Source organism: Anabrus simplex, chromosome 1 (assembly GCF_040414725.1).
Source record: "Anabrus simplex isolate iqAnaSimp1 chromosome 1, ASM4041472v1, whole genome shotgun sequence".
NCBI lineage: Eukaryota > Metazoa > Arthropoda > Insecta > Orthoptera > Tettigoniidae > Anabrus > Anabrus simplex.
Genome location: NC_090265.1, coordinates 1,331,973,601 through 1,332,117,779, shown reverse-complemented (window position 1 = coordinate 1,332,117,779; position 144,179 = coordinate 1,331,973,601). Strand labels below are relative to the sequence as shown.

General features: G+C 37.4%; 2 protein-coding genes across 3 annotated transcripts in view; one reads left to right on the top strand and one right to left on the bottom strand.

Moving 5' to 3' along the window:
• Positions 1-20,239, top strand: part of LOC136858315 (probable Rho GTPase-activating protein CG5521) — a 709,838-nt gene extending 689,599 nt beyond the window's left edge. For both annotated transcript variants that reach the window (XM_067137762.2, XM_067137761.2), the window contains 2 exons: positions 9,355-9,483; positions 19,968-20,239. In XM_067137762.2, the coding sequence (XP_066993863.2) occupies positions 9,355-9,483; positions 19,968-20,152 (314 nt within the window). In that variant the 3' untranslated portion in view covers positions 20,153-20,239. The remainder of the gene's footprint in view (positions 1-9,354; positions 9,484-19,967) is intronic.
• Positions 20,240-38,379: 18,140 nt separating this feature from the next.
• On the bottom strand, positions 38,380-81,558 carry LOC136858313 (putative leucine-rich repeat-containing protein DDB_G0290503). Its single transcript, XM_067137760.2, has 3 exons — positions 81,426-81,558; positions 72,513-72,614; positions 38,380-47,272 (listed from the first exon to the last, which is right to left on the bottom strand). The coding sequence occupies exons 2-3, from the start codon at positions 72,603-72,605 to the stop codon at positions 43,997-43,999; spliced, it is 3,369 nt and encodes a 1,122-aa protein (XP_066993861.2). The 5' UTR covers positions 72,606-72,614; positions 81,426-81,558; the 3' UTR covers positions 38,380-43,996.
• Positions 81,559-144,179: the final 62,621 nt, after the last annotated feature.

The window sequence follows — 144,179 nt, the reverse complement described above, 5'->3', positions numbered from 1 at the left end:
ATTATATTGGACATGTTTGCAAAATTAATAACTGGTTTGACAGAAGGCAGTTTGGGTTTAGGAAAGGTTATTGCACTGAAGCTCAACTTGTAGGATTCCAGCAAGATATAGCAGATATCCTGGATTCAGGAGGTCAAATGGACTGTATTGCGATTGACCTATGTAAAGTATGTGATAGGGTAGATCATGGGTGACTACTGGGAAAAATGAGTGCAATTGGACTAGAAAAAAAGAGTAACTGAATGGGTGGCCATATTTCTAGAAAACAGAGTAGGTGAAGCTTTATCTTCCCCTGTAATAATTAAGGAGGGAATTCCTCAAGGCAGTATTATTGGACCTTTATGTTTTCTTATATAGATCAATGATATGTGTAAAGAAGTGGAATCAGAGATAAGGCTGTTTGCAGATGATGTTATTCTGTACAGAGTAATAAATAAGTTACAAGATTGTGAGCAACTGCAAAATGACCTTGATAATGTTGGTGAGATGGACAGTAGGCAATGGTATGATGATAAATGTGGTTAAAATTCAGGTTCAGAGTTTCACAAATATGAAAAGTCCTCTCAGTTTTAATTACTGCATTGTGGAAGTTCCTTTTTGGGATCATTGTAATTACCTAGGTATTAAAATAAGGAAAGATCTTCATTGGGGTGATCACATAAATATGATTGTTAATAAAGGGTACAGATCTCTGCACATGGTTATGAGGGTACCCAAAAGCTGTAAGACTACATCCAGATATGGCCCGAGACCAAATTAAATGGATACAACGAATCCACACAGCGGACCCTGCCACAGGTGGGACAAGCGCTAAAGGATAAGAAGAGTAAAGATGTAAAGGAGAGGGCATATTAATCTCTGGTAAGACCCCAACTAGAGTATGGTTCCAGCGTATGAAACCCTCACCTGGATTACTTATTACTTGATTCAAGAACAGGAAAAAATCCGAAGAAAAGCAGCTCGATTTGTTGTGGGTGATTTCCGACAAAAGAGTAGTGTTACAAAAATGTTGCATAGTTTGGGGTGGGAAGACTTGGGAGAAAGGAGATGAGCTGCTCAACTAAGTGGTATGTAATACCAATATAAATGGTCCATTATTGGACATTATAAATTTTCCAGGTAAGTCATTCCTGGTTGCCAGTGTTTCTCCCCAGTGTGCTGAGTCGGGCTCATCAGTTGGTAAATAGCACACCCACCAAAATGCATGGCTAGTGCATACCGTGGAGGCCACTGCATAGGCTATTCGGAGCCACCGGCAGAGCTAATGCAAAATGAGAGACTTTGAATCATTAACAAAAATTGATGTCTGCCTGGCCATCAGATATATAGAGATGTTGAGTTCCATAGGGGACCTGAAATATTTGTCCTGAATGAGTAATTTATAATACCAATATAAACGGTTTGTTATTGGACATTATAAATTGGACATTGTGCCGAGCAGGCATCAGTTTTTGATAATGAGACAAAGTCTCTCATAGTAGCTCATTACTTTATTACTAGGTTTACTCTTTAATTAGTAGTGCATAATAGTTAACCAGTATGGCTTTTTGCCAGGGCTGTGGTGTTTCTAATCCTGGCCAGTGCATGTATGGGTTTTGAAATGAAAAGTTACAACCTATGATAATTCAGACCACATAAAACTAGAGGTCCTATGTCTATGATCACAAAGTCAACTGTCACATTCGAATACAATAAGCAGTTAGTGAATGTACACACATCTGCCAGTATGCTACCAATAACCATGTATCCAGCCTAGTGTTCTTTTCTGATATCTTCCATGCTTTCATCAACTGCTAACTCACATAACTACATTGAGGTTGTGGTCTGTAGATGGTTCTATAATAACTCTGTTGCCTAAGGGGTTATATTTAATATAAATTTGATGTTGATGTAGCCTCATTCACCAAACTATTCACTTGCACAGATTAATGAAGACCGGTTTCTGACTTCTGGTGTCAGGTGCTGTAACCCTATTGTTTTGTCTCCTAATATAGACAAGAGGTTTTATCCTTAAAAGGCTCATTGTCACTGTCATCCATTGGATGCAGAATTCACATCGAACTAATAAGAATAATTGTATATGTATTGAGGTTACAACAGTGCCAAATAGAATTTGATCATTAGACAAATATCAGTTTTATTTGAAATATTTTATATGAACTGCACTGTGTAGCTGTTGTATATATTTTCACTTTATAACTTAACCACCTGTAAACAGCTAATACAGTTTACTTTCTGGACTGCTGCTTCTTTAGCACTGCCCTAGATTATTATTGCTGCCGACTGATTTTTGTACATATTGTAGATAATCTTCCTTTCTCAGTATTTTATCCTGTACACTTTCAGATTCTTCAGAATCTCAAACAGCTTTGTCCAATCAACGTATTCAAATCCCATGTATGTGGGCCAACTTAACATTGTTTTGCATGTTCCTACTCTTCTTCTGAAGCCAAACTAGACTTCTCCTAACTAGGCTTCAACTTGTTACTTCATTCTTCTGCAAATATACATTAAAATGTTTCATGTAAGAGATATTAAACTAATGCTGAAGTTACAGATAGTGAAAGCCTTTACCTTCAACCCCTCCAAGGGCCTTCATGGCCTGTACAGAGATTACTTTGCTTTGCTTTGCTTTGCTTGATAATAAACCAATAGTGTGGTAGTTTTCACACTTGTCAGTGCCGACTTTTTTAGGACTAGGTATAACAACATTGTTTTTAAAATCAGTTGGCATTTCTCCTGTATCATAAATCGTACACCTAACAGGGGATAACCCTGCCTTGCTGGTTTCTCCCAAGGCAGTAATTAGGAGGGTATATTGTCAATGCCAGTTACCTTGATCCTATTTAGGTTTTCCAATGCTTTGTTGAATTCTGACCTCAATATTGGGACTCCCACTTCATGAGCATCAACAGCCCTTTCTTTCTCCAGAAACTTTTCTACTTTCTTCCCTTCATACAATTGTTGAATGCACCTAGTTTTCCTTTCTCCAAAAGTTTCCAGGATTTACCTATACTCCTACAAAAATACAATTTTATCCTTGCACGCTTCTTTTTCAGCCATTCTTCCTCAGATGTCTTGCACTTTCTATTTCATTCTTTTCTGCCCCCCACCCATTACAGTATTTTTATTCATGTTTGTGCTGTTCATCAATCAGGTCTAGTATCTACCTGAGTTATCCACTGATCCCTACTTATCTTGCCTTTCTTCCTAACATTTCTTCAGCAGCTCTACTAATGTTATTTTTGAACAATGTCCACTCTTCATAACCCCCTGTGGGTGGGGGAAGTAGAATACATCCATGGTATCTCCTGCCTGTCATAAGAGGTGAATGAAAGGGGCCTCGGGTGCTCTCCACTGGGGAGTGTGGATTAAGAACCACAGGGCCTAAGTTGAGCTATGGCATTGCTTCCATTTACTTGTGTCAGGCACCACACCTCCATCCATCCTATCCAACCTCCCTTGGTCAACTCTTGTTTTGCGCCTTTCCAACCTTGATGGTATTAGAGCATTCGAGGCCTAAGAAGTTTTTCATTTTCACGCCTTTCGTGGCCCTCGTCTTTCTCCAGCTAATATCTAAATTTTTCTACTGTACATATTAGATCATTATCGTGCACATCATGTAACTTGTCTCGAGCATTCTTGAATAGCATAAACAACAGTATTTTTAACAAGTTCACATTGTCCTCCCTTGAAGTACCATAGTTTTTCTTATATTCCACATGGTCATATTGCTGCACACTTATACAAAGTCTGTTTGTAAATTACTCCTCTTTCCTATATTGTGGTTGATCATTCACGTACGTAATTATGTCTTGTACCCACTTGCTGGACAATGGTTGTTTGTTATCTATGCTTCACCTAGAGCTGGGAGTTGTGGCTCCAACTTAAGACGATGAACTACATAGCCGGGCATCTATTTCTATTGTAATCTATCAGTTTCATGTCCGTATTGATACTTAGTATCTATAATCACAAAGAACAAGATATAATTGATATAATTGATAAGATATAATTGATTAGGTGGACAACCCATTCTTTGTGATTATAGATCTATTTCTATATCACTTTCATCTGTATCGCCATCAGTTCACTCCACATGTGCAGTGTCCACAGTCGAGATAAATATGACACTACGCATTCCACTGACTCATCTTGCAAAATTGCTAATATGGCATCTGCCACTTCCTTCTCAGTCCGCAAAATGTCTTGCATTCCTTTCTGACGGAATGTCATTGTCTGCAACTTTTGCTGTTACATGTAGTAATGTTTGCTTTATTTATGGTTGTCATAGCACTGGTTTTGTACCAGGACTACTATACTAAACACAGAACAACTATGAACATGAGAGAGGAGCCAGATTTGCTCGCCCACCTGCGCCAGCCATTGGAATAGCGTACTGTTGTCTAAATAAATAAATGAACACACTGGATCACTGAGTTCAATATCTTCATTTCTTCCTGTGCACAAAAATCATTACAGATTAAATTATTTGTTGATTCTACATGATAGCGATACCACTTCTGAAGCAAGCAAGCAAGCAAGCAAGGTGGGTACTGTAGACCGGATCTTGAATAAAGAGATACTGAATTACGATGGTGAAAAGAGAATGATTTGGTCAAATATGGGGTTCTGGGGTTCGTTATGGTGTAGTAGTTACGTAGAAAGGGAAAGGTTAGCATAGGACAGAATGGCATGGAAGCTGCATCAAACCCATATATGAACTGATGACCGAAATAACAAGAAGCCTGAAATAAATTAGTGTATGCTTTCCGTAAGAAATGAGTATAACAAATGGTTTACTTAATATGCCATCTTATTCAAATGTTTGGAAAACAAGAAATACTGTAATTTAAGAAAACATATTATCTAGTGTTAATACATATCAAACACATGTTTTGAAATGTCTGTTTACGATGGTTTGATACTTTATATCTCAAGACATTCTGTAACTGCCAAAATGATTATATCTTGTCATATCCTTTGCTCAATATTTTCTCTTTGCCAATTAAGCTCACGTAATGAACATAAAGTATTTCATATATATTTTGTATCAGGCTCACTTTCGTCATTTTTACCAGTGGCACCACCATGTATACACAATTCAAATAGTTTTCTGTAATACTGCTGTGCATTGTCAGACAGGAAACTGTTAACTTTTGTAGGGTCATTTGCGTACTGCCTTTTCATATACATTTCCATTTATTTAGGAAAGACCTCCTGTATTTACAGGCTGCCACTTAGTACAATGTAAAACATTGTCAAATTTTCTGTACATTTCTATTAATTGAAGAAAACTCTAAATTATAAAAAAACAGTATAATTACTGTGGCATTTCAGAGCTGTAGCTGTAGAGGTGGTGTCTCAGGATCTTAGTGAAGCCTCGGAGGACAAGAGTCCCAATTTCGGGGACTAACATTTCAAGAGAATTAATATCATGTGACAGTGCCATTGCAGATATTAGCAATTTAGAACATACTTCCTAAGATTAGCTCTAAGTTCGGGAGTGAAAAGATCCTCCACACAATATACATAATGCACGGATCGGGCTTTTAGTCTTGTTAATTGGGATTGATGTAGCCACAAAGATGCACACAAAATGCTGTCACTTGCGTACATGGGTTTTGTTTGCAATTATTTTCAGGTTACACATTAAACACACACCACCACCAAACTACCATTTTTAACAACTGCCTATCACAAAGCACATGGAGACTGCAACCTTGAAACAGTTGACTGCTGACTGCCACACTGGCATGTCGGCATAAACACTACACGTGTTCACAAAAACATCTGTTAAACAATAACTCTACTCCAACATCAAGACCACCTCCTTATACATATTGCCTGGCCAGGCTTCTAGAAGAATTTACACAACACCTTTTCTCGTAAATTCTAGAGTGCCTAATGCATATTTACAATTGTAAGGAAGGTTCTACATAGTTCTAGTGTTATTCAGGATGTTACAGTAGGTTGCACAATGTTACTTTGAATTTTACATCTTATATAGGCTACAGGTAATAATAAATTATATACTATTCATTACAGATTCTTACATTAACTAAACTCATATGAATATATATACAGCACATGTTTCATGACATAACCTCACAAAAAATATGATCATCTGTACTTAATTATGTAAATAATAATAATAATAATAATAATAATAATAATGCTAATAAATGGATGTAAATACTTCATAGCCTTACCTCACAAATAATAATAATAATAATAATAATAATAATAATAATAATAATAATAATAATAATAATAATAATAATAATAATAATTCGAGCTCGATACTTGCATTATTTGCTCATGGGTTAAAGAATATTCTTTTCAAGTTATATCAGTTTATTACATTTGCGTCAGGATACTTAGTTCACTCTAGATAAGGTAGTGGTATGCATCATCAAAATATCCCCAGAAAACCTCCACATTCCTAACAGATTGCCTGAATTAAAATTTTGTTGTGACAGTCCATTTTGGATCTGGTGTTCGTAACCCTCCCAAGTGTAGCATTGAATAGCCTTATCTTGAAGAAAGTATTCGTAACTGCTAATCCCATACTCGTATAGAAGTCCAGTAAACATTTTTCATTCCTATTAGCTTCCATATGATATCTTCCCCACATTCACCTATCACCTTCCCATATCCTTAGGGTGACCAGATGCAAATAGATAAAAGAGAAGACAAAACTATTTAAAAAGGAGGATATTGCCAGAAAAAAGAGGACACAAAAATCTTCTATTGAGAGTTTGAATTTAGACACATATTCTAATTTTCACATACATAAACAAAGTTGATCTATTTCCATAGTAAATTCATACAAAATTTAAACATTGAAACTAATTTACATGCCTTGCTAGTACTTTTATTATGAATATTCAGTTGCCTTCAGGAGTTTTTGCATGCCTAACATATATTTCAAAAAAGATATACATGTAAATTCCTTTGCATTATATTGAACCATTAAGATTTTCACGGATTCTACTTTGAAACGGTGCCTATTACGAGCCCATTTTGCTGAGATCAATGAAAATAGTATTTCTACATTTGCATTGTTCCCTATTATAGGGAAAAAGTATTCTGCAAGTTTTAATAACTGTGAATTATAGTCAGCTGACTTACATTACTACTCTTGTTCAGGAATTGTTTGAAATTGCAGAACTGATCGAACGATTTCACATCATCAGTTTCAAAGGATTTAGACTTAGCTTGCAAATGAAGAATACATTTTTCAACATTACAATAATAAATATCACTTTTCAGTGCCATCCATTTAAACCAGGCTTCCTTCAAATCCTGGTTATCTCCTGTCGCTTGTCACATTGTCATCTGTCACACATTAACATAGCAGTGTTCTGATTGGGGCATTGCTGAGAGAGAAGCATGCAATATACAGAGTGTTAACAGCAAATGTTATCACAATAAAAGGCATGCATAAATAATTATATGTACTGTATATCTATAATCACATTTCTGTACATTTTTTTGCTATTTGTTTTATGTAGCACCAACATAGGTAGGTTTTATGGAGATGATGGAAAAGGAAATGCCTAGGAATGGGAAGGAAACGGCCGTGGCCTTAATTAAGGTACAGCCCCAGCATTTACCTGGTGTGAAAATGGAAAACCATGGAAAACCATCTTCAGGGTTGCCGACATTGGGGTTCGAACCCACTATCTCCTGGACGCAAGCTCATGGCTGCGCGCTCCTAACCGCACGGCCAACTCGCCCGGTCATTTCTGTACATCAAAACTATATCAACACAACTGTCATGTAATGGAGAATACTTATAAAAACAAAGTCGTTAAACAAATTACCCCAAAATAAGCAGATTCACTAAAAAAGGACTACTGCACAATTCTCATCCTAATTCCTCCAACTGCCAAATGTACACACATCATTCGTTAGTTAATGTCAGGCACATAAATGATGTTGCGTGTAATAGTATTTCTGATCAACAATCTTACCCCACACTATGCCATTCCCTTTTTAACATCCATCAAGAACACATTATAATTTTCTACTGTATCTCTTCCTTGTTTTCTCCCCTTACCCAAATATCATTAACTCCTAACACATCCAGGTGCATCCTCTTTGCCGACTCAGCCAGTTCTTTCTTTCTTAAGGCCTATTAATATTGATAGCTCCCCATCGAATTCCATTTCATTCACCAAGTTGTTTCCAAGGAGTCCCTCACCTGTCACATGGAAGTGGAACTCCATTACTCCCATTGGTCCAAGGTTTCCTTAAAATGTTCTGAGGTCGGTAGATTCTGGAAGCCGAATGCTACCCTACTTACACATAGTCCCAATGAAGATCTCTCCTCTAACAAGTTAGGGACCTCTGGTGGATTGTTCAGTCCTAGCCACCTGAACACAAGGAGGGTCATTACTCAGAATATGTCCAAAATGCCCACTCCCATTCCATAGCAACTGGTATCCCGAATATCAGGACCACTTACTAGACCATTCAGCCGATGCCCATGGTTCACAAACTAGGATGTGACTACAGTAACCCACACCACGAACCACAATAGAAATATTGCCTCTTACTCTATGTTACCACCCTCATTGTTAATACGGGTTTTTTACTCATAAAACTTGTGACGTTATGCCTACCTTTACGAGATAGTATGTAGCATGGTGGCTTTTCGTTCACAGAACCCGGGGTTCGATTCCCAGCTGGACTGAGGATTTTAACCTTTATTGTTTAATTCCTTTGGCTCCGGGAATTGCTCATAAGTAGGGTCCCATCCTCACAGATATGCAGTTCACCTATAGACATCAATTTGAAAAACCTTCTCCAGGCCTCTCCGGAGGCTATACGTGAAAAGAAAAACCCAACCAGATAGTATAACAGCCTCTTATGTGTTGCATTTCTCATACATTTGGTGTATGATATCTTTGTAGTGTAAACTTGAGAAAATGTCTCAAGTTCATTATATAGCAGTATGCTTTACTCTCTAATACCTCTAATCCCTGATTATGATTACTACAGTCTATGTATTCAGAGAAACTTTAATATCCCTCTCTTGATCATCATAGAAATTGTTTTCCTCAGTTACCCAACATCAACTTCCAATAGACCTTCACTGCACATTTCCCTAACCATATATACTGTACTTATTGTCACAATATTATAAGTTATCAGACATATTTCTCATAAAGTTTTACAGTAAGAAAATGGGTTTTAGTCTTTGTAAGTGAAACACTGTTTTATTTTATGGCAACCAAAGATTGATAGGGCCTTCCATTCACAAGACATACAGATATAATGGAATCATGTATGCTATTTCAGCTAGTCATGTTTAATGTTTTATCTCAATTTGAATTTATGTTCTAGGAACTTCTCTAAGTTCACGCAGCCCTGAGCCCAGCTGTCCTTCTGCTCCTAGTTCAACTCTAGCTGCAGCCTTATTAGACTCTCACCATCCACGACATAATTCTGCTGGTTCAGATACACGTCTGAGAGGTGAGATGATGTTCTATAATATCAAATTAATCGATAGCCTATAATATTGGATGATTTACCCTTCATGTGCAATAGACCGAGCTCTCGTTCCCATATTTGAAAGCTGGCCAGGAGCCAGAGAGGAGGAGGTCAGTACAAGTTTAACTCTAGGAATGTATGCACATACACTTGTTCTTGCATGTTAATGAAGTTTTCATCAGGTGACAGCATGTTAGTTATTAGGTGTAATACACTGTATTAATTAAGTTTGGGTATTTGATTTCCCAAAGAGTATTTATTCATGATTTGTACATGCGTAAAGAATCGGCTTGTGTTGTACAGAGATTGTTTCAAGAGAGATTCCCTGATATTCAGATTCCAAAAGTTTGATTCACAGATTAGTAAATAAATGTTGTAAAATGGAAAGTATTCATGATAAAAGGCATAGAAATGCAGAAAAATCTGTAGGTAACATTGGACATGAATTGGAATGTTCTCATACAAAAACAATGTGATGTCTTTCTCGTGAAGTGGAAATTTCTTATTCCTCTGTTCAATAGGCTACAAAGTTACTGAAGTTAAAACTCTATATAATTATTGTAATTCAAGAAGTTAAACTGAGTGACCCTGTATCCAGGAGTAGATTTTGTGAATGGATTTTGAATAGTGTACATGGCACAGAAATTGGCTGTAATATAATTTTCTTTATGGACTCTCCCGTGTCACACCACAACACAAAATACCAACAACAAGCACATATAAAAATGCATCGGCGACCAGGGCTACGCTTTCACAAATGGCCCACTAAGTGGTAGTATGTGATAAGAGCAGAGTGAAGAAGAAAACAAAGCAATTACAAGAAAACCAAAAGCATACCAAGAAAATGAAATGAACCAAACACTTACCTTAAATATAAGTCGTCGCCCCCCCCAAAAAAAAAATTCTGTAGAAGACAAACCAAAACTCATTTTCTCAGAAAATTTTATTTAAAGCAGCCGGGAAATATAGGGTTTGTCACCATTTAGAATTAATATCTTAACAGCTTCCTTAAATAATAATAATCTCAATAAAAAAATAAACTGTTTTAATGAACCAATAATATCACAGAGAAAAGGAACACCAATGACTTGAATTAACACAACAGAAACTCTTAAATGTCTTGGCATAAGCCGTCTCATAATTTACAATACTTGACATACGAAGATTTGAAAATCAAAATCAAAATTTCATGCGTGAATTGCCTTTTAGCCATACTTTGTAAATCTTTTTTTTTTTTTTTTTTTTTTTGCTAGTTGTTTTACGTCGCACCGACACAGATAGGTCTTATGGCAACGATGGGACAGGGAAGGGCTAGGAGTGGGAAGGAAGTGGCCGTGGCCTTAATTAAGGTACAGCCCCAGCATTTGCCTAGTGTGAAAATGGGAAACCACGGAAAACCATTTTCAGGGCTGCCAACAGTGGGGTTCGAACCCTTTATAAATCTACTGGTGGTATTGCAATATAATTTCATTCATATTCACGTTGGTTTATGTTTTATCAATTCGGAGAATTAAAGTTGAATTTCTAATGTCGGAGACCTCCTCTAAAGGTACTATTTACCATTCAAATTTCTAAAAGCATTAATTATTCACCAAAACATACACCACAACTGATAATATTTACGTTTCGAGTCATTTCAAAATTTTGACTGAAGTTCATCTTTCACTAATGTATGGTCACAACTGACAACCAATCTGTCACCTTTTCACAAACAACTGATTAAATAATAAGGTGATATTACACATTACAATCTTTTAGTAACTTAATGAACCACACACGACATTCCTTTCATGAACCTTTCAACCCCAAAACTAATTTTAAATTCACATATTAATAACATTTTTCAAGACCAAGAATAGGTGACGCCCATTTGTCTATAAACTGCCAGTTACAACTGACACTCCTCTAAGACAATGGTCACATCAAATAATAATGAGATAAGATAATGAAGCAGACGCTAATTGCATAACAATGCACATAAGAACCAAGTATTCAAAACTAATCATAACCTGAACCGAGTGAAACAATGGCCTAGATAATAAAATGAAATCACGGCCTACTAGATCGAAGGAAAGACGATCGAAGTGCCCTAACACCAAAGTGACAAATCATTATACCAAGTGTAGAGATAGTATTATAAAGTGATAGTGATTGTAAAGTTTAGTGCAGTGAGTCAATAGAAAGTCGAAGTGGTAAGGAATACAACGTAGAACTATCTTAAGACTTAAAACAATCATTCACTGAACATACGAAAAGATCCGCCATTTTGGGACCAGAGTACATAGATACGTAGATATACCAGGCGACCAGGCAACTGACCAGAGTGTCGACATGGAGAAAGTGGTAAACTGCGCCACCTGTGCGAAGGAAGTTCTCTCCAATGAAGAATCAATAGAATGCGAAGAATGCGATAGATGGCAACACCTTGAAAGCAGTGGACTAACGAGAGGGGAATTCAACATCATGCAGAGGGAGCATTGCAAGCTCACATGGATTTGTGTGGATTGCAAACCACGCTCCATAAAAAGGAAAGATACAGAATAATCAATAATGACGAAACTCGCGCAAAAAATCCAAGACGTAATGAAGATCGAAAATATTGGAGTAACAATGAGAGAAGAGATCCAAATGGCAATAAAGACAGAATTTGACCAATGCCTCCCAAGAGTAACTGCAAGACGAAAAGCACCAAACATACCAAACAGAGAGGAGAATGAAGAACCAACCAGAAACGCCGAACATAGTCCAAATGTAGAAAATCAAAATGGTGAAAGCAGAGACAAAGAGAGAAGAGACATCGTTAAATTACCCAATGATCAAGACAAAGAAGATACGAATCAAAGTGAACTGATACAGGACATTTCTGCACAACGGAAGAATGACCGGAGCACTGTAGAAGAAAGGGCCGAGATGCGAAGGAGACATAAACGGAAAGCAGATGAATCCACAGGAACTAAACCGGATGATAGCTACGAGCTAAGGGCTGCGGAACGAAAAGTCTGGCTATTTATTGGTAGAGCAAGCAAGGGAACTTCAACGGAATCAATAAAGAAATATCTAGAGAAAAACAAAATAGAAAGGGAGACAGAATGTGAAGAACTCAGAACGGTTGCCAACAGGAAATCCTTCAAGGTAGGGATACCATACAAATATATGGATCTTGTATATAGTGCAGACTTCTGGCCAAAGGATATAGTATTCCGAAGATTTCTCTTCATGCAAAGCCAAGGAAGAAATGAATGGGAATTTCCGCCCCAACACTAATAAAACCACACAGCTAAAACTACTGCTATGGAACACGGAAGGTGCGAGAAATGCCTTGATACATATTCCCCACGAAACACTTGTAAACATAGATATTATAATCGCAACAGAGACTTTCCTCTTAGAACCAGTACACATCCAAGGATTTTACAGTACACATTCATTCGCAAAGTCTACCGACGGCAGGCCGAAGGGAGGTGTTTCATGCTTCTTCAAACCGACTATTGGAAACATAACCAGCGCCACGAAAGAAGACGATTTGCTAATTACAAGAACAACACTTCTCACAACAGTAGGCCTGTACATGCCCCCACATTGGACAACGGAAGATGCAATAGAACATCTAATGAAAGCATTGACGGAGGTGAAACATGATGAGTCAGTCCTTTTAGCAGGAGATCTTAACTGCAGAATAGATAAAATCAGTAACAAGACCGAACTGATCCTGGAAACACTCAGCGAGGAAGGCTTCAAACTCATAAACGACCCAGAACTCAGAACATACTTCACACACAATGGCACCAGTTCAATTGATTTAGTATTTTATAGAGGAAAATATGTCCGAAATCTGGCCCAAGAAGGTTTATGGTCGTTTTCTGCAGCGCCAGTCAGAAAACATATCCCCATTGAAACTACATTTGAAATAGAAAATATGCAGACAAAATACATTACTAAGACCACCAATGACAGACCATCAAGAAAGATTGATATAAATATCCTCAAACAAAACGAGACGCAAATAGAAACTTCAGTGCAGCTCATAGATGGGGGCAACACAACTGGAGCATTAGAACTAATAAATAACATACTTCAACAAGCTCTTATTCCACCAAGACAACGTAGAGCTCAGCTCTGGTTTAATGAAAAATGTTACAAAATGCGTACAGAAACACTAGAAGCGTTATACGTAGCCAAAACGACAGGAAGAGATGAAGATGAAGATAATATTTGCATGGAAATCTTAAAAGACTCATTGGAAACATTACTTCCTTTATGGACCAACCTCTTCAACAAATGCCTGCAATCAGGGACAATACCGGAAAGCTGGAGAACTGCGAAGATTAAAATGCTATACAAAGGTAAAGGGGAAACAAAAGACACAAATTCATACAGAGGAATAGCACTGGAGAATAACACCTTCAAAATCTATACTAAAATACTAACAAGGAGACTTGAACAGGAAGTAGACCCAAAAATACCAGAATGCCAATTCGGGTTCAGGAAGGGTAGAAACACAACACAAGCTGTAAAATTTCTTCTGGACGAAATAGAATCAGCACTAAGAATGCCCAAGGGAAAATACTACGCAGTCTGCATTGATTATAAAAAGGCTTTCGATCTCATAGACAGAAAACAACTACTACAAAACATCAAAGACATGATTGGAAAGACACACTACATTAGTAAAATAATAGAAGACATCTTGACATACAACGACATTGTAGTAGATGATGGAATAACAACATCTAACAAAATCAGGCAGACAAATGGTGTACTACAAGGGGACCCCATTAGCCCAACACTGTTCAACATAGCCACTGCGAACATCACCAATATCCTTCGAAATACAATGGAGACGACGCTCCTGATGTACGCCGACGATATGGTCATAGCAAGCCCCAACAAAGAGGAATTACAGACAACATTAAACGCCCTGGCAAAATGGGCACTGGAGAATGGTTTCGAGATAAACATGAAGAAATCAGCGCAGATGACATTCAGGAAAGGGGGAACAGCATCACCAAAGGACACGCTCTTATTGAACAACGAAGAGATGGAAGTGGTTAATAAATTTAAATACCTAGGCATCACCCTGCAGACAACGGGTCGATCATTCAGCTACCATGTGGAAGAAAGGACAACAATGGCTATTAAATACATATGTGGACTCAAGAACCTTCATCGCTTATCGCTGAATACAGCTATGACTCTTTTCGACGCCACAATAACACCAATAATAACATATGGCATAGAACTAATATGGGAAAATCTAACGTACAAGAACCTCGAGAGAATTGAAAAGGTGAAAACAAGATTCATAAAGCACTGCCTGCGAATAGGGAAGTTTGCACCATCGAGACTTGCCTATGAATTAGCAAGAGAGACCTTCTTCATAGAGGATATCAGGTATAAGCTAAGCCTGCCATCTACTGACGCTTACCAGGCACTTCTAGCTGCTAGACAAAGGAAACGAATGGACATCGACTTGGAATTTTACAGTACCGATGCAATGCAAGACAGATCATGGACAAACGCTACCGAAGAACAAAGACACACAATCACAAGACTAGCCATTCATGGCTACTACCACAAGTTATGTACCAATAAGAAATTCCACCTACCAAACGGGAATTGCATATATTCGCTCTGTGGAAAGTGCTGCGAAAAATACTATATTGTGTTATGTTCAAAAAGGACCAAAAGCATCACGCAAATTAGCAAAGAATAGTTTCAAATTTGATGTAATCATATTGTATATGCCCTTTTGGGTGCTTTTCCTATTATATATAATAAAATAAATACACCAATTAACACTACAGTACAGAAATAAAATGAATATGACTTAAATTAGAGCCCAAGGCTTCCAGAAAATAAATTTCACACCTGCATAAAAACCTGAAAAAATAATAATAATAATAATAATAATAATAATAATAATAATAATAAAATAAGTAATAATATAAGAGAAGAAGGAACTATGGATAGAGAGATTTTCAGAAAAAAAGGTAGTAAGTATGGAAGGATTCCAAGGAAGATTGAACAAGAAACCTGGTGCGAAGTGATCCGAGGATTGAAAGAAACATCATAGTGAAAGGATGAAAGAATATTGGAAAGAACGAAAGAGAAAACAGTATGAAGAAATGAATTGAAATTGGCACATGGCCCTTAGCAGGCCACATCAGAAAGAATAAATGATAATAATAAAAATAAGAAATATTTACAGACAGTGTTCACCTTGCACTGCATGGGTCACCTTAAATCCCAAAGAGAGAAGCAATTTGTTCACTGTACCCTTTTCATAGGTTTAATACTTCACTTTTCTCCAAAGCAAACATTTAAATATTTCTGTTCACACACCAGTCAATTTAAATTACACTGTAGTATCATTGCTTGAGGTTTTTAGGTAAATCATAACTGTAGTTCACAGTATCTTCATGTTACATAGGATAAGGAGACTTACTTACAGTTGCATGTTGTTATAATTTCCAGTAGAGAAGTTCCAAGTTCAGCAGTTCAATGGCCGAAATAAAATAATTTGTTACCTTTTAGAATATCAATCTGAAGGATTTCTATATTTTCCATACCACCCAACTTCAGGTGATCCACAAGGTTCAATTCTAGGCCCCCTTCTATTCATTTTGGTGCTAAATGATTTGCCTTCTATCTTTCAGTCGAGCAAGTGTCTCTTATACGCAGATGATTTAAAAATCTTTAAGGTAATAGAGTCTGAAAATGACTAAACTTTTAGATGCCCTTCGTATGAGTGAGTGGTGTAAGAAGTGGATGTTGAAGTTCAATGTTTATAACTGCAATGTAATCAGCTTCACTCGTAAAAAATCCCCTGTCGGGTGTACAAAGGGCACTAGGAAAGTTTTGCAATATGCAGAAACGGTTGGCTGGACACCTCTGTTATGGTGAGGTATGAAAAGAGGGATGAAAACTAGTCTAGAAGACAGCAAGGTGCGACCTTCACACCAGTTGTTACCAAGCAGCGAGATTGAAAGCAAGTTAAGATGTCATTGTGGTCTAAAAGTGAATATCACACAATTATCCGCTACAATTTTGCTCGTGGATTAACCGTTGACCAGTGCCTGGAGGAAATCACTCCTGTGCTGGGGAAAGACTGTCCACATCAGACAACAATTTTCCGCTGGTACAAAGAGTTCCAGAGGGGAAATTTTGGGATTGAAGACGATCCTCACTCTGGTCGACCGTCTGAATCAGTGAGTGAGGAAAACATTGAAGCTGTGAGGAAAATGTTGCAGCAAGAGAAGCGGTTGACATATCGGCAGGTAGAACAGACCCTCCTCATCCCTGCACCAGCTACTCATTCAGTTCTACACGACCATCTCCATGTTAGAAAGGTTTGTTCCCTTTGGGTGCCCCATTCACTTTCAGAGGAACAAAGGGCACACATAGTGAAATGATGCCAAAAGAATGATAGAACAGTTTGAAAATGGGACTTCACGTAAGGTCAATAGCATCGTTACAGGTGACGACACTTGGCTTTAATATTACGATGCCTCAACAAAATCCCAGAACAAGGTGTGGCTGTTTGAAGATGAGGGTATTCCTATGACTGTGCGTAAGTGAAGAAAAGGATGAAGCAGTATTCTTCACTAAATGAGGCATCCTGACTCGGGTTGTGCTAGAAACACAAAGGACAGTTACTGTGAAGTGGTACAGTGAGACTTGTCTGCCTCAGGTCATCCAGGCTCTCACAGCTCATCACTTGGCTCTTGCATCAAGACAATGCTCCAGCACATCGCGCTAACGTAACAATGGATTTTCTTGCCAGTTCAGGGTTGACTGTGCTTGATCACCCTCCATACAGTCCTGATCTTGCCCCATGTGATTTTGGCTCTCTTCCCAGAAGTGAAGATGAAGCTGAAAAGGTGGCGTTTTGCATCTGTCGAGGAGCTTCTGGCAGCATGGGATAAAGAGTGTGAAAATGCAACTGAAGAAAAGTGGCAGAGTTGGTTCAGTGACTGGTTTCGACCTATGGAAAAGTGTATTGAGTGTGGTGGAAATTATTTAGAAAAGGTCTAAATCATTCACTCACATTGCAAAACTTTCCTAGTGCCCTTTGTAATTATCCTTTCAGTTGTGTATATTTCAACCATGTAGATAAGATCAGTGATTTAGTATCATATTAAGCAATGAAAATGGCCTCTCCATCCAGGACCATATAGATATTATAACAAGAAAATCTTTTAGGTTTTTGGGTTTTCTTAAGAGAAATTGTAGGGATTTTGTTTCTGTTCGAACCTTGAAAACTCTATGTATTTCCTATGTTAGGTCAGGGCTGGAATATGGTTTCGAGATCTGGATACCATCCCAACAATACTTAATTGATTCACTAAAGAGATTGCAAGTAAATATTTTGAAGTGGGTGAGTTACAGGGGCTTCAGAATTAAGATGACATCTTGATTATATGATGAGTTCTGCCAACAGTTGCAGATGGAGAATTTACTGCTGTGTGCTAACGCAATATTTGCAATATTTGCAATAAAATGCACAACAAATAGAATAGATTGTCCAGAGCTCTTGCAACTAATACCACTTCATGTTTCGATACAAAACACCAGACACAGAGTCACCTTTCATGAGGCCAAGTGTAGGACTGAACACCACAGGAGTTAGTGGTTAGTACAGTCACTGAACAATGTTGGGGCATTTGCGGATATCTTCTGTTCTGATATAATGACAATTAGAAAGGCAGTATTACATATGACAAAATAATAGATTTCTACGTAGTATTGTAAAATGTTAATTTTTTAACATTATAGTTTGTGATTATTTGTAAATAATATGTAAATAATAAGTTTGTTGTAGGAAATACATTATAGGTGTAGTAGTATGCCATCTGTAATTGGGAATAGCCTGTTGGTGGTTAATAAATCTATCTATCTATCTATCTATCTATCTATCATTTTTTCATCACCTTACATACGCACTATGGATGTGTGTAACCTAGTATTGTGTATTTCATTCCATCACAGCATACATTGTTGTTGGTAGCTTTGTTATATTAAGATTCTAATTTGCTACATAACTATCATACATTATTATACATTTACTTTGAAATATTAAGGATGCAGTTTACAGATGGATGAAAGTTTCACAACATAATATGTTAATCAAAGTAGTATCCTTTAGAAGCTACAATACTTCTCCCATTGTTTGTATAACAAATGGATCTCACAGTAGTAAAATGCAGGTTCATTTGAGGCAGTCCAGCCATCGTGCCATTTTTTTGATATCCAGGAAAGAACAGAAGTGGTGCTCACAAAGACCTTATTGTAGTGACTGAAACAAATGGTAATCTGATGGAGCAATAAGATGGTTAGAGTATCACGTCTCATCAAAGCGCATCCAATATTTCCTCTATGGATTTGGTGATAAGCGGTCTGTCGTTATCACAGAGGAGGATAACCTTGTCGTGTCTTGTGGCATATTGCAGGCATTTACACCTATGATTTCTTGCACTTAAGATCATTATAACAAATCCACTTTTCATCATTAGCCACCATTTGATGCAAAAATGGCTTCTGTTTATGTCTTCACAGCAGCAGTTCACAAATGGATGTTAGTTTTGTCACAAATAGATGATAGTTTTGCAATGTCTCTTTCCCACAATTCATGTGAGACCCTGTTTCTGAGCTTTTGAATCATTTTCATTGATCACAGTTGGCACCAATATATAGTATTTTCAACAACTCTTTGAACATCTGACAGGATTCCTCTTCCATTTTTGCCTGACCAGGATGCTCCTTGTCCTTCACGTCAATGTCATCTTTGAAGTGTCTGGTAGAGCATGCTCTTAATAGGCCTCCAGTAGTAAATAATTTTCAACAGCAGATTCCTTGAGATCAATAATGCTTCCTGCAAAGCGCTCTCTCTCTCTCTCTCTCTCTCTTTTTTTTTTATGAAACCCTATATCATCAGTGCGATAAAAACTTGTGTACTTTGCACACCATTCATGTCACATACTGCTTCTTACAGCCTACCGACAGTATGTGCATTTGCAGCACAGTCACTTTCAACCTGGTTGACATTGTGGAACTGCTGCTCACTATTAGGCATTAGTGAAAATTAATTCAAGTGCCTTGTAGGTTTTATAATGCGAGTCAAACCACCAGAATGATACTGAATATGCATGTTTACAAAAGTTGCACACTCTCATTACATCATTCAGCATACAGACTGCAAACAATTTTTAAAATACGGTTGTGACTCTTGGGTATGAAGTGTATGATTTCCAGAGTTTTTTCATCTTTAAAAAAATCCTCTCTTTTGCAATCCATTGATACACAGAAACCTGGACCAAAGAAGTAATCGTTATGAAGTAATTGCTTGAATATTATCAAAAAAGTTTCAAACATGCATTTATTGAGTAATTCAAGATATAAACTTACTGAAAGGAATCGGCTTTGAATAATTTTAGAAAACATTGTTTTAAAAATATATTTGTTTACAGGTCCGGATGGAATCAGAGTTTGGTTCGCAGGGAATGAGCCCACTTCAGCAGATGGAGGCTTGCATGGAATTTCTCCTCGACCACTTAAGAAACTCTCCTTTAAAAGCACCGCCCGCAAGTCATTAACAGTGAAAGCAGAGTCCCTTACACCACCTGACAGCCCCACTGCCAGAAAATCCAAGTAGCTGTCTGTATTGTCAGTGTTTAGTCTTCTTGTTTTAAATAGAATATGTAATATATAATTTTTATTAAACGATTCTAAAAAAATTATGTGCTTAAAGAAAGGAATTAGTTATTTATTGGTCCTTGCCTCGTATTTTTGTCCAAGTATTGAATGATAAATTAGCAATGTACCAAACAGTAAACCTACTGATAAAGGAGTTAACTCCTTCACTTTAGAGTGAAGATTTTGTTAATCAGGTGCTTTTTTACATGGAAGAAAATAGTGCATTAATGCATACTGATGAATCAAACTGCTATAATCAATATATTAACTAACAGTTGGTTGTTGATCATACCATTGTCCAAGCAAATATATTTGTAATTTTATGTGCCTGTTGATATCATATTCGTAGTCACAGGACCTCCAGTTCTATTTGGAAACTGACCATGGGTACACAACATTTTATTCCATGAAATCCACATGCATTAGCTGAAATTCGAACTACTGCAGTTTTAGAGAGAAGTTGACATATTTAGGTATTGGGTCCCCTCAGAGTTGAAGGTAAGTGTGGCAGTAAATTAGCTGAAATTAAATTATATTGATGTGGATGTGTTAGAAAAACTCTAAACCAATCAGTCACCACAGATCTGCATCTAGGGCTGTTATCCAAGTAATAGATTCTGTGTTGGTTGTTTACCTAGTCTTTTCGTAACCCAGCAGGACGCGCGCGCTCTGTTGAGACGCAAGACAGACATATGGGTAAAAATTACCTACAAGCAAAGATCTCCTTAATTCTAAATTGTAAATGTTGATACATTTGTGTAGTAGATCAATTGTAATAGTTTCAGATTAATTATGGTAATGTACAACTTGTGATAATAAGAATGGATATTGAATTATTCTTGTTCTCATAATGCTTACACATACAGTGGCATCACTCAGTTGTTTACATTACTTTGTTTACAGTAGACACACACTTGCTGTATCAAAAGAGTCACTTATGATAAACACCCGTTGGGTACAGAGGGAAGGGCAGAGGGTAAGAACTGTAGAGGATATTCAAAGATAAAGCTTGATTACACTTCACTCATGGTCCATTACTTTCTGTTGCATGTTCACTTGTTCCACACATTCTCCACACACTGGCTTCACATGTTCCCGACAAATTAGTTTTTCATATAATACTTAAACGATGGTTGTTCCACCAGTCAACACTTTAACAGGTACAATTTATACAAATTGAATAAATATGTACCGGTTTTGATTCCCTTGGAATCATCCTCAGCTTATAAAATACATTAAGAAGAAATTACAATTAAAAAGATATGCCTAAAAATAAGCTTGATTTAATCTCATAAAAGTTTGTGTCTTACAAACATATTGAAAATACCGTAGCTTTCTTGAAGTAAAAATTGTCTGGATGAAAATGTGTGCACACTTCATTAGATTGAAACTGTCTTAAAATATCTAATGTGCTTGAACAGAATTTGTTGAATTTTCTGTGGGTGTAACGTCGTTTATTCGTGATCCTGTGAGGTTGTATAGTGATGGATAGCAAAACCCTTTTTAGAGTAGATACACTGCTTGCCATTGAGCTTTCACGGAAGTTGAAACACACCACTGGCTTGGCACATTAAAAACCCTAACTAAAGTTCCAACCTCTGTAACCCTTCAAGACGGTATATTAACTCTAAACAACTGTTCGATTGCCCTCAATATATGGCATTTTGTAAAGAAATGTATAGTACGCGAACCTTTTCTTCATCCCAAGTTCCCATTCAGCACTATGGAGCTCAGGGATCAAGAAAAGGGTCGTGTACTATACACAACACGTGGTTTTTCTGTTCTTTTTTTACTTCAGTGGTATTTGCATCTTCCTGCTTGACGCTTTCTGAGGACTGTACTTTTCCTTTCTTCGGATTTTCTAGAAAGTCACTGAACACGACTTTGGAGATTTCTTGGCGGAGTCAGTATTTTACTTCTCGATGCCAAATATTCCTTTGCGAGATCCAAGGCCAGCATTTTCAAGCAATTTTGATGGATTGTAGGGCCTTGTGTAACTTTGGAAGTGCTCGGACCATCAGTAGTCCTAGGTTCATATTGATAAACCTTTGTATTTCCTCTTCATTTAAGATGAAGGATGAATTTTTCAGAAGTGTCTTAAGTTTCTTTTGTATATTCGCATTTGGGTCCTTGTTTACTACTGTAAATTAACTATTTGAAAAAATTAGGCCCTCAATAATATTATCGCCACATAATTTTAATTTGGAACACCCAATGACTGAAATATGTATGTATGTATGGATGTATGCATTTCAAATACAGGGGAGCCAACGTATTTCAGCATAGCGCACGGTACGTTCTCCCACATTGGCGTTAGTCTCTGCAGCCATGCACTTGTTCCACTGCTTCAATGGGTATACACAACGACCTGTGTGACTGATCATTTCATTATTATTCTTACTTTGTTGAAACGGAAATCCATCAAGGTTCCACCCGATGGATTCTTTTAAATGTGTTGATTGGCCAAAGGTCACATCATTAGCTGTCTTTAATGATACGAATAGTCAGAGTATAGGCGACGATACAGCTTATAACACATAACTTATTCTTGCTACTGCTGAGAAGTCCATTCCAACTTTTTCTGGGACACCTCGATGAAAACTTGTCCTTTGGTGGAATGAAGAAATTGCAGCAGCTATAAAAGAACAACGTCACACTCATGAAGGCTATTGTAGGCAGCCTACTGTGGTCAACTTGATAACATTTAAAAAACTTTGAACTAAGGTGCGAGGTTTTTTTTTTTCACAGGGTATGAAAGCTTCATGGGACAGATCTGTGTCATCTATGATGTCACATACACCCTCTCAAGTGTGGACTAAACTTAAATGCATTTCGGATGTACAAGGATCATCCTCAGTACCAGCAATTTCCATTACAGGCAGTATCATCACTGATCCACCCACCTACAGTGTTCACCCTAGGACCATTTTAATAGGCACACCACCCTGCTGATTTTACAGAAGGCCCAGTTAACATGACATAGTGCTAGTTACATAATACCAACTGATGTATCCGTGCTTCGCTACGGAATTCTACATTGTATACAGAATTCTAGTTTAAGTCGTATACATGTTGTAATTAAGGGGGCTGTCACACCGCATTGATCAAATGACTGCAATCAACCGACTGAAGAATTAAACCTACAGAGGGCAGTCGTATAAGCCACACAGAATCAATCGTCACCCATCAACTAAGAGTGATGAAGTTCGACTGGTTTGTGAAAACGAGCGTGTCCGTTTTTCAGTCGCAGTTGTTCAATAATGGCAGATGTAACCTCATGGTCTGTTGAAGTAATTGACAAATTAATTTGCCTTGTGCCTGAAAACGAAGTGTTTTCCTAGACTCCCTGGATATAGCAATAGGGAGACCTTATATTTTGTTTGGTACACTATAGCTCTGAGAACTGGGACGAAAACTGGTAAGTAATTTTTAGCTTTATTATGTTTGTGTTATGAGTAGTGTTGTCTCATATTAATTACTGGTAAAATCTATTATATGGAATGTATTGGTAAAGAAAGTTACACTAGAAGTAGTAATTATTGTTCTTATGACTTAATTGAAGACAAGTTTGGAAAACATAAGCAGTACTTACCTAACCTCCATATTTTCCTGATCAGCACATGGAATGAACACCATTGTTCACTTGAATGACAAATAAGTGTATGCTGTAAGTACTACATGAAGTGTTTCTTTGTCACAAAATTGTAATTCATTGTTTCAGGAAAAGTTGTGCCAAAAAATGGCAAATTTTGAGGGCATGGTATCGAACTCAGAGAGGTAACATACACATATCAGGTTCTGCCGTTAAAAAAATAAAATCTACCTTGATGCTCTGAACGTTTTGGAATCCTTCATTGCTGGAAGAAGGTATAATTCTGTAATATTTATTTTTTATTAATAAGCCTACAGTACAGACCAGTGTTCTAGTTGTGAAAGCGTGAGGGGAGAATGCAGTCTGTAGGCCATAAGTTCTACCCATCTGTTCATTAATGTATCAGATATAACTGAAAGTAATATGGTATAATCTAACCTAACAGTCATCTTACTAAAATAATAATTGAACTAATAATTTTGTAAACAGAAAGCTTGTGTACAGACTAAAATTTACCTCCTATTTAGAATTATTGCATTAATATGGTTTTTTATTTTTTCATTGACATAACAAACACACCTATAGAAATGGCACCTGATGTAGGAGATCCTTCTCACCAAGCTGAAATGGAGGAGGCAGAAATAGAGTTTGTACTGGAAGTGTCTAACTCCTGGAGTTCAGATACTATTGAAGGGACTTCAGCTTCCAATCCAGTGACTTCTGCTTCTACAAAAAGCTCTGCCAGCAGTTAAAAAAAAAAAAAAAAAAAAAGGAAATGGGGAAATGACAGTGATGTGTTAAGTAAATATTTAGGAAAGAAAACAAAATCATTGTTATTTTTAGTGTGTCTTCATGATGACATGGAAAGACTGAGTGAACTAGGCCAAAGGATTTTCAGAGTTAAAGTTCAGGAACTGTTGTATACAATGTTAGATCAAGAAAGAATCTAATAAAATGTCCTCTCCTTCAGAAATGTTCTACTTTTTAAGTTAAATCTGTTTTCCTTCTACTTATCTATCATTACAGGATATTAGAATCATTCCGTATTGACGGTTTTCACTTTACAAAGCAAAAAATGTATCCTCCTAATTCAATACGAAACATAATTCTATCATTAGATGGAGCAATAAAATTCAAACATGTTTTGACTCATTTGAGCCATCTTCAATGAAATAAGGAGGGGTTAAAGTAATCTACATAATATAAGCTAAAAAAGAGACAGGTGAAAATAAAAACAATAACAATATAGAATATTTACATCACTAGATGGAGCAATAAATGACTCACTTAGACCTCATTAAGATGTTTTGTGGGATGTGCTGGTTTACGTACAACATGCTCAAATGATCTCAGTAGTCTGTGTACCTTACAACGAAATACAGATGCACCGCTGTTCACTTTGTTTTGAGGGGTCACCTGACAGTTTAATGCATGCCTACGTCTACAGATGTAGTATAACTTCAATTTGACATACCCTGAGTAGCTAAGGTCTCAAGGTATGCTGTACGACCATTCGAATCCCATGTACTAAATTAACGTTCACATACCAGACGTTACAAGACATGTTCCCCTAATTTTTTTTGAACTGTGTATATATCACTCGTCCTCTCTCTCTCTGTCTCTCTCCAACAGGCTGAAGAACGTCTCTCAGAGTATAAGACAAGACCACACACACACTTTCTCACTCTCTCTCTCTCTCTCTCTCTGTGATAAAGTTAAGTACCCAGAAGGAGTGCTCCAATATTTTCCCATTTCGGTATGCATACATACCATTGATGTGTGAGTAAATGATTAGATTTACAAGGATCTGTAATGTGTAGAACGCCCACCAGAATGCATTCGTGATGGCACCGTCCTTTTGTTGATAAGTTGTTACCAGTCAACTGCTGTGAATCAGACAGTTAAGCAAGATGTGCAGAGAGGACTGTGTACAGTATAAAGCACCTGCGATGCCTTGCAGACGTATTAAGACAGCCTACCCATCAATTGACAGCGTTTGACAGAGGCCATGTTGTGGGACTGCATGAGGCTGGTTGGTCATATCATGCAATTGCCAGGTATATGAGCCATTCAGATGTCACAGTGGCCTGATGTTGGACTCAATGGGTACATGAGGCCACCCAATCATGTCGTGCGGCTTCAGGTCAACCAAGAAACACCATATAATTTACAAAGTTTATTCCACCTACTCAATACTGTACAATAATTGCAATGTCTATAAATACATTACAATATGTTATCAAGGGACTAGTTTCGACCCTATATGGGTCATCATCAGCCTAACTAAGACACACTTATGGATTTGCTGAAGTCCTATGACAGAATTACATAAAATGGTGGATTGATGAACTGTTATAGATAAAATAATGTTTTACTTATCAGTGACAAATAAAATTTTTAGGATTTACGTCAATTACAATTAGACTGTAAGAATAGTTATCATACAATTATTAAAATGATGATTAAAATACGCCCTTGCTAGTGAATACTCTAAAATTGCACTTTAAAAATGTAATATGCAGGTTGAATACAAAGTCCAGATGCTTCTATTGAGTTCTAAAATTCTGAGTGCATCTTCAGGTAGAGAATTGAAAGTTGAACATTGGTGCAGAGGGTGTTTACGACCAATATAAGTAACGTAATAGAAAATTTGGCGTTAAATCAAATAAAATGCACCGTCATCTTTGCATATCTTGGCTATTTTTAGTTTTATGCCTAGGTATTGGAAGGCTTTTTGTTTTGCTTAGTTAGTATCATTCAAGGTTATAAATTTCATTATTGGTTCCGTATTGAATTAAGATTACATTTAATTTACAAAGTTTCTATTACGTTACTTAAATTGGTCATAAACACCCTCTGCGCCAACGTTCAACTTTCAATTCTCTACCTGAAGATGCACTCGGAATTTTAGAACTCAATAAAAGCAGCTGGACTTTTGCATTCAGCCGGCATATTACATTTTTAAAGTGCAATTTTAGAGTATTCACTAACAAGGGCATATTTTAATCATCATTGTAATAATTTTATGATAACTAATCTTACAGTCTAACTGTAATTGACGTAAGTCCTAAAAATTTTATTTGTCACTGTTAAGTATAACATTATTTTATCTATAACAGTTCATCAATCCACCATTTTATGTAATTCTGTCTTAGGACTTCGGAAAATCCATAAGTGTATCTTAGTTAGGCTGATGATGACCCATATAGGATCGAAACTAGTCCCTTGATAACATATTGTAATGTATTTATAGACATTGTAATTATTGTACAGTATTGAGTAGGTGGAATGAACTTTGTAAATTATATGTAATCTTAATTCAATATGGAACCAAAACCTTGAATGATGCTAATCAAGCAAAACAAAAAGCTTTCCAATACTTAGGCATGAAACTAAAAATAGCCAAGATATGCAAAGATGACGGTGCATTTTATTTGATTTAACGCCAAACTTTCTATTACGTTACCTAAACTGGTCGTAAACATCCTCTGCGTCAATGTTCAACTTTCATTTCTCTACCTGAAGATGCACTCGAAATTTTAGAACTCAATAGAAGCATCTGGACTTTGCATTCAACCGGCATATTATGTTTTTAAAGTACAATTTTAGAATATTCACTAACAAGGGCATATTTTAATCATCATTGTAATAATTGTATGATAACTATTCTTAAAGTCTAATTGTAATAGACGTAAATCCTAAAAATTTTATTTGTCACTGATAAGTATAACATTATTTTATCTATAACAGTTCATCAATCCACCATTTTATGTAATTCTGTCTTAGGACTTTGGCAAATCCATAAGTGTGTCTTAGTTAGGCTGATGATGACCCATATAGGGTCGAATCTAGTCCCTTGACAACATATTGTAATGTATTTATAGACATTGCAATTACTGTACAGTATTGAGTAGGTGGAATAAACTTTGTAAATTATATGTAATCTTAATTCAATATGGAACCAATAATGAAATTTATAACCTTCAAGAAGCACCACCCCGAGGGAGGACCATCGTATGGTGTGTCAAGCATTGCAGGATCCCATAAGTTCGGCACCTGCCATCCGCAAATGTACCGGAGACTCTACAACATCCTGTGAGTTCCTACACAGTGTCTCGACGACTCTCATCTGCAGAATTGAGGTCCTATCGCCCCATGTGTCGGTTGCCATTGACACCAGAACACCAACTCCTGCGTTTGGAGTGGTGTCTTGCATGGGAAGCATGGACAGAAGACGACTGGCGTTGTATCATGTTCAGTGATGAGTCTCCATAACCTCCGATGACTATCGTGTGCGGATTTGGCATCGCGAAGGTCAGAGGGCAGATCCTGCTCACATTGTGGAAAGACACACTGGCGTAATCCGTGGCATTATAGTGGGGGTAGCCATAGGATATGCGTTCAGGTCACCTCTAATAGTGCTCCGGCAGACTTCGATGGCACAGCGATACATCACAGACATTCTGCGTCCGCATGTCCTACCCCTTATGGCACAGCATCCTGAGACAGTGTTCCAACTAGATAATGCACTTTCACACACTGCACATGTGTCTATGGACTACTTAGAGCATGTTGAGGACCTTCCATGGCCAGCATGATCACCGGACCTCTCCTTCATTGAACACGTTTGGAATGACATTGGAAGGGGGCTCCATCCCAGTACCAACCTGCAGAATCTTAAAGGACAGCTACAACAACTATGGAGGAACTTGCCTCAGGAGAGGATCCAAAGTCTGTTTGACACCATTCCAAACCACATAAGGGCATGCATTGCGGCTGGGGGGTGTGCGACGCCCTACAATTTGATGCCATCATTCCACCTGTAACTGCCAGCGGCCTTGTCTCGTTCATCCCATATTGTAATCAGTTCAGTAAAGCCACATGGTCTTTCAGCATATATAGCTCCATTCACTTTCAACCTCTCCTTCTGGGTGCTTAACGTTTTTTGTCGGGCAGTGTATATGAGTTAGAGGAGGGTATATAATTTTATGTGACTATTTCTAGCCGAGTGCAGCCCTTGTAAGGCAGACCCTCCGATGAGGGTGGGCGGCACTTGCCATGTGTAGGTAACTGCGTTGTAATGTGGGGGAGGATAGTGTTATGTGTGGTGTGTGAGTTGCAGGAATGTTAGGGACAGCACAAACACCCAGTCTCCGGGCCATTGGAATTAACCAATGATGGTTAAAATCCCTGACCCGGCCAGGAATCGAACCCGGGACCCTCTGAACTGAAGGCCAGTACGCTGACCATTCAGCCGAGTTGGACGAGAGAGGAGGTTGAAGGGGAGATTATGACACAGCAAACACACACGTGTGTGCACAGAAAACATGCTAGAAGATTGGAGAAGTAGAAGGAGTGGCAGCGATGACATCATCCAGCCATTGGCAAAGCAAAATCAGCTGGCAGTAATACTGCACTCACCGTGGAGTACAGAAGCAAGGCCGGTAAGAGGAAGCGAACAGTTTTTTGTTGACAGTTAAAGGCAGAAGTGCGTAGAATCTGTTTCAATTCAAATCCCACTGTCAGCAGCCATGTCAATAGTTTTCCATGGTTTCTTATTTTCATACCTGACAAATGCTAGGGCTGTACCTTAATTAAGGTCACGGTCTCTTCCTTCCCACTTCTATCCCATCATCACCATAAGATCTGTCCATGTTGGTTCGATGTAAAAGCAAATTGTAAAAAAAATAAAAAAAATTAAAAAATAAAAAAAATTACACAGCCCTTTTTCCTTTTGAATGCAATGAAGTAGGTCTTTTCCACTGATCTGTTAAGCCTAATAATTCAGAGAATTTTATTTTGGAGGTTCTGTTTCTTATCATTTGATGTCCACCCATCTACCCTACCTGGAAATTTGTTGTATTCATATTTAACCCAAGAGTACTGAAATACCCCTTCCACTATCTTGACCATGGCAATCTTCTCCACCTTTAATGTCATTGATATCTTTGCTGTTGGTCATAATTTAGGTACTGCCATACCCAAAATTCATGAAGAGTGGTTGCCCCAGCCTTAAACCTATGTGGGCAGAAGCACACATGGACCGAAAATATGGCAAATTAAAACTCATCCAGAATTATTGAACTCAAAGTATAAATATGCATATGTACATAATATTAATGACTAGGGCCCGGATATTTTAAAAATGCATATGTGCATATGCAAATGCATATTTTGAACGTTAGTGCATATACAGGTATATTTTTCTCTTATGTGTGATTGATTATATAAGATTACTGAATGAAGTGAAAGCTAATAAATTCTATATGTTGTACATCCCTTGGCAACATGAGAAGCTTTCCCCTCATCAAGGAAAGGGCTTTCAGTGTCGCAATACAAGCAGGTAGATGGATAATGACTCATTTCACAACAGCTATTTCCTTCTTTCTGATATTCTATTCTCCTTACAGTAGTCTAACAAGGTTTGCTTAAAAAGTGCATTTATCTGTTACCTTGCTCTTCCTCTATTGCAATATTTGATAGATTAAACTGTAAAAATGCCTATAGATAAGAGCTCTAGGTCTTTCTTAACTTAACAGTGGATATCAGGCAATAGTGACTATACAAGTGACGGTTATGTGATGTTGTATACTGTGCAACAAGAGTGATAAAAAACATCAAATTGAATAGCATTCGAAAACAACTTCACATCTCAGATCAAAAGAGCAGAGTAAAAACACACAACAGTTACTTTTAACCAACGTGAAAACACAGTGTGAAGTTAGTACCTTTTGCACTGATATTTGTAAAGCTGTTGTATGCAGCAACATTCCACTGTATAAATCGAATAATCCACATCTATGTTCATTTCTCGAAAACTGTTGTGCTAATCAAAGGTTACCAGATGAATTTACCCTTAGGAAGAACTGTTTACTTTCAATGCACTCTTCTGTCGTTGCTTCAATACGATCTGACATAGGAGGGAACTGTGTCTGGATATTGGTAGATGAAACAACCGATTCATGTGGTCGATACATTGCAAACTTCATAGTGGGTAAATTATGTCCAGAAGAACCCAACAAACCTCATTTACTTTCGAGCAAAGTGTTAGGAAAAATCCAACCACACTACAGTTGCAAGATTTGTTAATGATTCCTTGAGACTTCGGTGGGCTAGTCATTCAGAGTGTGTTGTTACAAAGTGCGCCCTTTAGTCACAGATGCAGCTTCGTATATGTTGAAAGCTGGTCAGTCTCTTCTAGTGTATTTTCCAAATCTCATCCATATCACATGTTTGGCCCATGGATTGCATCGTATTGCAGAAGAGATACGTACCCTATTTCCATCTGTCAACAAAGTAATTTCAAGTGGAAAAAAACTGTTCCCAAAAACACCAGATCGTGTATAGTTGTACAAAACTCATCTGCGTCAAGTTTCTCTTCCGCCAGAACCTATTCTCACAAGATGGGGAAATTGGTTATCCGCAGTATCGTTCTACCAGGAGAACTTTAACCAAGTGAAAGATGTAATTGAAAGTATTGCGTGTGTTCGTGAAGCAAAGTGCTCATTTGAATCTGAAACTGTATAAAAATATATCAGTTTCATCCATGTGCATTATTCATCAATTTCGAAGGCGATTAAGGGCCTAGAAACTCACGGTGCACCCCTACACGAATTCCTTCACTTAATTCAAAATACTATCAGTTCTTTAAATGGTGTCCATGGTGACAGTGGAGGATAAGTTAAAAAGGGAAACTCAGTGTGGTGTAGGACTCAAACCCAGGACTGAAGAAGATTCAATCTATAAGCAACTACATAAGTGGAATTAGGCAGTTTTTGCCGGAAGAATGTTCCGAGCAATCAGTGCCAGTGTACAAGTATTGCCCAGTTACGTCCGTCGACGTAGAACGATCATTTTCAGTGTATAATTTAATTCTTTCCGACTTGGCCTCCATTATTGCTCTCTTCACTAGCCCAGCTCCTCTCCGTTCAACAACTGTGCCATCACGCTGCTCAAGGTGAGTTCGCCTCTTTACCCCAAGCTGGATTATTTTCTCGTGTATCATACCTTAACAGTTGTGTTACCTACTCTGATTTGTTTTCATTGTTTTAACTAGGTACAATTTAACTTTTAACATTAGTCCTTTTATTTGCTGTCATGTGTTTTATATTTTAACTAGTCATAGTTTAACATTTGTCTTGTAGGTGCTATCATGTGTTATATATTCCTATTTGATAAGTTGTATTTTGCTCAATTGATTCGTTGGCTGACGATGACGTGCAATGAGCGTCGAAACTAGTACCAATCTTCTTTAAACGTTATATGATATATACTCACATCAATAAATATTCATTGTATTGAGAAATTGGACCTTTAACCATTTTCATTTTACTGTAATCCCAGTTCAATACGGAAAAGAATGAAGTTTCTAACTTTCAACGACAACAGAAAGTTACTGACCCCTGAAAACATTGAAAAACTCTTGAAAACCTACTGCCATGTATTATTTTGCAAGGAATGAAACATGTTTGTCAATTTAACACTGAGTTAAAATTAAATAATATGTTTGGTAAGAATATTTTGTTTTATTTTTAGTGTGTATTTTTGTGCATATTTTCAACATTTTAGTGCATATATATTTTTGGAGTTTTTAGTGCATATGAATCCGGGCCCTATTAATGACTTACCTTGCATATTGGAGGTACACTGTCACAGAAGTGCGTTTACACTTGAGATAGAATTTAATTGCATATTTCTATAAGGGTTCTGATGCTAATCAGTGGAAATTTCCACAGTTTATGACATGGAAGTTCTTGCTGTGAGTGATAGATCTTGAAACATTTGGCAGGATGGGGATGTAGTTTGGCTGAGCAGGTTTTACAAAAGTATGTGGTGCATTTCATTTTCCTTTTTGCCCTACATATGATGCAAGGAAATGTCCCAGTTTTCTGGTCCCTCCCATCCCTAAAATGCTGCATCCTATTGTCTCTCACTTGATGGGACTCCTGATGCCTCTCCCTGACTGGATTATGCTGGAGATTTATGTGTGGCCATTTATTTTACCATGAGGGATTCAACTAGATGCTTTCTATCTTCGTGGGTTTCTTTTTTGCTTCTTTCTGTACCATAATGTGTAGCAAATATGAATTTACTATGGATATCTCCAAAAGCCGAAAGAACATATTTCGGTACCATTTGCGCAATATCCTCAAGAATGGATAAGGGGCAAAATAGTGGTTGGTTCTTTCTACCCCGCCCATGTCTTTGGTATAATCTAGTAGTAGATTTGGCTTGGGAGTTGAAAGTTGTTTAGGAAATTAAGAAGTGGCATGCGTGACTGCAGTTTTGTCCCGTTTGTGACGTGCTGAGAATACATACCACCCTCTTGTCCTCCCAAGCTAAGACCAACATTTGTAGACTTCATATTTTCTGGCATATCTTTCCTACTTGGCATGACTGTTCCAGTGTTACCATTCTCATGTTGAACAATTCTCCTGCCAATTGAGGTGAAGTGTAGTATCCGTCAGGGTATATGTGGAAAAAGTATAGAATCGTGGATATGTTTTTGGGCTTAGAAGATGAAAGAGCGAGTACAGATTCTTTGGTTATTCCTCTCTTAGTAGCTTCTAAGGATATTCAGAGGGTACAGATAATGCATCATTTGACTCCACCCACAGGGAAGGTAAAGTGTTCCAATAAATTGAAAGAAAAATAGTGTATTCACAAAAGAGTGGTAAGGCTCATGAATTGTGAGAGAATGAAAGACATTCTTCACCTTATATACATAATACTAATCTAATTATTATAATTAGTAGTACTGTATTACAGTATTATTATTATTATTATTATTATTATTATTATTATTATTATTATTATTATTATTATTATTATTATTATTATTATTATTATTATTATTATTATTATTATTATTATTGATCAGCAAAGGAAAACTTGGCATACCTTCAGGACTGTTTCCAGTCCGTTTCGTTGGAATATCTTCGTGCTTCCTATCCTCACTATTCTTCTTTCTCTTCTTCTTGGATAGAAACGTTTCCCTTGAGCGTGACAATGAAAAAGAACTGCTGGATGATATACCCCTCTTCACAGTAGAAGAGCTGAATAGAGCTATGAGCTCTCTTAGAAACAAAAAGACTCCAGGACCAGATGGTATACCTGCAGAAGTACAGCGATCTATCCTTGGCCCAGATCTTTGGAACATCATCTATGATGGCTTGTTACGTTTGGAGATGCCAGAGGACATGAAGCTTGTGGGCTATGCTGATAATATGACCGCCTTGATAGTGGCTTGTAATGTTGAGATGGCTCAAATCAAACTGAACCAGGTGATCCAGTGCATAAAAGAATGGATGATGAGTCACAGGCTAACACTAGCAGAACACAAAATGGTGATAGTTCTTCTGGCGAGGAAAAGGATCGAGACTCGTGTGCCAATGACTGTTGGAGAGTTAGTGATTGAAACATCTATGAGCACAAAATATATAGGAGAGATACTTGACTCCAAGCTCACATTCTGGAATCATAATCAGAGAGTGACAGATAAGGCAGTAAAATACATGACTGCGTTTAGTAGACTGATGGGAAATATTAAAGGTCCAAAATCCAGTAAACTGTCAACGGTTCAGTCAGTGCTCCTGTATGGCTCTGAAATCTAGGCTGAATTCTTGAGATTTGCTTGGTATCAGAGAAGAATAGCTGCCATACAATGGAGAGCAGCTTTATGTATTGCATGTGCATACCGCATGGTTTCCGAACCTGCAGTCCTCATGGTGGCAGCTATAGCCCCAGTAGATCTACTTGTATTGGAGCGACAAGAAATCTGGCGTACCCAAACAGAGCTGGAAAAGAAATGTGCAAAGAAGCGTGCCTTCAGTCAGCGGATGAGGCGATGGCAACTCAGATGGGAAAGTGACCCTCAGGGTAAATGGACCAAGCGACTGATACCATGCTTGGATGTCTGGGTTGAAAGGGTTCATGGTGAAGTCAACTATTACCTCACGCAGCTTCTAACAGGACATGGATATTTTTTGAAATTCCTGCATGGAGTGGGCGGAGCAAGTGATGCAGCATGCATATATTGTGACGACATCGATGATGTACTCCACACCTTCTTTGTGTGCAGCTATTGGATGATAAAGAGAAGATGTGTGGAAACTGAATTGGGAGAACTGACACCAGATAATATTTCTGTGATGCTACGGAACCAGGAATCCTGGGATCGTGTGGCAGTGTATGTGGAGGATGTCCTTCGTCAGAAGAAGAAGAAGGATTTGGAAGCGTACGAACGCCCATAAAGGAGAAATGAAGAAAGAAGAAGTCTGAAAGACTAAGTAAGCACGACATCACTCTGGAGTAATGCGAGAGCGGTTCCAGGGGGATGATGCACATTGTGGGAAAAGGGTGCGTGGTGTTTTGTGGGTAAGAATCCCACACACTTATGGAGTGCGGACCCTTCACAAGTGTCTTTTAAAGATTTTTCATGGAAATGGCTACCAGGTGGGGATTAATGGTTATCAATGTTGGTAATGCGACAAACTTTTGGCGACCAGGATGTCAGGGAACTATACCAGACGTAACTTTTGCTTCTGAAGAAAATGCATCTAGGATAACTGAATGGCAAGTGATTGAAAAATATGCAGGAAGCGATCACCAGTATATCATTTTTCACGTACTTCAAGAGACTCCGCATCTAAGGATTAGCACGCACAAGCCAGAAAGATGGAACATAGCCACTATGGATAGAGAGAAATTTCATGAAGTAATACAGAATGAAATGGACTGTATAATGGATACATGTCATGGATACAAAAGAAGCATAATTGCTAATAAATGCGTGGAACACACCATGAGACTCCTCCAGTAAGCATGTGATGCATCAATGACCAGAATCAAACAACGGAGAGGCAAGCATACAGCGTATTGGTGGAATGAAGAAATTGCTGAGCTGAGGAAACAATGCCTGCAACTCAGACGAATGATGCAAAGAGCACGACACAATGATGAAGCTCTCCCAGTGTAGTATAAGTCTATAAAGAAAAGACTGCAAAATACAATTAAAAAGAGTAAAGCCAACAAATGGTGGGAAACATCCAAGGAAGTGGATGAAAATCCATGGGGATTAGAGTATAAAATTGTTATGAAGAAATTCGGGATGCTCCCAAGCCTGATCATGGATCCACGCACCATGAAAGAAATAGTACACACACTATTCCCTGATCATGCAGAGAGGATTGATGATGAGGCTGAGAAAGAACCAGATCATATACCACTTTTTACAACTGAAGAATTGATAACAGCAATTAATTCTCTTAGAAATAAGAAAGCCCCTGGACCAGACGGTATTCCAGCAGAAGTACTAAAGGTGGCAGCTGAATTATGTCCGCAACTGCTGTTGAGATGTATAATCATTGTTTGAAAACAGGAATTTTTAGTTTTCATTGGAAGATAGCTAGATTGGTTTTGATCAGTAAAGGGAAAACTGGGGGTTACAGACCTCTATGCATGCTGGACACTGCTGGAAAAGGTTTAGAGAAACTACTACAGCTGAGAATACTGTCAGCTGTTCGATTAACTGGTGATCTATCTGACCAACAACATGGATTTCGCAGAGGTCACTCAACACTAGATGCGGTGAAGGAAGTGGTGAAGACAGCAGAACGAGCTCAAATCATCACTTTAGAAAGCTGACACTTCTTGTGACCCTAGATGTTAAAAAATGCTTTCAACTTGGCAAGATGGAGTGATATTTTGGAAGCTTTACAAGAAACGTTCAAGCTACCAGAATATCTCATGTACATACTGCGAGACTATTTGAAAGATTGTACATTGTTATACGACATGGAAGATGGTCAGAGAAGAAAACAGCTCACAGCTGGTGTAGTGCAAGGCTCAATTCTTGGACCAAACCTTTGAAACATCATGTATGATGGTTTGTTACGGCTGGAGATGCCACAAGATGTGAAACTTGTGGGTTATGCTGATGATGTGGTTGTCCTGATAGTAACCCATAACCTAGAGTTGGCTCAGTTTAAACTGAATCAGGTGATGCTACAAGTTAAGGAATGGATGATAAATCATAGGTTAGAACTCGCAGATCACAAAACGGAAATTTCCATCTGACGAGGAAAAGGGTTAATACTGTTGTACTGATGCAGATCGGGCAGATAGTCATCGAAACAACTAGGAGCACAAAATATCTTGGAGTAAGGCTTGATACTAAGCTTACATTTTGGGACCACATTCAATGGGTAACAGATAAGGTAGCGAAAACCATGACTGCACCAAGTAGACTCATGGGAAATATCAAGGGACCGAAATCTAGTAAAAGGCGGCTTCTCATGTTGACTGTCAAATCGATACTTCTATACGGTTCTGAAATTAGGGCTGAATCATTAAAAATTACGAAGTATCAGACAAGAATTGCAGCTGTACAATGGAGAGCAGCTTTACAAATTGCAGGCGCGTATCATACAGTATCAGAACCTGCGGTTCTAGTAGTAGCAGCAATAGCTCCTATTGACTTGTTGGCTTTTGAAAGACAAGAAATTTGGCTCACACAAAAAGAGCTAGGAAGGAGACGGGCAAAGACTTTGGCTCTTAGTCACAGAATGCAATGATGGCAAACGAGATGGGAAGACGATTCTAGAGGAAAATGGACGAAAAGACTGATGCCAGTGTATGGGTTGGCCAAAATCATGGTGAATTGAACTATTATCTCACACAGTTCTTGACAGGTAATGGACTCCGTAGACTAGGGCTGGCAACTAGCCCGGTGTACATATACTGCAGTGATATCGATGATCTATTGCATACTTTGTGTGTGTTCATTGGCTGCCACAAAGAAGATGCTTAGAAGTTATGCAGGGAGAATTGACACCAGAAGGCATCGTGTCAGTAATGCTGCAAAGTCAAGAGTCTTGGGATAAGTTGGCAGTCTACGTAGAAAATATTCTGCGTCAGAAGAAGAAGGATCTGGATGATTACGACAGAAAGTAAAGCAGAAGAAGGAAAAAGAAGCACAAGATGCATTAAGCCTGACACCGTCCTGAAGTAATGCGAGAGCGGTTTTGGGATGTAGACAAACATCGTGGGAAAAGGGTGTGTGGTTTCTAGTGGATAAGAATCTCCACACACTTGTTGAGTGCGGACCCTCACAAGCGTCTTATGAAAGATTTTCCACACCCTCGCAAAAAGGTAGTGGTAGTGGTAGTAGTAGCAGCAGCAGCACTGGTTGCCTTGGTTACAGTGACTAATGATGTTATGGAAGAAAGATTTTATGAGCCCTTTACTACCATATACCTTCATGAAGACAGAAGATCAATATTTACAATTTAGAAGATGTTTAATGTGTACATCATAATTAAATCACCCTGTAACTTGTATTTAAGGAAATTGTCTTTTCTTCTTTCAGCTTTGAATTCTTGCTGCATAATTTGTGTTTACCTTGAATTAGATGTGCGGAAGTCATTGTCATACAAAAATGCATTGAGGCCTGTTTTCTTGTCTGGTAAGATATCATGAAAATGGATAACCACTATTTTATGGAACTTAGGTTGAAAGAAAAAGGGTTGCAACTTAGGTTGTAAATTAATTCTTCAATATTTCCACTAATATTAATTCTAATGAAAAACTGTAGATTGCAAAAGTAATAGAAAATGTAATTTCTGAACTTTTCTTTGTTTACAATGAGTAATAGTGATAACATCTTAGGTTTTAGTTTGTTGGGTTTTTTCTTTTTTTTCTTTATTGTATACAATTTTTAGCCATTACTTCATGGATTCTCTAGATCATGAACAAATTCTTAAATAGTGTTAGGTGCACAATAAAATTGGAGTAGATGGATTGTCTTGAACGTTGGAAGGAGGGTAAAGGTAAGGTATGGGTCAAGAGTTCTGAAGTTGAGTAATGACTGTTTTACATTTAACTGTTTTTATATCATAACAGTTTTGAATTCCTGAAGGAAAGTTTTGGGTGGTAGTTTCTGGTTGAAGCAAATTGTTGACATAAATGACTCTTATCTCACCAACACACAACCCTTCTGTGATGATTGCAGTAGCTGTTCGTGACTTATGGGGCCAACAATAAAGCTTATAGTGCCAATATTTTGTGCTTAGATGAAGTATTTGTTGTAGCACAAATAAAGTAAATGTATATTAAAATATATTTTCAAATCTTAATATTCATTTTACATGAAGTATATTACAGTCAGCTGTGCAATGAATAGGCCTACTGTACATAAACACAGAAAATATAAAAAAGAAAAATACAAAAATCAAGTCATTTACCAATATGTACCTTAAATATCTTATAATTTTCTACGTTAGATGTAAGAAATGGCAACATTTGAATTTATAATGCAAGTTTTTCTTTTTCAGAGTAAGTGTTGAATAATGAATCTCATCATTTAGTAACAAAATATTTAAACTTTCTATGAAGTTTGTTTGTTTATTTTGCCCTAATGGGATGTGTGAATTTAGATATGAGGTCATTGAGTCGTGGTGCTTTAATATGTATTAGAAGAAGACTTTTAGGATATTTCTATTTGGAGTTTGCAATACCATGAATACTAACTTAAGACATTTTAAATTATTTCTCTTAAAAGTCTTATATAACAGAAAAAATTGAATTTTAGTGACTGTTAACTATTGCTGGTATAGTTAATATTCATTGAAAGAAGGAGTGAACGTTGAATATTTATTTATTCTATTCGCTTCATTACAACCCCTGAGGATCACGAGTGACTTGTTCGGCACATCTTCTTTCTTCTCAATACCTCTTCATTCTCTCATTCCTCCTCTTTCTCTCTGCTTCCGTGATCTGAATCTGGATCCTGGTATCTGTCCATCTGTGACCTTCCACGAGCTTTTTGTATTTGGATCTATCCTGTACTGTCATCAGTGGATATTTTTCCTTTATGCCAATAGTCTCCCAATCTTCTCTGACTTCCTTCATCCAGTTATTTCTAATTAAGCAGGTTGCATTCCATATCTTCTTTGTCAGCCTACTCTCATCCATCCTCATGAGATGTCCAACAAATCTTAACCTTCTCTTTCTTATCACACTCAAGATTGGTTCTATACTCGCATATAGTTCCTCCCTTGATCTGTGTACCGAGATTTCACCTTGCTTTTTGGTGCCCCATATATGTCTCAAGATTCTTCTTTCCTCCTCCTCCAATTGTATGCATGCTCTCTTGCCCAATGTCAATGTTTCAGATGCATATAATGCAGCATTCCTGATAGTTATCGTGTAGTGTCGCAGTTTGGCATTCCTCGAGAGGTTCTTCTTTCCATATGTAGTCATGGCTGCGAATCGTAGTTTCAGCAGCAGTTGAGCTCTGTCAGTGGTACTTTTGTTGCGCCTCCGTGGCTTAGACAGCAGCGCGTCGGCCTCTCACCGCTGGATACCGAGGTTCAAAACCCGGTCAATCCATGTGAGATTTGTGCTGGACAAAGTGGAGGCGGGACAGGTTTTGCATCTGGGAGATAGTAGGTTTGAATCCCACTATCGGCAAGCCTGAAGATGGTTTTCCGTGGTTTCCCATTTTCACACCAGGCAAATGCTGGGGCTGTACCTTAATTAAGGCCACGGCCGCTTCCTTCCAACTCCTAGGCCTTTCCTATCCCATCGTCGCCATAAGACCTATCTGTGTCGGTGCGACGTAAAGCCCCTAGCAAAAAAAAAAACTTTTGTTGCTGTGTACTTTATCTGTGATGTTCTCACCTAGGTACCGGAAGCTGTCGACTCTCTCTACCACTTGGCCTTTTACATTCCAATTGGTCTTCGTATTCAGTACCTTCGTCTTGTTGTAGGCTTTTTTAGACCAACCTTTGCTGCAGTCTCAGCTAGATTTGCTAGTGCCAACTTCACGTCTTCTTCCTTCTCATGTAACAACACCATATCATCTGCGAAGGCAAGGCAATCCACTATGACATTGTTTTTGATCTTATATCCAATCTGTACACCTTCAATTCCCATGGTTCTTTTCAATTGTCTCCACTGCTTCACCATTTCATCCAAAACTCGGTTAAATAATATTGGCGACAGACCATCCCCTTGTCGGACTCCTGTCTTAATTTCAAAGCTGTCTGACAACATACTCTGGTATCTTACTCTAGCGGTTGTAGCCTTCAGTGTTTCCCCCACCAATGCATGTGTCGTAGAATCCAATCCTCTGTTGCGTAGGATGTTCAGTAGTGTGTTCCTTTTTATTGAGTCGTAGGCTTTGCGAAGTCTACAAATGTCCCAATTCTTCCCAGCCCAAACTTTGCAACATTTTTGTAATGCTACTCTTTTGTCGGAAATCACCCAGAACAAATCGAGCTGCTTTTCTTTGGATTTTTTCCAGTTCTGGAATCAAGTATTCCTGGTGAGGGTCCCATACACTGTAACCATACTCTAGTTGGGGTCTTACCAGAGACTTATATGCCCTCTCCTTTACATCCTTACTACAACCCAATAAAGATCTTTCCTTATATTAACACATAGGTACAATGATCCCCAAAAGGAACTTTACTCCCATCAACGCAGTAATTAAAACTGAGAGGACTTTTCCTATTTGTGAAACACACAACCTGACTTTTAACCCCGTTTATTATACCATTGCCTGCTGTCCATCTTACAACATTATTGAGGTCATGTTACAGTTGCTCACAATCTTATTTATTACTCTATACAGAATAACATCATCCACAAAAAGCCTTACCTCTGATTCCACTTCTTTACTCATACTTTTTAATAAATAAGAAAACATAAAGGTCCAATAATACTGCCTTGAGGAATTTCCCTCTTAATTATTACAGGGTCAGATAAAACTTTGCCGACTCTAATTCTCTGCGATCTTTCTTATAGAAATATAGCAACCCATTCAGTCACTACTTTGTATAGTCCAATTGCACTCGTTTTTGCCAGTAGTCCCCCATGATCCACCCTATCAAATGCTTTAGACAGGTCAATCGTGATACAGTCCATTTGACCTCCAGAATCCAAGATATCTGCTATATCTTGCTGGAATCCTACAAGTTGAGCTTCAGTGGAATAACCTTTCCTAAAACCGAATTGCCTTCTATCGAACCAGTTATTAATTTCGCAAACATGTCTAATATAATCAGAAAGAATGCCTTCCCAAAGTTTACATACAATGCATGTCAAACTTACTGGTCTGTAATTTTCAGCTTTATGTCTATCACCCTTTCCTTTATACACAGGGGCTACTATAGCAACTCTCCATTCATCTGATCAATTCCAGTCGCTTTTCTAGTTTTCAACTTTTGTATCTTATTGTAAATGTCATTGTTATCATATGTAAATTTTATTACTTCTTTGGCCTTAGTCTCCTCCTCTATCTTGACATTTTCCTTGTAACCAACAATCTTTACATACTGTTGACTGAATACTTCTGCCTTTTGAAGATCCTCACATACACACTCCCCTTGTTCATTAATTATTCCTGGAATGTCCTTCTTGGAACCTGTTTCTGCCTTAAAACACATATACATACTCTTCCATTTTTCAATAAAATTTTTCTGACTGCCAATTATGCTTGCCATTATATTATCCTTAGCTCCCTTCTTTGCTAGATTCAATTTCCTTAGTAAGTTTCTTCTATTTCTCCTTACTTACACAGCCATTTCTAACTCTATTTATTTCCAATCTGCACCTCGTTCTTAGTCTCTTTTTTTTCTCTATTATAATAAGGTGGGTCTTTACCATTCCTTACCACCTTTAAAGGTACAAACCTGTTTTCATATTCCTGAACAAGTGCTTTAAACCCATCCCAAAGTCTGTTTACATTTTTATTTACCGTTTTCCACCGATCATAGTTACTTTTAAAAACTGCCTCATGCCTGCTTTATCAGCCATATGGTACTGCCTAATAGTCCTACTTTTAAGACCTTCCTTTCTATCACATTTATTTCTAATTACGACAAAAACAGTTTCATGATCACTAATACCATCTATCACTTCAGTTTCTCTATAGAGCTCATCTGGTTTTACCAGCACCACGTCCAGGATATTTTTCCCTCTAGTTGGTTTCATCACTTTCTGAATCAGGTGTCCTTCCCATATTTCCTTTTTGCCATTTGTTGGTCATGCGAACGACAGGAAGCATGACCAACAAATAGCAAATAAGCTAATATGGGAAGGACAGCTGATTAAGAACAGAAGGACAGCTGATTCTCTTGATGTTACTATCAATGTCTTAATGCCGCTATCAGTACTGTAAAATATTATAAGACACGAACTTATACAAGAATTATTGAAATTTACCTGTTTATTTGAACTTGACGAGAGATGCTTCTAGGTTATTTTTAAAGTATCTATTACTAGAAGTACTATGTAAATTAGGACCGATGACCTAGCTGTTAGACCCCTTTAAACAACAAACCTAATCATCATCATCATCATCATCATCATCATCATTATCAACTATATACAATTACACAGTAGTATTTGTGCAGTATGATTAAATCATGCATCATTAAAAATATAATCTTCAGCCTGATATTAATTTTGTGTTTCCCTTGAGTATCAGTTTATATTTTTCATTATTTTCTGAGCGTAGTACAAATGCTTCATGTAGGTGAGTAAAAATATTCAACTGCTGGTGAATGTTTATTACATCAGTATTTGATATGGATATATTCAACTTTTACCAGTAGTTACAATAAAGTCAAAAATCACTGGGAGAGGTTAATCACCACTGGACTTTCTTCTTTTACTGCAACATATACAGTGCTAAATTACAAATTATCAAACACATTTTTCTTATATGAAAGAATATTGCAAACTATTTACTTCTTAATGGTTTTTAAGATACTGACATGTCTAAATTAGCAAATATCCTCTTAATATTGTAATAATGTATATTCAATGAACTTTAGGAAATTAAATTTTGACATACTTTCTCCTTTTATTATATTGAATTTATTTTAAAAGATGAGAAGCATGAATCATGTAATTTTCTTGGAACTAGACTATAAAATACGTTCTGATGTACTTCCATTCCTTTAGTCTCAGACTTGCATGTATGGGAATCTCTTAGGAGGTCGCCATACCTCTTTACTTAAAAGTTACTGAAGTGTAGTTCTTTGTAATTATACTTTTCTTTAAGACAATGGCCAGAATTTACATGCTCATTGTGTTTCAGTGACTTTGTGTCAGAAGTGTTGTTATTGTTTATTGTTGTTGTTGCCATTTTACCTTCATTTTTTCAGAGTCATTCAGTCTGGTAACATAAAGCATTTTATTGTTTCATCTATTTTCTTCTTCTTCTTCTTCTTCTTGTCGAGGCTCATGTGGTGCGTCTGGAGAGTCATCTTGACATGTTGGAAGTCTTTGGGATGGAAGTTTGGCTGGAAGAGGGGGCGGTGCAGGAATGTTACTGGAAGAGGAAGCTGTCTCTTGTGGCCCATACTGTTGATGTAATTCATCAAGCTGATTGCTCAGAGTTGTACTCCTCTCTGTTGTTCTTGTTACTTTATCGAACAACTGCTGACATTGCTCTTCTAACCTCTTCAACCTGGCTGCACGACCCTGTAGAATTTCCTCTGGACTTCGACTGGGTGTTTGCTGTACTGGTTGAACACTTGATGACGAAGAGGAGTTGGGAATGTCATTGGAGGGTCTTGCTGCACCATACTGCTCATGGAGTTCTTCAAGCCTGTTTGATAGTGCTGTGCTCCTGTGTGTTGTCCTAGTTATCTTGTTAAACAGCTGTTGGGACTGTTCCTCGAGTCTCTTCAGTCTTGCTGCACGAGCATCCAGGACTTCTTCCGGGCTTCTGCTTTCACCTTTTGCTGGTTCTGTGACCGTGCATTCATGTCTCACCTTTTCTGGGCTTCTGTTTTCCTTTCTTGCTTTTTCTGAACTTCTGCACTTATTAATTTCTGTTATTGGTTTAGAATGTAAGCTGTGTATGATATGTTCTGGAATCTGAATTGCAGGCAGTGAGAATATTGATTTTATTGCTCTTAAATTTTCTGGAAGATCCATATTTGAAGTAATGATTTCTAAATCTTGTGATAATTGTGCTAGTTGCTGTTTTAATGATGCAATGAGAGAGATAGTTGGGCATTCTTCAGTGGGTTGGTCATTTTGTGTTGGTGTAGTATTTTCTTCTATTGGTTCTGGAAATAATTCATTAGATAATAATAGAGAGGGCATATTAGAGTCTGTAGATGCAGACACTAGGTCAGGTAGAGATGAATTATGACTTGAATTGCTTGAGTCTTCTGTATTTTCAGTTTCACTTAATATATCACTGGAACTAACTGTTAAGTCTTCAAAATTGTCCAGTTCATTAACAGAAGGTTGAAGACCTTGCATAGGTGATTGTCTTTGACCAGTGTCATCGTCTCCACTGTCATCGCCTCTATCATCAGAATAGCCACTTTCCCCAGAATTATTAAATGAATCTTCAACCTCCTTTTTGCGCTGTGAAAATTCTCTCCTTAGTTTTCTCCATTCCACTTCTGACTCAGAATTCTTTTTTCTAGCTTCCACCCACTTTTCTCTGCAATATTCTAGTTCTTCCTTTAGTTCATTAAGTAATTTCCTCTTCTGTTGTAATTCATAACGGAGTACTTTTTCATGAGTATGCAATTGTTGGTATTGAGTGCGCATACGCCCTACAACACTCCAAGTCTTTCGTAGTTCAGAAGACACAAGTGACAGACGCCTTTCTTGTTGCATCAGTTTACTTTCTAAGTGTCCATTGAGTTGTTTTAGATTTGTTAATTCTTTTTGTAAAGACCTCTTTTCAAGAATTAAATCTTTCAGCCTTAAGAAAGTTTTACTAACACTTATTGTGAGCCTTGGTCCATTAGGAGTATCAATGCTCTTATAGCAAGTTTCTCTGTTATCCATTGATGTTGATGGCACCACTTGTTGGCTGATCAACTCAATTAATACTTTCCAGACTTTAGGGAGCTTAGAAGCTATCTCTTGGGCATTCAAGTTCAATCCGGCTTCTTCATTTGCTTTTCCTATTTCATTTGATGTTGAAATAGCCCCTTGTGGAACTGAAGTACATGAAGCTTCATTTCCAATAGAAGAATCTGTATCACCATTACATGAAGTGTTAACTTGACTGATAAGATTGAGCAGTAATTTGGGTAGACTAGCGGCTGTATCGTCAGACTCTTCATTTGTAGTTATTTCTGTCATGAGATCATGATTTTCTTGGAGAACTTTGATTAATTTATCCAAATCTGTATCGCTTCCTACTAATATCTGAGTGAATATATTATTTATTAACGCTAATTCATTTGATAGATTTCTGCTTTGGTCAAGTGAATCAGACAACTGGTCTTGCAAATCTGATACTGTGTTATTACGCTGGGCAATTGCATTTTCTAACTCCTTTACTCGAATTTCAAGTTCTGCAGATTGTTTTACTTCAGAATTCAATTCTTCCTTCAGTCTTTGTTGCTCTCTTATAAATTTTTCCTTTTCAGCTTCAATAATTTTCATGCGTTCTTCATAAAGAGCTTTTAAATCTTTTATATTCTCCATTTGTGATTCATATTCAGCCTTCAGTTCGACAGTAATGGGTCTGTTGTTTCCTACTACTGTTCCCTCTATTTCTCGTATGGATTGTTTTAACTGGGCAACCTGATTTTCCCTGACATTTAACATTTCTTTACTCAGTGCTATAACCTCTTTCAGTGCCATAATTTGTGTTTTATATTTTTCCTTCTCAGATTCTAATTGCTGACACTCTTCTGTCTTGTTATTTAACTGAACTAAAGTTTCTTCTAGTTGTACTTGTGAATGGTTTTGGGCTCCTGCTTCTTTCATTTGTTCCAACTGTTGAAGAGCCTCACATTTTTCAGCCCGTTCTGTATTCAGTTCTCCTCGTAAACGTTCCATTTCATTTGATATTGCTTGTAATGCTTGATGACGAGCCTCACGTTTAGTTTTCATTTGTTCTCGGAATCTTTCCAGTTCTGCTGCTGCTTTTGGACTGGGCTCAGGTAATCTTCTTGAGCTATTGGCACCGTCAGTTTCAGGTTCAGGACTTACGTTGTTTTCCTCACTCACTATCTCATTTTCTGTATCTCCTTTCTTCCCGTTCAGTAATGCTACTAGCTTCTTATTTTCTACTATGAGCTGTTGTTGTTCCGTCTTTTCAATAATAAGCTGGTCCTGAAGTCTTTTCTTTTCTTTTTGGCTGATTTCATGTTCCTGCTGAACCTCTTTAATTACTAAATTCAACTGTTTGTTATTGTCAGATATTTTATCCCGTTCTTGTTCACTTTTCATTAATTTATTTTGCAGACAAATCATCAGCTTTTGATGCTCCAACGCATCTTCTTCAAGTTTCTTTATTGTAAGCTGTTGCTGTGTATGCTGGGTTCGTAAATCATGTAATTCTACTTTCTGCTGCCTTTCAGCTTCCCTATTAGCACTAGCTAGGGTTATGTGTTCATCTGCAAGTTGCTGGACTGTCCTGCTGAGTTCCTGGAGCTTCAGCCATGACTCATCCTCCTGTTGGGTGATCCCTGTTTCTGCTTCTTGAGTCACTACCTGTATAATGCAAAAAAAGGGAACCAGATTAGATGCATCTCTGTCATAATTTACAGTATAGTAGAAACCCACAAGTCTCAAAGTGCCATTTTCTTTACTATGATTAGCTTTATGCTCCAAAATAGTGGATATCTTCCACTGCTTAATTTATTTTTATATAAGGCAGTCAACTCATGAAAATATCAAAGGGAATCTCTTGGCAATCTAAAATATGTACACTCTGACACTCATGTTTTTCCATTTAATTACATTATCAATGAAATTATGTTTATTTCTGATAATGGAACATTTTTAGGGCTACTGCTCTTATACTATATGCTAATAAAATTTAATTTTCTACAATCGTTGATGCTACCACAAAGACATACACCTAAACTGCTATCAATTGTGAACACTATTTTATTTACAAATTATATACACGGCATTATACACACACATTAATGCACCGCCATCTTGACAAACATTTGACTGCTACAGTAGCATGTCAACAAAATCACAGCACAAGTTCACGACTTTCATTAGCAACTCATTCACAACTCTCAAGGCTGCCTCTTTATATATATTGCCTGGCCAGCTTCTAGAGGAATATGACACAACATGTTTTCTCGTAATTTCAAGAGTCTCCAGTAGCCTGTTTACAATGAATGGATTTTTCTGTAACTCTCTACAGCCAAAGATACATTCCTCTGGACTATCACTGTGTGTTGCACAATATGGCATTGGATTTATACATCATATATACAGGTAATAATAAATTATATACTATTAATTACATGTCCTTACCTCAAATAAACTCATATTAATATACACACAGCAGATGTTCCATGACATAACCTGACAAATAATACAGTCACGATTTATACCAAATAAAGTCTCTACAGAACTAGGTAAAAATAATAACAGGCCTACTAATACTAATAGATGTAAACAACTTCATAGCCACACCTCACAAGTCATAATAATAATCACAATAATAATTCAAGCTTGATCTCCGCCAGCCCGGAAGTTCTTGTAGCACATCTTGAATTCCCTCGGGATGAGTTGACTATTGGTGTTCTGTCTCCTAATCCACTGCATCATGGTCCTACAGGGCTTGCCTTGTTCTTGCCATAGCTTGATTACTCCCAGATCAAGTTCCTTCTTGACGATCATAAGGACAGGTTCATTGGGTTCATTCTAGTGATTTTGTGGAAACTCCCTCTTGACAGTGGTACTCCTAACTTCAGGTTCCATCACCGGGTGTATAGATAAACTGTCTGCTCCTATGTTTGTCGGTCCTGGGACGTGACACACATCAAAATCAAATTCTGCGATTAACTGAGCCCATCGCATCAATTTAGATTTTAAGCCAGAGACTGAGTTCAACCATTTGAGAGCTGCGTTATTGGTGTAGAGCTGGAACTTCCTTCCCTCCAAGTAGCCTCTGAATTTTCCCATGGGCTACACCACGCTTAAGGTTTCCTTCTCGGCAGTGCAGTAGCATTGTTCGGTGGGAGATAGCTTTCTGCTGGCATACTCGATGATGTCCCTTCCGCCGTCACTTATCTCCAGGAATAACATTGCTCCTAAGCCGGAGTCTCTGGCATCTGTCTGCAGGCACATCCATCGTTGAGGGTTGAGATGGGCTAGACCAGGAGCATTGCATATCACAGCCTTAATACCTTGGAATGCTGCATCTTCCCTGCTGGTCCATCGGAATGGGCGGTTGTTATGGAGATCTGTGAGTGGTATTGCGTTCTCTTCAAAGTGTGGTACGAAGCTGCTATACCATCCATACAAGGCAAGAAAGTGACGTTCTTGTCGCTTGGTCCGCAGATTTTCAGCTTTCTCGATAGCTCGATTCTTCTCCGGTTGCCTTTCTAAGCCTTGAGACATTAGGACATGGCCAGGATATTCTACGTGGGACTGGGTGAAGTGGCACTTCTCCAGTTGGTAGGTCAGTCCATGAATTTTCAGTTGTTCCTGCACTTTCTTCAGGTGTACAAAGTGTTCTTGTTAATTCTTGCTGTGGATTAAGATGTCGTCAAGATACACTTGGCAGAAATCTTCAACATATCCTGACAATACCTTATCCATCAGTCACATGAATGTTGCAGTAGCTTTCTTGAGTCCAAAAGGCATTACTGTAAACTGGTACAATCCTTTCAGTGTTATGAAGGCCGTCATTGGTCTAGAACTTTCATCGAACTCCACTTGCCAGTATCCAGAGTTGAGATCCAGCGTGCTGAAAATCGTAAACCCACTTACTTGTTTCAGCAAGTCTTTCAGGTCAGGTATGGGGTAAGTGTCACTAATGGTCTTCTCGTTCAAATTGCAGAAGTCCACACACAGTTGATACTCCCCATTCTTCTTTTTCGGTAGGACGATAGGCAAAGCCCAACAGGATGTAGAGAGTTTGATTAGACATTGCCCTTCCATCCCTTGAATCTTCTGAATGACAAAGTTGCGCTTATCTGGTTTGATTGGTTATGGACTTTGCTTGATGGGTGAGGAAGTGCTGCATTCAGTGGTGTGCATTACAGTGGTAGTCCATCCTATTTTATTGGTGATGACTTCCAGAAAGTTCTTTAAGGCACATCTCAGCTCCTCTTCTTCACTTGGTTAAAGATGCGTTGGCTGGATATCTCCCAGGTCTACGTTGACTTCCGTATCCTTGTGAGTTCGGAAATTTCCATCGTGCCAGGTGAACGTCAGACATCTGTCTTTTCCGAAAAAGACTTCATGAACTGCATAGTCTAGGATCATCTTGTATTCTGCCAGAAAGTCACGACCTAATATGATGTCAGGTATTAGGTTCTGAATCACTGCAACGTTAATTACAATAGGCAGGTCCATGCATTTAGCGGTTAGGTTAGCTGTCCTTGAATGGAATAAGTTACCTTGTCCGCTGCTCCCACTACCCTTCCAGGATGGTGAGACTTCATAGGCGGTAGTAATCTGGCAACAGTCCCATTTACAAATGAATGGCTTGCTTGGCTGTTGAGTATAGCTGAAAAGTTCTCATTGTCTATCCTCAAGATGATCACTGGGCAAGATTGGTCTGTTCTGCCCACAGTCTGACCAATCCCTTTCCTACGTGTCCAGGGCTGCTTGTCTGTCAGGTCTTGAGGCACCTTCCTGTTCCTGGTCCCATACCCCACTTAATCCAGACTGGGCCAGCCCTAGTTTCTGCAACGCCAGAGTGGGGCATTTGTTCTTCAGGTGTCCAATTCTTCCACACTCGTAGCATCTCCTAACCAAGCTGGTCTCTTCCGTGGCTTTGCTCTTGGGTTCTTCTTCCAACTGGGCAATGATTCCATGCAGATCATCAAAGGATCTTGGTTGTGATACCTTCACTAGTGGTCTAATCTTATCGTGGAGTAGCTCTACAATGTCTGGTGCAGCCGAGTGCAGCCTCTTGAAGAGCTGGTACTTCTGGAGGACGAACGCACTATCTCTCATGTCGGTGAGTTGTGCATCAGTCAGTATCTTCCTTTTCACAGAGCTCTTCACCCCTTCGGAATTAAACCTAGCAAGGAATTCCCTCTTGAAATCTGTCCAGTTTAAGTTTAAGCACTTCATTTTTTCCACCAAGTAGTGGCTTGCCCTTTTAACCACGGTGTGATGAGTTGAACGAAGATGTCCTCCAGTAGATTAGTTCTTCCTAGTAGACTCACCAATCCCTCGATGAAGCTAGTCGGGTTCTCTTCCAGTCGCCTCTGGAATTCCGGAAGGCTCACTATAATCACCTGCTGGTCTAGGTGTCCTGTATTGCCGGTTAGGTTTGAGGGGCCTAGAGGCGTGGTGATAGGTCCTATTCGAGTTAATTTATCTTCCACCGAATGACGGATGCTTTCTCTCATATTCTGCACATCTCCCTTGATGGTTGAAATTCTCCCCTCAACCTGTTGTTTTATGATGGAAACCTGGGTTCCCACCTCCTCCTTAAGGTTTGAGATGTCCCCTTCCAGCTGGTTTACCCTACTATTGATCTGCTCCACCTGTCCCAGTTTTGATATGATGTCCATTATCTGCTGTGTTAATTGATTGGTGACGTCACTCATTTGGGAGTTCATCTGCAAAATTTTATCATCTGTGGTTGAAATTTTCTTTTCTAGGCTCTGTTCTACTTTGTAAACCTGCGTGTAGACTACACTTGTGATATTTGTCCAGTTAAATTTTGTCTAAAAATTTGTCATTTACTTTCGAAATTTGGTCTTGCAGTCTGTTCTGTTAGGTTGCAATTGACGTCTGAAATTTTGTCTGAAATTTTTTCTGAAAGTTTATCATTTACTTTGTAAATTTGGTCTGTTAAGTTGGTTTTGACTTGTGAATCAACATCTGAGATTTTGTCATTGAGTGCCTGCATCATGCTCATTGCGTAGGAACACATTTTAATTATATTTATCTCTTCTTTCAATGATGAGTCCGGTGTTTCGTCCATCTCGATAAGAGACTTTTCGGGATGCCATTTTTTATGAGATCTTCTCGTAACCGTGTCTTCACTGATTTCTTCTTGCTGTTCATCGGAAGATTTCTCTTTGCGAGTTCGTCTTTAAGTTGTTGTACAGGCATATCTTCCAGTATCACGTGCATTTTGTTCTGATACACTTACACTTTTATCGTTACTGAACGTTATTCTTCAGTCCTTGTCACGGTTGCCAATGATGTTACCACAAAGACGTGCACAAGAAATGCTATCAATTGTATACACTATTTTATTTACAAATTGTATACACGGCATTATACACACACATTAATGAACCGCCATCTTGACAAACATTTGACTGCTACAGTAGCATGTCAACAGAATCACAACACGAGTTTATGACTTTTGCTAGCAACTCATTTGCAACTCTCAAGACTGCCTCTTTATATATATATATATTGCCTGGCCAGGCTTCTAGAAGAATATAACACAACATGTTTTCTCGTAATATCGAGAGTCTCCAATAGCCTAGTTACAATGAATGGATTTTTCTGTAACTCTCTAGAGCCAGCGACACGTTCTTCTGAGCTATTATCGTGTGTTGCACAATATTGCATTGGATTTATACATCATACATATATATATACATACTATTAATTACGTGTCCTTACCTTAAATACACTCATATTAATATACATACAGCATGGCATAACCTGACAAATAATATAGTCATGCTTTATACCAAATAAAGTCCGTTCAGAACTACGTAAAAAAAAATAATAGGCTTACTAATTCTAATAGATGTAAACAACTTCATAGCCACACCTCACAAGTCATAATAATAATCATATTAATAATATTTCAAGCTTGATATTTCCATTATTTACCCATGGGTTAGAGAATTGTTTCCAAGTTATACTAGTCTATTACACTTGCATCATCATTCTGAAAATATAAAGGAGTTCCATGTATATAAATATCCACAGCCTATTTCCAGTCATTCGACCAGGTCAGGAATGGGATGAATGAAGCCCCCATCCAGCAGCGAGGGTAGGAATTGTGCCAGCTGCCAAGGCCTGTCACACTCCTCTGGGACAATGATTAATGACTGACAGATGAAATGATATTTGAGAGTGTTGCTTGAATGAAAGATGACAGAGGAGACCGGAACACCCGGAGAAAATCCTGCTCCACCTCCGCTTTGTCCAGCATAAATCTCACATGGAGTGACCAGGATTTGAATCACGGAACCCAGCAGTGAGTGGCCAGTGTGTTGCCACCTGAGCCACAGAGGTTCGAGTTCCAAACAATTTGGAGGAAAAATACTCCATGTTTGAAGGTAATGTAGAGAGAGAAGGCTTTAGAAATTACTAACAAGGGAAAGTTGTGGAGTTTTTGATGAGAATCTCAATAAAACCCACAGTGCAGAACAGTGATGGATCCAAAGCAACATGTGCAAAATATTATGTTATGCAACCAACCAAAGCCCTTTAACGAGGACAAAACACATGAAGAGCCTGCACCTACAAATCATGTGGCTCTTTGGTTGGCATGCACCAACGAAAAGTAAGCTCCACTTCTGTAGTAAAGTGCTCTTAAAGTTAACATTCAGCAACTTCCATACCAGAGTAAATTACTTCCGAAGTATTTAGTCCTTTCAGGTACTCCTGGATTAAATTACTACAACAGTAAAATGTTGAAGAACACAATCTTGTAATATATTACTAAAGAAGTAAGTAAAGCACAAATATAGGTTAGAATTTACTCTCACATCGTGCCTGGTGTAAGTCAGGAATAGACCTGTTGACTGAAATAGAATACCGTGTAGTAAATGAGAGGGAGACATTTTAACGGTTTCATAGATTATTTAGATTACATTGACATTCTCAAAGAAAAAAATGATGGAATGTAGTAGTGCACATAGTGTGTGAAAACAACCTAACCATAATGGGTATTTGTATTTTTGTTCCTGTATTGACTTAAATAAGCCTATCAAAAACTGTTTAAAATAGTATATGCTTGAATCCACCCTGTCAATACACTTTTATCATTAAAAATCATTTATTAATTGAACATGTTTCGGGAACATCATACGTTCCCTTCATCAGCAATTATTAAAGTCCAACGTATTTACAAATATCAAAGAACAAAAACAATTTAACAGTTTCTTTTGTTTAGCCAAATATTTAAAAAACTATCATAATTCACCATCTCAATGAATAAACAAACATTAGTGGTATATTAGAAAAATTCTTAATACATAAAATGTTAATATTTAGATGATGTTGAATGAGAATCATTTCCTAAATAAATTTAAGATCAGGTCTTCTCTTTTTCTTTTTTTCTTTTCTTCCTAAATGTTTAAATGCTAGTTTATACAACGAGTTCTCATCTGCAATTCTTTCATTCAAACTTGATTCAAAGTGATGTTTTGAGCCAGATAAATTTCAAACTTTCTAAAACATTCACTAAAAGAGTAAATCGTATTTCAGCACTCTGACGGCACTCCTAGAGTAAATAACTCTCGTAATAGTTTACTTTTGTAGTATGGAATTCTTTAACACTAGATCAGCTGAAATTTCCTTATACCTATAAAGGCTGTATTATTATTTTAAAACAACTTAGTTAACCACTGGAATGTATTGTATAGAAAACAAACCATTGTTTTAATAATTGTTCATTTACTTTCACTTCTAATAGGTAACAGTGAAATATTTTGGCGGACTTGCTATCGAATGCCTTTGTGAAAACTTATGAGATGATAAAAATAACAGTCTCTATCTGTTTACAGATCTATTCAAGCACTTGATACGCAATTTATGCAAGTGATTACCTTATGCAAACATTAACCGCAGACTACTTTCTTGCGCAAAGAACATGTGTCAGAGATTTTGTTCTGTTTGCAATTGGAGTTCACTTGACATTGTCGTTGTTTACGACTGGCACATTGGACCTGAGGATGAGGCTCAGGCTGAAGTGGAGGGAGTTCATTCAACCGGGATCTTGTCTTCACAAAATTAGATCTTAGTTCTTGTATTACCTGAAGAATATAATCATGTTGAGAGATTCTCTGTCCCGTAACTTCCTTGTAGACTATTCATGAATTTATTGCTCAAGTATGTTTTAAAATACCTATACAGGCCACCTTCAGCATTCAGCCGTAGTGGTATATTTACTCACCATTTGATCAACTACACCCACACCATACTTAGTTCCATTGTAAAATTCATTAGTCCTAGGGAGCTATTTGTTTCTTCACTGGCTTCAACCCTTGGATGTAGAGTGCTTAGCAGAAACACATTTTTGTTCTCTTTTCCTTGATATACACACTATGAGAATAATGTGACCTTCCTTCTGAAGTATGACAGTCTTGTACAGATCCATGCGTGATGCTTTTATTGAGTCCAGGATTTCCTTCCTCACTCGATTGATTGTTACAACAATACTAGTTTTCTTCTCTTTTAGTCTCTCAGCCAACTTAATTAATGTGGAGAAATCAGTGTTCATATTACTTCCTTTCATGAGGTATGGATCCATAAGTTTCATTACATCATTTTCAGACAGTGACTCATTGGCAGGTCGCAGTTCGTCTTTCCCAAGATAAAGAAACTTATTGTGCACATACTTAGTATCACTGTCTACCAGTAACCAGAATTTTATGCCAAATTTATCTGGCTTGTTGGCCATGTACTGCATGAACCTGCACCGAGCTTTGCTTGGGAAGAGTTGTTCATCAGCTGTGACGTTCACTCTTGGTTTTCCCACTACTGTCTATAACAGTTGAAATAGCTGTTCCATCGTTATCACATAACTGATCCCTTGGTGCAAATGAAGGAGGCTTTAGCAGTTCATGATCTCTCCCATCTCGTTCCATTTACTCTTCGAACAGATTGTCTGCTGCTAAGGGATCATCCCCTGCTGCAAAATTGATCACAGCTAGTTGAAGAAGTAACTGCATCTATTGTAGGTACAAAAAGTCCATTTTGTACATATTTTCATTAGCCAAACCACTATCACTCTCCGACATATTACCACACTGTTGAGGTATAAAATCCTCATCATCACACATTATGTCTAATTGTGATAATGTATCTTCATCGCTTGATTCATCTTCTCCAAGCTTTTCAACTTTTGCTAATAACTGAACAGGAGTAGATTTTTTGCCTCTGAGCCATTATTATGTACTGTACTACACAAGAGATATGTACTAACTCATCCATTCGCGATCACTGCTAGAGGCATACTATTTAGTTACAACATGCACTTCTGTAGCGACACTTGAGCAGGATAGTGCTCTCCCTATCAAGGAAGTGAAGTGATCAAATGGCCTTCCTAGGTATAATGGACAATATTGGTGTTCCCTTATCATCTACTGATGTAATTTTTGGCATGAATGTGCATAACCCTAAAAGATTAAAAGTCACAAAAGCACAACCTCGTGCCTTAAAAAAAAAAACCGACCGTGGGATTACCTTGAAATTTGCTAACGGTCAAAATGACTGCTGTGGCCATTCTAGTGTTAATGGACTCTACTTCTGGGGTAATATACTCAAAGATGGTGCATGCCACTCTTTAAGTAGTAAACTCTCAAACTTGCAAGCATACATATTATGATCTCATTCCATATTTCCTCATGTATTAGACCCCCTCACATAGTAGACTCCCCTGACTTTTCAAGACAAAGAAAATGAAAAAACATTAAAGCTCACAATATGATGCCCCCACGTATTCATCCAAACAATGATTCATCTTCGTAGTGGGTAAAGACTGTACTGCAGGTCCGATGACATCACATAAATAGATGAATAGTTTTGTCCATCCAATCCATGCAATGCAAGCATGCATGAAAGTCATGCCGTGCATCTGTGTTTCATAGTTTAAAATTGTCCACCTTCATAGTGTATTGCAGCTCCGATGACATCATGCAAACAGGTGAACAGTTTCGTATGTCCAACCTGCACATTGCAAGCATGCATCAATGCAATATGTCTGCATTTTGTAGTTAAGAAGGTCTGCCTCCACAGCGTAACGATTAGCATAATTAGCTGCTGTTCCTGGGGGTTTAGGTTTGATTCCTGGTACTGCTAGCGATTTAAGAATGACAGGAAGATTGGTATGTGGTAAAATGGTACTGTGCATGCAGCTCACCTCCATTGGAGGCATTCCTGAAAAGAGCTGCACCACCTTGGGATGAGAACACGAGTTTACTTTAGTTAACAAATAATCACAAGCCAGGATGACGTAGGTTCAATCCTGGCTCAGTCCGGTGCTATTTGCAAGTGCTCAAGTACTTCAGCCTCATGTCAGTAGATTTATTGGCACGTAAAAGAACTCCTGCAAGACTAAAGACTAAAAGTAGTTAGTGAGACGTAGAGTCAATAACATCATTATTAACAAATACCGGTAATCACAGATGTTGCTATTAATATAGCAGGCGAGATCATTAACAATGTGCTTTTTAATATCTCATAAGTCTGGCCAATACAGGTAATTTTTGTTGAAGTAGGTTTAAAACATGATAAAAGCAATCCAATCATAAAGTTTGTTTTACTCGTCAACATACTTAACAGATCATAGGCCTACTATACTTTAGTAAAAACATGGGGACAATGAACATACATAATTAAACATTATGATAATAAAATGCATTACCTCCACATCTTCAGATATCCAAAAAGACGGCAAGCTTTCCCATTTTTTTTTTCTTTTCATAGAACTTATGGCACTATTTGGGCACTTAGAGATAGCATACCTAACCTGCACACTGCGGTCTCTCTTTATTCTCCATTACAGCTGATTAGGTAAATCTTGATGTAATAAATGTAGAGAACCGACATGAAATATACTTAAAGTTCTGGATTTCAACAGCTGTGGTTATTCAAAGAATGCTTCCAGTCACTATGTATTACATTCAGAAGTATTACTTCTAAAATTTGCTCAGACCGTCCCCAAGCGATCAGCATGTGGGTTGGCACACTTTCTACAGCACGACTCTATTACGAAGGGGTGGCTTCTGCTACACATACACCAACTGGGAGAATACAGAGACCAACTCTAGAAACTATTAGTGAATAGAGTATCACTGTCTGAGCTGTTTTGAGAATGAAACTATTGTAAAAAATGTCAACAAGACAGGATATCAAATGCTGTCGATGGCAGTGAAGATGATGTCATTTAGGATGGCGACAATACTGGTAGCAGGGAACTTGGTGGCACAGACAAGGATAATTCAACTGAAAGCCTGCTGCTCAACTGACTGAGACAAATGATTGGCATTAAGTTCTTTTTCGTTCTTTTGTATTACCGTATTTACGCGTGTAATCCCTAGATATTTTTAAAAAAATTTGAGGCACAAAATTGGGGTGCAGGTTTTATTTGCGTCAAGGATGGCATGTTTTCGATATTGGATGTATAGTTGCGCTTTGTGTAACCACAGATGGAAGAAAACTGCCCCCATATGTCATATTTAACCGGAAAATAATTCAGACTTTTAATTTAAAACTGCATTTATATGTTTTAAAAATAGTATTTTACAGAGTAATTTAAATTCAAAATTTCTCCCTGTCACAATAGAATGCGTCTTCTAGAAAGTGCACCGGTAGCTTTCCGCACTTTCTTTCATCTCGGAGTATCGACAGTGTGTTTCATAGTTGCTAAGTTTGAGTGAGATCTTAATTCTTTTGTATTCAACGTTTTAAGGAATGCCATATCATCACGTAACGGGCAGTGTGCAGAGAAGCAGAATCTGCGAACACTGGCAATGCCGACAGTTGGCGAAAAAGCGTGGCTCATAATTATAATCGATTCGTACGCACTGAACAATGCTGTCAGTGCCAATGAAACTGCATTGTTTTTTATGCCTAGCCAAAACAAACGTTTTTAAAGGACGTGGGATCACTGTACTGTGTTGCAATGCAGACGGAAGCAAAGGACTTCCTCCCCTCATCACAGGGTAACCTCAATAAGCCACGGTGTTTTAAGGATGTCGGGTACTTTCCGTGCAAGTACAAGGCATCTAAAAATGCAAACAGTACAGTAATCCAAAAAATAAAGCACTTGCACAGGGGAGACAGCATAATTTGTCCTCGTCTTTGAATCATGTTTCTTCTTTTTTTGTTGTTGGGTGAGGTTATGTTTGGCAGTGAGTTATGCGCGTGCAATATTTGAATACTGTAAATGTACCTTGTTCGATTCATTTTAGATTTTTTCCATGGCATTTGAATGGTTTAAACTGAAAGTCAATGTCAGTTGCATGCATTACCGGATCTTGAATACTTTGTGACGCAGCAAGGGTTGAAATTTCTGAAGCATGAGTTGGCAGTTAATTCGAAATAACATAATTCGATGTCAGATTTTTGCATCCCAAAGAGTTTGAATTAACGAAGTTTTACTGTATAGCAAAACTAACATCAGCGTTCGCTGGTGTGTCTGTTTCAAGTGTTTACATTTCATGAAAAGAATTATCAACCACCGGTCGTGTTAATATCCAAGTAAAAAGAGAACGTGTGTAAAAAATGTTGTAGATGTGGGATGTAACAAATTTGTAAGTAATTTAGGAGAGGATTCTAGTGATGCAAGACACAACGAATCTTCCGATCTACTGGGAACCGAGCCTACGGCAAGTTCAGAATAATGAAATACCTAGGCCTACTTGCTAATTTTCATGGCAAATATATTTTATAGCAGTGATAATGTATTTTTATAATCTCAAATATGTTCAGGCCAAGTAAATTAACACGTTCGTATTTGCATAAACACCACGTGGACCTCACGGAGTGATATGTAATGTTTGTTTATGCCTACTTTCCTCCTTCGATGGAAGGAATTTTAGTTAATTTAATTTTTTCAAAATGATCCTTCCTAAAATTAGGGTGTGGGGATTATTCGGCGGCAGGCATTATTCGCGTAAATATGGTAATATTGCATAATACAGTACGATAAGTAAAACTGTTTGTCCAATCCTTATACCGTTTCTCTACGGAGTCGGGTATTAAGTGAGATAAATCTTCATAGCAAGTTTTTACGACCATATTCCCTTCCTGATATCAACCTTATCAGAGGAGTGTGATGAAATGAATGACATGATATAAGAATAAATAATGCCCTTTTTTTCTACTCTGAACAAAAATTGGTGATTATTCATAATTTGACCCCTCTGAATCCAAATCTGAAAGTAGAAATGGTGTATCACCTATCATTTTCCCTGGATTTTAATTTCTTTTTTTTTTTTTCAATTAAAATTCAGTTCCCTTTGTAATAATATATTGAAATTTTAAATTATTTTTGTTTGTTTGCTCATAAAAATGATTTAAATATTGAAGAGAATAACTATGAAATATAAAAACATAAAAAATATATAGGACCTATTTTGACTGTTCAGTGAAGAAATTTCATGCAAAAAACCCCACATTTTTACAAACATTTTCAAAATTTATTTCTTGAACTCTTCTGTTTGTAACTGCCACTAGAAATCTCTTCCTTGAGGTTCCAACAGTAGTTTGCTAACATGTTCAATACCAGTTTTCCTGCATATCGTTTCTCCACGACAGCAATATCCTGGTGAAATCTCTTGCCGTATCCGTCACTAACCGCACCCAAGTTAGGGGGAGGGGGAGTCCAAATGCAAATGTAAAAAGTGAATATTCAAGGACATATTGCATCCTATGCACTGATAACACTTCAATAAGTTCTTAATAAATATCTTGTACTTGTCAGCTTTCAGATTTCCAAGAAAATTACGGCATATTTGTCTGAAAGCTAACCATGCGCATTTCTCTTTTTCTGTTAGCAATTCCACAAAGTTGTCATCTTGAAAGATGTCACAGTGTTGTGACCCAATAAATATGCCTTCTTTTAACTTATGATCACCGAGTTCAGGAATGTTTTTCTCAAGTACCAGAAACCTTCACCGTGTTTATCCAAAGCCTTAAGAAACTGTTTCATCAGCTTTCAGTTTATATGCAACGGTGGTAACAAAATCTTGTCTTTCTCAAGTAGAAGGTGATTCTTAACACTCTTCTCCCCAGGAATTTAAGTTTTTTCATATCGGCCAATACACAATATTGTTATGTTTATCTATTGCCCAGCTGTCCCATTCGCAGAGAAAGCAAAAAAATTTAGTAAACCCAGACTGCATCTAGCTAATATTTAAAAATAAACTTAAATATTGTATTTAAGTGGTCCCCCTATTCAATACATATATTTAATTAATTAAATTTAGAACATGTTTCTTCCCCTAAGGGACATCATCAGCTAGAATATTTGACAAAATACATCAGATATAAATTCACATTAAGAGAATTGGTAAGACATAAATGAAAATACACTTTCATACACAAGGACATTTAAAATAAAATATTTGCAAACTTGACTAAAGTTCCAAGTCATGTTGTCGATAATATTGATGTGAATTGTTCATAAAATTCTTGATGAAAAAGTGCATAGAAACTAACATTTGCATTCATAAAACTGTAAAATAAACATTGCCACATCATGTTTTATCCACTCTCCTTTCTTTAGAAGCCTTAGGAAATGGTATAAAATCATGACTCATAGGTTTCTTGGCTGAAGGAACATCAGGATCAAATATAGAATGTTTTGATTTAGAACTACTATATATCCCACTATGTTTGTTATACTGTAGTAACAATCTGTAGTATGATCTTTTTCTGTTCTGTCCATATTACAGAGTTTCCAAAGGGCATTGATTTGTGAGTGCCATTAAGCCAACCATGTAAATTTTGCAAATAATTATGACAAATTTTACGTGATGCCCAGCTTCTTCCCTCGTTTACTTTACTTCCAAAATACAACTCGTATGCTTTTTTTCACTACAAGAGTGATAGTATTTCTCTGTGACTTTGAAGTAAATTCCCCGCAAATATAACAAAACAAGTTCGGGTTATTCACATATTTGCATGACATGGCGAACTCATTCATTGACTTATAATATATTTCTTTATAAGAACACTTATGATGAATGCAGTTATTGTTTTTAAACGTACAAATTAAACTTTACTTTACTATATGCAATATTACATTCATAATTTCACAAACATACACAAACATAAAATAGGGCTACTCGTGAAGTGATCGGAAAGGAAGTTAAGACTTGATCCACCCACAAACAAACAAATTTTAACAGAGAAACAGGAAGTTACTCTACTGCTAGATGTTTCCTCCATGAAATATTAAGTGCCAGTCATAAACATACAAGGTCACTAAGACTTTCTTGTCAATTTACAAGGAACAAACTGCTAAGCCGGGTGCAGAGACCTGAAACCATAAAAGTGTAAATGTGGGTTTCTGAAAACAATTCAGATGTTACAGGAAAACAGATGTGATATTCATTATCAGCACATCTGAATACAGATCTTTGTTTTATTTAAAGGATTATTTCATTGTTTATCAGTTTTATATTTACAGCAAATATAGGCCTAAAAGTCATGTGTTCACCATTTATTTTCTTTATTATTTTTAAATTTAGAAATACTGCCTTCCAGCAAAGGTGATACTAAGAATAATCATCATCATCATCATCATCATCCTAAACCATCTCCAGTTTCCCGGGTGTGGTATATGAGCCTCCTCCATCTCATCCTGTCCTTGTACCATTCCTCCTCCACCAACTTGTCCCAGTCATGACCTCTCAGCAGTACATCGTTCTTAACTAAATCTATCCATTTTCTTGTGGCCTTCCCACGGGTAGTCTTCCTTGTACTTTTCTGTCAAATTCCTTCCTTGCAGTTCTGTTAACTGGCATCCTCTTCATGTAACCAAACCACTTCAATCTTGATATCTGAATCTTACTGAGGAGAGAATCATCTATTCCTACTTATTCTCTAATTTTCTTATTCCTAATCTTGTCTTTCCTGGTTTTCTGGATCATAGTGCATAGGAATTTCATTTCAGCTGCCTGGAGTTTGGAATTATCTCTATTGGTCAGTGTTGTGGTTTCGAGACTGTATGTAGGAATTGGTGTATAATAGGACTTGTACAATGTCATTTTTGTTTTCATAGGTATTTGCTCACCCCACAGCAGGTGTCTTACCTGGTGGTAAAATTGTGTTGCCTTATTGATTTGATTGTTAACCTCATGTTTTGCTAGGTTGTCATTTGATAGAACGCTACCCAAGTACTTGAAAACTGGAACGCTGTCCAGTTGGGCTTCATTTAACATGACTATTGGTTCTGCTCCTTCCCCATACACTTTCATCTCCACCGTCTTGGTCTTGCTGATGTTTAAACCATATTTCTTAAACTCCTCATTCCAGCTTTGTATTCTCTCTCCCAATTCATCTTCTGAGTCACTCCAGATTGCAACATCATCTGCAAATGTGAAGGCTGTGATATCTCTATGTTCTTTCCTTTTAATAGATTTCATTACTGCATCCATCACAATAATAAATAGAAGTTGTGACAGTGAGCTGCCCTGCTGCACTCCTCTCGTTTCAGACCAGTCCAACAAACCACGTCCTACTTGAATACAACTTCTATTCCCACTATACAACATTTTCACTTTGTCTATGAGGCTGCCTCGCACTTGAAGTTCTGTCATGCATTGCCAAATTCTTTCCCTTGGTACACTGTCGTACGCTTTCTCAATGTCCAAAAATATTAGAAATAAAGGCTTGTTCTTCTCCCAGTATTTTTCCATTAGCATCCTAATTGCAAATATTAGGTCTGTAGTTGACCTTCCTGGTTTGAAACCATACTGCTCTTCTTCCAAAATTGGTTCAACAATATCTTTGATTCTGGTCTCTATTATTTTTTCCAATTTTTTCAGGACATGAGACAGTAGTGTAATACCACGATAAATAGTACATTTTCATTGGTTTCCTTTCTTGAACAGAGGTACAATGATGCCCATCTTCCAGTCCTCAGGAATAGTATTTTCCTTCCATATCTTGTTGAGCAGTCTGTAGAGCCATTGGTTTCCTGGAATTCCTGCCACTTTCAGCATATCTGCACTTAGTTCATCTACGCCCACTGCCTTTTCTTTCTTCATGGTCTTGAGTGCATTTTCTACCTCAAGCCATGTAATTGGTGGTTCAGTTGTGCTTCCTCGACTTGGCTCTCCTCTATCCATTGTTATGTTTTCTGTATCTCCATTCAGCAACTTTTTGAAATAGATCTTTTGTTTTGGCATTTCTATTTTTAAATGCAACCAAATACAATAACCAACCTCTAACCAACTCAGCTGCATGTACCACGTAGACCATGATTCAACAAAGAAAAGAAGACATGAAGTGTTTGATTGTTTGATTGTTTTGTATGATATTGACCAATTGGTTACTATCAATAGTCAATACTGATTTTAATGATATTGAGATTGTAAATCATAATCAATCCACCATGAAATCTAGCTGGTGGGCTGTTACTTCATTTATTTCCTGTTTTTAACATTTTAAATTGTAAGGATTTTTAGAAAACTTGAATAATCTGGTCTTTTTAATTTTAAAAAAAAGTCAGCTAGACATCCTTTTTACCAACAGAAAAGAGGACATGTCCAGAAGAAAAAAAGGACATATGATAACCCTGTTCATACACCTTTCTTCCCATGGGCTCTATCTTATTCAGTCTCAGTACTTCTTCATCCACTTCTTTTTAACCCCGTATGTGCTTGTTCTGCTCCACAGGGAGGTGGCATTGACATTCATTGAGGAGGATATTTTGACTGATCTTTAGTCTTGATATTGGAAAGTGTAGGATAATAAAGGCTGGCTAAATACAGGGAAAGGAAAAATACAAAAATATACAGCTTGTAGTAGTAGGTACACAGGATAAACAGGAACGGGGAAGAGGAGCTCAAATGCACAATATAAGTAATAAAAAGGAAACACACAAGTGAAAAATGTAGTGCAGGAGCAAGTATAGAAATGTATACTAGGATAACACACAATATCAAATTAGTGTGGGAGGAGGAAGCAACAGAAAGAAGGGACAAGTTCAAAGATGAACTCCATATCTTGATACACTTCTCATTGATAGGCCCTCCTCTTCACTCTAGTGCAGAGGTGCTCACGCTGGGCAGTCTGTCCCGCGGGCGCCCAGCGCTGTAAATGGGTAGGCTGGCAGCCGATGAGCGCAGCATATGCTATTCAACCACAGTGACGTGGCTACATCACAGGCCATGAAAGTTGGGTGAAGTTCTCCCAGTCACTCTAAATCACTGTGGCGATACCCGAGTTAATAGAGGCAGAAAATAATGAAAAAAAAAGAGGGCAGAAAGCCATGTCATTTTCAATTTACGTTGTAAGGAATAAGTTATTTACGTTCATTGCAATTTATGTATTTTGGCCGGATACAATAAAGAGTTAGGCCTGCCACCTCAAATATTTTTATAATGTATGTAATGAATTACAATTGTCACTATTAAATTTTAAGAGGTGCTTTAGACACATGTCTAATATAACACGGAGTTAAGGTGGATGAGCTGTGGCTTGTGGTTGCTTGGGTTTAAATTATCTGATAAACTCACCAACAATCCAATCATACCTACCACAAATAACATCAGTTAGGTTATTTATTTGAAGACATACTGTACATCTACCTGGTAGATATATTTACATGATGTTGGATAGTAGATATATTTAAATTGTTGTTGTACTTTAATCTTGGATAGTAAATATCTATGTCCTCACTTGTGATGAAACTCCCTCTCACCATTTAGAGACTAGCTATTAAATTTTAAATATTATTTTCAGAAATTCATTGAACAGAGAAAGTCACATAACACTGTGTAAAATTAAGCAGTAAACTTGTTGAATTATGTAATTATATTACTTTTTGGTTAATGAATAACAGAAATTTTACTTTTTTTTAAAAAATTGAAATACTGTCACGCCATCCAAGGAATTGTAAATCGTAGCTTGTACGCTCAAACCCTGTACCTTTGTAGATTGTAACAAAAAATTATAACATGTCAGTTTTCTTTGAATGAATAAATATAAGAAAATAAAACTTACTGTTTATATCGAGCGCAGTATAAATCAATCTAGAATATCTTGAAAAGGTCATTTTCTTTTTCAGTTATAGCATTTTGTTTAAAATACTGCACCCTAATCAGCATTTTGCTAAGTAGTGGAGAAGAGCTTAGTAATCACAAGTGAACATCAATGCTCCCTCTCTGCCCTTCAAAGTTGGTCCGCTCCCTTGCTTCACTGTGACGTATCCTTCTTACGAAGCTGCCCGCATTTACGTCACACCAGCCCGGCCGCACTGGGCTAGCCTCAACGGGCGCCCAGTTGAGCACCTCTGCTCTAGTGTATGAAGCCATATTGTTTGGCTTTCTTGACTGTGTTCTCTCACATCAGACAGGCTGATGTCATGCAGCTGAGTAACTAATTCAAATACTCAGAATAAGATTCAAATAAAGTAAGAATCAAATCTGGGCCTCTAGATGAGGGAGAAATGTACTACCCCCTATACCATAGGGCTGAGTTATCAACAGTAACCACTATAAACAATACTGTACAGTATGCTGCAAAACTAACAATACTGGAATTACAAACGTGCCCTGAACATCAAGATACGTCATTAGCGACAGCAATATGTATCTGTGTCGGTACAGCATAAATTCAAAATGTGGATGTGCACATCTTGGGCATTGTTCATAACAGTCCTGTAGATTGTTGAACATGTTGATGAACATGGGTTGCCGGAAGAACATGATAAAACTACTGTATCTCTTTTTGTAATTCAGAAACATTCCTAGATGGGTTATGTGACTGTAAAATTGGTTCTTTCAACATGCCACGTGTGTAGGCATCTGGAAGTGGGAAATCTCGGTAGTGAGAAGGGTGGAGGAATTTAAGCGATCTCCAAGTGTTGTTGCAGATGGGTAAGTGACCCCCTTGCAGGGTGGATTGTAGCTACATCTTGCTGCATCTGTTGTCATTACATTAGCAGGTTTCTGGCAATATTGAGTACTATTATACTTTTGGAGTATGTTTGTAATTTCAGTACTGTTTGTTATGCTGCATACTGTATTTCACATAACAAACTTGTATTGCAGTGCAAGGCTGTCAAAGTTTAATCATCTGCCATCGCAGCAAGAATGAATGCGTATTGTGCTTGGCCATGCAAAGAAGAGGTGCCCTAGGTGTATTGTATTATGAGTCATGTTGACTGAGTCTAGAATTATGACAGAGGCCAGAGGCAGATCAAGGGAGGGGCTAAGTGGGCCTTTAGACTCCCTTCTCCCTCCATAGTCAGATTTAAAAGTTTACAAAGTTAATATTTTTAATGAAATTAATCCCAACAGCATAGCATATTATGCTCCAGATTTATTTTATTTTATTTGTTGAGTTTTGCTTTCTTCCTTCATTAAATTTTCTCCAAATCTGTTATTTAGCTTAGTTATCTTTGATTTTATAATAGAATAGTGTGTTTCATTTTTATATGTATAATCGTGTAATTTATGTGGCTAAGCGTAAGAGAGGACCACAAGCGCTAACTTCACCACTGCTAAAGTCAACAATAAATAAGAGAAAGTGTGATCACTTCTCCGCATGCCTGTGCACTTGCCATTATCTGCGGCTGGCACCACTGCATCTTGTCAAAACTGTGACAATAGTGTTATATTAGGTGTTGGTGTTTTCATGTTACATTTAATGTTCTTTTCCATTTGTAATGTAAGGCTGAAGATGACCCAATACAAGGGTCGAAACTAGTCCCGATGTTATAAATAATATTAACATTTTGTGTACACTATTGAATAGGTGGACCTTCTCATCTTTGTTAATAGTGATAAATCACCAATACAGACCAAAATGAAATTCATTTCGTATGAGCTGATTTAGTTGCTAATGCATGTACCTCGAACTGTGGGCAGAAGTTGTTTCTTTTAACTTTTGTGAATCTGTGAATGTCCATGTGACATTACCTTGATTGAAAATAATGCTTCAGACCTTCATACAGAATAAAACGAAGGCAATCTGAAGGTCACTGCATATTGTTTATGCATTTTGAATGGATGGTTCTATTACAAACACTGCTTACCACTCTAAAACCTCGAGAATTTTCAGTAATAATGTCGTTGAACAAATTTTACCTGTATGACCCTCTTCAAAAGGCTAGATTTGGCAAGATACCACTCACATAGACAACACTAGATATGGCACCTCGTTAACATAATTATTAGGTATTTCGTGTAGCTTTCTCTTTCGTTGTTACCGAGCTCGATAGCTGCAGTCGCTTAAGTGCGGCCAGTATCCACTAATCGGGAGATAGTGGGTTTGGACCCCCATGTCGGCAGCCCCGAAGGTGGTTTTCCGTGGTTTCCCATTTTCACACTAGGCAAATGCTGGGGCTGTACCTTAATTAAGGCCACGGCCGCTTCCTTCCCATTCCTAGGCCTTTCCTGTCCCATTGTTGCTATAAAACCTATCTGAGTTGGTGCGATATAAAGCAAATAGCAAAAAAAGAAATCTCTTTCATTGTTAGCATGGCATTTTAATGAGTTTCTATATTCTGTGAATGCATTCACATTGCTGTGGAAACATACCTCAATGTATTTTAATGGGTTGTGCATTGGGTTACAAGGAGCAATGATGAGGCAAGACATTTCTTTATAGCAGGCAAAAAATAGAGAGCAATGTTTTTTAAATGGAAAAATGATATTCCCTGGAAGGTCAAAAATCTCACTGCAAAGTGATGTATGTGATGTTAATTTTCATGGTAAGTACTTTACATTATTAAGGCTGATAAATTTGTAATTAGCATAAAAGAGACGGAACTTCCATGACTGAAGTGACTATCAAGAACCATAAGGATAAGGGTGAGGAAGAAGATAAAATGTAACGACTAGTTTCTGGTGAGGATGAGTACCGAGAATGAATCCACAATAATTGTGTGTATATAATCATCTTATATGTGCAGTGGGAGTAGAAGTGGTACTAGAACAGAAGTTTGTGTGGTGTGTTAATATCTCAGAAATTTTCATGAATACTTTCACTGGATTTGATCATAAAAGGTAATTTAGACTTAAAGCAATCTGTTAAGCCCATTAAAACTCTATCATCATTTTGGAAAAGGTTTCCCACTGTGTAAGAACTGCTTGTACTTGTCAGCCTTGCTCATTGTGGAGATAATAGCATGAACACAGTATTATTATTTTAATTTTTTTTCTTTTTTTTTTTTTAACTTTGTTTTACCGAGCTCGATAGCTGCAGTCGCTTAAGTGCGGCCAGTGTCCAGTATTCGGGAGATAGTAGGTTCGAACCCCACTGTCGGCAGCCCTGAAAATGGTTTTCCGTGGTTTCCCATTTTCACACCAGGCAAATGCTGGGGCTGTACCTTAATTAAGGCCACGGCCGCTTCCTTCCCACTCCTAGCCCTTCCCTGTCCCATCGTCGCCATAAGACCTATCTGTGTCGGTGCGACGTAAAACAACTAGCAAAAAAAAAAAAAAAAAAATAATAATAACTTTGTTTTACGTCACACTGACACAGATAGGTTTTATGGTGACTATGGGATAGGAAAGGTCTAGGAGCGGGATGGAAGTGACCGTCACCTTAATTAAGGTACAGTCCCAGCATTTGCCAGGTGTAAAAATAGGAAAACACACAAAATCATGTCAGGACTGCCTACAGAGGGGTTCGAACCTACTATCTCCCAAATGCAAGTTGATAGCTACATGACCCAAACCACGTAGCCACTTGCTCAGTGTGCTGTATTTTCTGAATTGAACATCTTCGATGTTATTATTATAAGCTATAAATTTCGTTTTTGTTCCGTATTGAAGTGCAATTATAAGAAGTAATTTTCAATACAAGATTGGAATTTCATTTTTCATCTTGGAATATTTTTTATGTAAGGAAATTGTAAGGAATTTGGTAAGGAAATTACCTTGAGTGTAGCATCTTACATTGCAGAGTGCAATACTATGAGCGGCTGAAATAGGTGAAGTGAGCACACTTTCTCTTCTATACGCTATGTTAACAGGTTTATTTCTGTTTTAAACACATATGTCACCACAGTTCGCTAGGGATGAGCATACAACCCTTGAATACTAACTATTTTTAATTGACCTTTGGCTACATTACCATTTGGTCATCACAGACTCAATATCAAACAATACACAGAGAGCAATATTGAAAACTTTACAACACACATTACAGTAGAATCAAGGTTTTACATACAGTTTATTCCAACTTGAAAGAATTCATGTCCATATTAAGTCCAAGTAGTACACATCAAATAGTAACTATTGGACTTGTCCTAGCAGAGGCTGGCGGACTGACAACAATAGGCTATAACAGGCTGCATGTTAGCATGTGTCGTTTACTTCAGCGACTGTACAAGTACAGTGCTTCACACCAAGTTATGAGAAGCTTGCGGATCGCAGTGCATTAACACACACTGAATGTGTTTCAAAAGTAGTTTTTATTTCACAAGTAATAGGTGGAATACTAGCTGAAAATTTGCTATTTCCTCTGCAATGAGTGACAAGTGTAAATTTATTGTGTTTCATTTTTATCTTTTTACAAACCAGCCAAAAAATGAAGCAGAAGATAAAACATGTCAAAATTCTGCAGTTAAAGACTTCTTCTAGTGGTGTTGATTGTTGATATAATTACTACTAAAAAAAGAGAAACGATCTGCAGATGTTGAAATAAGGATAAGTCCTCCTAGTACTTCAGTGGAAATAGCTAATATTTCCATCATCTAAAATGATGTTGAAATTGTCGCATGAAAACAGACAGGCAAAATTAAACAGGAGCCATGTTTACTAGTAAAGAACTTTTCAATTAGTGATTAGCAAAAAATTGCTATAATATTAATAAAGTTACTCAAGTGTAATTTTTGAAAGACTCGTGTATTAAATTATTGTTATTATTAATTCAAAACAAACTACACACATGACCAAAACAGCGTAATAATGTAGTTGTTAGTGGTGGCTTGCATGACTTTGCATCCTCAGTACATCTTCCATGTCTACAGTAATCTAATATATATATGATAGGAACTCGTTGAATTCTTTGAAGAATTTTCCTTCATTTTATTTATGTGCAAAAATATTTAATTCTTAATGTAATTTTGATAGTCATACAGTATAACAATGTGTACTCTAAATACTTTAATATTCATGAAAATGTATGGAACTATAAAATTTTGATTTGTTGAAGGGGATATATAGGCTCTTAGTAAGGTTCTTTCTTCTTGCTTTACTACAAAATGTAAATGCATTGTTTTTGCTTTGTGGTATGGTATTTTCCCTTTTAGGAAATCCTGGATCTGCCTCTAACAAAGTCAACCCCAGGCTAAAGAGGAAGATGATGTAGACTATACAGTATGTATAGTTGTGGATATTTGTAATGATAGAACAAAGAAATATAATAAAAGTGATTTGAGATAGAACCTGTTGATGTTCTTTCAGGAACAAAAAATGTTTCTGAAGTCTTGAATGCAAGTTGGTAAGTTGTTAAAAGCTGATTATTGAAACTAAGAATTTCAGTGGAAATGTAACACTGCTAACGTTTTGTTACACTATATTGATCTTTTCAGAATATACATTATGTTTTGATCAGTATATTAGGTCGTCATGAAAATAAGACTGCGGAAAACAGAGACTATTTCAGTGGTGTCGTGCTAATGTCAATCGTAGACTTTCCTTCTTCCATACTTTTCATGACTATGATTCTATGCTTTTCAAATTTGAGCACAAAACCTGTAAATTACTACCAAAAATACTTCATCTGAACATAATTGAAAATTAGTGATCAATGAAATTTTTACTAAGTATAAAACTTAACTGACTGGGCGAATTGGCTGTGCAGTTAGGGGTGCGCAGCTGTGAGCTTGCATCCGGGAGATAATGGCTTCGAACCCTACTGTCGGCAGCCCTGAAGATAGTTTTCCATGTTTCCCATTTTCACACCAGGCAAATGCTGGGGCTGTACCTTAATTAAGGCCACGGCCACTTCCTTCCCACTCCTAGCCCTTCCCTGTCCCATCGTCGCCATAAGACCTATCTGTGTCGGTGCGACGTAAAGCAACTAGCAAAAAAAAAAATTAATTGCACAAGTAAGAGAGAATTTTAAAAAAAGAAAAAAGCATGGCACTACAGCCTTGTTGAGCCTTGGTCTACCAGGCGACCACTGCTCAGTCCAAAGGTCTGCAGATTATAAAGTGACTCATCATTAATGCGACAAATCCTCTCAGCTATTATTCTTGGCTTTCTAGACAGGAGTCACAATCTCACCATTAGATAGCTCCTCTATTGTTCTCATGCAGGGTAAGTGAACCTAGAATTACAGATGACCTTGGGAAGAAATCCTGAACTGAAGTTCAGTTGTAGGTTGGCTTGTTTTCTTCTCCTGCTCCATCTTTCACAGCAATTAATAGCCTATCAAGAAAACTAGTAGACCAGAAAACTGGATCATGATTATAATATCACTTTTATTGATATTTCCATTCAGAATTTAATTTTAAAAGTTTCTTGTGATGGAATGAGAATGCTGTTCACATACAATTCCTCATGTGAACAATTAGGGCCTCTTCTCTCAAGATTATCATACTTTAACATAAAACTGCCATGAATTTACCTTTGTCCAACATAGTTTAGAAACTGCTGATAGTACAGGTAAGTGGTGTGTCACCTTATACAAATTAACATTATTAATTTCCTCTAGGGCACATTACCAGCTATTCATCCTGGACTTGGGACAGTCTCTGAGTGATTTGACTTGCTTTCACAGTGATCAGATTTTAGGATACATTCTTGTCTGTACTCTATTTATTCAAATATTTCAAGCAATTCTGATGTATTCTTTTGAAAAATATATTATTATGAAGAAAAGTTTGTACAGTGGACATGGTAGTACTCACATTCTGCTGACTGCACTGCTCTTGGTGCTGTGATTGATTTGGCCACCAGGGATCTGACTCTTGTCTTTGGGAGATACTCTCGGCTGCACCCATTATTGTTGCCTGTTGGCAAAATTTAAAATTAGTTTGTAAACTCTATAAGATCATGCCATTGGAAAAGAAAAAATATACCAACTAGTTTAGGCCAAGTACCAGCATGAAGAAAATCTCTTTTTTGATGGATGGTCGGACAGATAGACAGTCTGGAACAGGCAGCATGGTAAATGCACTTATCTTTGTTATCTACGCCTCCCATAAAGGTTTTATACTTACGGATCAATAGTGGTTTCAACCCCTCATTTCCCTTATGGCTCCTTACAGTAAGTGTTAAATATCATTTGGATCTGTATTGAAGAGTAGGATGCTAATTTGTGTATTTTTTTCCTTAGCCTGCTGCCATGTAAATATGTTAATATAAATCTTAGTAATTACATTTCCTACATTTCAAATAGTGTAGTGTCAGAATTTCAAGTTGGACATCTGCTAATGGACACTGTTATATGCCTTACACAACTAGTAATCAACAGCCAACAGCTGATATGTTGTTATTCACATTAATACCAAACATTGTTTTTCTTGTTAGACTGCTCCTACTGTAAATATGTTAATATTAATTCTTAGTAATTATAATTTAAATATAAATCAGGTACCTGATTTAACCTTGAGGAGGTACAGTGACTGATGATGCCTTCTATGAAAGGCGAAACATGTCTCACATTCATATGGTAATAATGATAAATTCCTAATTGTTTAAAATTTTAATGTATTGAATAGGTGATATCTATATATATAAAATAACTTGTCCTGACTGACTGACTGACTGACTGACTGATTCATCATCGCCGAGCCAAAACTACTGGACATAAAGAAATGAAATTTTGGGGATATATTCATATTAAGATGTAGGTGCTCGCTAAGAGAGGATTTTTGGATATTCCGTCGCTAAGGGGGTGAAAAGGGGGGTGAAATTTTAAAATGAGTGTATCCATATCTCAAAACTTTAAAAGTTTACAGATGTAAAAATTGGTATTTAGAATCTTCTTTAAAATTAAGGAAACACGTATTTTTTTTATTTTCAGAAAATCCCAATAGGAGGGGTGAAAAAGGGTGAAAATGGGGGAAAATGGGTTGAATACCTTTAATCAGGATACCGGTACTTATATCTCAGAAACTGAAGATATTACAGACCTGAAAATTGGTACATTTGATCTCTTTTAAAAATAAAGAAACACGTATTTTTTTGTTTTTAGAAAATCCAATTAATGGGAGGGTGAAAATGGGGGGGATTTTTAAAATGAGTGATTCTATATCTCCAAACTTTTAAAGTTTGCAGATGTAAAAATGGGTATTTAGAATCGTCATTAAAAATAAAGAAACACGTATTTTTTTGTTTTCGGAAAATCGCAATAGGAGGAGTGAAAAGGGGTGAAAAAGGGGTCGAATGCATTTCATGAGTCTACTTATATTTCAGAACCTGAAGATATTACAGACCTGAAAATTGGTGTTTGGGATCTCCTTTAAAAATAAAGAAACACATATTTTTGTTTGTGGAAAATCCGATTAATGGGGGAAGGGGGTGAAAAGGGGGTGATTTTTTAAAGTGGGTGTATCTATATCTCAAATATTTTAAAGTTTATAGATGTAAAAATTGGTATTTAGGATCTCCTTTAAAAATAAAGAAACACGTATTCTTTTGTTTTCGGAAAATCCCAATAGGAAGGGTGTAAAAGGGTTAATAATGGGTTGAATGCCTTTAATGAGGCTACTTATAGTTCAGAACCTGAAGATATTACAGACCTGAAAATTGGTATTTTGGATCTTCTTTAAAAGTAAAGAAACACGTATTTTTTCGTTTTTGGAAAATCCAAATATTGGAGGGTGAAAAGGGGGGGTGAATTTTTTAAAATGAATGTGTCTACAACTTAAAACATTAAAATTTACAGATGTAAAAACTGGTAGTTCGAATCTCCTCTAAAAATAAAGGAACATGTATTTTTTGTTTCCTGTAAATCCTAATAGGAGGAGTGTAAAAGGGTGAAAAATAGGTTGAATGCCTTTAATGAGGATACATATATCTCAGAAACGAAAGATATTACAGACCTGAAAATTGGTGTTTGGGATCTCCTTTTAAAAAAAAGAAACACGTATTTTTAGTTTTTGGAAAATCCAATTAATGGCGGTTAAACAGGAGTGGCAAATTGGGGTGAATTTTTTGAAAGACTATATCCACAGAATATCTTGGAAACGTAAAATGTTACAGACGTAAAAAGTGGGTGTTTGGAATCTCCTGTAAATGTAAAGAATCATAGGTGATTTGTTTTTGGAAACTCCGCTTAAGGGGAACTCAAAAGGGGTGAAATTTTTAAATGAGAATTTTTACAGTATATCTAAAAAAACTTAACATGTTACAGAAGTGAAAAATGGTATTTTTTATCTCTATTAAACATAAAGAAACGTGTATTTTTAGTTTCCGGAAATACCACTCGGGTGGAAGGGGGGGGGTAAAAGTGACTGAAAATGGTGTTGAATTCTTTTAATTAGCCTACTGATATCTCAAAAATGAAGATGTTACAGACGTGAAATTTGATATTTACAATCTGCTTTAAAAGTAAAGAAACACGTATTCTCGGAAAATCCCTTGAAGGCGGGGGGGGGGGGGGGGGGGTGAAAGAATTGAAAAATTAATTGACTTAATTCTATGAGAATACATACATCTAATAAATATAAAGTTGTTACAGACGTGAAAATTCGTATTTGGATCTCCTTTAAAAACAAAGAAAAACGCATTTGTTGGGGAAACCATCTTGGAGGGCGGAAGTGTAAAGGAGTTGAATTCCTTTCATGAGGACACATAAATCAAAAACTCTGAAGAAGTTAGAGTCGTGATAATTGGTATTTAGAAGATCCTTTACTATTAAAGAAACAAGTATTTTTTGAGGGGAAAATTCACTTGGGGGGGGGGGGGAGTATTGTGGAATGAAGTGAAAAAAGTAAATTATTTTTATGGGGATAATTATATCTCAAAACTGAAGGTAATAGACGTGAACATTGGTGTTTGGAATCTCACTTAAACATAAAGAAACAAGCATTATTTTAATATTTTTTTTGGGGGGGGGGGTGGCGGTAAATAAACTTAACGGCGGTGGGGTGTAGAAGGAGGTGTATCCAATTGATTTTACTGTTATTAATGTACTTATAAGTATCCTCCGTTGCTCAGGCGGCAGCGCGCCGGCCTCTCACAGCTGGGTGCCGTGGTTCAAATCCTGGTCACTCCATGTGACATTCGTGCTGGACAAAACGGAGGCGGGACAGGTTTTTCTCCGGATACTCCGGTTTTCCCTGTCATCAGCCATTCCAGCAACACATAATAGTAATAATAAAAATAATAATAATAATAATAATAATAGTATTCCGGACCGTCGTCAAATGTGCGGACCACGCTGGTAACGGCTCCTGGACAAATGACTAAGAATGCAGTCCGGCCGCGGGTTCAGTGCCGCCAAGGCACCCAATATGACACCACGCCGGATCTCCTGAAGGATTTTATCCATATTAAAAATGATTATAGGAAAAGATGGCAAAGATTTACGGATCCAACTGACCGGGAGGAATACCTGAGCCTAGCCCGGGAAGTACGAAATCAATTGCTGGAAAGGAAGATTGAAAAATGGGAGGAAACGTGCCGTGAAATAATAGAAAACCAGTCAGATCGAGAATTTTGGTGGATTCTCGCAGAAAACGAGTCAGTTCGTGAATTTCGGCGGATTATATATCTAAAACAATAAGCATTCAATTATAAATTTCAGTATAATACCGTAGCGAAGCACGGGTATCTTGCTAGTTATTAATAAACTAATTAGCATCCTACAGTCCTTACAATAAGTTGGAACATTAGCCTATTGAAGACAAAGTCCACAAGATTCCTTGCTAGCACTGACATTAAATTTATCTCGCCAGCAAGCAAATTCAATCTGTCAGATCGACCAAGAAATGTTTCATTATTACCGGATATTACTTATTTGAGTGAATATCAACACTTCGGTTCAATATCAGAAGGATAACTAGCAACAAACATGTCAGCGAAGGATTGCCTAGCTGCAGGCGCAAGACGGCAGATTATGAGCTTATTTGATATCATCATTGCAATATGCGAATGTAGAAACTATTTCTTGATAATGGTTAATTATTTCTCTTTCAATTGACATGTAATTGACACCTTTCTAATGACTAATAGTTCAATTAATATGATAAAATAAAGAGCATGTCCAAATACCTGATATCAGGTACTGCCATAGGAAGAACAGAAAAAACGGTGTTTGCCAGTTTGAGTGTTTAAGACCAGTATTATTATTTCCTTTCCCCAGTCTTCTGATTCATTTTTCCATATGCACTTCAACAATCTGTACAGCCACTGTAATCAACCAGGTCCAGCAGCCTATATCATTTCCACACTAATTCCATCCTTCCTCGGTGCCTTGTCCATTTATATTTTATGGGCTGTAATTCCACCTTTAACACTGTTATATCATCTTCTACTGTTGAGTCATCATACCATATTACTACTGTCTCCTCTTCACAATTCCTCACATTTAGCAGCTAATTAAAACACTCCTTCTATCTCATCTTTATTTCTTCTGGATGTATTATCAATTCTCCACCTTCTTCTTTCATCAGATTTGTATAAACTCTTTCTTTCCAATTACCTTGTATAATTGCATAGAGCATTCTTTTACTACCAGCTCCATCCATTTCCATCTTTTGTGTAAATTCTTCCCAACTTTTCTTCTCTTACCAGTTTCTTTACATTTCCTTTAATTGTCAAGATATTTCCTTTCGCTTTTTTAAAATCTCTATTCCATTCTTGCCATGCTTTCTTCTCTTCTTTCACTGCTTCACTCACCTTCTCATTCCATGACAGTGTTTCCTTTCAAAAATAATAAAGGTGTTCTTTAATTCACCTAATCAATACTTTAATTTCCACTTATAGTGGTTACATAAACAGACTATCAGTTAAATGGGACATTTTTGGGCATCTGCAGCCTAAAAACAATCTTCAAGAGTACACCTTATATTAATATGGAAGCTAAAATTTTAGCCAGTTACTAAAATTCAGTATGTAAAAATGTGAAAAATGATACTCTATACAAACATGTTAATGGAAACACTGTCATTGATTAAACCATAAACTATTTTGTCAGAGACTAAAACTTATTCCGTTAAAAATTTCTAATTAAAATGGTTCATTTAAAATTGTTAGTGGAATACCAAAGTGACAATGACATAATGGCAACGACATGAGGGCATGAAACACAAGCACAAAAATGAATGTCACGAATACATCATGTTCAAGGCCGCTGATGAAATCGTGAGTATAAGGTGAAACTGAAGCATCAGTTGAATTATTGCAGAAGAGGCCCTTAGCACCGGCAGGCAATATTATTGTCTGAAACCTTGTCAGGAAATGTCAGTAGATACAGATAAATGTGTATAGTTGAGTTCCTTAAATATTACCCTAAAAAATTAAAACAAATTGAAGAAGTCAGTCTGAGAGACTGAAGTTGCTAAGGTATGAACGAAATATCACGTCACCGAGCTCGATAGCTGCAGTCGCTTAAGTGCGGCCAGTATCCAGTATTCGGGAGATAGTAGGTTCGAACCCCACTGTCGGCAGCCCTGAAAATGGTTTTCCGTGGTTTCCCATTTTCACACCAGGCAAATGCTAGGGCTGTACCTTAATTAAGGCCACGGCCGCTTCCTTCCCACTCCTAGCCTTTTACTGTCCCATCGTCGCCGTAAGACCTATCTGTGTCGGTGCGACGTAAAACAACTAGCAAAAAAAATATATATATATCACGTCACTAATGGAGAGTTAATGTTAAAAACTGCACCCTCAGTGATATTCATCTTTTTAAAACCTAATCAGAAATAAATTGTTTTATGTTCCTCTGTCAGTCACCTCCGATATAGAGCAGTTAATGAAGCAAACTCATAAAAATTCTGTAATATATGGGCCAAATAATTTTCTGAAATACTGATCTAAATGTCCACATAGAAAGTTTCCAAATAAAGGAAAACCTAAGATTCACTTCTCTTCCATGATCACATCATATTCAATCAATCACTACTGATCTGCATTAAGGGCAGTCACCCAGGTGGCAGATTCTCTATCTGTTGTTTTCCTAGCCTTTTCTTAAATGATTGCAAAGAACTTGGAAATTTATTGAACATCTCCCTTGGTTATTCCAACCCTAACTCCCCTTCCTACAAACGAATATTTGCCACAATTTGTCCTCTTGAATTCCAGCTTTATCTTCACATTGTGATCTTTCCTACTTTTAAAGTCACCACTCAAACTTATTCGTCTACTAATGTCATTCTATGCCATCTCGCCACTGACATCTCGGAGGTTTATAACTAGTAATACGGGCCGATGACCTTCGATGTTAGGCCCCTTAAAACAACAAGCAAGCAAGCAGCAAGCAACTAGTAATACATACCACTTAGTCGAGCAGCTCATCTCCTTTCTCCAAAGTCTTCCCAGCCCAAACTTTGCAACATTTTTGTAATACTATTCTTTTGTCGGAAATTACCCAGAACAAATTGAGCTGCATTTCTTTGAATTTTTTCCAGTTCTTGAATCAAGTAATCCTGGTGAGGGTCCTGTACACTGGAACCATGCTCTAGTTGGGGTCTTACCAGAGCCTTTTTCCCCTCTCCTTTACATTCTTACTACAATCCCTAAATATCCTCATAACCATGTCCAGAGATCTGTACCCTTTGTTTACAATCATATTTATGTGATTGCCCAATTAACATCTTACTTATATTAACACCTAGGTACTTACAATGAATCCCAAAAGGAACTTTCACCCGATCAACACAGTAATTAAAACTGAGAGGACTTTTCCTATTTTTGAAACTCACAACCTGACTTTTAACCCCGTTTATCATACCATTCAATCAATCAATCAGTCAATCAATCAATCAAACTGTCCATCTCACAACATTATCAAGGTCATTTTGCAGTTGCTCACAATCTTGTAACTTATTTATTACTCTATAGAGAATAACATCATGCGTAAAAAGCCTTACCTCTGATTCCACTCCTTCAATCAAATCATTTATATATATAAGAAAACATAAAGGTCCAATAATACTGCTGTGAGGAATTCCCCTCTTAATACAGGGTCAGATAAAGATTCACCTACCCTAATTCTCTGAGTTCTCTTTTCTAGAAATGTAGCAACCCATTCAGTCACTCTTTTGTCTAGTCCAAATTGCACTCATTTTCGCCAGTAGTCTCCATGATCCACCCTATCAAATGCTTTAGACAGGTCAATCGCGATACAGTCCATTTGACGTCTGTAATCTAAGACACCTGCTATATCTTGCTGAAATTCTACAAGTCAAGCTTCAGTGGAATAACCTTTCTTAAACCCTAACTGCCTTTTATCGAATCAGTTATTACTGTAATTTCGCAAACATGTCTAATATAATCAGAAAGAATGCTATCCCAAAGCTTACATGCAATGCATGTCAAACTGACTGGCCTGTAATTTTCAGTTTTATGTCTATCACCCTTTCCTTTATACACAGGGGCTACTATAGCAACTCTCCATTCATTTGCTATAGCTCCTTCATGCAAACAATAATCAAATAAGTACTTCAGATATGGTACTATATCCCAACCCATTGTCTTTAGTATATCCCCAAAAATCTTATCAATTCCTGCTGCTTTTCTAGTCTTCAACTTTTGTATCTTACTGTAAATGTCATTGTTATCATAGGTCAATTTTAATACTTCTTTAGTATTAGGCACCTCAGGATGGTGGAGAACACATTTTAACATGTTGTGAAAATGAGAACATTGTTATATCAGGGAAAATTGAGTATTTTCACCTTAACAGGTGTAGTAAGGACAATATTCAGTTGCTAATTCCTCGAAGTTATTAGTTTGATATTAATTTTAAATGATGCTTTTGGTTAAATAATTTGATAGGTAGTGCAGAATCTCAGTTGATCCGAAGAATAAAAAAAATTAAAAAAACAATAGTTACATGCAGAATAACTGAATATAATGAAGAAAATGTGTAGGCTTTTGTTCAACCAGAGATCCTTCCTTTCTTGCAGTATGGCTTAAAAAAATAAATTTAAAAAGGTGGTCCAAATGTGAATTAGGCTCATTGTACAAATATAAGGAACTTGGCCTTGAAAGGAATGCCATTATGATAGTCACTGAATTTAGGGGAAAATTATTTACATGACTATCTGAGAAACATTTTGGAAAATGTCTCTTCATAAAGTGGTCATTATATGGAAAGTTTTGTGTCATGATGATGATGGTAATTATCTTGTTCATTTACTGTTTATTTGCAAATGGCTTTAAGAAATGTAGCGTACATGATTAATAAATTCTGCATTGTTTTTCAAAAACTAAAATTGAGAAATTTATATTCATTAAAAAGGTAATAAACAATTGATATATCCTCCCTGTATTACAAAAGATTTTTGCTAATAAATAGCTCATAGATACAGAATTTCAGCATGTAAAAAGTGTAAAACTCATTGTTGCTAATTTTGAAGCTTGTCTGTGGCTCTTAGATTGCTCCATGACATTCACATTTGTAATGACCTTTCTTTCTTCTTAAATGACAGATTTCATTTGATTTTGTTTGGTAATAATATGTCATTATTAATAATAATTCATCTGTAGCACACTTTGGGTATAAAAGGTGAAGGTGCACACACATATTATATACCTTATATTTCAACAGATAGTAGTAGTTTTCAGGGAGAGAGTACGAAATAGTTGTCCTTCATGATTATGTGAACACTCACCACTTCCAGTTAGTTCCATGCTGATATCAAACTTACGTGTAGAGCTATGTCGTATGAACACCTCGTCGTTCGCTACTCTTCAAGAGTTGACTGGCAAGCTAACAGGCTACTGGCACCAGCTACAGGTATACTCTGCTTCTATTTGAATGGCATGTGTCAGAAGGCATGTTGAGGTAAGTATTGAACTTACTATCACAATGAATGTACATATATATTTAGGAAGAAAAATGAAGTGTAATGTAAATGTTTCAGCTTTCCATACCATTTACAATGACTCAGTACATTGAATATTGTGCTAGGTAGTATGATGCAGCATTCTGTGAACAAACATACTATACCAGCCCTGTCTGGGTTATTCTATTCTAAGATGTGTTCCCACAAACACCAGCTGTTCTAAGAATAGACGAGATTGCTCCCTGGACTTCAGCCAGTTAAGTGATGGGTGAGTCCATGGCCAATGTTAGGGCTCACAGCTGTTGAGAAAAACAATTTGTTGAGACAAAGGGATAACAGCATGCCAAGTTTCTTAACAAGTAAGACATATTTTCTTCTTCATAAGGAGTCATGTGGAGCCTTCAGATTTGTATTTAAATATGTTTCCAAGCTCTAATATGCCCTATTATGAAGTGATTTGGGATATTACTTTCAAGTAAATTAAAGGTCCTTGCCTTATGGTAAAAATAAATAGTCAAATGGTAATGTGTCACTTCCTTATAAATAACAGATGAACAATGGGCAATCACATGTCTAGACTTGCACTCTCACTGGGTTATAAATACTAGTCCTCACGACAAAAGAAGGAGGGAAAGTCTATTAGCACGTACTGAGAATTTTGAAATGACAGCCAGACTAAGTGTAATTCTCATAGTTGAGCTGTAGTTATAATTTCCAGTACCGTACTTGGCAGGTTCCATTTGATACAGACAGTTGTGAACAGGATGACCTGTGATTATTTTTAATAATGCCCTTTCCAAGAAATGAAATAAAAATCCACAGCCTGTTTCCAGTCAGTCGACCGGGTCAGGAATGGAATGAATGAAGCCCCCATCTAGCGGCGAGGATGGGAATTGTGCTGGCTGCCGAAGCCTGTCGCACTCCTTTGGGGCAATGATTAATGAATGACAGATGAAATGAAATGATATTGGAGTGTGTTGCTGGAATGAAAGATGACAGGGAAAACCGCAGTACCCGGAGAAAAACCTGCCCCTCCTCCGCTTTGTCCAGCACAAATCTCACATGGAGTGACTGGGATTTGAACCACAGAACCCAGCAGTGAGAGGCCGGCGCGGCCACGTTAGCCACAGAGGCTCCCCTTTCCAAGAAATACTACACCCTTTTTCTTTCAGAAGAGTTGAGTATGATATGGCCATAAGTTGCTTTTTGAAGAATAAAAACTTTTTTTGGGGGGCTAATTTTCCATGCATTAAGAGTTTCTTTCATTACATGATCTAACCAGGTTTTAGTGGATCAAGAGCTCTTAATTATGTAGTTTGTAGCACAGATTAGTAGTGTACATTGATTATTCCTTTAAACAGGTATGAATATTTTATTTAGTTTATTTTCCAGGTTTAACCGTGTTGTTGTTTTCTGTACATTACATACATTCATTTCATTTCTTGGAAAGGGCATTATTAAAAATCCTGTTCACAAATGTCTGTATCAAATGGAACCTGCCAAGTACGGTACTGGAAATTATAACTACAGCTCAACTATAAGAATTACACTTAGTCTGGCTGTCATTACATACGTAATGTACAGAAAACAACACCGTGGAAGCTTCACCTCTAAGATACAGTTACCGGGCGAGTTGGCCGTGCACGTAGAGGCGCGCGGCTGTGAGCTTGCATCCGGGAGATAGTAGGTTCGAATCCCACTATCGGCAGCCCTGAAGATGGTTTTCCATGGTTTCCCATTTTCACACCAGGCAAATGCTGGGGCTGTACCTTAATTAAGGCCACGGCCGCTTCCTTCCAACTCCTAGGCCTTTCCTATCCCATCGTCGCCATAAGACCTATCTGTGTCGGTGCGACGTAAAGCCCCTAGCAAAAAAAAAAAAGATACAGTTATAGATAAGGATAAAGGTTTCCACCTGTTAAATACAATAAAATAGTGATATTATTAAAATATCACATATTCATTATCTGTCATTCGGTGACTGGTTTCGGCACCTTCCTATGCCATCATCAGCCTAGGAAATTGTTGCAAGGTTTTTTAAAATAGCTACATGAAATACTTGTACTAGTGTAAGAACATAAACAGAGCCTTCTATACTAAGCTGTAAATTTTACAATTATGTATGTGACTTAAAATCTATGTAATTAAAATACAGGTACTAGATTAATCCTTGTGGGATAATAGACATGTCATAAAACATTTATATACATTTTTAAAGCTCTTTGCATTAACTATTAGTTGTAACTATTTTAAAATTAATTATAACACCCAGTTTTGATAAAATCTTTCTTGTAGGGCAAAATTCATACAGCTATAAAGTATATGCCGGTACAACTGGCCTTAAAAGAGTAATAAGAGCATTCCTTTAAAAATTTATGTCCTTAGGCACTTTCCAAAATGCTAAACTAACAGCTGATTTCTAGAATAGTGTTCCCTTTACATGGGTAAAACAACTTATCATAGTCCATTTTTTAACATGAAACAGTTCCTCATAACATATAATCTAAGAACCATCTATAATGTACAGATTTTCTTCCGTTAGAATGAAAGATCTAATGTCACAGTCCTTGTATAGTTGCTCTAAAACAGCTTAATTTGGTGATGTGCTATAAGTATTAGCTCTGTATTTCAATGTTGATCCATTATTAATGTGGGGCTGAAGCCATGCATTGGTTGATGAGATATCTTGAAAATATCAATTTTCAGATGGATTTGAATGAGTTTAGAACAATCTCGAACTAACACGGACCTCGAGCACCAAGTTGACAAGCGTAGAGTTAGTGAGGAACTGTCAACTGTAAATTTTGATTCAATACGGACCAAAAATGAAATTTTTGACTATAAATAACCTGTAAGATAGGTATGAACATTGTTTTAATACCATATGTAACAAAACAAATGACACTGAAATATTATTTGATTGTGATGGTACAGTATGTGTTCAAAATGTGTACCCATCATATTGTACACATTTATCATAATGTATCTGAAGATTTTTCAATTAAATGAACTGCAGATCGTATTCCATAAAAATAAGAAACCAACTATACATTCATACAATGCTACAAATTGGGGCAAATATTCATTTATAGGAAGGGGAGTTAGGAATTGGAATAACTTACCAAGGGAGATGTTGAATAAATTTCCAATTTCTTTGAAATCATTTAAGAAAAGGGCTAGGAAAACAACAGATAGGGAATCTGCCACCTGGGCGACTGCCCTAAATACAGATCAGGATTGATTGATTGATTGATTGATTGATTGATTGATTGATTGATTGATTGATTGATTGAGATTGGATTTATTTATTTATTTATTTATTTATTTATTTATTTATTTATTTATTTATTTATTTATTTATTTATTTATTTATTTATTTATTTATTTATTTATTTATTTATTTATTTATTTATTTATTTATTTATTTATTTATTTATTTATTTATTTATTTTTCCTACTTTTAGAAGCTCCATTCAAGCTTAGTCATCTTCTAACGTATTTCCATGCCATCACTCCACTGAAAGCTTGAAACTTTCCGCTTATTTGTCTCTTTGCTTCCAAATCATTTAGGAAAAGGCTAGGAAAACAACAGATAGGGAATCTGCCACCTGGACGACTGCCCTAAATGCAGATCAGTATTGATTGATTGATTGATTGATTGATTGATTGATTGATTGATTGATTGATTGATTGATTGATTGATTGATTGATTGATTGATTGATTGATAAAAGGACACAAAAAATGACTACCTTCTCGCATGATTTGGAATTGTTTCAAGGTGGGTCATCTCTCTTGAAAACTGATTCTTTCAACTTGCCCCTTATGTAGGCATCTGGGGCCATGAAATCCAGACAGCAGGAAGGGTACAGGAATGGAATTCCATGAGCAATTAGGAGATCTCCAAAGTGTTCTTGGAGAAGGGTAAATGAGTCCTCCATTGTGTTGATGCATCCATTTTTGTTGGAGGAGCAAGTTTCTGGCATGACAAAAATGGTGCAAATCCTGTACAAATGGGGTAATAATGAGGTCTCTGTAGACTGCCTGATCCACTGTTTTTGATTATTTTCAGGATCCTTGAAGAAATAAGGGCTCAGTATTCCAAGACAAGACATGGTGCACCTAATCCGCTCACTGTGTTGTGAAATCTATCTGATACTTTTCTGTGTGTACTAGTCTCATCCTTGTGCAGAGCCATGAAGATTTTTTAACTAAGTACTGACATGGGCTTATTTATGTGCTAATCAGCTTCTTCTTTCACTACTTTGTCCCAGTCTATACTATCTTCCTCCATTCTCCTCTCTTCCTTAACCTACTTCTGCATTGCAGTCTTTCATTACAATTAAGTTTCCTTCAGCTTTGTCTACTACCTCTTCAGACATTCTACTGAATTGTTTGATAAGGGTAAGTTTGTGAAGTGGTCTAGCCAACTGACCTTCTACCTGAGTGTTCTGAGTTTGCATCTTGACAACTTTGGTGGGGATGTTCACTAGGACCGGTGTGTGATAGTAGAAAGGTCCTAAGCTCCCTGCCAAGTCCTGAATTGAGTCTGGATGACCTATCAACCCCCTCATAAAAATGGAAAAATGGCATTAATATTCTTTTAAACTTTAATGTACTCAACTGTTTGGTGTGTGTGGTCAGCCCGGTTGTGTAGTGATAGTATGCATGCCTCTCACCCGGAGGACTTGGACTCAATTCCCAGATTGTCAAGGAATTCTGTTCTGAACTGAGGGCTGGAACAAGATTTTGCTCAGACTCATGAGATCAACTGAGGAGCTTCCTGATATGAAAAGCAGTGGGATAGCCGAGAAAGCCAAGCAATATAGGATGTTGTCACGCTGACCTTGCGGAACTCCACTATTGTACGCCATCTGGCTGGGTAGCAATCATCTTGGCAGCCCAAGACATATAGTCTGTATTATATGGACATTGATTTTGGTGTCTATTGTGATCATTTTTCTCTATGGTGATCACTGAAACTTTCATGTTTTTATATTTTATTATTGGCCAAAAGGTCAGCATACTGGCCTTTGGTTTAGAGAGCCCTGGGTTAATTCCTTTGGCTTGGGGACTGGGTACTTATGTTTGTCTTAATATAGTTCTTTTCATCTACATACAACACACTACAGTACGCTCAAATTTTAGTGATACCTGGTTTTACGGGTGTGAGGAGTAAGGAGGGAGCTCTCCCAGTTCTGGCAATACTGCCAACTAAATGGAAATGAAATCTGAATTGAATCGATAGTATGATCAATCGATATGAATTTTCTAAACCTTTATTATCTTAGCATGAATTCTCTGAAATATCACTTCCACAATCGCTTTCACAATCATCACTGCTATCTTCAGTACTGTTCAAGAGGACAAATTGGGGCAAATATTCGTTTATAGGAAGGGGAGTTAGGAATTGGAATAACTTACCAAGGGAGATGTTCAATAAATTTACAATTCCTTTGAAATCATTTAAGAAAAGGGCTAGGAAAACAACAGATAGGGAATCTGCCACCTGGGCGACTGCCCTAAATACAGATCAGGATTGATTGATTGATTGATTGATTGAGATTGGATTTATTTATTTATTTATTTATTTATTCATTTATTTATTCATTTATTTATTTATTTATTTATTTATTTATTTATTTATTTATTTATTTATTTATTTATTTATTTATTTATTTATTTATTTATTTATTTATTTATTTATTTTTCCTACTTTTAGAAGCTCCATTCAAGCTTAGTCATCTTCTAACGTATTTCCATGCCATCACTCCACTGAAAGCTTGAAACTTTCCGCTTATTTGTCTCTTTGCTTCCAAATCTTCCCAGCCCAAAGTTTGGAATACTTTTGTAACACTACTCTTTTATCAGAAATCCTTTGGATCTTTTCCAGTTTTCAAATCAAAGTAATCCTAGTGAAGGTCCCATACATTAGAACCATTACTCTAATTAGGGTCTTACCAGTGATTTATATGCCCTCTCCTTTACATCCTCATAATCATAAAAAGAGATCTGTAACCTTTATTTATTATCCTGCTTATATGATTACCCCAATGAAGATCTTTCCATATATTAATAGTAGAATCACTGGAGCAATCAAAAAGACAGCTTTCACATTTTCCAAACACTATTTTGACTACAGTTTTTATCATAGGGTATTGAGCTACAGTGACTTTTTCTGATTAGTAGTGAGGATAGTCCATAATAAACATAATTAATTTTGCATCATTGGATAGGACGTTAGATTTGAGATATAATCATCTGCTCATTGTCCGGCTCCATGGCTAAATGGTTAGCATGCTGGCCTTTGGTCACAGGGGTCCCTGGGTTCAATTCCCAGCGGGGTCGGAAATTTTAACCATAATTGGTTAATTTCGCTGGCATAGGGGCTGGGTGTATGTGTCGTCTTCATCATCATTTCATCCTTATCACGACGCATAGGTCGCCTACGGGCGTCAAATCAAAAGACCTGCATTTGGCGAGCCGAACTTGTCCTCGAACACTCCCGGCACTAAAAGCCATACGTCATTTCATTTCATTTGCTCATTATTATTCTATCAACAATGGTAATTTTAAAAACACAACAATATAACTCAGATATATTATGAACTGTACAAGCATTATTTCTTATCCATCTCCGTCAGTGTTGTCATTGGTCAGCTTGTCACAGTCATAGTACAGGGACCCAAGCACAACTGGCCCAGTTCGAATACAATTAGTTCAACTGTTACAATGATAACAGAATCAGAACTAGCCATCTCAAAAATGCCATTAGATACACAAGATGAAGTAAGTATGAGATAAAAAAGAAGCTCAACAACATTCTTTTTCATAATAATTCACCTAATTTCCCTGCTAACACTAATAACAAGAAAGTACAAGCTGTTCATAAACTTCTACATGCCCTAAATAACAAAATAAAAGACGATTTAATTGTGACTAAATCCGACAAAGGCAACACGACAGTAATTATCAATAAGAATGAATATATCAGTAAAACATCAGATTTTTTCAAAGATGGTTCTTTTTCCTTAATCAAAAAAGATCCCACGCAAAAAGTTCAAAGACTCCTCAAACAAACTTAAAAAAACACTTCTTTCCTGCTTACCGAACATGAAAAAAGTCAGCTCATAAGTATGAACCCTGGGCTTCCTACGGCCAGAGCCCTTCCTAAGATATATAAGGCCGGTGTTCCCATTCGACCAATCATTAATTTTAGATCGAGTCCTTTGTATAAAACTTCACACTTCATCCAAAAGTTCCTAAGGAAAAACTATCAATTCTTATCTAAGAAGTCCATTAAAAACACATACGAATTAATAGACAAACTAAACCACTTCCCATTTCCCCGCCCCTCCCCACTTATGTCATTCTATGCTCCTCCCCTCACTAACTTCCTTCCCTTCTGCCTTACGCTGTTCTCACTCTGTTATTGCACTCAACCGGCAAGCTTGTTTCATATTGCGCAAGGTGAGCTCTCAATGTTTGTTCTCTTTTCTTCGCCAGTCTTGTCCCGTCATTTCAATTCTTTCTTGCGTTAACTCAAACTCTCTTTTCTCCAGGTTCATTTAGTTCCTATTGAATTGGGATTGCTCCTTTGTAACACAATAGGATTTCAATCTACCACAAGATATGTCCAACAGTTTTGTCAACACTTAACCTCTGTTTTGGATTTTTTGGACAAAATAATTCCCTATGCACCAATGTTGAACTTCATATCTTCTAGAACTTGATAGAAACATTGGACATTGTTTAAAATCCGACATAAACCAATGTTTAAATGTGCAACCTTGGACTATTCGTCAACTAGAGATTATTTTATTCAATTTTGAGATAATTGTTGTTTAACATTGTCATTTTACGACACATATACCAAAGATTTTATTTGTCACTGTTCAACATAACTTTGCTACATCTACAACAGTTCATATTTTCACCATTTATATGTATATCATTCCACCACATCCCCAGTCCATTCTTTCATTTCTCATCTCACCGCATAACTCTGTTTTAGGACTATGGTATACACTTATGTATCTTGGCTAGGCTGATGATGGTCCTTATAGGACCGAAACTAGTACCTTGTAATAGCACACTGTAATGTTTTTATAAACATCGCATGATTGTTAAGTATTGACAAGGTGGATTAAAAAATTTTGTATCTATTTTATGCACAGCACAGTAAGCATGTCTCATATACCACCACCTCTCACCAATGAAGAATTGCTGAGTCTGTTGCCTGACATTCTAGAAGATACAGTATGTCTGATGTAGAGTGTGGTCCAAAGAAGAAAAGCTGCAAAGATCACTTAGAAGTTAGTAATTCATATCACTCTGAAAACTGGGCTTTTCAGGCTGAAGACAAGTAGTAGTAGTAGTAGTAGTAGTAGTAGTCAGCATAACAACTTTGGTGAAATTCTGTGATTTATACCATATTCAAATTGTAATGATGTCTTGCATAAGCTGAGTTTTCAATTCTATTACAGCCATAGAAACCGTAAATAATACAGTGTATCAGAGGCGATGGATCAACCAAGATATAAGCCTTTCAAGGCCAGGTAATACATTACTAGGTACTGATGGCATCACGGAGTGGACTGTAGCAGACTTTGGGAAGACTACACCCGGGTAGGTTTGCTTGCCATAACATCTTGCTCCATATTCGTAGCGGCAGTGTAAAGAGTGCTTGACTTCTTTTTTATTGTTGAATCAGTATTGAACCACTCAAAATACGCACAGAATCAGAGGCTTACACATTCTTGGGGACAATTTGTGGAGTGTAATTTCAGAAAAACTGAAGACCTTAATTGCCTTAGGGTATGATAGTGGTGTTCATGGAGCCAGTAGCACTGATGTTGATGAACTGTGCTCTAGAAAGTGGGGGCCATCATTTTTCAGCTAAACTATGGTGAGGAATAATTTTCATGAAATGAGCTGATGAACAGCTCTTCCCAAAAAAGAAATCATGCCAATAAATCAGGTAAATTTGAGATTAAATTTTTGACTACTTGTGGATTTTGTCTCAAAGTTTCTTTGCAGTGGGTTCCCTTACCTAAGAAAAGATGAACTCGGACAATGTGACAAAAGACACTTCCTGAGAATATAGTGTACCGGGAACGCCACTACAAGAGAAGTCCGAAGTATGTTTGTTGAACTTTGCGCGAGGTGGAAGGTAGGCAGCCCACCGAACGCAGTGACGTACCCAGCGAGTGATGTGGCCGCCGTAAGCCAGCTATACGCGACCATATATGGTAATGTTCCAGCTTTCACCCTCAAAAGTACATTTTGCGCTACTTTATCACTATTTCGACACTGCCGTCTTAAAAACCATTACATTGGACGTAATCTGTCAAGATTTCAAAAAAATCCACCGAGTATTATAAGAGTTATAAGGGTAGATAATACCCGGGTTCTAGACACTTCCAAGCGAACGGGTATAAAATGAGGACCACCCGACCTGCGAATTCAGTATCTGTCACTCCGCCGTCTCTGTGACACGGGTGACAGGAGAAGTATTGTGTGTGTCGAACTTCTAGTTGACAGTCTTCGAAATCCAAGTATTGGAACTTCGGTATTTTCTCTAAGTGTTCTGTCGGGACTTTATCATATTCTTGAAGTGCCTGATTGGGATTTTGTTATTTTCTGCAAGCATCGCGTTGGAACTTTGTCATATTGACACATTGGAACTTTGTTATTTTTTGTGTGTCGTGATTGGACTTTGATATTTTCTTAAAGAGCCATGTAGGAACTTTGTTATTTTTCTGAAGTGTCTCATTGGAACTTAGTTATTTTCGCCAAGTGTCGCGGTAAGACTTTATTATTTTCTTAAGGTGACATACTGGAACATTGTCATCAGAACTTTATTTTCTTCGAGTGTTGTGTTGGGACTTTAATATTTTGACACATTGGAACTTTGTTATTTTTTTTGAAGTGCCACATAGGGACTTAGTTATCCGACGATGATTGAAAGGACTTTGAATTTTCATGAGTGTTGTGTACCACATTGAACTTACGTTTCGAACTTATTCGAACTTGTATTTTGTGAATCAATTTCTGGAACATTGAAATTTTCCGAGCGTATAGGATGAACTTGTGCCCTACCAACATAAGTCATATCGTTCACCCGAAAGTTTGTTTTCCCAAGTGCCTCATTGAATTTACGTCTTGTAAAAACTGTGAAACTTAGGGGACATTCAACATTACGTTTAATTGTGAAATATGCAATACTTTCCAAGTGCTGTACTGGGACTTGTGTTTTGATTCTTATCCTCATTAAAGACTGTGACAATTCAGAATACGCATGTCGCATTCCCAGAAAGCCTAGAACTTTCCAGTAGTTTGAGTGAATCCATAATTTATGAAGTCAGACTTTTTCTTTCAAATATCATTTTCTTTAATGGCTATTCACTTCGCCTATTGACGGAACAAGACAGTTTCCAAGTGCTATTTATTCCGTTTATTGGCAATGTGTTTTACATCTTCAGAAACTATGCATTAAGAACTGTGGTGACTACAATCCTCTAGAACATTCCAATTTACAGTAAGCTTGCGTTATGAACTTGCATTTCTACTGGTACAAAGTCAAAATAACCTTGTTCTTCGAGTGATTATTCCAGAACATTTTGATTTAATATCTGGAGTGCAGTAACCATAATTAAAAGGTCATATCTGTTCAGACAGTGCCATGAATGTGTGGAGTGCCGTGCAGAAAACTCAAGTGTGAATTACATCTCAAATCGAACCCAGGAACGGGTGCCAATCTTCGAGACATTCCAGAACTCCTCATCCGAGCAGGTGTGGTCCCTGCCCAGGCAATGTCCAGCGCCATCCCAGGACTTGGAGGTACCAACCAGCCACAACACTTCCATGCTGCTGTACGAAGGTGATATGAACTTGCTTTTGATGATCAATAAACTCAATTTATCAAAAGAATCTCTAAAATTGATAACTATACCCCTCTCTGTACCAACTCCAATGATAAAGCCACTCCCTAGGATAAGATCCATGCTCGTTAATTTAATATCAAGCACCTTAAAGATATGAACACTTTTTTACGGATACAATAGTAATGAAAATTATGAAACCATTTCCAAGGATTATCCACAGACAATTTCTTCACAACAGTGAAACTTGGCAAGAAGTTGAAAAATAATGGAATGAGTGTTTTTGGGACCATGAGAGGATCAAGGAGAGAAATTCCTAACACTGCAAAAGCTGTGAAAGCTCCTCTTTATGATTCAGTTCTCCTGAAACATTCCAATCACACTCTCATGGTGTATCAAGGTAAACACAATAAGAACATCCTTGTGTACAGTAGATTGCAGTTGGAAATTGAACGTGAAGCAAATTCCAAAAGGAAACCTTAAACAGTCAGCTTGTACAGTAATACAAAATCTGATGTCAACATGCTTGATTAAATGGGAGGAATATATACTGTTTAATCTGGAACACGTAGGTGGCCGGTTCATGTATTTCACAATATCCTTGACTTGGCAGCATTGACTTCCTGGACCATTTACGAGAAAGTGACGAGAAGAAGATTACATTATTCAACAAAAATGCACTTTGGAATTCTTTCCTAGATGAAAAGCTAAACTACCCTAATTTTGGGTTGAGAAAAACAAATATGACATCACATTTTGTTTGTCAGCTCTAGTTTTTTACTTTTAGTATTTATACTTGAAATACACTTCAAAATCCTTTCCTTTCTGAAAATAGCTAAACTACCCTAATTTTGGGTCGAGCAAAATGAATGTGACATTAGATATTGTTTAGTAGGTCTAACTCTGGTTTTATAGCATCAACAACCTCAAATAAAAGGACTTATTCACATGAACGTCTTCTCTTTGCTAGTTGCTTGAACTCCTTTTCTGGGTTGTCTCTTCTCATTGTCCAACAGCAGTCCGCAAGCATAGAAGTGTTCCATTTTCCCTGACACCTTCGTTCCATTTGCGAAATGTCCTGACGGAATTGCTCTCCATGTTCATCACTTACAGCACTGCAGTTGTCAGGTAAGAAGTCTAGATGAGAATGTAGGAAATGGAGTTTAAGTGATATGTTACAGCCTAATTGATGGTACTTTTCTAAAAGATTATTCACAATCGCAACATAGTTGTTAACTCATCGATTTCCCAAGAAGACGTTCACAACATCTTTAAATGCTTTCTCATGGCCTTGGACAACTTGATCAAAGTTTTTATTTTCAAGAAGATGACGAATCTGCGGGCCAATGAAGATACCTTCTTTAACTTTAGCATCACTTCTTCTTCTTTTACCGTTTTTCCCACACTTGTGGGGTCACAGGTGCAAACTGTGTCGCACATGTGGATTTGGTCCTGTTTTACGACTGGATGCCCTTCCTGATGCCAACCTTATATGGAAGGCTGTAATTGCTATTGCATGTTTCTCTGGTGGTTGGTAGTATAGTGTGTTGTCTGAATATGAAGAGGAAAGTGTTGGAACAAACACAAACACCCAGTTCCCGAGCAAGAAGAATTAAAATCACCGACCTGGCCGGGAATCGAACCTGGGACCCTCTGAACCGAAGGCCTCAGTGCTGACCATTCAGCCAATGAGTCGAACTTTAGCATCACTGATTTGTGGAAATAGTCCTCTGAGGTACTGAAAAGCTTCTCCGCCCTGTTCCATCGCCTTTACAAAGTTCTTCATTATCCAAGTTTTATGTGTATAGAGGGGGAAAAAGCATTTTGCTTCTTTCTACGAAAGGATCATGCCGTACATTTTTCTCTGTTGGGCAGAGATCTTCTCCTCGGGGCCAGACCTTTTCCTTGTAATGATATGACCTAGCCCGACTGCCCCACTGACACAAGAAACAGCAGTACTTTGTGTATCCCAACTGCATGCCCAGTAATATTGCAATAACCTTCAAGTCTCCATAGATCTTCCACTGATGGTTGGTGTACTTAATTGTAGTCAGAAGTGATTTCATATTTTCTTAGGTTTCATTCATGTGGACAGCATGGCCTATAGGAACTGAAGGGAGGGAATTGCCATTGTGTAAAAGTACAGCTTTTAAACTTAACTTTGAAGAGTCTAATGAATAGTCTCCAGTCTTTTGGATTGTACTCCAAGTGTAAAGCTGTCATCAAACCACTCACGTTACAACAGGCATCAAGAATAAATAGTACCTTACATTTACACACAAACTAAAAGAAAAAATCAACATCATTCAATACCTGAAACAAGCTATTCAGAGCAAATGTCACAAAACATTAGCAAGAATGACAAATTTCACAAAACATTAGCAAGCATGACTGATGATTTCTGCATTCAGTTATGCTAACATTGTCTCTAGACTCCAATGTTTCCTACTAGTTCTAAAAATTACCCTTAACCCATCATTGCTGTGCTCAGGTGTGCCAATACAATCTCCAGGGGTCAAATGTTGTAAAAATTAACTAAACTGGGCTGTATCTGAGAACCAAGAGCTAACTGAAAGTTTTAAAGATCTTTTTTTTTTCTCTCTCTTTTTTCATGATGAAATGAATCAGAAATAGCTATTTTCAAGTCGGATAGATTTTCATTGTTGACCAGTGTTGGCTGCTGAAATTACATCCTGAAGCTGGCAGAGAAGCTTCTTATGGAGTGCATGGAGAATTAATTTCCTTATAAAATGTTTTATCAGTAGCAATGGCTGTGAAGTGGTTGCTTTGAAAGCTCAGTAAATCCTAATAATATAATTTATGCTGGGCTGAGTGGCTGGCCTTCTAACCCCAACTTGGCAGGTTCGATCCTGGCTCAGTCCGGTGGTATTTGAAGGTGCTCAAATATGACAGCCCCACGTCGGTAGATTTACTGGCACGTAAAAGAACTCCTGCGGGACTAAATTCCGGCACCTTGGCATCTCCGAAGACCTTAAAAAGGTAGGTAGTGGGATGTAAAGCAAATAACATTATTATTATTATTGATATAATTTATCCTTTATCAGTGAGATTAATCATGGAGATATGACAGGGAAGTGTAGTGAAAATTAATTTAACAGCTTGAAGGATTGTTCTAATTGCTTTGATTATTATTTGTTCTTTCTGAAAGTCACAATATTTGTTGAAGAATAAACTGTGCAGACCTATATGCTAACAACACAATGGACCGAAGCCTATGTATGCACTGAAAATTAATGATAGAATGATAGATACCAACATTTTCCATGAGATGTCGTGCTTTTTTTCAGGATACTTTTTTTTTTTTTTTTTAAATACCTTATCCTTCAGTCCACAAAGAAGCTTGAAAATCTTATAAAGATCCTGCTTTTTAAAAGTATCCTGCAAAAGCACTGCAAAATAATTTTTTGCATTTAAATTGTTATATCTCTTTTCCAGAATTTGTAATTATAATTATGATTCATACGAATGAAAGGGAATGAGAAATGACACATTTATTTAAGTTGGCTACAGCTGAAAATATAAACACTCCCGTTTCCCGTTCATGTTACATTCACGATAGGAAGGGTAGTGTACTATATTCTGTGTAGTGGTGAAACGCTGGCAACCAGGAATGAGTTAGCTGGAAAATTTATAATGTCCAATAACGGTCCATTTATGTTGGTATTATAGTGGTGATTATCCAGATGACCAGTTAATGTGGTTAGAAATATCTGTGGTAATCATGGCAAAAATAAAAGGTATGTACTGGATGCTGAATTAGTTTTCCTACCCATCTATAATACCAGATAAATTATAATAATTTTGTTTGGCTATTTCTGGCCGGGTGCAGCCCTTGTAAGACAGACCCTCCTATGAAGGTGGGCGGCATCTGCCATGTGTAGGTAACTGCGTGTTATTGTGGTGGAGGATAGTGTTATGTGTGGTGTGCGAGTTGCAGGGATGTTGGTGACAGCACAAACACCCTTCCCCGAGCCAAGGCAATTAACCATTTAACAGGAATAGAACCCGGGGCCCTGTGAACCGAAGAGCACTGCGCTGACCATTCAGTCAAGGAGCCAGACAACAAATAAATTGAAAAGCAATGTTCGCTGCACCAAATATTCAGTATTGTTTTCAATATCAAGCAGTAGGAAAAGCAGAATTTGTACAACAATTGGAAGCTAAAATAAGAAGCACAAACTTGCCAACAATGCTGCTGCATCCAGCTCATTTCTCACTACTTCCTTTCGAGGAACTGAACTGGTGTCACCACAACAGAAACTGGCAGTTTCTGAGGGCAATTTTGCATTCCATACTGTTAAACATAATCAAGCATTTCGATCCAAAATATTTTTGTACTAAGATACAGTATGAAGCTATTATCACTATATGGTTAGTTCATTGTCATATCTGAAGTGAAATAGGATTTGGAAATTGTGAACTATGTTTCTGTGTACACAGACTCTTCACACCATAAATCCACCAAGCTTTTGCCCCTTCTGGTTCGCTATTTTATTTGCAATACTGAAGTATAGGTAAAATTCTGAAGAACAGGTATGGGAAAGTGCTGACATTATTTCATCGTTTGTCTTGAAAATGCTGTGTGATTTTCATCCTTAAACTAAAGTAGGTGGACTTTGTGCAGACAACACTAACATCGATGGCCCATCTTGGAAAGGTTCTAAAAATATTTATTCCATCATGCAGAAGTCTCTTGAGAAATCGATTGTTGGTGTCAGTTGCAGTGCTCATATTGTCACCAGTGCTATACAAACTGATGTGGACTGTGTTCCAGTTTATGTTGAAAGTGTAGTGCAGAAAATCTACTCGTATTTTCACTGTTACATTGTTCGTGAGACCGCCTTGATGGATTTTTGTAATTTAATCGAGATTGAGTATTCCAAAGTTCTTGGTTTCAGTTGAACAAAGTGGCTTTCCTTGTTACCTTCCATTGAATGAGTACTGGAGTTGTACCTTGCCCTGAAATAATATTTTGAATCATAAAGGAGGTGTCCATCTGTACTCAAACATTTCTTTGATGATCCCTTGCCTGAGGTGCGGTTGAATTTTGAGCAGCTCTTTTTCTTAGTGTTATTCAGTTATCAGAAGGGCAACATGTTGGATGCTTGTAAAGAACTTGAAGATCTCAGGAAAAAGTTCTCAAGTAGGTTAGACTGTGTATTTGTATCCTCGGTTTTTCAATCAAAACTAAATACCATTGAAAATGATAGCTTAGTCAAGGTTTCACATTTCAAAAGAAACATTTTACTGTGCTTGCTTCAAATACTTAGACCAGTGGACTTCTCATTTTTCTGAACTCTCTTAATCATTAGATTTTGTACTTAAGTACACAGAGAAACACATGTGACTCAGTGCTTTTAATGAGATTTGTAGTGTCAGAAAATGCGTTACAGTTACTAAAGTAAAGGAATGGAATTCATCTCAAACATCAACTCATTTGAGGTGGGTAGAAATATTCACTAATTTTGAAGATAGGAATATTGGCTACAGGAATATAGATAATGTTGTAGAATTTGTGTTAAGCTTGCCTGCTACAAATGCTAAAGCCTGAAATTGTAAAACGCATCTTAATGACAATGTGGAAGAATTATATCTGTGTAGAGATTTATGATATCAAAATCAAAATCTCTTTATTTGCAAATGAGGTGTCTACGTCGGTGGCAAATGGTACACTAAAATACATTATTGTCAAGCACTAAATTTTAAATTAACAAAAGACAAAGAAAATTTTCCTAGAATACAATATTATACAATTTACGCTTATAATTATTTCTATTAAACACACACATCATCCTTAATAAATTTATATTGTTTACAAAATTCTACTTATAATATCTCCTGTACTTACAAACATAGTCATATCATATACAGTATGTGAAATTACTTCTACAACTGGTATAAGATTAAAATGAACATTGTATTTATTTACATATTTATATTTTACCCATTTTGAAACCTAAGTAGCATAACGACCTGCTGCGTCTTAACCAAAGCCCCTTTTGCCACCACTTTTCAGAGTTCCTGAAGGGCCTTCACAGCTACCGGAGCGGTCCCAGGGCCCTCGAAGTCCCCACTGTACTTCACCCCTACAGGCAGTCCCCTACTTGGGCTGTCCAAACTCCATAGACCAGGGGATGGAACTAATTAAATCACACACATTTTTTTTTTTTTTTTTTTTTACAATATCCTGCACTGGTCGAATGCCCTCTAATATTTAATTTATTTTCTCTGTTGCTGTTTATTCTCTTCTTGAATATCTGTACAGATTTTGTAAAAGGATCAAACGTTACCCCTGTTAAACTGTTCCACTCCTTCACGCCCTTCCCAATGAATGAATATTTACCCCAATCGCTTCTGCTAAAATTCCTTCTAATTTTGTACTTGTGGTCAGTTCTGCCAATATAATTATTTTTCAACTAAAGCCTCTCACGGATTTCTCTCCATGCTTCTTCTCCTGTATAGGCTCTATATAATCCTATAAGTCTAGTTTTCTCCCTCCTCTTACTTAAAGTTTCCCACCCTAGTTCCTTTAACATTTTTAACATTTCTGATACACTACTCTTTCTCCTGAAATTCCCTGTTACAAATCTTGCTGCTTTCCTCTGCACACCATCTAGTTCTTTTATTAGGTATTCTTGGTGAGGATCCCAAACACTGTTTGCATATTCCAATAATGTACGAACCATACTTAAGTAATTTTTTTCTTTTAATTCTTTGTTGCATCCTTTAAGTAGCCTCTTTATGACATGTAACGATCTGTATGCTTTCCCAACAATGTCATCAACATGACCCTTCCAGTGCAAATTACTTTCAAATCTCACACATAAGTATTTGCACTTGCCATCTTTTGGGATAACTACCTCATCCAAAGTATATTCAAATTCAGTTTTAAAGCTCCTGTTTGTAAATGTTGTAACAGTTGATTTGTCTCCATTAACCTTCATATTATTTTCTTCAACCCATTCTTGGATACTCTCAAGGTCCCTTTGTAATTCTGAACAATCCTCAGTGTTATTTATTTCCCTATAAACAATTATGTCATCTGCATACAGTCTTATTTTTGATATTATATTGTTCCCTAAATCATTTGCATATACAGTATTAAGAAAAGTAACGGACCGATTATACTACCCTGTGCAGTTCCCTTCCAAACTTTCTCTTCCTGTGATATATTATTTCCTACTTTGACTTTCTGAACCCTTGAATTTAGAAATGTTCTTATCCAATGTATAACCCTTATGTCCAATCCTATTCCCTCCAATTTCTTTAATAATATTCCATGTTCCACTCTATCAAATGCTTTGGAAAGATCTATGGCTATGCAATCTAACTGGCCTCCTGAATCCAACTGATCTGATATGTCCTGCTGAAATCCCACCAGTTGTGCCTTACAAGAAAATTTCTTTCTAAATCCATACTGGCTCCTCATGAACCAATTTTTATCATCACATATCCCTCTGATGTACTTTGCTATTAAACTCTCCAGTATTTTACAAACTATACTGGTCAGGCTGATTGGTCTGTAGTTCTCTGGTTTCCTTTTATCACCCTTTCCTTTATAAATTGGTATTATTATAGATTCCTTCCATTCTTTTGGTATTACACTATTATTTATGACATAGTCAAAGAGAAATTTTAAATAAGGCACTATGTACCACCCCATTGTCTTTAGCTTGGAAACTTAAAGTTTTTGAATGAAATTAATTTGAGTGAAAAGTATGATACTTCGGTCAAATTCTCGTATATTTTTTAAATTAAAATGTGAAATATTCCATCTAATTTTCTGAAAAATATAAGTTCTTCCATGTTTGTTCTTCATTTCTAAATTTGAACATAATTCTAATTGTTATTCAGCAATGAATTATGATTATCGAAAGAGTGGCCGGAGTTACCCCATGTTTTGGGGTAACTTCGGCCGCCATAAAGTTTTCTTCAATGTAGGCCTAGTGTTACTTTGGCCACTGTGAGTGTTTTTTAAAAACCTAATGCTCAGTATCAACAATCATGAACAAATGAAAACGATTTGTGGTGAAACAGAAGTATTGTGATCAAATTCACATTTTCCACAAAGAAGAAACTATTTTATTGAGCCTAAGCATACAAGTATTGTATGATATTACAAATTACACATTGCATTGCATAAATATTTGTAATGGTACAAAAGATAATAAATAAAAGGTACGAAAATCATAAAGCCCAATTGTATGGAGAGAAAATGAGATCGGAAAAGAAGCAATCTTTTAGACTGTTCTCATAATACACTGTCTTCTAAATTAGGAAATATCTGGGCTGTCAATCAAGTTCTTAAATGTGCATTGTCCATGTCAACTGATTTCCATCTATTTACCATTGAAAATGGGAACCGTCTTTTCCCTCCCTGTCGCGATAAACTTCCCGTTTATTGTTATTGTTGCTTTATTAATCTCTTCTAAAGCATTCTTGAAGTAAACAGGATTGTAATTACAATACCTGTTGCCGCGTAATGTCTTCCTCTATGTTCTTGGCATGGCCAAAGTTACCCTGGAAGAGGACAACTTTCATCATAGAAATATTCCCTGAAAAACCTATTTTTGAATAAAATGCATCAAATTGGGTTGATCAGTTACCAGACGTACTTACATTTTGACCCCATGAACCACTGGAATGGAGAATCGAATTCTGGGGCTAGAGAACAGTTTGTTTTCTGCTGTTACCAGACAAGACAATAGTCGGGGCTGCAAAAAAAATTGACTGACTCAAAAATGAGCCCGCCAATGTTCTTTGGACTACCGAGTGTTGATAGAGCATTCTGTTGTATGCGCATTTTAGTTGTTGCAAGTGGTTCATCTTTTTCAGTATAAGTCCTAAATTTGCCACTGAAATAAATAAATAAATACATAAATAAATAAATAAATAAATAAATAAATAAATAAATAAATAAATAAATGTAATAATGAAGGAAGTAAGATATTTCAATAATAAAAATTGCCTGGTTTTATTAGCCGGTTATTACTGTACTTAATGGTAACATTTCTTTATATTACAACGCCTGGCAAAAAATTCGTGGAAGCAATGCCAGGACTCATCTAAGGGCCCCGTGATCACCAATCCACATTCCCAAGTTCAGAGCACCTTGTGCCACTTTTAATCGCCTTTTTTACTCTCCTACAGGGGGACGACTATGATAAAGAGGATTCATGAATTTAGACTTTTGTTGCTTAGTCCATATCAACGCCAAGCATTACTGCCTTGGAAATATTGTTCAGTCATGCTAATTGATGATGGTTTTTGTCATGATTATGTTAAGGTGTAAATACGCATGGTCATTGGTGCATATAGAGATGGAAAATTGTGAAGATGATTATCACAATCAGAAAAGTTCATGTTATGTACATAGACCGAGAAGCAGCAATCCATTGGCATTGCAACTACCAAGTTCTTGTCTATTACATTTTCCCATAGCAGATTATTCTTCCCAGCTCTAGTATTCAAGGCACCGAGTAGGAAGAGCTTATCTTTAGTTGGTACGTTGGAGATGATTGTGGAAAGCAAGTTATAGAACTGGTTTTTAGCACCTTCATCAGCATCTAATGTCGGAGCATAAGCAGAAATGAGAGTCATGTAACTATCTCCGGAGAGTGTATACGGATATATATCTAGTGGTATATCTATCATGATATTGACATGAGCTAAAATGGAAGAGCACACATTTTGACAGTTGCTGAACTCTGCCTACTGGTATTTTTTGTTGTGAAAGTGGCCAACTATGTACATAATGTGGCAATATAATGCTCATAATTATTACCCACAATGATTCTATTCCTAGTTATATGAGTGTTATATGCTGTAGCTGTTGTGATTATAAATTGCATGTTGTGTGAAAAATAATGTTATGTTATCAGAAAGACAGTTTAATGCCAAACAAAACTCTCTGAGTCCCATAATGTACCTTTTCTCATTATTATGTATTTGTGTATTCAATAAAGTTACCTACACCATATTTCAATGATATTTTTTCAACATGAACAAAATTCAAGCAGAAATTTATTTTGTTGTTATCATGGGCATGAGAAGGTTTAAAATATATTGGATAAGTAATAGACAAAGAAGGAGGATGTGGAAAGGATGTTAGAGAGAGAATCATAGTTGGCCAGAGGAAGTGTGGAGAAGCATCTGTAATCATATGTAATAAGAGAATGTTTCTAAAACTAAGGGTAAAGTTATATACAACTGTGACTGATAAGAGGAACTGATACATGGAGCTGTAAGGAGAATGTTAAAAAGTTAGAAAGAGTGGAAATGAGATTGTTAAGATGGATGATGGTAGTAACATTGACAGGCTAAGAAATGACGGTGTTAGACAAAATAATAATAATAATAATAATAATAATAATAATAATAATAATAATAATAATAATAATAATAATAATAATAATAATAATAATAATAATAATAATAGTTTTACACCCCACCAACTACTTTTACAATTTTTGGAATTTTGTCCTGCATGAGTTCTTTAACATGCCAGGAAATTTACTGACACGAGGCTGATGTATTTGAGTACCTACAAATACCACCAGACTGAGCTGGGATCGAACCCACCAACTTAAGTTCAGATGGCCAGTGCTCTACTGCTTGGGCTACTCAGCCGAGCATTAAACAAAGAGTTGGTGCGACTGCCATCAGAGAAAAGATATAGGAAAGTCGATTGAGAAGGGTGGGATGACCATGTTTAAAAAAAGGAGGAAACAAAGGCTGTGAAGAGAACATGGAATAAACCAGCGAGAGGAAAGAGGTCAAGATGAAAACAGAAAATGAGGTAAAGGAATCAGATTGTGGATGACCTAAAGAAGATAGGACTTTATGGAGAGAATGTGAGGGAGAGACAAAAATGAAGGAAATTCATTGTTGCACCTGATGGAACTGAGATAATAGGAAGACTTTATTACAGATTAAGCCTACTTTGCCTGTTTCCTCAATTATTCTCCAGAGATGCTGTCACTACCGACAGCTTTATGATTCTTTAGGTGTTTTATTGCAGCTTCTACTTCACTTCTTAATATTTTGATGCATTAAGATTTCCATGTAGATTTTTGGAGTCAGTTTTGAATATGTCTCCCTTCTGAATATATTCACAGTATTATTTCCATCTGTCAGCTACCAGTTCCTTTTCTATGACTAAGCTCCATTCACAGTATTATTTCCATCTGTCAACTACCCATGATTACAGCTCCATCTTCCCTTTCATCTGCTCATGAACAATGTTTACTGATGCTGATGCTTGTTGTTTAAAGGGGCCTAAGATCTAAGGTCATCAGCCCATACAAGGTTTAAAATCATGGGTAAGTTTCTTTACTTTTATAAAAAGATCACGAGGCTGAATGTGTTTCAATTTTTGTACATGCTTCATGGATTTACTGTGACTTATCTTGCGTACAATTCTTATTTATTTTGCAGCTAGGTAAATTACACATTTGCTGAGGTTCATTACTATTGATGGCACCCTTTTTAAATTTCTTCCTTTGTTCCATCAGGGCTAATGGGTTGGTGCTCAACGAAGATTTATTGCAGGTTGCTGATTCAAAATGTACTTCATCAATAGAGGAGGTTACAATATCTTCACCATTCTTCCCCATGGTATATACGGTGTCATCTGGGGTTGAAGCCATGTCTTGTAGTTTTAGCTGGGCAATATTTCCGAATCTATGGAGAGCAACATAATTCTGTGCCCCAGTTTCTTTTTTTTAGTCAGTTTAAAATTCTGTCTCAGTTACTCTGTAAGGAGTAGGCCTATATATCAGAACTGCAGTCTGCACGAGGATAGGTTTTACTGTTAAGAGTAAGTGATTTCCAATATTTCTTCACCAAAATGAAGTCAGTCTGGTTCTGAGCACGACCCTCAGAAGATACCCACATATAATAACATCTAGTATAATACTGAAACAAGGTATTTGCCACCATCAGGCTGTTACCCTTACAGAACTGTAATAGACGTTCTCATTTCTTATTCCTAGACAAGAGCATCCAACATGTGCTCTGAAATGGTTATCGCTTGTGGTACCACCAATCTATGCCTGTTGTCATTTCTTGATGGATGTAGTATTTCATATCTGTCTCTTAGCACAGGCCAGAGCAAAATGTAGCAACCATCAAAGTCTTATGAGGTATGGATGTTGCTGAGTAATGACATTCAGAGCATGACTAGTGTGTCTGAGTGTCAGAAAAGGTGCTACTCGTAGGGTCAGTCGTGCTGCAATAGCACTTTCTAGCCCAGTGAGGATAGCAATGGCAAAGGATATCTCTCCTCATCTTGTCTAGTATGCCTCATTTTGGCACTGCCATTGGTTATTGTGGTTTCCCTACAACCGCACAATTTTTGATGTTACCATCTGAGGATCCAACCTACCACACATGGTCAAGAAAGGGTTAAATTATATCAAATAGTTGTATTATGAGGAGTCACTTAATAGTTATTCAGTGAATCATGAATTCCATTTATACCGGTAAATTTAACGCTCCATCAAGCACACGGTTTTGCTGAACCCCAATAGTCGTGCTGGGTCTGGTGGCTCCATACTGTTGGTTCTGAAGTTATTGTTCATTATTTGTGTTACTGGAATATATATTGTTGCTAATTTACACATATACATAAGAAGCATTAAAATGAATATTTAAATTGAAATTAGAATTCATAATATCTTAACAAATCGTCTACAATATACAAGTTTCAAATTAAATCTAATCAAAGATGGTGTTAATTCACAATTTCTCATATTTTTCTTAGTAGATATCTTCAGCAAACATCATCTTTTTTTTTTTAGTTAAGACATACTCTTAATTTAGTCAGAATCACTGACACTTTCTGTACAGTCCATGAGAAAACATTTCTCGCAAACGATTTTTGCATGTTTGTTCAGACATAAGTAGGTTTTGCACTTTTTACACGCATATTTTCTATGGCAATCCTTTGTCTCCTTGTAGCATGGTTGACATCTTTTCCTCTTCTTGCTACTGGGCTCTGAAACATCTCCCAAGCCATCTTCTAATTGCACTTGAAGTTTGTATTTCTGTAGCAGACATTTAATTTCATTTGGCAGATTTGATATTAGTACTCTCCTTTGCAGTTGCTCCAGCAGTAAACCACAAGCCAAGGTTTTTAAATTCTCACGTCTGTCGGAGTATTTATTTTTGAGTTGATGATGATGATGATGATGATGATGGTGACACTTGTTGCTTAAAGGGGCCTAACATCTAAGGTCATTGGCCCCTATTTATTTTTGTTTCCCAGGAAAATAATTTTTGAGATTATACCTGCAATGTTTAGGATGCGGAAAAGGATTACCATCAGCTACTTTCTTTCGATCTTGCCACATCATACGTACCTCTCAATTTATCAACATCAACTCCAGATTTTGTGTCATCATAATGAAGTATCATCTCAGGTTCCTTGTTTACACTCTCTGACACATCATTTGATGATACATTCAGACTTGAAAGAAGAACCACACTTCTACTTTTTTTTGGAACATATGAAACAAGAGTTTCATTTTTTGTGAAACTTAAGATGCTATCATATTGCTGACGGCCTTTGGGAGAAGTGAAAATTACTGGTAATTCCCTCTTGTTTTCCCGCACTGTCCCTATGAAAGATAGTTTTCTTTCCTCTAAGTCTCTTACTAACTTCAAACTGGTAAACCAACTATCTGTCATAATTTTCCTTCCTGTACCATATTTTGATTCTGTAAGTCCATGACTACATCTGCAGACTTGCTTCTTTGATAGGATCCTTCAGGTTGCTCTCTATAATATATTTCCATGCTATAAGTGTAGAACAGTTTTGCATCACACAAATAAAATATCTTGATACCGTACTTGCTTTGCTTTGATTGTATGGACTGACGAAGTCCACATTGGCCACGAAATGCTGGAAGCTGTTCATCGACAGTGACATTTTGATTGAGAGAATAATGTATTTGGCAATTGTGTACAAAAATTGTCAACATTTCTCTCACAGCTATTAACTTACCTGCCTTTCATTGCCCTGTCCTTGAGGTTTTGTCATCAAAATGAATACATCAGATTAAGAATCAGAATTGTTTTCCAGACATTGTTCTTCTAAACATATTGATACAAAGGTCATCTGTTGTCTAGTAGTAATGAATATTTTGACGTCCACCATGAAATACTCCTGCAAGGTACAATTAATCCAAGAATGCTTTCATTTCAATGACATCTGTCCATCTGCTATCTCATTCATGATCATATTTCTCTTTCACATTATCTACATAATTGTTTGTATTTTCTACAATCAACTCCAACACAGCCTCACTAAAGAAAAGCTTCCAACAATCGAGTTCCATTCTGACATTCTTATCAGTCCCCACGACACTCTGTGAACTTTCCCTGGTTCCTTATCCATTTCATACAGTCCTTGCCTAAAAATAAAGACAGTAGTCGATTTGAAGGTCGTCTGTCCAATAATAATAATAATAATAATAATAATAATAATAATAATAATAATAATAATAATAATAATAATAATAATAATAATAATAATAATAATAATTTTGTGTGGCTATTTCTAGCCGAGTGCAGCCCTTTGTAAGGCAGACCCTCTGATGAGGGTGGGCGACATCTGCCATGTTTAGGTAACTGCGTGTTATTGTGGTGGAGGATAGTGTTATATGTGGTGTGTGAGTTGCAGGGATGTTGGGGACAGCACAAACACCCAGCCCCCGGGCCATTGGAATTAACCAATGAAGGTTACAATCCCCAACCCGGCCGGGAATCGAACCCGGGGCCCTCTGAACCGAAGGCCAGTATGCTGACCATTCAGCCAACGAGTCGGACAATAATAATAATAATAATAATAATAATAATAATAATAATAATAATAATAGACTACTACATAGACTGCTTACCAATAAAATAACTAGTATCATCCAATTCAACTCATTCATTGTCCTCCTCCTCCTCCTCATCAACTTCATGGCCAGTATCTGAGTCTGCAGATCTTATTTCAACTTTATCTTCAGTATCAGAGTCATTACTTTCTTCACAATCGTCGTCAAGTAGTAAATCATTACCAACATCTATACCAATGACCAGCTGTTGACCCCAAACACAAGAAGCTTCTCCTATGCATACGATCTAGCACGTAGTGCACAAGACTCAAGCTTTGAATCCATGGAGAGAAATCTGACAACTGCCCTTAGAAATCTGTCAAGTTACTACAGTAAGAACCAACTCAGGCCCAATTCTTCTAAGACTCAAGTATGTGCCATTTAAGGAATAGGGAAGCTCATAATGCAACTGTCCATGCAAATGAATGTAGCATTCTCATTCAGAGGGAAAGAGTAAGTTGACCGGTATATTCTTATGGATAAAAGCTGTTTTTGCCTGAGGAATATAGTATTTAACTTCAGTAGTCTACTTTCAATCCTTTGTAATATTCTGATCTAGGTAAGTGAAAGACTTGACTTGTTCTAGCTCCCTTTGTGGATCAGTAGTAGTGTGTCAGCCTCTGGATCCCAAGATAGCAGGTTTAAACCTGGCAGAGGTAGTCAGATTTCTGAAAGGTGAGAAGAAAGTCCATTCAACACTCCACGTCATACAATATCAGCATGTCAAAGATCTCTTCTGGTGACACTTTCAAGTGTTCACCTGACAAAATTAATTAAAAGCCTACCAATAACAAATGTCCAAATAAAAAACCATGAGAATGTTCATGTTCATGGCCAAGTCATCATGGGTCAAGATGGCAGTATAACCAGTTCACATCAACTTATCCTTAAGAGTTTATTTATACCCCTCTTGAATATACTTTTACTTGATGCTATATCAAGCTCTTGTCGCCTATTAATAGTGTTAAAGTGAGTTGGGAGGCAGATTAGGAAAGATTGTTGAAGTATTGAGTGCTGAGTGTGGGGAATGTGGAGAAGAACTTTGATTCTGGTGGAGCAGGAAGGAACACAGAGAGACAAGATGTTCCGAGCAGTAATGCCCATTTAAGATCCCATGGAGGAAACTCAGGTCATCTACCTGTTGCCTGGTGTGCAGCAGTGACACATGTATTGCCCTTAATACCTGCTGCATAGACAGATTTCTGAGCTAGGGGTTTCTGTTCTTTACAATTGCAGTAAAAAAGGACACTGTTCTGTCTAAATGGTTAATATTGGAGGGGGAGGCTGTTGTCCAAATAATTGGAGAGCAGTAGTTCAAGTGTGGTTGAATGATTGTGAGGAAGAAGTGATAAAGAACAGTGGGATCAGAAATTTCTGTGAAGTGATAGAGAATGCTTAGTAATTTCATAGCCTTGGTTGTATATGATTTAATGTGGTTCTTGAATTGTAATTTCATATTGAATATTAGGTACACCTAAGTCACGCTGTTGCATAACTACGGCAATGGGCGTATTGAGTAGGTAATACAATGTCGGTAGAGAAGATTTACATAGGGTTATGGTCACGTGGCTGAATTTTTGTGGATTGGGAATAAGTTTCCAAATACGGCACCGGTTCAAGAGGACATAAAGTGAGGACTGTAGAAGAGCTGCATCTGCTGGAGTTTTGATCTCCCTAAATATCTTTCAGTCATCAGCAAAAAGTAGGGTATTTGCTGTTTCATTGAGTTTGGACGGCAGATTGTCCATAAATAAAGAAAATAGCAAAGGGCCAAGAGCACTGCCTTGTGGGACACCAGAGATGATTGGTAACCATGAGGATGATGTGCCTGATAATACCACTCTTTGCTAATGGTTTTGTAAGAAGCCAGCAAGAAGGGTCAGAAGACTGCTACGTATACTAAATCGTTCAGAGAGTTTATGGAGCAACAGAGTGTGGTCTACAGATTGAAAGCTTTCAAAATGTCTTTGTAGCAGATATCCAGCTGTGATTTAGCTGCAATGCCATGCGATGCAAATCTATGCAGAGTGGCCTGGTTTGTTAAACAAGAGCTGCCTGGTAGAAAACCATGCTGATTGGTTGAGATATAGGGTGAGGTGAATGCAAGGAGATGCCGGTGTATAATTTTTTCCAAGGTAAAGGGTAGTGTGGAGAGAACAGAAATTGGTCGGTAAGATGAAACCATGACTAATAGAATAACAAGTGTGATGACTCAGCCGTTATAGCATGGTAGTTTGTGGACCCGCCACTGCAAGCGACGGTGTCTAACATGTGCTCAAGTAGTGCCGGGAAGCCATGAGTAGGAAAGTGCGAGATATTTCAAGTCAATAAGTTGAATTTTCTATGCTTTCAGTTCCTAAACTCAGTTCATTGTGTGTTGTGCACTTAAAGCACGTGTGTTATGTGGCTTGATTAAATTAATAGTTCAGCATGCCGTACTGTTTTGTGGCTGGCTGTAAGTCAGGCTATGGTAGAGTAGTTAATGGTATTAAGATTCTTTTCACCACCGAAGGATGTAGATAAATTTGAAAAATGGGCCAGAGCTATTGCAGGAAATGATACTGTGTTAACGCGTAATAGTAGAATTTGTCAAGTTCATTTCTCCGATGATTTGATAGTAAAATCAGATCATTTTATAGTGAATGGTGAAAAAGTGGTTATGTCTCGTGTGAGATGGAAATTACGTCCAGGAACAGTGTTTCACATTTTCCCTAATTTACCGAAATACCTTTCAAGTGAGATTAAGTCCCGTGAAACTCCCAACAGGAAAAAGAATCTAGACACCACTTTGAAAAGAAGATTGAAGACGGGAGTGCATCGGCAAATGTAGAATTAAAAGGTCAGTCTAATGTTGATCAAAATTTGGGTTATTATTCTAGTGTGCTTTCCGATGCCGAAAAGACCTTTCCATCACCATTCGTTTTAGATTCTAGTCGATACATTTTGAGGTTTTAATTTTAATTTGCATTTCGTTGCACCTCGTACCATTAAGGGCCGATGACCTAGCTGTTAGGCCCCTTTAAACAACAATAATCATCTTTCTAATACCTGTATCAGTGTTCGAAGTACCGAGCTCGATAGCTGCAATCGCTTAAGTGCGGCCATTATCCAGTAATCGGGAGATAGTGCGTTCGAGCCGCACTGTCATCAGTCCCGAAGATGGTTCTCCGTGGTTTCCCATTTTCACACCAGCCAAATGTCCGCCTCTGTAGCGTAACGGTTAGTGTGATTAGCTGCCGTCCTCGGGGGCCCAGGTTCGATTCCCGGTACTGCCAGAAATTTAAGAATGGCAGGAGGGCTGGTATGTGATTGAAATGGTACATGCAGCTCACCTCCAATGGGGGTGTGCCTGAAGAGAGCTGCACCACCTCGGGATGAGGACACGAGTTTACTTTTACTTTTTACACCAGCCAAATGCTGGGGCTGTATCTTAAGTCCACGACTGCTTCCTTCCACTTCCTAGGCCTTTCCTGTCCCACCGTCACCAAAATACCTATTTGTGTCAGTGCGACATAAAACAAATAGAAAAAAAAGTGTTCGAAGTGAGTAAATTTCTTCTCGTAAGAAAGCTCTTCCTTGCTCGTGCTAGTCTGCATGTTATTTTGTCCTTACTTCTGCCATAATTAGTTATTATTTTACTACCCAAGTAACAATATTCATCTACTTCCTTTAAGGCTTCATTTCCTAATCAAATATTACCTACATCGCCTGACTATAAACGACTGCACTCCATTACTTTTGTTTTGGACTTTTTTTTAAATCTTGTACTTCTTACCCAAGACTCCGTCCATACCATTCAGCAGTTCCTCCAGACCTTGGCTGGGTATGTTGTTAATCACTCTTCTAAATTTATTAAGTGTTCACTCTGTGCCCATTTTCTATGTGACAATAATCAAAGTACATTTTCAGTTCTCTTCTAAATAACAGGCTATGGTTCAAGCAATAATGAAGTGTTTTTAACATGCCCTTCGAAAAGTCTATGTGTCATTCTTTTCCAGGCCGAGAAAGTAATTCGTGAAAAACTGAACTCAAAATTGATGTGGGGCGAAATAATTTTTTATTATATCGATTCTATAAACAAAATTTCAGTTGATCCTTCAGGAGCTGGCTGTTGTCTTCAACATGTTATGGATATAATCCCCAGACTTGTTTATCATTTTCTGCTGAAGTACCGATTTTTCTTCTTAATGAAAGAAATCCGACGAGATTTACAATCAATTTAAGATATTACCAAAATTTATTAGGATCAACCTATTCAATACAATTGAATACAATTTTGGTAATATCTTAAATTGATGTACATTTCAATACGGACCAAATATGAAATTTGTAACATGAGATTTACAATCTCGGAACATCCGCCAAATCTTCACACAAGCTGTCGAAAGTCCAGTAACCGACAAACTGAGTTGGTTTAAATAGTTCATGTATGTTTGTTTTAATATACTGGGAGTTATGTGTTATTTATGTACATGTACACTCGAGTAACTTGTGCTTTTCACAACATGTGATGAAGTCTACATTTATAAAGTTCATTTTTGTTCTGTATTGATAGCCACCAAATATCATAAAAAGAAAGAAAGGTTCCACCTAATCAATACCTATTTATTATCACAAGTATGACAGAATATCACATGTATAATAGAACTGGTTTCGACCTCTTACAAGGTCATCCTCAGCTGCATTAGAATCCTATTTTTGCATTTTGTATTATGCCTCATTCCTAAAAGCTTTATGACATATTCTGAAATTTAACAACATTATGTTGATTACACTTTTGCTAAGAGTTCCAATGTTACAATATAGCTAAAATTATAACAAGTTAAATACTCTTATTACATAATATACTGACCCAATATACACATGTAATTATAATAAAATGGATTCGTCTTTTATTTCTAATGCATAATTTAAGAATAATTTACCATACGGTTTTGCCTATTCAGTTAAAACAAGTTCCATTCTTATAAATGTTTAGTCATGTGTGAGGCAAGATTTGTTGATATTTGTGAATATTACAGCAGTAAATTAGCAGTAAAATATGCCAGTCAAGTGTAATTATATGCTGATGGCTCAATAAAATATATTACATATCTACATTAAAATATTAGCAAACCTGGTTGAACGTGCTTAAATGCTCTTTTGAAAGTCTAAAACAGTTGATAACAATAAAGCTTGCATTGTGTTGTGTTACGTATTACATTGAAATAATGTGAAATTTGCCCATTATACAAACATATAAACACATAAACACATTAAAGTATTTAAAACATTGCAAGGTATGCTTAGATGCAAATGTCTGTTTGTAGTTTAAATTAACAAGTGACAGCACATTCTTACGTTGTTTTAAAAAAACTGATGAACATGCGAGTTAAAAGTCTGAATTTGCATAAGCCTTCAAAATCAAATCAAAATCTCTTTATTTGCAGATGAGGTGTCTACCTCAGTGGCAAATGGTACACTAAGATACATTATTGTCAAGCACTAAATATTAAATTAACAATAGAAGAAAATTTTCCTATAATACAATACAATTTACGCTAACAATTTTTTCTATTAAACACACAGCTCATCCTTAATAAATTTATATTGTTTACAAAATTATACTTATAATATCTCCTATACTTACAAACATAGTCAACTCATATACAGTATGTGGAATTACTTCAAATGATACTGTACAACTGGTATAAGATTAAATTTACATTGCATTTATTTACTTTTTCATTTCTTTACCCATTCTGGAAGCTAGGTAGCATAACAACCTGCTGCGTCTTAACCAGAGCCCCTTTTACCACCAATTTTCAGAGTTCCTGAAGGGCCTTCACAGCTACCGTAGCAGTCCCAGGGCCCTCGAAGTCCCCACTGTACTTCACCCCTACAGGCAGTCCCCTACTTTGGCTGTCCAAACTCCTTAGACCAGGGGATGGAATTAATTTATTCACACACATTTTTTATTTACATTAACCTGCACTGGTTGAATGCCCTCTAACATTTCATTTATTTTCTCTGTTGCTGTTTATTCTCTTTTTGAATATCTGTACAGATTTTGGAAAAGGATCAAACACTACCCCTGGTAAACTGTTCCACTCCTTCACACCCTTCCCAATGAATGAAAATACCCCAATTGCTTCTGATAAAATTCCTTCTAATTTTATATTTGTGGTCAGTCCTGCCAATATAATTATTTTCCAACTGAAGCCTCTCACGGGTATCTCCCCATGTTGCTTCTCCTGTATAGGCTCTATATAATCCTATAAGTCTAGTTTTCTCCCTTCTCTTACTTAAAGTTTCCCATCCTAGTTCCCTTAACATTTCTGATACACTACTCTTTCTCCTGAAATCCCCTGTTACAAATCTTGCTGCTTTCCTCTGCACACTATCTATTTCTTTTATTAGGTATTCTTGGTGAGGATCCCAAACACTGTTTGTATATTCCAATAATGGACGAACCATACTTAAGTAACTTTTCTCTTTTAATTCTTTGTTGCATCCTTTAAGTAGCCTCATTATGACATGTAACAATTTGTATGCTTTCCCAATAATGTCATCCACATGACCCTTCCAGTGCAAATTACTTTCAAATCTTACACCTAAGTATTTGCACTTGCCATTCTTTGGGATAACTATCTCATCCAAAGTATATTCCAATTCAGTTTTAAAACTCCTGTTTGTAAATGTTGTAACAGTTGATTTGCCTCCATTAACCTTCATGTTATTCTCTTCAACCCATTCTTGGATACTCTCAAGGTCCCTTTGTAATTCTGAACAATCCTCAGTGTTATTTATTTCCCTATAAACAATTATGTCATCTGCATACAGTCTTATTTTTGATATTATTTTGTTCCCTAAATCATTTGCATATACGGTATTAAGAAAAGTAACGGACCGATTATACTACCCTGTGCAGTTCCCTTCCAAACTTTCTCTTCCTGTGATATATTATTTCCTACTTCGACTTTCTGAACCCTTGAATTTAGAAATGTTCTTATCCAATGTATAACCCTTATGTCCAATCCTATTCCCTCCAATTTCTTTAATAATATTCCATGTTCCACTCTATCAAATGCTTTGGAAAGATCTATGGCTATGCAATCTAACTGGCCTCCTGAATCCAACTGATCTGATATGTCCTGCTGAAATCCCACCAGTTGTGCCTCACAAGAAAATTTCTTTCTAAATCCATACTGGCTCCTCATGAACCAATTTTTATCATCACATATCCCTCTGATGGACTTTGCTATTAAACTCTCCAGTATTTTACAAACTATACTGGTCAGGCTGATTGGTCTGTAGTTCTCTGGTTTCCTTTTATCACCCTTTCCTTTATAAATTGGTATTACTATAGATTCCTTCCATACCTTTGGTATTACACTATTATTTGTGACATAGTCAAAGAGAAATTTTAAATACGGCACTATGTACCACCCCATTGTCTTTAACACCTCCCCAGTAATTTGATCACTTCCTGCTGCTTTTCCTTGCTGAAGCAGTTGGATTTCTCTGAAAATATCTTCATTTGTGAATGAGAAGCTTCTTGTTTCCCTCTGTGTCTCTCCCTCTGTATCTTCTGTTTCGGTTTCCAACTCCTGACAATCATCTACTGAATCTCTGAATTCCCCTACTAAAGAGGTTTGCTTTCTCAGTATCTGTTAAATAATGTTCACCCCCTTCTCCCACCATTGTAGAAATTTGGATTCCTTTTCCTTTTTGATTCCTGATATATGAGTACAGCTTTTTTCAATTCCCTTTGTGGTCATTACGCTCTTGAAGAATGCCATTCATATAATTCTCTTTTGCTTCCTTTTTCACTCTATTCAGTTCCCTTATTAGCTGTTTTCTACTTTCTCTACTCTCCCTACCTTCTTTGATTTTCCTGTTTACTATTCTACATTTTCTTTTAAATTTTCTTATTTCCCTTGTATAATAAACAGGGTCTGAGGTCATTTTATCCTTCTTAACAGGTACAAATCTCTTCTCTCCTTTCCAGATGATTCCTTTGAATTTAGCCCAAAGTGTATCCACATTACTCCCTTCGCTTATCCAACAACTGAATTGTGATTGAAGGTAAGTCCCAAATTCATCAACTTTAGTTTTTCTGTACAATTTCTTGTCTTGTGTGACCCTCTTATTAAGCCTTTTTGGTACCAGTCCTACATCCATTATTACAGCCTTATGGTCACCTATTCCTTCGATTACCTCAGTTTTATCAACAATTTCCCATGGTTTAACCAAGAATACATCTAGTAAGTTATTGAGACGAGTCGGTTCTTGTACTACTTGTGAAAATCCTCCCTCCCAAATAAACTTATTTGCCAGTTTCTGTTCATGGGCTTCACTTCAGGCAAGTTTATATCTCCCCCAATTATTACCACATCATTATTATCGTTTTTATGAGTATAATCTATTATTTTCTCAAATATTTCCATGTCTCTTAGCCGATACACTTTGTGTAAAACTCAACCACTTTATCTTTCTAATTTTGTTTTCGTGACTTGAACCTGGCTTGTTTGACTTGGCTGATGTTCTGGAAATTGTTCAATTTGAATGACAAGGTCGTAATTGTTGGTGTATCGGCTAAGGCTAAGGCTTATGCAAATTCAGACTTTTAACTCGCATGTTCATCATTCTTTTTCAAAACAACATAAGAATGTGCTGTCACTTGTTAATTTGTTAACTACAAACAGACATTTGCGTCTAAGCATACCTTGCAATGTTTTAAATACTTTAATGTGTTTATGTGTTTATATGTTTGTATAATGGGCAAATTTCACATTATTTCAATGTAATACATAACACAAAACAATGCAAGATTTATTGTTATCAACTGTTTTAGACTTTCAAAAGAGCATTTAAGCACGTTCAACCAGGTTTGCTAATATTTTAACGTAGATATGTAATATATTTTATTGAGCCATCAGCATATAATTACACTTGACTGGCGAAATTTACTGCTGTAATATTCACAAATATCAACAAAGCTCGCCTCATACATGACTAAACATTTATAAGAATGGAACTTGTTTTAACTGAATAGGCAAAAGCGTATGGTCAATTATTCTTACATTATGCATTAGAATGAAAAGACGAATCCATTTTATTATAATTACATGTGTATATTGGGTCATTATATTATGTAATACGAGTATTTAACTTGTTATAATTTTAGCTATATTGTAACATTGGAACTCTCAGCAAAAGTGTAATCAACATAATGTTGTTAAATTTCAGAATATGTCATAAAGCTTTTAGGAATGAGGCATAATACAAAATGCAAACATAGGATTCTAATGCAGCTGAGGATGACCTTGTAAGAGGTCGAAACCGGTCCTATTATACATGTGATATTCCATCATACATGTGATAATAAATAAGTATTGATTAGGTGGAACCTTTCTTTCTTTTTATGATACATATGATGAAGGTCGTAGCTCTTATTTCTGTGTATGATATTTTTCCATGTTCTCTGCCGTGGTATTTTAATTGTAACTTATCAGTTATGGAGTAATACGTTTCCTGTGTCACCATTCCTAAGACCAGCTGATCGGTACTGTGGACCTACCACACTCTAGCGCTGCCTGGCGGGGTGCGCTTGAACTCGATGAGTCATCACACTTGGTTCTATTCGTCATGATAAAACATTAAATTTGTTGCCTGATTTGAGGAATGGGACAATATTTGCCCGTTTCCAGCTCGTAGGAAAGTAGCCTGCAGCAAAACATCTGTTAAATAATTTAGAGAGAGGGAAGCAAAGGCTGCTGACTATATTTCTCAACAAAAGAGGACCTATAGTGTCGGGACCAGTAGCTTTATTGGTATGAAGAGTTTGAAGAAGGTTATGAACTTCACTTGCTTTGGTAGTTATGCTTGATAGGGTTCTGTTTGAAAATGTACCTATGGGAGGGAGCAGTTGTTTGTGTGAAGGAGGGGAGGAAGTTGAAGAAGAAATACCTGTTGAACAGTTCATTGTGATTGGCGCTGTCTGCTGTTGTATTGTTGTGCTTCACGCTGGCAGGAACCCGCTTTGTCCTCCTCCTTGCATTGATGAGACTCCAATAGCACTTTGGATTGCTCCGGGCATTTTGTGTGGCTGTGTGTATGTGTTTTGTAGTCTCTTCTGACCATAAATCTCACGTGGCAGCAGATGTTAATGAAGTTATTGTGAGTTTATGGGTTAGGGAAGTCTTTCCACAAGCGCCAAGCTCTCTTCTTATTATTTAGTATCAGTCTGGTCTCTTGTGATATCCAGTGCTGATATTTGTTGGTAGTAGCCTGTTGTGCAGGCACGTAGTCTTTAATTGCAGCTTGCAGCCACTTGTACAGCAGGTCAAGAGCCGATTTGATATCAACTATTCCAGGGAAGGCATTCCAGGGCATGACAAATTGCAGGCCAGTTGCCACAATGCTGGCTGTAGGTAGGGCAGGAGGATGTCTTGCTTCGAGGCTTTGAAGAGGAGTGGGGTAGGAACAATGTAGCATCGAGGGACTGATGGTCGCAGTGGAAAAGTTTTCTGACTGGGGTTATTGTTTTAAGTTCTCATGAGGAGATCATAAGGTCCAGGGTGTTGGGTACATATTAAAATGTTCCAATCAGAGGCCATTAATGAATCTGTCTATAAAGTATATGTCACAGTTGTTAGCTGGCATTCATGTAGATGGAGAAGACCACTTTCTAGACAAGTTAAAGTCACTCATTAAAATTACTTCACCGTGAGGGAGAGCTGTGATTACTGAGTCCTGGCATTGTTCAAGGTCATAGAATGGGCTGTTTGGTGGCCTATAATAACATCCAACAAGTACAGGGCATCAAGGAAAGAGTAGCTACACCTATACTAACTCACAGTTCCATTTGAGTTCTGTCCTCTGTTTATATGGTAACACACTGTTCACTGTTAGCATCACTCCACCACCCAGAGTAGCACGATCTCCATGAAATATGCCGTAGTTAGCGGTGAATGGTAGTTCACTCTCGCTAGCCCATGAGAGCCATGTTTCAGTAAGTTCGATCACATCAACTTCTCTTAAGTCTAATAAAATGGAACATCATAATTGATGAGCAAACAGCCACATGGCATTAAATTAAAATGTTACCACATGGTAGCTGAGACCATACATTTTTTTTTTTTTTTACTTATTGTATATGAGGCTATCAGCACAATAGTGACATAACCAAAATTTTTGATGAAGTGCAATATCAAAATCAAATCAAAATCTCTTTATTTGCAAATGAGGTGTCTACCTCGGTGGCAAATGGTACACTAAAATATATTGTTGTCAAGCACTAAATTTTAAATTAACAAGAAAATAATTTTTTTTTCTAGAATACAATAATATACAATTTATGCTAAAATTTTTTTCTATTAAACAAACAGATCAACCTTAATAAATTTATATTGTTTAAAAAATTCTACTTATAATATCTCCTATACTTACAAACATAGTCAACTCATATACAGTATGTGGAATTACTTCAAATAATACTATGCAACTGGTATAAGATTAAAATTTACTTTGCATTTATTTACTTTTTTTCTTACCCATTTTGGAACCTAAGTAGCATAACGACCTGCTGCGTCTTAACCACAGCCCCCTTTTGCCACCACTTTTGAGAGTTCCTGAAGGGCCTTCACAGCTACCGTAGCGGTCCCAGGGCCCTCGAATTCCCCACTGTACTTCACCCCTACAGGAAGTCCCCTACTTTGGCTGTCCAAACTCCATGGACCAGGGGATGGAATTTTTTTTTTTTTTTAACACACATTTTTTATTTACAATAGCCTGCACTGGTCGAATGCCCTCTAACATTTCATTTATTTTCCCTGTTGCTGTTTATTCTCTTCTTGAATACCTGCACAGATTTTGGAAAAGGATCAAACGCTACCCCTGGTAAACTGTTCCACTCCTTCACGCCCTTCCCAATGAATGAAAATTTACCCCAGTCGCTTCTGCTAAAATTCTTTCTAATTTTATACTTGTGGTCAGTTCTGCCAATATAATTATTTTCCAACTGAAGCCTCTCACGGATTTCTCCCCATGCTTCTTCTCCTGTATAGGCTCTATATAATCCTATAAGTCTAGTTTTCTCCCTTCTCTTACTTAAAGTTTCCCACCCTAGTTCCTCTAACATTTCTGATACACTACTCTTTCTCCTGAAATCCCCTGTTACAAATCTTGCTGCTTTCCTCTGCACACTATCTATTTCTTTTATTAGGTATTCTTGGTGAGGATCCCAAACACTGTTTGTATATTCCAATAATGGACGAACCATACTTAAGTACCTTTTTTCTTTTAATTCTTTGTTGCATCCTTTAAGTAGCCTCATTATGACATGTAACGATCTGCATGGTTTCCCAACATTGTCATCAACATGACCCTTCCAATGCAAATTACTTTCAAATCTCACACCTAAGTATTTGCACTTGCCATCTTTTGGGATAACTACCTCATCCAAAATATATTCAAATTCAGTTTTAAAGCTCCTGTTTGTAAATGTTGTAACAGTTGATTTGCCTCCATTAACCTTCATATTATTTTCTTCAACCCACTGTTGGATACTTTCAAGGTCCCTTTGTAATTCTGAACAATCCTCAGTGTTATTTATTTCCCTATAAACAATTATGTCATCTGTATACAGTCTTATTTTTGATATTATATTGTTCCCTAAATCATTTGCATATACGGTATTAAGAAAAGTAACGGACCGATTATACTACCCTGTGCAGTTCCCTTCCAAACTTTCTCTTCCTGTGATATATTATTTCCTACTTTGACTTTCTGAACCCTTGAATTTAGAAATGTTTTTATCCAATGTATAACCCTTACATCCAATCCTATTCCCTCCAATGTCTTTAATAATATTCCATGTTCCACTCTATCAAATGCTTTGGAAAGATCTATGGCTATGCAATCTAACTGGCCTCCTGAATCCAACTGATCTGATATGTCCTGCTGAAATCCCACCACTATACTGGTCAGGCTGATTGGTCTGTAGTTCTTTGGTTTCCTTTTATCACCCTTTCCTTTATAAATTGGTATTATTATAGATTACTTCCATTCTTTTGGTATTACACTATTATTTATGACATAGTCAAAGAGAAATTTTAAATAAGGCACTATGTACCACCCCATTCTATTTATTACCTCCCCAGTAATTTGATCACTTCCTGCTGCTTTTCTTTGCTGAAGCAGTTGGATTTCTCTGAAAATATGAGAAGCTTCTTGTTTCCCTATGTGCCTCTCCCCCTCTCCTGACAATCTTCTACTGAATCTCTGAATTCCCTACTAAATAGATTTGCTTTCTCAGTATCTGTTGAATAGTGTTCAACCCCTTCTCCCACCATTGTAGGAATTTGGATTCCTTTTCCTTTTTGATTCCTAATATATGAATGGATCTTTTTCCATTTCCCTTTGTGGTCATTACCCTCTTGAAGTATGCCATTCATATATTTCTCTTTTGCTTCCTTTTTCACTATATTCAGTTCCCTCATTAGGTGTTTTCTAGTTTCTCTATTCTCCCTACCCTCTTTGATTTTCCTGTTTACTATTCTACATTTTCTTTTTAATTTCCTTAGTATAATAAACAGGGTCTGAGGTCATTTTACCCTTCTTAACAGGTACAAATCTCTTCTCTCCTTCCCAAATGATTCCTTTAAATTTAGCCCAAAGTGTATCCACATTACTCCCTTCACTTTTCCAACAACTGAATTGTGATTTAAGGTAAGTCCCAAATTCATCAACTTTAGTTTTTCTGTATAATTTCTTGTCTTGTGTGACCCTTTTATTAAACATTTTTGGTACAAGTCCTACATCCATTATTACAGCCTTATGGTCACCTATTCCTTCAATTACCTCAGTTTTATCAACAATTTCCCATGGTTTAACCACGAATACATCTAGCAAGTTGTTGAGACGAGTCGGTTCTTGTACTACTTGTGTAAATCCTCCCTCCCAAATTAACTTATTTGCCAGTTTCTGTTCATGGGCTTCACTTGCAGCTCCATTCCATTCAACTTCAGGCAAGTTTAGATCCCCCAATTATTACCATTATTGTTTTTATGAGTATAATCTATTATTTTCTCAAATATTTCCATGTCTCTCTCCTCTCTTCCAGGCCTATATGTTTCTATAATTCCCACCTCCTTCATATTATCACAAACTAATTTTATCCCTAATATTTCATCCCTTTCATTGGTACACCATTCATGTGAACAATAAGTTTCCTTCACCAGAATAAACAACCCCCCACCCTTTTTATCTCCTCAGTCTCTACAATAGACTGTATACCCTTCTGGAAATACTTCTCTATTACCCACCCCTTCTCTCAACCATGATTCTATTCCTAACACCACATCAGTCTCATAAGATTCCATCAATGTACTGAATTTTATTTGTTTATTTACTACACTCTGACAGTTTACCAAGAGCAATCTCAGACCCCCTTCCTCCCTAAAACTTGACTGTTGTAATTGGGTAACATTTGACTCATAAGTTTAGAACGTCCCTGGAACCCAGATCTTTGTATAAATACATAGATCTTGATTTAAGGATCTGGGTTTTCTGGCAAGTTTCCCTGTGTATGCCAATTTAGCAGTACCGGTATGGGTTTTCATAAGTGCATATTAGTTTGCAAATCTCGGTTGATAATTGTAGCAATTTGTCTGCAGAGAGTTACTTTTCCATTACCATTCAGATGTAACCCATGCCTAGTGAACATTTGCCTGCCAAGACCTGAAGTATCTACTACATAGACATTTCTAAAACTCTTAGGCCTACTTAATCTCTTGATATTTATATTTACATCATGTACAGCTTTGTTCACACACGAATCTTCTATAAGGTCATACCTGGGTGGCACATTAACTACAATTACTTTTGAGTCAGGTAGTTTCGAAATCTTACCTCTGAGGGTCGTAATTAGTTCCTCACCTTCATTTGCAGCAATGTCATTTGTACCACTCACAATCACCACGTAGTTGTCCTTCTCTAACACAGGATCACAACTTGAAAGGACGCCTTCAGTTTTGGCACCTGGTTTTATTAGTCCTAAAACCTCAGTTTCTGGATTATGCAGCTCATCCTTGATGCCTTCTGCCATACCCCGCCCTTGAATGTCTGCGTAGAGATGAATTTTTGGCGATCTTGACTTCCGGTTGGTTTTCTTCTTCTGTAGGTTACCTCCACTGGATTTAAAATTATTCGGAAAACTTGATGTGTCTTCTTCTGGAACTTGTTGCAATGACTGAAATCTATTTTGGCACTGCAAAGAGTTTTTTTCCCGGTTTTAAGTTGTATGTAGTTTCTCCCATATGTTTAACATTAGGCCTAAAATGGCTATGCGTCACTTCCGTCCACGGCGATCTTTCTTCTCCACTGTCTTCTTTATCTTCCGGTTTCTTTATTCTGTCCTTTAAGCTTTCATTTTCAAGTTTCAGAGCACATAAGTCTTCTTGTAGCACTCCTAAAATCTTAAGCATAGATTCTTAAGTCTCTCTTTCTTGTTGTTCTACCTCACTATCAGTTTGTTTACACTCGGGACACAGCCACACACTTTCTTCAATATCAGACCTATTTACAATACTTGCACAACGAAAATGGTACCATTCATCACACTTACGACACAGAATCCCATTTTTAACTACTCTTCTGCATTTGCCACATTTTTCACTGCATCTTACACCATTATCCACCACGGATATCACAGACTCACACACAGTAGTCGCCATCTTGAGTACATTATCAATCTCTAATAGCCCTTTATGACCTAAGCTGAGTGTCTACAATGGCCAAAGCCGTCTGCCACCAACTTTCACAATGTGGCAGCATAACATGTTTGTACACCAGATTCTGGTGACATAAAGAGCCATTATAGGTTGATGTTGCACTTCATCTAAAAATGTTTGTTAGGCTACTATTGTGCTGTTAGCCTTATGAGTCATCAATCTTTAAGTGAAATGGTTGTAGGAATTTCAAGACTATCATGCATTTTGTCTTTGAGGTGTTTATTTTCATACCATATCTGTGCACCATTGTTGCAACTCTTGGTACCGGTACTGCTTGCAAGGTGGATGAGCTGCCAGCTAGAATGTCTTGATCATCTGCAAACTCGATGCATATTCGATTGATTTTTACTCCTACACTTGTGTATGAGATATGAAACATATATTTCTATAGAGTAAGCAACAAGGCTAAAAAGAGTACATAAAGATGATAACTTTGCATTTTGGCTCTCACTATTTCAACAAATTATGCAATATGTTGGATATTCTTTAGGTACCGGTAAATGCAAATGAGAGGAATAGACCCAGTTGTTTCAAAACCAAATTTAGAGTATTTCATGCATGAGATCTCTAAGATTAGAAATAACTCAGAGAGATCGATACAGAAAAAGAGTCACTTCCTCAAAGTGCAGGCAAGAGGATAAGTTTACCAGGACCATGGAATTAAAGGAAATCTGTGACCAAATTATCTGCCAGGTAAAACCATTATTTATTATTATTATTATTATTATTATTATTATTATTATTATTATTATTATTATTATTATTATTATATGAATGTTCAAGATTGATAATCTCGTTGTTTGCACCTTAAAATGACAATCAGCACCTCCAATACTTGATGACATTACAATTTTGATTGGTTTTGAATAAAAGGAATCTGGAACATCAATTGCAACAGTTGTTGTAGACTACATCAAACATTCCCTATCTTCCATGCCCAGTTGTATGCTGCAAACCCGAATCTTATGGCAGTATGAGTATAACATCTTACTACGTGCATCCTTGAAGTGTATCTTTTCCTGCAACACTTGGTTTCTGAGGTCTAATATTGCAATTACCATAGTTCCTCATGTCATCAGGCCCTGTGTCAGTGTCCAATTTCATGCCACTGTGACAGAATGCAATTTCTTTTTCAAGTGAATATATTTAGGCTATCTAAGAAATAATATCTGATTTCACTGCAGATTATCAATTATCAATATCAATTATCAATAGCGTGCAATGTCTGCACCCATATAATTACTGCTATATTTACTTATACCTTACAATTTTTGCTGAAAATTCAATCTTAAAAATCAATGTGTGAAGTATGTGTGGAAAGTCAATAAATCAAACTTTATTAGAATTAAAGTACTTTTAAAAAGTAATAACTCCTCATCATTTTACATAATTATGTTCCATAACATGTATTAACAAAAGTATCAAAGTTTGCACAATTCCACTCTCCACAGCCATTTCTGCTTTATCTTCATGAATAGGGCTATACAGCCATGGCTTATCTTCAGTTCCATCTGGCTAATACTCTACTTTTGCTGCTATTTCATGTGCTTTAAAGTGTAGCATTTTGTATGAAACCCCATATCTGTCATCACATAAATATTCCAGTCAAAATTTATCCCTTGATAAATTATTCCAATACCTAATTTTTCTTCCTATAAATAAATATATGCCCCAATTTGTCCTCTTGAATATCAACTTTATCTATATACAGTATTGTTTTCCTACTTTTAAAACTCCATTCAAACTTATTAATCTACTAATATCTCTTCGCTGACAGCGCAGAACATACAGCTCATCATCTTACTCCCAAATCTTCCCAGCTCAAAGTTTGGAACGTTTTCTTAATGCTGTTCTTTTGCATGAAATCACTCAAAACAAATTGTGCTGCTCTCCTTTGGAACTTTTCCAGTTTTTTAATCATGTAATCATGGTGGGGTCTGATAACATGAAACAATATTCTAATTGGACTCTTACCAATAACTTATATTCTCTCTCCTTTATATCATTACTGTAACCCCTAAAATGCCCTCATAACCATATGAAGATCTGCAACCTTTATTTACAATCCCATTAATGTAATTACCCCAATGAAACTCTTTCCTTATATTAACACCTAGGCACTTACAGTGTTCCCATGAGTTACTGTCATCCCATCAACACAGTAATTAAAAATGAGAGGAATTTTTCTCTTGGCTAAACTTACAACCTGATTTTTCACCACATTTATAATCATACCATTGATTTCTGTCTATCTCACAACTTTGTGGAGGTCTTTTCGCAGTCACTTACAATCCTGTAACTTATTTTTTACCCTATACAGTAACAGCATCTTTCACAAAGAGCTTAACCTGTGATTCCAGTTCTTTACTCATATCATTTATATTTATAACAAAGTATAGCCTATTAATATCCAATAATACTCTGTTGTGGAATCCCCACTTAATCATTACAGGGTCAGATAATACTTCACTTATCTAATTCTTGGAGTTATATGTTCTACAAATGTAGCCACCCATTCAACCACTCTTCTGTCTAGTCCAATAGCCCTCATTTAGGTCAGTAGTCTCCCATGATCTACCCTATCAAAAGCCTTGGGTAGATTAATAGTGATTCATTCCTTTTGACCTCTTGAATCTAAGACGTATCTTATATCCTGCTGGAATCCTACATATTAAACATCACTGCAATAACCTTTCCTAAGCCCAAACTGCTTTGTATCAAACCAGTTAGCAATTTTGCAAATGTGTCTAATATAATCAGAAAGAATGCATTCTCAGAGATTACATGGAACACATGTCCAGCTGACTGGCCTGTAATCATCCACATCATGTTTATCACCCTTTCATTTGTACCCTGGGGCACTATTGCAACTCTCTATTCATTTAGTTTTAATATATATATATGTCTGGCTCCATGGCTAAACGGTTAGCGTGCTGGCCTTTGGTCACACGGGTCCCGGGTTCGATTCCCGGCAGGGTCGGGAATTTTAACCATAATTGGCTAATTTCGCTGGCATGAGGGCTGGGTGTATGTGTCGTCTTCATCATCATTTCATCCTCATCACAACGCGCAGATGGCCTACGGGCGTCAAATCAAAACACCTGCTTCTGGTGAGCCAAACTTGTCCCCGGACACTTCCAACACTAAAAGCCATACGCCATTTCATTTTTTCCAATATATATATATATATTTTTTAATGCTATTTGTTTGGGGCGTCCGCTTAGAAAGATCTTTTGTGAGGAACCTGTGTGTATTTTGTAAATGGCGGAAGTGTAAAGTGTTGAATGTGAGGAAAGGAACATTCAGGATGGTACAAACACCCAGTCCCCAGACCAGGGATATTAATCATTTACAATTAAAAACCCCTGACCCAACCGGGAATCGAACGCAGGGCCGCCGGATGACAGGTGGATGCATTGCCCCCTACACCGCGGGGACGGACTAGTTTTAATATTAGTATTATCAAATAGTTTTTGGTGCCAGTGTTTGAATTAATCAATTAATACTGATCTGCATTTAGGGCAGTCACCTAGGCGGAAAATTTATTGAACATCTCCCTTGGTAAGTTATTCCAATCCCTAACTCCACTTCATATAAATTAATATTTGCCCCAATTTGTCCTCTTGAATTCCAACTTTATCTTCATATTGTGATCTTTCCTACTTTTAAAGACACCACTCAAACTTATTCTTCTACTAATGTCATTCCACGCCATCTGCTGCTGACAGCTCGGAATATACCACTTATAAATTGCATACAATTTTTATTTTTGTTTTCCTCCTATTCAATACATAGTTATATATTATATATGTATAATGTATTATGTATCTTTGATTATGTATTGAATAGGTAGAATACAAAGCAAAAATGGTGTGCAATTTATATCAAGTTTCAATATGGGTCTAAACATGAAGCTGATTTTATGTAATATACTACTTAGTCGAGCAGCTCATCTTCTTTCTCCCAAGTCTTCCAGGCCCAACCTTTGCAACATTTTCATAATACTACCTCTTTGTCAGAATCACCCAGAACAAACTGAGCTGCTTTTATTTGGATTTCTTGAATCAAGTAATCCTGGTGACGGTCCCATATACTGGAACCGTACTCTAGTTGGGGTCTTACCAGAGGCTTACATACCCTCTCCATTACATCCTTACTACAATCCCTAAACACCCTCATAACCATGCGCAGAGATCTGTACTCTTTATTTACAATCCCATTTATGTGATTACCCCTACGAAGATCTTATACAGGGTGATTAAATTAAAAGTTCAGAGCGGAGTGCCGAGGATTAGGCGCGCTGGGAAGTGGAGACAGTGAGCGCAGTGCCTGCAATGACAAGCAGGCATAGTCGGCTCAAAGAAGCAGCATGATTACACCTATAGAAACTAAACGAAACTGAACTCACTGGCTACATAGATGCTCTGGACAAATAAGTAAATGAATAAACAAATAAATAAATCAACTAGGAAATTAAACTGAACTCACCAGTAATAAATAAATAAATAAATAAATCAACTAGGAAATTAAACTGAACTTATCAGTATTTACAGACGATGCTGAAAGTGATCTCCTTCAGCTTCACATCTTGTAATGAGATTTAAAACACACTTTATAGTTTATGGACACCAATAGAACACACAATTTTCCTAATTTCAATTTTTAATTCTTTTGCAGTTCGAGGATTATTCCTATAAACTTTTCCTTTAAGATATCCCCATAGATAAAATTCACATGTGCTTAAGTCAGGCAAACGAGGGGGCCATAAGGCTTTACTGATGATCTGATCATCATCGAACACTTCCCGTAACCATCATATAGAGCTACACACCGGATGGGCTGTTGCACTATCCTGTTGGAAATAGCCGTACCTTTCCTCTTCTTCAGTCAGTTCAACAAAAAATGGTTCCAGATTGTTGTGAATATAACGGTCAGAAGTAATCATGTCCTAAAAATATATCAGACCGATAATTCGTCGGGCACTGATAGCGCACCACACACACACACACACCTTCACATCGTGCAGAGGTCTCGGCTGTAAAATGTGCGGGTTGTCTGTATCCCTGATTCTATTGTTCTGTGAATTGACATATCCACCCAAACAGGCTTCGTCGCTCATAAAAAGAAAGTTCGGATCCACAATTCCATCGTGGACACTATTCATTAGCCAATTGCAAAATCGTATTCTTGCATTGAAATCTGTAGGCAGTATGTTATGGACTGAATGAGTCCAATAAGATCGTAAATGTAACAATTTTGTTGCATTACGTACTGAAGAAGGTGAAATACCACTTTCCTGAACTAATCTCTGAAGCGACTTATGTGGACTGACCTGGAGTTTTGCCTGTATATCTTCTAACCTCTCCTGTATGAGAGCTGTTCTACTTCACTTCTTTTTCTTATTGATTACGGAACCAATACTATGTCACTTGTAAACGAGTTGATGCACGTAACGTTTTGATGGTACTGTCGCACTGGGAAATTGTCTACGGAATTTTCGAAGGTACCTTTTAACTGGTTTCTTCTTCTTGTGCAAATAACACTCGACCAAAAATATTCTTTGCTCTATAGTGTATATTTAACCATCGTGATAATAACCTTACAACACACCTTAAAAGTCCAATGGTTTCTAGCGAACTAAGGGACAGTGCTAAACAGCTGCACGCTGGCAGTGAACACTTTTTATCTCGCCAGTGTTGACACAAACCATATGGCGCTCGCTCGGGAATTCCCACGGCATGAGAGCAGAAGTCTGAACTCTTAAATTATTCTCCCTGTATTAACACCTAGGTACCGTACTTATAGTGATCCCCATAAGGAATTTTCACCCCATCAATGCAGTAATTAAAACTGAGAGGACTCACAACATTATCAAAATAATTTTGCAGTTGCTCACCATCTTGTAACTTATTTACTAATCTATACAGAATAACATCATTCATAAAAAGCCTTATCTCTGATTCCACTTCTTTACTCATACTTTTTAATAAATAAGAAAACATAACGGTTCAATAGTACTGTCTTGTGAAATTCCCCTCTTAATTATTACAGGGTCAGATAAAGCTTTGCCTACTCTAATTCTCTGAGATCTGTTTACTAGAAATATATCACTCCATTCAGTCACTCTTTTGTCTAGTTTAATTGCACTCATTTTGCCAGTAGTCTCCCATGATCCACCCTATCAAATGCTTTAGAAAGGTCAATCGTAATTTGACGATTGTCCATTTGACCTCCTGAATCCAAGATATCTCTATACCTTGCTGAAATCCTACAAGTAGAGCTTCAGTGGAATGGCCTTTCCTAAACCTGAACTGCCTTCTGTCGAACCAGTAATTAATTTTGCAAACATGTGTAATATAATCAGAGGGAATGCTTTCCCAGAGCTTACATACAATGCATGTCAAACTGACTGGCCTGTCATTTTCAGCTTTATGTCTATCACCCTTTTCTTTGTACACAGGGGCTACTACAGCAACTCTCCATTCATTTGGTTTAGCTCCTTCATGCAATCAATAATCAGATAAGTACTTCATATATGGTACTATATCCCAACCCACTGTATTTAGTATACCCCCAGAAATCATATCAATTTCAGCCACTTCCCTAGTTTTCAACTTTTTATCTTCTTGTAAATATCATTGTTATCATATGTAAATTTTAATTGGTACTTCTTTAGCATTAGTCACCTCCCCTATCTGGACATTATCCTTGTAACCAACAATCTGTTCATACTGCTGACTGTGAATACTTCTGCCTTTTGAAGATCCTCACATATACACTCCCCTTGTTCATAAATGATTCCTGGAATGTCCTTCTTGGACCCTGTTTCTGCCTTAAAATACCTATACATACCCTTCCATTTTTCACTAAAATTTGTATGACTGCCAATTATGCTTGTCATCATATTATCCTTAGCTGCCTTCTTTGCTAGATTCAGTTTCCTAGAATGTTCCTTCAATTTCTCCTTACTTCCACAGCCATTTCTAACTCTATTTCTTTCTAATCTGCACCTCATTTCTTAGCCTTTTTATTTCTCTGTCATAATAAGGTGTGTCTTAACCATTCCTTACCACCTTTAAAAGTACAAACCTGTTTTCACATTTCTCAACAATTGCTTTAAACCCATCCCAGTGTCTGTTTACATTTTTATTTACCGGTATCATTTTCCACCGATCATAGTTACTTTTTAACCCTCAAACTCCTAATGGGATTGTTTATTTTACTGGTTACTCTTTCCTTATCTTTGCAGGATTTTCTCCTTCTATGTATGTCCATGAATACCATGTTTTTTAAATATAATGGCTTTGTTTATTATTTTATTAGTCATTCTTCATTATTATGCACTTTATTTTCACATTGTTACGCCGACACCCAGGACTCGGCAAGTATTGTCTGGCCCATGTAGAATATAACGGCGTTATTCTGTTGGCTGTTTTGTTGTGACATTGTGCTAGTTTCTATTGTAACAGTACCCACATAATAACTGGCTCTTACAAGTAACCATTCAATCAAAATGAGTAAGAGAAAGCTGACAGAATCTGAAATCAGTGTGATTTTAAATAGTGAGGATGATTCGAGTGAAGGTATTTTCAGTGATGATGAATCAGTCTATATACCAGAAAGTAATGAAAATGGCAATGAGGAGGAGGATCATATCATTGTAGTGAGTGAAACAAATGTGATTGAAGTTGTTGATACTGATCTTACTGATACTGATAGTATACTTCAACCAACAGACAGTGTGTAGGTGGGGAAAATGGCTTTGTTTGGAATGTGCACCCTCAAGAACAAAGCAAGGTAAGGAAGCATAACATCCTCAAATCTCAGACTAGAGTTGTCAAGAAACAATTGAATCTCCTACAGACACTTTTGAGTTGCTGTATACTTCTCATCAGACATAGGTACTTGAAAATATTGTCCTTCACACCAACACAGAAGCTGAGTATGTTTACAGTGAAAAAGGAAATAAAAAATGCTGGAAAAATATGACAGTGTTGAACTGAGAGCATTCGCTGCAGGTCACTTGAGAAACAACCTGTCTAGCATCAGAATATTATGGAGCAAAAATTATGGACCACCAGTGTTTTGTGCAACAATGAGTCGTCAGAGATTTGAGGAACTGTTGATGTTTTTGCATTTTGATGACAAGTCTACAAGAAGTGAAAGAAGAAAGAAGGACAAATTTGCTGCTTTTAGGGACATATCAGAAGCCATAAATCACACTCTTAGAAAATATTACCTTCCAGGCGAGAACTTTTCAGTGGATGAACAGTTAGTTCCTCTCAGAGGATGTTGTGGATTTTGCAATATATGAGCTCAAAGCCAGATAAATACGGAATCACCTATTTTTAATTTGTGACTCTAAAAAATTCTATCCATTGAGAGGATAGCCATACTTGGGGAAAGAAGGGGACAAGAGAAGTACAAATGTTGGTTTCAAGTTGTCTCACAGTCACAAGAATATTACAATGGATTTTTTTTTTTACATCAATGGATTTGGCAGATAATTTATTCCACAATGGTCTAACAATTGTGGGTACCGTTAGGCAGAACAAGGCCATCATACCTAAAGAAATTTTTCCAAATAAGATCCATGAGGAAAAAATTTCCATGTATGGATTCACTAATAATCTTTCTTTGGTATCATATGTATCTAAGAAAGGAAAATGCGTTGTACTTCTTTCAACAATGCTTCACAGAGCAGATGTCATCAATGAAGAGGATGAAAAGCCTGACATGATTCTTTACTATAATGAGACTGACTCACTTGATCACATGTCACATACATACATGTGCAAGCGAAAGACCTGAAGGTGACCTCTCGCATTGTTTATGAATTGTATTGATTTGTGTTGAATGGCAGCATATGTACTTTTCTTGGAGAAAAATCCCACCTGGAATACCAAGAAAAAGAAATGTAGATGTGAGGCATTTCTTGCTGAGCTAGCGGAGAATTTGATGGAACCCCATATCAGAAGACGTCCGAAGTGAGGACTCCGTAATCTACAATTCATTGCAGTCAAAATATTGCAGATGACACTCAAAGTTCAGTTTCTGTCATGTCAACATATGCAAAGAAGAAACGATGCTACCTATGTGATTACAAGAAGGGAAGAATACAGGAAACAGTGTTTTGCAAATGTGGATGAAATGTATATGGTAAACGTTCAAAGTCAGCCACAAAATGTGTCAAATGCATCCAGTGATATTATCTTCTGTGCCTGAGATTTTCTCAATTTTAGTGTAAATAGATATGATTTTCTCATTCTGTATTTTGTAGAAGTAACTCTTTAGTTGTGCTACGGCATGAGCAGTAAAACTGACTTTTACCAATCTTAAAACAATACGGGTCTGAGAAATTCCTTGTGGGAGTTAACGTTCATAAAATAGCTTAGGAGTTCTAGAGTTAAAAACTACCTCATGCCTGCTTTATCAGCCATATGGCACTGCCTAATAGTCTTACTTTTAAGACCTTACATTCTATCGCATTTATTTTTAACTACCACAAAAACAGCTTCATGATCACTAATACCATCTATTACTTCGGTTTCTATAGAGCTCATCTGGTTTTACCAGCGCCACGTCCAGGATATTCTTCCATCTAGTTGGTTCCATCACTTTCTGAATCAGCTGTCCTTCCCGTTTTAACTTATTTGTCATTTGTTGGGCATGCTTCCTGTCGTTCGCATTACCTCCCCAATTGATATTTGGTAAATTGAGATTTCCTACTACAATCACATTCCTTTCCATATCGTTTCCCACATAGCTAATTATCTTATCAAATAATTCTGAATCAGTGTCAGTGCTACTCTTTCCCAGTCTGTACACTCCAAATATATCAAGTTGCCTGTTATGTTTAGAAATGAGCCTTACACCTTGAATTTCATGCTTGTCACTTTAACTCTTTCATAGCTTACAAATTATTCTACTCCCTGTCCTACCATTCCTTTCTACGATACACATTCCAGTTCCGTGAGAAAATGTCTGCATCCATTATATAATTTCTAAGCCATGATTCAACTCCTATTACAATATCTGGTAAGTACGAGTATATATCTATTAAATTACTTAATTATATTCCTTTCTTTACCATACTTCTACAGTTCAACACTAACATTTTAATGTTATCCCTACTTGACTTCCAGATCCCTATACCCTTATCACCAGACTTGTCTGGTACAGATCTTTCTGTTAACATCCATGGGTGACTGGTGCATCTAGATGCTGAATGATGATAACACGGTAGGGAGAGGGGGAAACCCAGCATTGAAAACATGAAGATGTCTGCTCTAGGCTTAACATCACCATCTAACGGACAAATCACCATCAACAGCATCATATGCCCTCACTCCATATGAACACTGCAGAAAGGTTTGGAATTGAATCCAGGCTTTTGGCACGTTATCTAGTGATTAGAAATGTATACCCTGGTGGCCAAAATTGTGATAGTGAAAATGTTTTTCCACGAATGGGACTTGAACTGGCTAACCACAGTGTCAGATCTTGTAGACTTAGTGTGTTAATGATCATGGTCACTAGGTAAGCTGTTCTTTTGGTATAGCTCCTTCATGCAAACAGTAATCACGTAATTACTTCAGATATGGTACTATATCCCAACCCATTGCCAGAGTACACCCCCAGAAATCTTATCAATTCCAGCTGCCTTTCTAGTTTTCAACTTTTGTATCTCATTATGAATATTTTTGTTATCATAGGTAAATATCAGTCATCATCATCGTCATCAGTGTCCCACTCTATTTGCCCGAGTGTAGTTAACAAGCCTCCTCCATTCCTTTCTGTCCTTCCACTTTTCCTGCTCCATTACTTCTGCCACATCCAATCCAGCTTCTCTAATGCCCATCCAAATCTGATCCATCCACCTTCTTCTCGGTCTTCCAACTGGTCTCTTTCCCTTAACTTCTCTTTCCAATTCCCTTCTTGCTACCAATTCCTTTCCCATTCTTTTTACATGTCCGAACCATCTCAGTCTTGCTTTCTGTACGTTCTGTACTAACGGTTCTATACTTAGCTTTTCTCTGATTTTGATATTTATAATTCTATCTCTTGTCTTTTTAACTGATGTTCTTAAAAATTTCATTTCTTCTGCTTGGATCTCACTATCTTGTCTCTTATTAGTTACCAGCATTTCTAGTCCGTTTGTTACAATTCGTATGAAATACTGTTTATATAATGTTAATTTCGTTCTCTTCAGTACTTTGTCATCCCATGGAAGCTCTCTGACTTGTTGATAAAATATTGTACCTTTACATAGTCTGTTATTAATTTCAGGATTGATTTCATTCACGCTAATGTGAATTTGAAGCTTTCTCATCACCCTTCAGTACTTCACTAATATTAGTCACTTTCTCTACTTCGACATTATCCTTATATCCAACTATCTGTACCTACCGCTGACTAATACTTCTGCCTTGTGTAAATCCTCACATATACACTCCTGTTGTTCATTAATGATTCCTGGAATGTCCTTCCTGGAAACTGTTTCTGCCTTAACCCATTGCTGTCCAGGTGCATACTACTCCATTACTTCCTGTGGACTGGATTGCTGAAGCACATCTAGTATGGCAAGTAGGATGGAACCTAAATACTGTATGCATAACTTTTAAGTGAGATAAATTATGTATAAGGGGCAGTCGAATGAAAACCGAACACCCGCTATAACACACACATTCCATGCGAAAGGTGGCAACACTGTTGTTACCTATCGATACTGCCATCGCTGTGGCAGGAGAACTGCATAGTGACAACTCATAGGTGCACGCAGTTGTTGGGTTATGTCTTTCCTGGTATGCAGGCTGCTCTAGTGTATTCGTCTAGCTGTAGAAATGGAGGCAAACAAAGAAGAGCAGAGAAGTGTGGTTCATTTTCTGGTGGCTGGGGGTGTTGGAATATGCAAAACTCATCGTCGCATGTCTGCTGTGTATGGTGAACACTGCATGTTCATGACAAGTATGCACAAGTGCCATAGGAGATTCTGAGAAGGGCACACATCACTTCAAGACAATGCACACCCAGGACAAACCCATCAAACCATTACTCCTGATGTGATAGGGCGGATTGATGGCCTTATGTGGGAAAACCAATGAATCATGGAGAAAGATACTTGTGTTCAGGTCAGCATTAGCCATGGCTCCACACATACCATTACCAAAGATCACTTGCATTTCTGTCCCCATACTTCCAATCTGATGAAGGCTATGCTTCAGTGATTTGGTTGGGAAATACTTCTACATCCTATGTACAGCTTGGATCTTGATTTTCACATTTTAGGTGACCTGAAGAAAGATATTAGTGGACATCAGTTTCGTTCAGATGAGGAAGTGCGAGAGCGGATGCATTTGTGGATCCGTCAGTGACCTACCTCCTTTTGCAAAACTTAAATAGATTGTCTCGTCTCCCAGTGCGATAAATGTATTCATGTTTTTGGTAATTACTTTTGAATAAAGAGTCAATAATGACATTAGACTGCAATTCTAAAGGCTTAAACAATTTCTGTCTTTATTTATAGCTTTGAAGACATGGTCACATTATAGCGTGTGTTGGTTTTTATTTGACTGCCCTTTATAACTTGGCGAGAGCACACCAGTGATGCTAGTATTTGTTTTTGGTGTGGTATCTTGTGAATCAACTGCTCTTGACAAGTCCATCAATTGTATCTTGTGTCTTTGCTTTTTTTGTGCTCAATGCATGCTCTGCAGGGCTTCTGAGGGTACATTTTCCTTCCAGACCCAATGATTGCTTTAATTTTATGAAGCTTCAGATCTCCGGACATTCTTTCAGTAGGACCCTTTCTTGGAGTATGTGGAGTTGGTCTTGATACTTCTTCCATCAAATCCTCTTCTATCGCTTCTCTTTCTCCTCCATGTTCCTCTTGTTCTCCCACCAGTGGCATATACTGAGGGCTATGAAGGCTGTCAGTGAAGGCCAAACCTCAACTGAGAATGATGGCTAAAGCACATTATAATGTAAGCATCTGACATATTGTTCCATTTAAAATACTTGAAAGCAGTGAGATAAAACGTCGCACGTATTTCTGAGAACAAGGCATCGCTGATATTGGAGCCCAGACTCTCGCCCCTCTCCCCTCGACTCACCTCATGCGGCTTGCTGTTGTATATCGGATAGGAGCAGGGACTGGGGGATAGGTGTGCTAGGCTTCGGTCTGCCAGATCGCCTCTGCTAACTATCTACCGTGCGTTACTCATCGTATATACTTACTTCATACTTCTGACTTTAATTATATGTTAACAGAGTGCTGGTATTTCACTCCCATTTACTTCTACATCCTTGTAGGAAGACACTGCAGGGCTGCTGTTATAGGAGCAATATAGTTTTATTTTTATTGGTAGATCCGCTAAAATGAAATGCAATCTTTCAGGTTTAGTGTTCTCTTTTGTTGGTTGGAATTGAACCCATGATCGTGGGTCGGATACCATCAATGATCTTCCAAGGAAGCTAATTAACCTAGTGAGGATGGGTACAACCACTGTAAAATTCAACAATTTTATTTAATAATAATGGGGCATGGCATCTGTATAGGCTTGGTGATGACCTAATGAGGAAAAAATAAATGGCGAAGATGTCATAAACACCCATTCCCCAAGCCAGGGGAATTAACTGTATGAGGGGATTGATTCTGAAAACTATACCACAGCCATCGGATTAAAGGCAAACATTCTACCCATTTAGCCACAAAGCCGGACTTTAATTTGCTAAACCTTAGGCTACCATCTCCACTGGGCATTGGCAGTAGCAGAGGCCAGGACAGTAGCTTGTGAAGCAGCCATGACAACACAGCAATCTCTGTTGGCTTCTGGCTGCAGCTAAAAATGCTGAAGGCTTGACGTTCACTAAACCAACCATCGAAAGGGGGTAACCTAAGTCTAGTGGTAGCCCACGTCTTGATCCCAACATACGCTACTGTCTCCCACCCAACAATCTGCAACTGCCTCCATGAATTCCTTCTATTTCATGTTTGATCCCAGGTTCTGGTATTGATATAGCCTGAAGGCACTGAAAAGTGCACAAATTTTCAGCCAAAGGAAGTTTTCTTTTTTTTTTTTTTTTTTTTTTGCACCATAGGCCTACGACTGTTTTCCTGAGAAATGTTTATTAGATCAAGTACTGGTCAGCCCTGTCCACCCTGTTTGTGAATTTGTTATATTCAATACCTAATTGATTTTTGGCTTCTCTACTTTTTCCAAATCTGTTCACAACCTCCTCTGTCATGTCATTTGTCCTTCCATACACGGGGAAGAAATTCACATTTCTGCCAAACACATTTTCACTAGAGATGGGTAAATGATACTCAAGTTTGAGCAGGCTCGAGCCAGCCCGATACGCTACATAGGCTTGATACGGTATCGAACCTGTTCGAACTGTCAGGCGACCCCACACGGACTATGTGGAGTGCTGACGGACCAGTCAAATCAAATCAAATCAAATCAAAATCTCTTTATCTGCAAATGAGGTGTCTACCTCGGTGGCAAATGATACACTAAAATACATTATTGTCAAGCACTAAATTTTAAATGAACAAGAGAAGAAGAAAATTTTCCTAGAATACAATATTATACAATTTACGCTAACAATTTTTTCTATTAAACACACAGCTCATCTTTAATAAATTTATATTGTTTATAAAATTCTACCTATAATATTTCCCGTACTTACAAACATAGTCAACTCATATACAGTATGTGGAATTACTTCAAATAATACTATACAACTGGTATCAGATTAAAAATTACATTGCATTTATTTACTTATTTATTTTTTACCCCTTTTGGAACCTAAGTAGCATAACGACCTGCTGCGTCTTAACCAAAGCCCCTTTTGCCGCCACTTTTCAGAGTTTCTGAAGGGCCTTCACAGCTACCATAGCGGTCCCAGGGCCCTCGAAGTCCCCACTGTACTTCACCCCTATAGGCAGTCCCCTACTTCAGCTGTCCAAACTCTTTAGACCACGGGATGGAATTAATTTATTCACACACATTTTTTTATTTACAATGTCCTGCACTGGTCGAATGCCCTCTAACATTTCATTTATTTTCTCTGTTGCTGTCGTCGTATTAGACTACTACTAGGTGTGTGGAGTGGTGAACACAGCGTTCTCTGTGAAGAGGAAGAGCATTTGTTTAATAGTCTTTCTGGTAGTACGAATAACAGATTGGTAAAAGCAATTCTATGGTAAGCTATTTATTTAGTTAATATTTAACCTTAACTTTGCATTTTACATTTTGTACGCTCTTCAGAAATGCTTTTCTTTATAACTTTGTTGTGTTTTGCAGGCTTAATGTTGTTAATCATTACTTTCAAGTACCGATAGTTAACATGTTTTTTGTATGCGAGTTATTATTTCCTCATTAATAATTATTAATAATAAATTATAATATACAAACTTGTTATTACTTCGGATAGAGCAGACAATGACCTGTAGAAAAAGGTTATGAACTTGGGACTACTTTGAATAGCTTCCAGACAAATGAGTAAAATGCACACGATGTAATAAAACATTAAAAAACAATAGTAAAAATACATCGACGGTGATAAGACACCTAAAAATGCATAATGTTCATCCTTCATCCAATGAAACCATTCCAAATGAGGAGGAGACATCTCCACCTAAAACGACGTCGACATATGCAGGTTGCAGGTAAAATATCCTTAATAGCCTCCTTTTTTTTTTTTTTCATGAATAGCACAGTGGACGGCCGCTCGCATTAGAATGGTGAAGGGCTCAGAATGTCCACCTCGACAGGGTCTACAAAGTTGAGGTATACATTTCTTTTTGCTATTTTGCTTTACGTCGTGCCGACACAGATAGGTCTTATGGCGACGATGGGATAAGAAAGGCCTAGGAATGGGAAGGAAGCGGCCGTGATCTTAATTAAGGTACAGCCCCAGCATTTGCCAGGTGTGAAAATGGGAAACCATGGAAAACCATCTTCAGGGCTGCCAACAGTGGGATTCGAACCCACTATCTCCCGGATGCAAGCTCACAGCTGCGCGCTCCTTACCACACGGCCAACTCTCCCGGTGGTATACAGTTTATACCGATTTTACGTGCATAAGCATTACGTTATGAAACCATCAATTGATTGGCAATTAGTCCGCCTCTGTGGTGTAGTGGTTAGTGTGATTAGCTCCCACCCCCAGAGGCCCGGGTTCGATTCCTGGCTCTGCCGCGAAATTTGAAAAGTGGTACGAAGGCTGGAACGAGGTCCACTCACCCTCGGGAAGTCAACTGAGTAGAGGTGGGTTCGATTCCCACCTCAGCCATCCTCGAAGTGGGTTCCCATGGGTTCCCACTTCTCTTTCTCCTTCAGGCAAATGCCGGGATAGTAGCTAACTTAAGGCCACGGCCGCTTCCTTCCTTCTTCCTTGTCAGTGCCTCCCCATATTCCCATCCCCCAACAAGGCCTCTGTTCAGCATAGCAGGTGAGGCCGTCTGGGCAAGGAACTGGTCATCCTTCCCAGTTGTATCACCCGACCTAAAGTCTCAAGCTCCAGGACACCACTTTTAAGATGGTAGAGGTGGGATCTATCGCTGAGTCCGAGGGAAAAACCAACTCTGGAAGGTAAACGAACTAAGAACAAAAAGAGATAATAATAATAATAATAATACCAAGCTCAGTAGCTCCAGTCACTTAGGTGTGGCCAGTAACCAGTATTCGGGAGATAGTTGGTTCGAACCCCACTGTTGGTAGAACTGAAGATGCTTTTCCCTAATTTCCCATCTTCACACCAGGCAAATGCTGGGGTTGTACCTTAATTGAAGTGACGGCCCCTTCCTTCCCGCGTCTAGTCCTTTCCTACCCCAATGTCACCATAAGACCTATTTGAATGGAGCGAGGTAAAAGCAAATTGTAAATAATTATCTAGTAGTTACCAATAAAAGTACACAATAATAATAATAATAATAACATAAATTATTCCCCCGCCTACCATCCCCGATGCGCCTCTGACTTCTGGCCAGGATGTAATAGTGTCGAGGATAATAACAAAAGTATATTCCTGTAAGGGTACAAATTACTCGCATATTTACAAATAATGTTGTCCCAACATTGTAAGAAGAACTTCTTGTGACGTGTCGTCATTGTACTGAGCATTCAAACGAAGTTCTGGAGGCAGTCCGTATATTCTAGGGAGGCATTTCCAATGAACTGTCGCACATACACAGATTTTGGCTGTCTCTAAATTGCTGATACAGTTTGAAGGGATTATATGCTCAAAATATACAAAAGTGCATAGCAAACACAGGACGATGCGGTATCGCCTAGCTCAGTAATCTAACACAGCCTTCTTGAGATTTCTGGCTGATAACAAGCAAGCCGCTAGGTCGCCGCGCGCCCAAAAGCTCGAGCAAACCTCGAACTTGTTCGAACTCTGACGTCATCTGTTCGATTAGCTCGAGTCGGGCTCAAGCACATCCCTAATTTTCACCTCTCTTTAGTATTTTGATGAAGCTTTCAATACTAGGGGAATTCCTCTATTCATCCGAATAGTCCCACACACTCTTAATTTTCCTTTCAAAAAGGTTTTCTGCAGTTTCTGTTCTATTGTATTAGTTATCCTGGTACATATATCTGTGGTAGTCCTACTTAAGGCAGAACCAGATAACCTAGGCCTATGTCCAAAAATGTGATTTTTGGGTACCTACCAATAATGTAGGCCCACATAGAGTAACGAGGTTTAAGATGGCAAAACCCTGTATGGTTTGGATTAACTTAGGATATACAGTTATCAAAAATAAAATCGCGATATGTCGATTTCTTTGAAACGTGTTGTTGGCAAAACCAAGACCAACTGCTGTACAATACCTCAGACCTTAACCGATAGAATTGGGTCATTCATGAACTAACTAGTTCATTTGAACGACTCGTTTATTTGAACTGGTACGAGTCATTTCTTGATGGATACAATTCTTTTGCATCCATCTCTTGGCACAGGCCAGAGCACAGTGTAGCTTCCACTGAAGTCCCAGTCTCATCCATGGCTGTGACAATATGGAAGCTGCTGGGGTATGGGTGGTGCTGATTAATGACATTCAGAGCACAACCAATGTGTCTGAGTGTCATGAAGGGTGTTGCTCATAGGGTTAGTTGTGCTACAATAGCACTGTCTGGCCCAGTGAGGAAAGCAATGGCAAACTACCTCACTCCTCATCTTGCCTAGTACGCCTTACTTTGGTACTGCCATTGGTTTTTGTGGTTTCCCTATAACTGCATAGTCTTTGGTGATGCTATTTGAGGATCCAACCAGCCTCTGGGCTGATGACCAGACAGACAGACAGACGAGTTCGTTCAAATGTTTTGAACGGGTCGTTCACAACGAGCACACACACGACGAAGACCGAAGCAAGTACCATCTATTGTAAAATGTAAGTACTAGCTCGCGCCACTAGTGTTGTTGCTAAAGCCTCAAGTCACGGCCAACTCGAAATTCCGGCCTGCTACACATGACAGTTCCATAGTGATGACGTCAGTCTTTTAGTGCAGCGATATGGAGTAGCGCTGTTAACGGAGCGGTTGTTTACGGAGCGGAGGCTCCGGGCGCTTTCAATCGTTTGCCTCCGGAGAACCTCCGATTGAATTGCAAGCGCGTAGTTTGAACTTGGCACGGGAGAAATGAACGAGCATTTGTACAGGAATTTATAACTTGTCGCTATTAATGTGAAAAACTACGCCCCTCCGTTAATACTTCAGTTATTTGGCGATATTACAAATAGGCCTAGCATTCTTACGTACAGACATAATAATTATGTAACAGAACCTCCGATTGAATGACAAGCGCGTAGTGTGAACTTGGTACGGGAGAAATGGAAGAGCATTTTCTCAGGAATTTAAAACTTGTCGCTACTATTGTGCGAAACTAGGCCCCTCAGTTAATACCTTAACTATTTATCGATATTACACATAGCATTCTTATGTACAAACATAATTATGTATTTTCTTAAATATAAACATGTTATAATTTAGGCCTTGTCCGTGACTGTAAATTACTTCGTTATGAAATAATTAATACTATTATCATTGCATGCCTTTGCTGGCGGGACCTAGTGTTTACAGTGCACTATGTCTTCTGGTATGGGCTAGAGCAATCTTGTTACTTTCATTGATCTGTCTCAGTGATGCTAGTAATGTCATTCCTTCTGCAGCCAGTCCCTGCTCTGAATGGTGTGAAAATATTGCTCATAGGGTCAGTTGGTGCATGCATTTCAGTGGGCTTGGCAGACTGATATGTAATAGCAACTTCTGGCCCGGTGAGGAAAGCAACGGGAAACTACCTCACTCCTCATTTCCCTAGTATGCCTCTTCAGTGATGCCTAGGCCATCTATGACAGCTGATGGCAGAGCTGTTGAGGATCCAACCAGCCTTCGGGCTGAGGACTAAACATACATACATACATTATCATTGCATGCCGGGCTGAATGGCTCGGACGTTTGAGGCATTGGCTTTCTGACCCCAACTTCGCAGGTTCGATTCTGGCTCAGTCCGGTGATATTTGAAGATGCTCAAATTCGTCTGCCTCGTGTTGGTAGATTTAATTACACGTAAAAGAACTCCTGCGTAACCAAATTCTGGCATCACGGCGTCCCCGAAAACCTTATAAGTAGTTAGTGGGACGTAAAGCTTATATTATTATTATTATTATTATTATTATTATTATTATTATTATTATTATTATTATTATTATTATTATTATTATTACTAGCTGATGTACCCGTGCTTCGCTACGGGATTCTCAGAAAGACTGACTTGGTGGTTTTCCTAACTGAATTCAACATAGGTCATTACAAAAACGTCAGTAGGAATGTAGCGATTGAAAGCAATGTTATCATATAAAATACTCGATCAAATGAAAAACCGCACACTTTCTCACTTTCAACGAACAGTACTACGGTGCCGATCTAAGAGTCCAAAGTTCCAGAACTGGAATAACCAGGTCGCAGACTGCCGTGACCACTCCTCTGTCATTATTTCGTTAAATATGCACACTACTCATTCCAATCAGTGGCTCAGAGTAGGGATTTTATAGCTCGAATACAATAATGAACCAGTGTGTTACGTACCAGATATATCAGAAAATGTATGAACCAGAGGAATGGCATGCTAAAGAAGAAAGTTATCTTACACCCCAGCTACTTCCCAATATACAGGCAGGCTGTTACAGTCGGTACGACCAGGCGAGTTGGCCGTGTGGTTAGGGGCGCGCAGCTGTGAGATTGCATCCGGGAGATAGTGGATTCGAACCCCATTGCCGGCAACCCTGAAGATGGTATTCGGGAGATGATGGGTTCGAGCCCCACTGTCGGCAGCCCTGACGATGGTTCTCCGTGGTTTCCCATTTTCACTCCAGGCAAATGCCGGGACTGTGCCTTAATTAAAGCCACGGCCGCTTCCTTCCACTTCCTAGACCTTTCCTATCCCATCGTCGCATAAGACCTATCTGTGTCAGTGCGACGTAAAACAACTAGCAAAGAAAAAAAAACATTGAATGACAAGCGCGTAGTGTGAACTTCATACGGGAGGAATGAACGAGCATTTTCACAGGAATTTATGACGTCGCTGTTTTTGCGCGAAACTACACTCCTTCTTTAACTTTTTCTAATGCTATTTGTTCGGGGCGTCGACCTATGAAGATCCTTTGCCCCTATTTGCACCATATATGAGGAAACCTGCGTGTATTATGTAAATGGGGGTAGGGTAAAGTGTTGAATGCGAGGAAAGGAACGTTAAGGATGACACAAACACCCAGTCCCCAGGCCAGGGATATTAATAATTTACAATTAAAAAACTGACCTGGCCGGGAATCGAACCCGGGGCCGCCAGGTGACAGGCGGACGCGTTGCCACCTACACCGCAAGACCAGTGGTTAGGAGTCATTTGTGCCATGTTTTACACAGCAGCATTTACAGATTTGAACCGCTTGAACTCCTCCCTCCGTTCGTAAATAATCATTCCTTACTTCTGCCACGTCTTTCACGTGTTTTACATATGTCCAGAAATTAAAAACGAATTCAAATTTAACTTGA

Coding starts and splice junctions, on each gene's coding strand:
- LOC136858313 (XM_067137760.2), bottom strand. CDS start 72,605: ATGGGTGCAGCCGAGAGTATCTCCCAAAGACAAGAGTCAGATCCCTGG. Junction 47,273..72,512: donor AGCAGTGCAGTCAGCAGAAT/GTGAGTACTACC, acceptor TGCATTATACAG/GTAGTGACTCAAGAAGCAGA.